The following is a 144,179-nucleotide window of genomic DNA, read 5'->3' as shown; positions in this document are numbered from 1 at the left end:
TATAATTAGGTATATCATGAGATATCTTGGAGATGTGACCAAAGTCTAAACACATAATTCATGTATATTTTGTTAATGTAGGATTTGTGTATTGATAGTGTTTAAATGCAATTTGTGTCTTGCCTGTATTGCATACTGATTGCATCATCCAGAGTGTATTATAGTATGTAAAGAGTTAATTACTAAGAAGCTGTGATGACCTTGATGTGTGGCTAGAGCTGGGGAGTATCCATACACAAGTGTGTATGCATTACTGATTACATCAGTTTAGTTCAGTTCTGAGTTGTGTTGAGTGCTGTCTGCCTAGAGTCCTGTGTTCGTCTGCAAGTCTGTTTGTCTTGATTATTACTGCTTACAGTAAAACTTTGTATATAGTTTTACCAAAGTCTCTGGGTGTCTCTTCGTTCTGCGTTCCACTGATTCCATCCAACTACTGCTGCACTGCAATTACTCTGACATATTTCATATACACTTTATCATACACATAGCCTGAAGCTAATTTTATACATAATAGTTTTAAAAATTTTGTACCTTAAACTAAGCTTATGTGTTTGGTTGTTTTGAGGAACCAAAGGCTACACAGGATCCTCCCAAAGGCTAAACTCTCCCCCTTCACCAGCTCTGCTATAGCAGAGAATGGATTTCTGTATAGCAGATCCCTAGTCCTTGCCTGGCTGCATGCCAAATCCTTGCCTGACTGCATGCCAAATTGCATCTGGAAACTCAACTCTCTCTTTTTAGATAATTGCACTCTCTCTGATCTGTTCTCATCACAAATTGCTATTCTTCACAAATGACTCTGCTGAGCACTAATCTCAGACCCTCAACCCTGGAGGTGAATTGCCCATTCATCAGAAACATCTGCAGTTTCCATGACCACTAAAGGAACATTAATTTTTTTGTCAGATCCAAGGACTTGTCTGTCCCAATCAAAAAATATGGCTAGCTAAGGCTAACGAAATAGAATCAGTTTGAGTAACCAGATGTATCAGACCTTTGGGTGTCAAAACTAGTTTCCCCATTCTCTTGATACCTCTATCCAGATGATTTCTATGTCCTTTTAAATTGATGTGTTAACTTACTATAGAGAAAGGTGGGTGAGAAATAGTAACAACTACGACTACTTCTGCTACTAACTAGTTCTTTCAAAACTCTGAAAGGTTCCATAGAGACTAAGTGGTGGGGCTAAAGTACTCATATGAGTTGCGGAAAGTGTGCGTGTGTGTGGGGGGGGGGGGGAGGGTGTTTTCTTACTGTAGCATATCATCCCATTGCATTTAAAATAGAATCACATCATCTTTCATACCCCTCACATGCCCTTTATTTCTGTCGATATCTACTGAAATCATCCGTGTTCTCAGCTACGGCATGTGTGACTGTAGTCCACACCCACTCTGCATTTTAATGGTTACTATTAATTATTACAAGGCTTTATAGATGATAGGCAGCACTTCCTGTCTTTGGTAAAATATTTTTTTCAAAAGTCAAGGTTTCAATGAAGAAGAAAACATAGCCACAGCAAGGCAGTGATATCTCAAAATTGTGCTATTTCTAATGATTACATTTAATTTTAAAAATTACCACAATTGCAGGATTTTTGCAGAGAACTGGAGCATGAATGCTTACTATGAGACCGCCCCTAGGAACGGCCATTACTCTTTATCACCAAATGAAGGAACACAAGGGAATCTAGGAGATCCCATCACACATGTTAAAAAGCGGCTCCTGTTTCCGCATTAATCAGAACCATCCCCCGGCCCCAGCCCCCCTTTTTCTCCACATTTGTAAAATGGTTCGCAGACTAATTACCATGAACAAGTGGAGTAGACTCCGTCTGTGAACCAGTGTGGAAAAACAGAAGAGGAGGGATGCATTTGATTAGATCCTAAGAGAAGGGTGTGACTAAAAGAACAACAACAACAACAACAACAACAACATACTTTATTTATATTCCACTTTATCTCCTTGGAGGAACTCAGAACGGATTACAGTACACATATAAGTCAAATATTCAATGCCTTTTACACAATGACATACAATACACGTACACAGACAAAGGTAAAGGCCTTCCCCTTTTCATCTCTGGCATCAGGAGGTGATGCTCAACTCTGGCCATGGGAAGGTGCTCTTGTTCCATTTTCCATGCTGAGAAGCCTGTTTTCTGTAGACAACTCGGATCGTGTTTTGCCGGCATGTTTGCATGAGGCGTCCTTTTACCTTCCTACTGAGGTGGTACTTATTGATTTACTCACATTGCATGCTTTCGAACTGCTAAGTTGGCAGAAGCTAAGTCTAATAGTCAGGAGCTCACCCCAACCTGTGGCTTCAAATTGCCAACCCTCTGGTCAGCAGCTTTTCTGGAGCTAGTGGTTTAACCCTCTGAACTATCTGCAGTAAAGAAAGATCTCTACTGAGGATCTCAGGGCCCAGGCAGGTTCATACTGGGAGATGTGATCTGCCAAATATGACTAGATTTGGAGCAGAACTGCTGCTACCAGTCATTTGTGCAGATCAGTGAAACACAAGGTTTATTCCAGAGCTTCTTGGAAGTTTCAAAGTGATCTGGGAGTTTCAGAGAAGTGGACAACAAAATCCAGCTGAATCTGGCCCGCTCCACTATCCATGCCATCAATGGATGAACCGCTGTGACACTACTAGGAGACAACTCTTTCCCAGAGGCTTGCTGACAATGTTGCATTTTTGGTGTCACATCAGGGCACTCGGCTGGTTCCAATGCATCCTTGGCATAGCCAAGGGACAGAGAAAGGGCTCTGGGGACACTCCTAGGTTGGATCACAGCAGCTTCAGAGTGCTTTAACCTCAATTAATGTCAGAGGTGTGGATGTAAGCTATAATTAATAAATGGTCTTCCTCTCCCATCATTTATTTGAAAATGTGATCAAAAGTACAAGGGTTTTATTTGGAGAAAAGGTATGTTAGTTTATGGCTTCAATTATTTCCCTTGCCACCACAAATGGGGATTTTCACACTGGCAGCAGAACATCCTGAAATAAAATTACTGAAAAGTAGTAGTAGAGAGAGTAAATTGGGGCGCAGGAATCAAATTGGGACAAAGTACACCTTGTCTGTGGGATAAAGCTGGGGTAAAGCCTTCTTCTTTGAAACTCCACCTGTTCCTTTCTTGCTATTAAATGTTCCAGTGTAGTTGTCTCTCCTTTCTTCTCAAATCTCCCTGGATTTCATATGCTGTTTCTGGTGCCATTTCTCCTCCATAGATATAATAGTTTAAAAAAAAAACCTTAAAGCATGGGGAGTAATTTTTTTAAAGTCATCTGAAACTTCAGGCGCCAGGGAAGCAGAGAAATTTTATTTGTCAATTTACGATTGTATGTGTCATTTTTTATTATAATGAAGACAACAGGGGGTAGTAGTTTTTGAGATCTTGCTGAGAACCCATATTTCCCTGTCTATTTTAAAGTGGATTCAAAACTGAAGGCACACTATTATGTTTCTAGAGACATAGCAGGCTTCATGCAAACAGGGAGCTTGCACCAGATTGGCTTTAATGTCAAACTGTTATTTTGCAGCATTCTAGAATCTGTGACACAAACAAAATGTCTTTGATGTTGAATAAGACAATAGTGATCAACAGGACAGAGTTCACAGAACCATAGAATTCAAAGCAACAACAAGGACCATACAGTCAAACCCCTGCCATACAGAAACACATAATCAAAGCATTCCCAACAGATGCCCATCCAGCCTCTGCTTAAAAGCTCTCCCCTAAGGAGAAGGTTCCTCTATTTGTCATTTGCCCTAGATTACCAGAGCAACTGACCACTTGTAGAGGCAAATAGGATGCAGGGCTAGATAGTCCTTTGTCCTGGTCCTGCAGGTTGCTTCTATATCTTATATATTTTGTATGTGAATAACTTAACTCAAACTTAACTCGCAGAAGCAGAGGCAGCAGGAGAACATTTTTGCTCCCTGGCTTCAGGTAGGATTTGGCTAAGATTTGGCTAAGATTTTAAACTGAGTGTGGGCTTGGCTCCTGTGGTCAAAGTCTAACTGTTGTGTGACTGTTGTGTTGAAAGAGAGCCAGGTTGACACCTTTACTAACTGAAAAAGGCACCTTTACTAACTATCCTTTGCAGTACATACAGGAAACAAAGTAACATAAACAAATACACAAAGAGGTGGTTTGTTGCAGTCTGCACATAAAGTGCGTGCATATTACTTAACTGTACAAAGATTCCACTTGGCCACCACGCTCACCAAGAGATGCAACAAAAGCAAAACATTCCCATCACATGCACCAGCTGTGGCATGTTCCGCTTTTTCACACAAAAACTAGACAACTACATCTGCTCCAAATGCAAACAGATGACTCTGATGGAGCAGAGGATCCAACAGCTCGAGCACCGTATTAAGACCCTTAAGGACATTCAGGCACTCGAGCTCTTCTTGGACACTGCACAACACGCTGCTGTAGATCTGCAGCCTGCATCACACCAACACCACCAAGACCATGATCAGGAACCTTATGGGGAGATCAACTCAAAGGTAGACAACCCTCAGGCTTTTTTTTTTTTTTTTTTTTTTACGATTGTAAATCGTAAAAAATCGTTTTTTTTACGATTTTTTTTTTTTACGATTGTACGTCAGGGGATAGCCCTGACGGGAACAGTGCATCACCACAGTCACACTTATGTAATCATGCAAATGCTCCATCCCCAATCATAGACCAGGAGCAACAGGAACATCCTTGGGAGAGTAATGGGCTCTCGGATGTATCTCAATGGATTGTCATTGATGAATGCACTGGGGATGTTGAGGAGGAGGACAACACTTTACACCTACATGATTCACTTCAACAGGAACACTCTTCAGGGGACATACACACTGTCTTGCACAAAAGGGACCCTGTCAATCCTCAAAGGAAACAGGTCTTGGTAGTAGGTGACTCCCTCCTTAGAGGAACGGAAGCCATCATTTCCAGACCGGATGGGAAGGCTCGAGAAACATGCTGCCTCCCGGGGCCAAAAATACACCATATCACTCAGAGGCTCAGCAGGCTCCTAAAGCCCCATCACCCTCCCCACCTTATGTTGATTCATGTAGGTACCAATGACACCGCTAGGCATACTTTTCAAAAGATCACAAATGATTTTCGAGCTCTGGGAACAAAGCTAAAACTGTATAATGTACATGTGATCTTTTCATCCCTCCTCCCCGTTGTAGGACACGGCTCTACAAGGGCCGGAAAAATAGTACAGGTCAATAACTGGCTCAGAAAATGGTGTCAAGAGGAGCATTTTGGCTTCCTTGACCATGGTCTACTCTTCCAAGAGGATGGACTACTGGCAAGCGATGGGGTGCATCTCACACAAGTAGGAAAACATCTTTTTGCACACAGACTCACAAACCTCATCAGGCGCACTTTAAACTAGATCCACTGGGGGAGGGGAACAACAGCCTGGCGAACACTATATTACCCACGAGCACAGGGAACCGCCAAAAGGCTAAACGGAGGGCTGCACAAACACAGCAAGGACCAAGTACAGAGAGCACAATAATCCCAAATAAACAGTTCGAGGGGAGGTCACAGGGGCTTACATGTCTTTACACTAATGCTCAGAGCATGGGAAATAAGCAAGACGAACTCCAACTTCTAGCACAGCACCACACATACGATGTCATAGGCATCACTGAAACCTGGTGGGATGACTCCCATCACTGGAATTTAACCATTGAGGGCTATAACCTCTTTCACAGAAATAGAACAAAGGGGAGAGGAGGGGGAGTAGCTTTATATGTCAAAAACAGTTACGTTGCAGAAGAAATGCAAGACTGTAATCCGGGAAACCAGCTTGAAAGCATCTGGATAAGAATCAAGGGAACCGGGACTCAAAAATATCTTGTTGTGGGTGTCTACTACAGACCTCCGAGTCAGGATGAAGGACTTGATGAAGCCTTCTGTCAACAGCTGACCAAACAGGCACAAAGAAGAGATATAGTAGTCATGGGCGATTTCAATTATCCCGATATCTGCTGGAAAACAAACTCAGCCAAGAGTACAAAGTCCAACAAATTCCTCACTTGCCTTGCAGATAATTTTATGGTCCAGAAGGTAGAAGAGGCAACAAGGGGATCAGCAACTCTTGATCTAATCTTAACAAATGTGGAAGACCTGATCAATGCAGTTGAAATGGTTGGATCCTTAGGGGCAAGTGACCATGTGCTCCTGCAGTTTGCAATACAAAGGAATGCTGAAACTAAGACAAGTCAAACACACATTCTGGACTTTAAGAGAGCTGACTTCCAAAAAATGAAGGAATTACTGAGCGGCATTCCATGGACGCCGATATTAAAAAACAAGGGAGTTAAGGATGGATGGGAGTTTTTCAAAAGTGAAATACTCAAGGCGCAAATGCAAACAGTGCCAACAAAGAAGAAAAATAAGACAAGTGCAAAGAAGCCAGAATGGATGTCCAAAAAACTTCTAACCGAGCTAAAGCTCAAAAGTGACATGCACAAGAAGTGGAAAAGGGGAGAAATCACCAAAGAAGAATTCAAACGTATAGCCAACACCTGTAGGGAAAAGGTTCGCAAGGCTAAAGCGCAAAATGAGCTCAGGCTTGCCAGGGACATAAAAAACAACAAAAAGGCTTTTTTGCTTACGTTGGTAGAAAAAGGAAGAAAAAGGAGGCGATAGGGCCATTGCAAGGAGAAGATGGGGTGATGGCGACAGGGGACAGGGAAAAGGCAGAACTACTTAATGCCTTCTTTGCCTCAGTCTTCTCACAAAAAGAAAGCCATCTTCAACCTCAGAAACATGGAATGGACGAAGGATTGGGGGAAATCCAACCCCAAATAGGGAAACAAGTTGTCCAGGAACACCTGGCCACTCTAAACGAATTCAAGTCCCCAGGGCCAGATCAGCTACATCCAAGAGTACTGAAGGAACTAGCGGAAGTTATTTCAGAACCACTGGCAATTATCTTCGAGAGTTCTTGGAGAACGGGAGAAGTCCCAGCAGATTGGAGGAGGGCGAATGTGGTCCCTATCTTCAAGAAGGGAAAAAAGAACGACCCAAACAATTACCGTCCGGTCAGCCTCACATCAATACCAGGCAAAATTCTGGAAAAGATCATTAAGGAAGTGGTCTGCGAACACTTAGAAACAAATGCGGTCATTGCTAATAGTCAACACGGATTTACCAAAAACAAGTCATGCCAGACTAATCTGATCTCTTTTTTTGATAGAGTTACGAGTTGGGTCGATACAGGGAATGCTGTGGATGTAGCATACCTGGATTTCAGTAAGGCCTTCGACAAAGTCCCCCACGACCTTCTGGCAAACAAACTAGTAAAATGTGGGCTAGACAAAACTACGGTTAGGTGGATCTGTAATTGGCTAAGCGAACGAACCCAAAGGGTGCTCACCAATGCGTCGTCTTCATCATGGAAAGAAGTGACAAGTGGAGTGCCGCAGGGCTCCGTCCTGGGCCCGGTTCTGTTCAACATCTTTATTAACGACTTAGACGAAGGGTTAGAAGGCACGATCATCAAGTTTGCAGACGACACCAAACTGGGAGGGATAGCTAACACTCCAGAAGACAGGAGCAGAATTCAAAACGATCTTGACAGACTAGAGAGATGGGCCAAAACTAACAAAATGAAGTTCAACAGGGACAAATGCAAGATACTTCACTTCGGCAGAAAAAATGGAAATCAAAGATACAGAATGGGGGACTCCTGGCTTGACAGCAGTGTGTGCGAAAAAGACCTTGGAGTCCTCGTGGACAACAAGTTAAACATGAGCCAACAATGTGATGCGGCTGCTAAAAAAGCCAATGGGATTCTGGCCTGCATCAATAGGGGAATAGCGTCTAGATCCAGGGAAGTTATGCTCCCCCTCTATTCTGCCTTGGTCAGACCACACCTGGAATACTGTGTCCAATTTTGGGCACCACAGTTGAAGGGAGATGTTGACAAGCTGGAAAGCGTCCAGAGGAGGGCGACTAAAATGATTAAGGGTCTGGAGAACAAGCCCTATGAGGAGCGGCTTAAAGAGCTTGGCATGTTTAGCTTGCAGAAGAGAAGGCTGAGAGGAGACATGATAGCCATGTACAAATACGTGAAGGGAAGTCATAGGGAGGAGGGAGCAAGATTGTTTTCTGCTGCCCTGCAGACTAGGACACGGAACAATGGCTTCAAACTACAGGAAAGGAGATTCCACCTGAACATCAGGAAGAACTTCCTCACTGTGAGAGCTGTTCGACAGTGGAACTCTCTCCCCGGGGCCGTGGTGGAGGCTCCTTCTTTGGAGGCTTTTAAGCAGAGGCTGGATGGCCATCTGTCGGGGGTGCTTTGAAAGCAATTTCCTGCTTCTTAGCAGGGGGTTGGACTGGATGGCCCATGTGGTCTCTTCCAATTCTACTATTCTATGATTCTATGATTCTATATAGCCGTATTATTGTGAAATCTCAGTATGCAGAGGGATCTTGTAGCATCTTAGAGATTAGGCAGTGTAAACATTTTTAGCATCTTAGAATGCTTCTGCCCTAGTTGAGGGATGGATGGGCACACAGCCCATCATATGACGCCCCTAAAGTTACGGCGGAGGTCCTGCTCCCAACTGCCGTTGAAGGATCCTAGGACATTTCTTTCTCAACACAGGAAGGCTCCAATGGAGCCAGCACACTTCCACTCCAGATGGGGGAAGCGTTGCTGCACCAGAGCAGTGCACAGGGTAACAGAGGTGCCCTGTGCACCTGACAATTCACCATGCTTGCTGGTGAAACAGCACGGGGTGTGTGTGTGTGATAAGGTCGTAAGGCTGCATCTACACACAAAAAACTAAACACCACTTCAACTGCCATGGATCAATCCTATGGAATCTTGGAATTTCTCATTTGGTGGGTCACCAGCACTATTTGACAGAGAAGGTGAAAGACCTGATAAAGTTCAAACTCCCATAAATATATAGCACAGGGCCATTGACATTTAAACTGGGGCCGGGCTGTGGCGCAGCTGGCTAGTAACCAGCTGCAATAAATCACTACTGACTGAGAGGTTATGAGTTCGAAGCCCGGGTCGGATTAAGCCCCCAACCATTAAATAGCCCGGCTTGCTGTTGACCTATGCAGCCCCGAAAGACAGTTGCATCTGTCAATTAGGGAAATTTAGGTACGCTTTATGCAGAAGGCTAATTTAACTAATTTACAACATCATAAAACTGCCAGCAAAACACGAGGAAAGGAATGAGGAAGTACAGCCACTAGTGGATGGTGAAGCAACAGCTCCCCCTGTGGCCAGAATCGTGAAGCTGGAAAAAAATGTTAAATGCTTCTGTGTCTGTCTATATATGTTGTTTGTCTGTTGGCATTGAATGTTTGCCATATATGTGTTCATTGTAATCCGCCTTGAGTCCCCTTCTGGGTGAGAAGGGCGGAATATAAATACTGTAAATAAATAAATAAATAAATAAAACTGTGTCAAATTATATTATTTTTGCAGTGTGATGTATTCTAAGGTCCCATCTAAACTGATCACTTAGGTCAGTGTAGATGAGCATCAGCCCCGTGGTGCCCAAACTTTGAGGAATTTAAGATAATAATAAAACTTTAATAAGATAAAACTGATTACCTATATACTCGAGTATAAGCCAACTCGAATACAAGCTGGCCAGGATCCCCACTTGAGTATAAGCTGAGGGGGCTTTTTCACCCCTAAAAAAAGGCTGGAAAACTAGGCTTATATTCAAGTATATTCAGTAAGTATGATTAAAATGGTTTGTTATATGAAAATGATGTATAGCACGATGTGTAAAGTGGAACACATACTCAATGAAAAACATTTTAGCATGTTATAATAGGTAACTCATTGTTTGTAACTGCACATGTTTGTTTCTTCAGTTTAGAATAATATGAACAGAGAATACAATAAGACAATAAATGTAGTCAATACAAACCCCTATAAGCTACTTTAATGTAGAAGGGCATAGGAGATACCACGTACATCCAAAGGACAGGGATGTATCTGTGAGGGAACAACAAGAAAATGAAGGTGTTCTCCTTCCAAATATGAATTCTGTCACCCCAAATAATTTTTCTCCACCACCATTATCATCATCAATGCTATGTTTTATCCGCTTCTCCTCCTAGCTCAAAATGGGGCAAACCTAGTTAAAATACATCATCATAAAAACATTCAGTAAAATGCATATATTAAAACATATTTCTGTAAAATAAACATATTAAAATATATGAAAAAATTTAAAATTCATAGTTAAAAATTGACTGGGTAGACCTACCGGAAGAGATAAGTCTTCAGTTGTCTCTTAAATTCCAGGCATTTCAGAAGGATACCGCGGTCCTTAAATGTCTAGCATTACAGAGAATGAGATACTGAAAACAATTAATGTACATGCATATTTGCTGTCTTTGCATTCCCTTGGTAATGTTGCCTGCCCATTCTCTTTGAATGCCAAAACTGTATTTCCTAATGGTCCACTGATGTTTTAGGTTTTTACAATGCTAGAGGGTTGAATAAAATTTTCTATTTGGGAGGAGATTGTTATGTGTGGGGCAATGCCTCAATTTCCCTCAGCCATAGCTGCAACCCTGACACTATTATTGTGCAATATAAATAGATAAAACTGTTGGGTCCTAATGTAGAAGGAAGGGAAGAGCTTACAAATGCAAGTGTTTTTCATTGCTGCATAACAAAGAGACATAACAAGGATACAGAAAGCTCATAAGGTCCAAAAGCAAGTGAAACATAGAGTCATTCAGTTGCATACAATAAAAAATAGAAAGATATATAGAAACATATAATAAATGGAGGAAAAGACTGCCTTTCCTTCACCCCTTACAACTTCTAAAGTGTAGACTGGCTATGGCCCTTTAAAGCTCCTGAAAAAATAGTGATAGATCACAGTGCTATTTTTTTCTTTAGAATACAACTTTCCCAGTCTATCCAGAGATTATTAAAACCTGACAGGACACTAAAGTGAATGGCCATATAAATCCAGATCACACCTGACTATGATAGGCAAGGATATTAAACAAGAAATAAATCAACCTCTTTTATGTATGTACACCAGAGCTACAAAGCCTTTCGGTTAGGAAGAAGAAATAAGCAATGAAACTGCCACACATAAAATAAAACCCTGCTCAATTTTAATGCAGTGGAAATATTGGATCTGCTATAGCAGGCTCACCAGACAAGAGGGCACTTGACATGCAAATTAAAATAAATAAATTATAAATGCACTCATCAGGAAAATATGTAATATATCTCATCAAAGCACTGAAGGAACAGAGGACTGCTCATCTCAGATGGCTTGCGCAGATGCTTAAAAGCAAAGGCGAACTCTGTTCTGGCTGATGCACTAACAAGGGAATATTTCTAGCTCAATTAAGCTTTATTGGTTGACAAGGAGGAAATGCAAAGACTCTCTTTAAACATTACCAGTGTGAAGAAACAGAAGGAACAAGATTTCAATCACTGCTACAAATAAAAGGAACTCTGAACTCAGCATGATATTCAGCATAAAGAGGCAAAATTCTCCATCTCAATTCTACTGGTAGTCCCAATTAGAATAGACCCATTTATCAAACAATGAGGCAATATTTAGATTCCATTGGTTTAATGAATTCACTCTACTTGAGGTGAACAATAGGATAAATAAATAAATAAATAAATAAATAAATAAATAAATAAATAAATAATAGGATCAGGCTTTGCACTTTTACACTTTCCAAACAGCAAGCAACAAAGCAAGCCATCCTGTCAGGTAAAAAGAGAATTACCTCTGGTGTCTAATTTTAAGTGGCAGGGTTCTGTTGCATGAGAAAACCAGCCCTGGGTCCTTGGGATGTCTAGTTTACCTGGGCCGGGTCCCCACTCACTGGAGTCTCCTTTTTCCCCTCTTTTTTCTTCCCCCTTCCCCCTCCATTCCTTCCTTTCTTCCTCCTTTCCTTCCTTTCTTTCTCCTTTCCTCCCTCATTTCCTTCCTTTCCCTTTTTTTTTCTTCCTCACTTTTTTTCCTTTCCTCCTTTTCTTCCACACTGCCTGCCTTCCTTCTCCTTTTTCCTCTGGGAAGCCTGACTTGTTAAAGATACTTTGGAAAACTATGTCTTTCATGTATATAATTTGCCCTAAACGATCCATGTGTTTTCCTATGTATTCCTATTTTGCTTATATGTTGTATTAACCTAATGTTTTATTCTCCTGAGATCCCCATTCCTTCCCTTTCAGGGAAACCTTGTTCCTGAACGCAAAGATGTCTTGCATCTGGGGAAAAGAAACCAAGCTGGGAATTTCCTCATCAATTTCCAGCCTCACACATCTCTTGACTTCATCTGGACATTGTAACACAATAGCTTAGCCGGGCAAGGCAATCACCTCTCCCTGCGCCTTGGGGAAGAACCAATTTCACCACTCTGTGCCTTTGATGAACGGGACCTCTCGCATCGGAAGGAATCAGCATTTTTATAACCAAAACCCATCCTCTGTCATTTTTGCATGATTGTATTAATATATGATGTTTTGTTTCTCTGGGGTCTGGAACCGCCAAATAAGCCCCCTGATGGGCCATGCCATGTTCATCTCATAAGACAATAGCATTCCTGGGTAGGGCCAGAAAATGCCCTCAATCACTTTGTTATTTTTCCTGTTCAGTAAAAGGAACCCCATTTATTGACACTTAATCATCCCTTGTTCACAGCCCACTCTGTGACTGGTCAGAATTTGAGGCTTGGCTGCAGCCTGCCAGCTTGTGTATAAAAGGGGCTGTGAAACTGTATTCTAGATGCTATCTACTTTGTGAATGTATCACTAGCTAGCATCTTATCTGCAGATAATAAAATCTTCCTTGGCTGAAAATCACCTTCTCTCCTTGCTTGCTGGCTAATTTCAATGGGGCCTAATCTGTTTGCTCACCATAGGAGGGACTCACACAAAATGGGCAGCTCAGGCGAACCACTTGCCTGGGTTTCTGCCAACAGACATCTCCCTGGTCTCACTGCCAGGGGTTGCCTCCTAAAATGGGGCCAACATTTCAGTAATTATTACTTGCTCAATCTCTTTCATTTAGGACTGTAGAATTCAATTGCTAAATTGATTAGGTGGGTTTGTAATAGGTTGACCTACCTTTAGAGTTCTAGCCATAACTCTAAAGAGAAAGCTTGTGGCCAATGCACTGAGTACAAGAGGCACTATTTTAAGTACAATTTTGACATATTCATTGCCCTCCTTTCTCTCTTCCTCCCACAACTACTTGATGTAAATAAGCTGTGTTGGAAATGCACTCAAGAAAATGACTACCTAAAGATTTTTTTCAAAGGCATGGTCATTAACTGGTGTGCCTTTGTTACACTGAGGTTGCCTATACATATTTTAAGGCTTTCAACCACCAGTAAATTACCAACATGTGAACATTGCTATAATGACAAAGTGCTTTCTCAAATAAAACTGTCTCAGGAGAAAACAATGCCTTGCACAAATAGCACTACTGCAGTAAGTCTTATGAACCATTGCTTGTCACCGTGAACAAACTGGTGACCCACAAATTAATAGGTCTCTGCAAGGAGTAGATGGGGTGATGGTGACAGGGGATAGGGAAAAGGCAGAACTGCTTAATGCCTTCTTTGCCTCGGTCTTCTCACAAAAAGAAAGCCATCTTCAACCTCAGCAACATGGAATGGACGAAGGATTGGGGGAAATCCAACCCCAAATAGGGAAACAAGTTGTCCAGGAACACCTGGCCACTCTAAACGAATTCAAGTCCCCAGGGCCAGATCAGCTACATCCAAGAGTATTGAAGGAACTAGCGGAAGTTATTTCAGAACCACTGGCAATCATCTTCGAGAGTTCTTGGAGAACAGGAGAAGTCCCAGCAGATTGGAGGAGGGCGAATGTGGTCCCTATCTTCAAGAAGGGAAAAAAGAACGACCCAAACAATTACCGTCCGGTCAGCCTCACATCAATACCAGGCAAGATTCTGGAAAAGATCATTAAGGAAGTGGTCTGCAAACACTTAGAAACAAATGCGGTCATTGCTAATAGTCAACACGGATTTACCAAAAACAAGTCATGCCAGACTAATCTGATCTCTTTTTTCGATAGAGTTACGAGTTGGGTCGATACAGGGAATGCCGTGGATGTAGCATATCTAGATTTCAGTAAGGCCTTCGACAAAGTCCCCCACGACCTTCTGGCAAACAAACTAGTAAAATGTGGGCTAGACAAAACTACGGTTAGGTGGATCTGTAATTGGCTAAGCGAACGAACCCAAAGGGTGCTCACCAATGCGTCGTCTTCATCATGGAAAGAAGTGACAAGTGGAGTGCCGCAGGGCTCCGTCCTGGGCCCGGTTCTGTTCAACATCTTTATTAACGACTTAGACGAAGGGTTAGAAGGCACGATCATCAAGTTTGCAGATGACACCAAACTCGGAGGGATAGCTAACACTCCAGAAGACAGGAGCAGAATTCAAAACGATCTTGACAGACTAGAGAGATGGGCCGAAACTAACAAAATGAAGTTCAACAGGGACAAATGCAAGATACTTCACTTCGGCAGAAAAAATGGAAATCAAAGATACAGAATGGGGGACGCCTGGCTTGACAGCAGTGTGTGCGAAAAAGATCTTGGAGTCCTCGTGGACAACAAGTTAAACATGAGCCTACAATGTGATGCGGCAGCTAAAAAAGCCAATGGGATTTTGGCCTGCATCAATAGGGGAATAACGTCTAGATCCAGGGAAGTCATGCTCCCCCTCTATTCTGCCTTGGTCAGACCACACCTGGAATACTGTGTCCAGTTTTGGGCACCGCAGATGAAGGGAGATGCTGACAAGCTGGAAAGCGTCCAGAGGAGGGCAACTAAAATGATTAAGGGTCTGGAGAACAAGCCCTATGAGGAGAGGCTTAAAGAGCTGGGCATGTTTAGCCTGCAGAAGAGAAGGCTGAGAGGAGACATGATAGCCATGTACAAATATGTGAGGGGAAGTCATAGGGAGGAGGGAGCAAGCTTATTTTCTGCTGCCCTGCAGACTAGGACACGGAACAATGGCTTCAAACTACAGGAAAGGAGATTCCACCTGAACATCAGGAAGAACTTCCTCACTGTGAGAGCTGTTCGACAGTGGAACTCTCTCCCCCGGGCCGTGGTGGAGGCTCCTTCTTTGGAGGCTTTTAAGCAGAGGCTGGATGGCCATCTGTCGGGGGTGCTTTGAATGCGATTTCCTGCTTCTTAGCGGGGGGTTGGACTAGATGGCCCTTGAGGTCTCTTCCAACTCTACTATTCTATGATTCTATGATTCTATGAATTCAAAATCCTACTTCTGTAACCTTTTCTTTTAGGGATTGGGTGGCAGTAATGCTGGGAAACTGCAATCGTTATTTGTCACTGCTTGTTAGAATGCAGAGAGCCCCTGCTGTCTGCTTGACTAGTTCTCTTCCAAAGGAGCATTTTTTTCTGGGAATTGCTCAGGTACAAAACCTTTCCTCCTTGATTGCTGTTACATGAAATCCATTGTAAACCTGCAGTCTGAGCAGAACAAGGCTTGACACTTGACTTATCTGGTGATTGCATTTCTGCTGCTGTTTGTCAATTTTGCTCGTTATATTTCTCCATTTGGGACAGGAAAGTGAAGAAAAACACTAAGGGCATTACTACACAAGGTCCTAAAAGCTTGTTTTGGTATTGCAAACCCATCCTCATACAGCCAGAACATGCCAGGATAGCAACTTTCATTATCGCACAATCTGGCTGAAAACATTTCAGCATAAAAGTTGCAGTTTTACAAGGACTTTAGCTTTCTCTGCCAAAGAGTGTTGGTACCTGTAGGATCCCATAGCATGACAGTTAAAGCTCTATCAAACTGCATTAATCTTACTGTGCAGATGTACCCTCAGCTTGTGGATCTTAATTTTCACAGCTTTTCCCTTTCTGTCAATTTTGCTATTCCCTGGGCCTGATACATTTATAGTCCCAAGGCATGTTTTTCTCAGCTACAGTTATGGCTGGTATATTATTTTCTAATTGTTTATCAGTTTGAATGTTTATGTTCTGTGAGAGTTTTATGTTGGGCAACATTTTGAGGTGGTTGTATTTTTCAGTTGCTTCCTTGCCCACTAGGGTTCCTATAGGGATAACAAAAAGACCACAGAGAATGCAAACTGAAGCAGCTACTCCAATATTTATGAACCCTCCAAAGAGATTTTGGAAACTATAGAAAGCAGAGCAATGAAATCATCACCTGGGATAGGTGTTATGAGCTGGTTCATTTTCATCTGCAGTGAAGCCCCCAGTGGTGTAATGAGTTAAATCCTTGTTCTGGCAGGACTGCTGACCCACAGGTCGCCAGTTCGAATCCAGGGAAAGTGGGTTGAGCTCTGTCTGTCGTCTCCAGCTCCCTATGCAGGGTCATGAGAGAATCCTCCCACAAGGATGGCAAAACATCAAACATCTGGACGTCCCCTGAGTAACCTTCTTGCAGATGGCCAATTCTCTCACACCAGAAGCGACTTGCCATTTCTCAAGTCGCTCCTGACACACACCAAAAATCTGCAGTGGCACTTGGTTTGTTTTTTTACCTCAGTTCCAGTTTTGACCTACAAAACCCTACTTCAAACTTTTTAAGCAAAGGACCATTTTAAGCAAAAGACCCTCAGAATGTTGAGGGGCCAGAATATAGTATGGGGAAAATGAACAAATTTCTATGTGCATTGCACATATTTTATTTGTGGTGCGAAAAAAACCATGAAATAATAATACAATATTCAAATGAAGAACAATTTTAACCAACATAAACTTACCAGTATTTCAATGGGAAGTGTGGACCTGCTTTTGTCTGATGAAATAGTCAAGTTAATTAGGATTGTTGTTGTTGTTGTGTTCCTTTAAGTCGTTTCAGACTTAGGACAGTTTTAAGTCTAAAGTTTAGGGCAGGGACCAAGTGACTTTGGAGGGCCACATCTGACCCACAGGACTTAGTTTGGGAGCACCTGCCCAACATGATTTGGGACATGTGTGACCAAAAAGCAGATTCTAAGAAAAGGGTGTGCAGTGTGTTCATGGGTCGGGACCATATTTGTCATGTAGATTGTTAGACATCTATACCCACCATTTTTGTATCCTCATGCATTCCTAAACATTTTTGGCGAACTAAAAAGTCCTGCAGATGCTTCCAGGGAGTGTGATTTTTGATTTGGAGCTTGTTGATCCTTGGACACATTTTAAACCCAAGATAGTGATTTTCAAAACAGGAAGTGACTAGTTGACCAATCATACCTCCACCACCCGAGGCTTCTGTGGTTGCAATTTGCCATGTTTTGGCCAAAAATGTTTCGAAACAGAACATAGAATCTAGAAAATCATAGAGTTGGAAGAGCCTGCATGGGCCATCCAGTCCAACTCCCTGTCAAGAAGCAGGAAATCACATTCAAAGCACCCCCGACAGATGGCCATCCAGCCTCTGCTTAAAAGCCTCCAAAGAAGGAGCCTCCACCACAGTCCGGGGGAGAGTTTCACTGCCAAACAGCTCTCACAGTGAGGAAGTTCTTCCTAATGTTCAGGTGGAATCTCCTTTCCTGTAGTTTAGAGCCATTGTTCTGCCTTAAGACCAGCGTCAGAAGACTTTCTGTTAGATGCTCAAACTGATATCTGCCATTTCTTTATTTTTGCTAGTGATTCCACACCACTCTGCTTTACAAAAGCATTATTAATATTAATATGTTCTGTTTTTCTTTATGTGCTTTGGTTTTCTGACTGCTGTGCATTCCAGTCATGTTGTTTTTTCTGTGATGTTAGGCACACTTATTCCACATATAAACACACACACACAGAGAGATATATGCAAACTTTCAAATATGATATCATTGTTGAAGCTCTTGTATTTACCTTTTAATAATGAGTTGCTTCTAGATTTCAAAGACTGCTTATCTTTGCTGCTATTAGCCTATCATGACCCGCTGGTTCCATTCGAGGCAACCCTGCCCTTCATTTTCATAGAATTAATTGGCTTAATGTTGCTTTGGAGTTAACCCCCTTCCCTTTAATTGCCTTGCCTGAGCATCTCATTTTTATGTATTCATAAAAATGGTTCATAAAAATGATGATATATGCCATTGTCATCCCACTCAATTTCAGCAATTTCTGTTTTAACCTTCAGAATTTGTTCAGATCAGCCTTCTGCTTGGCTTCTCATAATAACATATAATTGTATTCCCAGGTGCATAGGGATGTGAGGTAAAGCAGCATTGAGCCTTTGTATACCTTTAATTAAAAATTTCCTGCCTGTAGTTCAGGGTATTTCGTTGTGGTACGGGCGTGTTAATGATGAATAGCCTATTTAATGACATTGTAAGGTTCCATTTCATTGCTCCAGTATCAATTTCAGTTTGCACAGATGGAGATAGGCTTTAATTACTGATCATCTCATTTTTTTTTCTTTTCATTTATATAGCAAAATTACTGTTTCAAAAACTTTCCTAGCTGATGTCATCGTCAAGTAAAGACAGGAAAAGTATGGGAAAACGTGTAAATATATAAAAATGTGTTCATTCAATTATTCCTAATTTTGTTTTATTGTAAATCACTGGAATATGACTCATAGTCTAGTGTACTGCTCTATAGTTATTTGCTGTGACAGGAAAGATTATAGTAATATGAATGGTACTTATTTATTTGATCAATTTTATCCCGACCTTTACATTGTCTGAAGGCATTCGTCTTCAGTTATGACTTACTTTTGAAAGAGTACAGAGACAATAAAATGAAATAGATGGTGAAAATGACTAAGAGAAGAATTCCTATAATAGTTTTCAAATATATACACTTATTTTTGTTCAGTATTCCTATTTCAACATAGTTAGTGTAGATACAAACCTACATACATGCAAACAAACTGCATACTGTATGATTTTTACCCAGCCAATTTGTATAACAAAACACATATATTTAACTGCACAAAATGCATGTGCCTTACCCTCAAAATGAGAATTATTTTAGATAGACTATTTTAGGGAAAGCATATTAAAATAATTAAATCCCCCATTTTGTTTTGTTATGTGTTCTTAAATAATAAAATGTACTTTATAAATAACAAATAATGTATAAATGCACATTCATATGGAACAATAAAAAAAGAAAGATCAACTTTAAAATGGTAGGAGCACAATGTTGTGGCGAGGAAGCACAAAGCCCTGAGTAAAGAGGCAGAAGCATCGTTTTCTTCATAATGTACTCATCCCAGCCTCCCTCCCTCTCTTGCTGTCTCTCCCTCTCTTCATGGAGCCAAACATACCAGGAATAAAAACCACACAAAATCAACTAACCCAAAGTTCCTCAAAGCGGACAAGAGCAAAGGGAATAGCGATCTCCCACAACGGGCAAGAGTGCGAGGCACAGAGTCTGCTCTCTCGAAACCCTCTGGCGGTAGCGCTCCCTCTGGCCCTAGCGCTTAACTCAAAACACTACTTGCATGTCAAAGTGAAAACTGGGCTGAGCGATGGCTCTAAACTCACAATGCTCTTAAGTTGAGATGCTTTTAAGTTGAGGTTCCACTGTGTTTTGAACTTGATTTTATGGCTGTATAGACTTATATAATCCAGTTCAAAGCAGATAATCTGGATTTACAAACTGGGTTATATGGCAGTCTCGAAACGGCCTTATACATGTCTCTTCATGGATGTAAGTCAATCCCATTGAGTTTATTGGAGCTTATTGATCAGCATGGCACTAGAGCCCCATCTACACTGCATTATATGCCAATGCAGATGGGGCCTTGGCTTGGTGTCACTTGGTGCAAGTAATTCATAGAGCCAACCCCATGGACCTCCCATACCAGACCAAGCTATAATATTGTAGATACAATCTGTGTCTGCAAAAATTGACTTGAAGGCACAGCATAACAAAGTAAGAGAGCTTATTGCGTTGCTGTTGTTTTTCATGCCAAAATGGTACATATTGTGTTGCTGTTTTTTAAATATCAGAATGATGCATAAACTATGTTGATTGTCAATGCAACATGACAGGAAAGCCACCCAAGTGTCATGACGCCAAGGGCACAATTGATTTTCTGCCAGAGAGCCTGTTATGTGGTTGAAAAACAAAGCACAATCCTTTCTCCTGTGTTTTATTACTACTGCTTTTCCTCTGTATTGAATTTAATCTCAATAACTCTGATGCACATATAAAATGTTTGAGTCAGTTGTTTAGGTTATGCGAAGGAACCTTTCTTCCTAAACTCATAACTCTAGTCTTGGAACCATTCATGACAACATTAAGATTATTATTCCTTTTTATATAGCTTTTAATAAGAATCGAGTACTGTCAAAGATTTAAAGGATTTACCTATTTTTTCAGAAGTGTCTTCATGTTACGCACAAAATATAAGCTCAGTGATGGATGGCTGCTAAAGATACTTTGTCAGTATTCCGTATCTGTTCACTGTCACCAGTGAGTACAGTAGAATTTAATATATTTTATTTTATATCCTCTAATAAATGTAAGGAGACAAATTATCATTCTTGTCTAGAAAAGCAGATTTTTTTCCTATACTTTCCAGAAATTCCCAGCTATCATGGCCAGTGAATGGGGGATTCTGGGAGCTAAGGTACAACAAATAACTTTCCCAAGGTCAGTAGAAAATGTAGCAAAGGTTAGGAGACAGTGACTTGGCCAAGGCTTTTCAGTCAGCCTGTAGCTGAAAAGACATTTGAATACTGGACTCTGAAATTATGTCTTCCATCTACCCGCCTAGGGACAGCTCCCAGCATCTCACTGCAATTTCCAGCATCCCATTGGCTACACTGGCAAAAGCTGATGGGAAATGCAATTTAACAACAAGTTGTTGTTTTGCCCAACACCGGTCTGTAATATCCAGGAGTCTTTTAGAGGAAACAATCAATGCTATGCTAGGCTGGGCTGAACAACAAATGTAGACAATCCCTAAGGACCAATTTTCCACCACTTTATCCACCCAAGGGCTCAATTTTCCTCTCGCCTCAAATTAAGGGAAAAATTGAAAACTATCTAATTCCAGGGGGTTTGGGGGGGAGGGGGTTTACTTTTCAAGAGATTTTTTTTATTTTAAGTTTTGTAGACTAAATTTTCCTTGCTTTGTCAAAATGATTTCATAGCTAGGACAGTGGAACTACATAGACAGCTTATGGGCACAGATCTTCCTTGGTCCCCTCTGTTGACTTTATTGTTATGTGATTTAATTATGTCAATTAACCCTGAATCATTTGCTACAGTTGCTACAAAGCAGTTAAGAGATATGCAGAACACTGGAAAGTTTGTATCCTCAGTCCTTGCACTTCATGGCTTGTGACATCTAAATCAAAGTCAACTGCATTTGGCTAGATAAAGGGAGTACAGTAGAGTTCTGGTTATTCAACATAAACGGGCAGGCCGAATGTCTGTAGACCTGTAAAGTAGCCCATTTTTTTGCTGTTAGCATGTTCTAAAAATACACTTAGACATAGCCTAATAATTATGTTTTAAAAGAAAACAAAGAGAAGTTTCATAATGAAACGTGAATATCTCTTGAAACTTGAAAACTTATTCTTTCTTTCTCTGTGACAGACGTCTTGGGCAACAGTTTTGTATGTTTGTATGTATATTTGAATTTATTTAAAGCATTTAAGTAGTGCCAGTGAACCCATCAAGATTCCATGACTGACATCTCATAGAATTCTTGGGCATAAAATTGCTTAAATGGGCAGTTTGGACCAATGATATTTTTAAAATTATTTATTTATTCATTTTGCCATTAAATCAGTTTTAACTTATGGCAGGTCTGTGAACAAGATACTTCAAATACATCCTATTATTACTGAATAAGGTCTTGTAAACTCAGATCTGTGACTTCGGGCCCATCCAGATAGGCCTTTAAAATGAGACTTGTCTTGGTTTTACCAGAGGCATCCAAACAACAGAAGGACCACCTTAATGGCGGCCCAGTAATTATTATTTTTTTACATTTTAAGGGTTGTTTTGGGGGGCTTTGAGGCTGGCTGGATGCCATTCCAGATGCCACTGGGAAAGCCCAAGTTTTGAGGGTGGAGCACAGGTTTTGGTGATGTCTGGAAGCACCCTTCCTTGACTGTGATTAACCCTTTGTAATGGGGCTTTTTATCACTGGATTACTACTGGATTATTGCTGCCTGAATCCATTAGCCAACATGGCCACTTCTAGTTTTGAACCTTGGGTTGCATCCTTGCTCAGAACACCACCACTTACACTGTCTCAAATATGCAATCCTAGAGCCCCAATAAATAGAATGAGAGGACAAACAACACAGTGACTAGAAGCATACTAAATACTACCAGATGAGCTGCTTGTGTGTTGTTCACAGTCCAACAGGGTTTGATGAACAACTCAGGTTCCTGCTGACACTGGTAGCCTTGGCAGGTCCAAATGAGTCACCATACAAGCTGTGCAGAAGTCTGGAGAAGGCAGTATTTCATCAGAAGCCTGTCACTTTGGTGATGGCAGCTCATGCTATCCTATACCAAAGGGTAAGCACCACTGTGGTTCAGAACAGAGCACACTTCTGACTCCAGAAGCTATTACCTGGACCTCTCATTTTGCATCAACATATATGCATATATGTTGTGGGGAGAAGTCAAAGTTGCTGACTTTACTACAGAAGAGCCGGTCTACAAAAAAACCTGAGAAATCAATTCCACAAAAATAAAGGCTGGTGTTACTAAACAGTACCTCTAGCTTGGCATATCTATGAAATATGTTTTTGTAGATGGGGAGGAACAAGAAGGGTTTACAGGAAAAGAATGGGTAAAGAGTTCCACTTGGCAGTTTAGGCCTGTTGACATGATGTACAGCATTAGGGGAAACAGGATAGATGTAGAGTAGCTTCCACAGTAGTTCTTGAATCCTGGAAAATGCTAGCCCTTGATGAAGCCAGGCATAGCAGGTTTACAACCTTATCAAGCACAGTCTTCTCCCCATTTCTCCACACTGCTGAAACAGTATCCCATGAAGCTCATCACATAACACAGGGCAACCTCCGCCAGGGCTCCATGGGGCTCCATTTCAACTGAGTCCAGACTGCCAAATGGCACAAAGCAAAGAAACTTGGGGGAAAGACGAACCTGAAGGAGGATGGCAGAAGATGTACCTGGATGGTTCCCCATGCTGTCCCCCGTTTTCCCTCTGCCCATCTGATGAGATCCTTAGTAATGCAAGAGCATTATTTTGGAAAATCCTGGGTTTATCAAACTATACTCCATTCAGCATATTTCCAGACTCTCCTGAATTTTAATCAGTTCGAAGCTGGTTTAGTAGCCAAGCTTGGAAATTTACAATTCACCCCAAGCATCATCTTGCCTCTGCTCAATTATGGATTGTTTGGCTGTTTGATTATATTCATTCTTCTTTATAGCAACTTTGCAAGTTCTTCCTTAGAAGGGAAAACAAGCATGTGATAAAGATTCCTGTTGGCTAATCTTAGAACATCTGTGCAGGTTGGCAGCTCTGCAAAACGTTATTAGAATGGATATGCAGGTGCTAATTCAACCTATCACACACACACACCCAATTTTTCCACATATTCAACCATGGGAATATTTATGAATCCCAATATTCTCCTTTTTTTCTGTGAAACAAATCAGCACAAGCAGTGTCAGAAACATTCATGTGAAGGTGTCCCTCATTCAGTAAAGACATTCCCTCTGAATAGCAAGTAGGCAATGACTTTTCTTTCCTTGTATCGACCTTGTTCTTGAAATAATTATTAGAGCTGACGTGTTTCTTTCTCCTTTGATTCCTTTCACCTTTACAAGATTCTTCTTCTCTTGCTTGGTATTAGCTCTGTCTGAAAGCTCTTCGTTGTCCTACTCTTCTCCTCCTCTGCCATCCCCATATGTGTGGGTTACTCTTTGTGACATGTAATTTTCTCTCCACCATATTCTTGCTGTGGACAAAGCCCTTTACATATTTCTCTACAGTTTTTAACAGCAAAATCTACTTAGAAGTCATTTTAAAAAAATTATATCCCTTAGCATCTGGCTATGGGTTACTTCAAACAGATAACGTCCTTTGTAGCAAGTGTTGGGTCTCCTTGTCTGGACAAAGCATTGAAGGGCGGTCAGGTACAATCATATTGGGTAATTATGTTTATTGTCCTGCAACCAAATAAAGAGATATATGGAAAACATGAATTGTTTCTTACATTATAGAGGACAGCAGTTGTATGTTTGCCATAGAGTATACACAGGGCCGGCCCAAGGAAATTTTCAAGTGTAAGCGAAACAGGATTTTGGTGCCCCCCCCCAAAAAAACCCAATCACCGAGAAATAAAAGGTAGAAGGTAGAGGTGAATAGAATGGATAAAAGAGTTTACCTTACAACCAGAAGTTTATTAACAACATTATGTTCATATAGTAACATTACATAGAATTAACACCAATCTTGCATTTTAATAAATAAATATTTTAATAAACTTTGCAACAATTTTAATTTTTTTGTTATTTCTAGTCTACAAGTACTACACAAAGGTTTCCTGGTCATGATATCTCTTCAGAAGATTTTTCAGACTTCGGACTAGCTTCAGATCAGTTTTGTTTGGGAGAACGGAGCCCCAGGAGAATAGACACTTCCTTTCTCAGGAAGTGAACTCTTGTCCTTCAGAAGTGCCACGCCAGCGTGGACCATTGTAATGGGTGTAGCAAAGCAGGGGAAATCCAGTCATGAATCAATCAGGGCCAGCTAACACCTCCCAACAAAGTATTCCCATCATCAAAGTCTGGTAAATCCTCTGTTTTCTCATGGCCACAGACGGCAGAAGCACATACCATATCGCAAAGAACGCCACTCTGAAAACGGGAATTCCAGACAGGAAACAATCAGGGCCAGCTAACACCTCCCAACAAAAAATTCACTCAGAGAGGAAACAGCCTGGCTGTAAATCTGCAAAGCCATTACATCCTTATCATTTTTCCTAATTGCAGCATTCATACTTGCCTCTAACAGACAAAAAAAAAACAATCAGAAATATTGTATATTCACAACCTTTAAGAAATAATATCCCCTGATGGCACAGCATGTGAAAGCGCTGAGCTGCTGAAATTCTGGACTGAAAGGCCGCAGCAGATTTGAATTGGGGGACCAGAGTGAGCCCTCACTGTTAGCCCCAGCTTCTGCCAACCCAGAAGTTCAAAAACATGCAAATGTGAGTGCATCAATAGGTACTGCTCCAGCAGGAAGGTAACGCTGCTCCATGCAGTCATCCCACATGACCTTGGAGGAGTCTACGGACAACGCTGGCTCTTTGGCTTAGAAATGGAGATGAGCACCAAACCCCAGAATCAGACATGACTGGACTTAATGTCAGGGGAAAAACATTTCCCGTTTAGGGTTGTTGTATGTCTTTCGGGCTGTGTGGCCATGTTCCAGAAGTATTCTCTCCTGATGTTTCGCCCACATCTATGGCAGGCATCCTCAGAGGTTGTGAGGTATGGATACCTCACAACCTCTGAGGATGCCTGCCATAGATGTGGGCGGAGGATGCCTGCCATAGATGTGGGTGAAACGCCTGGAGAGAATACTTCTGGAACATGGCCACACAGCCCGAAAGACATACAACAACCCTGTGATCCCGGCCATGAAAGCCTTCGACAACATGTTTACCCTTTACCTTAACTACCACCAGTTCCTCAATACTTTATTTCCCATACCACCATACTTCGCCACAACAAAGCGTGGTCGGGCACAACTAGTATATATAATATATAATTATTAAAACTATAAATCCCAGCAACTACAACTCCCTACTCAATTAATTAATTAACAAAACATTCAGTCACCAACTACAACTCCCAAAACAAGGGATTAAACATTAAACATGTACAGTAGAGTTTCACTTATCCAACATAAGTAGGCCGGCAGAACATTGGATAAGCAAATATGTTGGATAATAAGGAGAGATTAAGAAAAAGCCTATTGAACATCAAAATAGGTTATGATTTTACAAATTAAGCACCAAAACATCATGTTGGACAACAAATTTGACAGAAAAAGTAGTTCCATGCATAGTAATGCTATGTAGTAATTACAGTGGAGTCTCACTTATCCAACACTCGCTTATCCAATGTTCTGGATTATCCAACGCATTTTTGTAGTCAATGTTTTCAATATATCGTGAGAGGGCCAGCTAACACCTCCCAACAAAGTATTCCCATCATCAAAGTCTGGTAAATGCTCTGTTTTCTCACGGCCACAGACGGCAGAAGCACATAACATATCGCATAGAACACCACTCTGAAATCAGGGGAATTCCATACAGGAAACAATCAGGGCCAGCTAACACCTCCCAACAAAAAATTCACTCAGGGAGGAAACAGCCAGGCTTTAAAGCTGCAAGGCCTTTACATCCTTATCATTTTTCCTAATTGCAGCATTCATACTTGCCTCTAACAGACAAAAAAAACCAATCAGAAATATTGTATATTCACAACCTTTAGGAAATAATATCCCCTGATGGCACAGCGTGTGAAAGCGCTGAGCTGCTGAAATTCTGGACTGAAAGGCCGCAGCAGATTTGAATTGGGGGACCAGAGTGAGCCCTCACTGTTAGCCCCAGCTTCTGCCAACCCAGAAGTTCAAAAACATGCAAATGTGAGTGCATCAATAGGTACTGCTCCAGCGGAAAGGTAACGCCGCTCCATGCAGTCATCCCACATGACCTTGGAGGAGTCTACGGACAACGCTGGCTCTTTGGCTTAGAAATGGAGATGAGCACCAAACCCCAGAATCAGACATGACTGGACTTAATGTCAGGAGGAAAACATTTACCCTTTAGGGTTGTTGTATGTCTTTCGGGCTGCGTGGCCATGTTCCAGAAGTATTCTCTCCTGACGTTTCGCCCACATCTATGGCAGGCATCCTCTGAGGTTGTGAGGTCTGTTGGAAACTAAGCAAGAGAGGTTTATATATCTGTGGAAGGTCCAGGGTGGGAGAAAGAATTCTTGTCTGTTGGAGGCAAGTGTGAATGTTGCAATTAATCACCTTGATTAGCAGTGAAAAGCCTTGCAGCTTCAAGGTCTGGCTGATTCCTACCTGTGGGAATCCTTTGTTTGGAGGTGTTACCTGGTTGTTTCATGTCTGGAATTCCCGTTTTCAGAGTTTGTTTCTTTATTTACTGTCCTGATTTTAGAGTTTTAAAATGCTGTTTGCCAGATTTTGTTCATTTTCATGGTTTCCTCCTTTCTGTTGATATTGTCCACTTGCCTCCTCCTTGCCCAATTCTCCTTTCCTGGACGCGGCCGCAGGTCGCCAGGGCGAGCTGCGGCCGCGTCCAGGAACTAAGGGAGGATTGGGCGATCTCTGCTGTGGCGCTATGGGCTGCTGTCAACACCTCGACAGCGCCCCTAGCGGCCAGCGCCCGAGGCCGCCACTTCAGCAGCCTCATATGTCCAACCGGCCCTGAGTATACACTTAGTAAAGAGTTACAGACAATCACATTCCTCCTGGTGACAGAAAGGCACTCATTTTGCCATGTATGGATCACATTCATATCCTGCTTTTGAGCTGTATAGCCAAAAGTGTCACAGGATAGCAGAGCAAAGGTTTACCGAGTTAAAGTGGCAACACTCTTGGTTAGCAAGGACAATTGTATCGCATTCCATTCAGTTACACTTTTGTGTGTCTGATGAGTTTAGAAGCAATCCTTGCAGTATATTTGTTTGTTTGTGGTATTTGATTATCGTCTCTCAACCCACCAGGATTCCTGTGGTGATGTACCATGAACAAAAACATTTAGTAAATGATTAAAAATAATTAGAAACAACCCAAAACTCCTTCCTAAGAAGAGAACTTCAAGCAATTAGTGCAGTTAAAAATAGCCACCGCAGGCACTATTTTAAAAACCAAAGACCAAACAAAATAGTACAATTGCCCTCCAGCATTTTACAGTTGAAGACTGGAATGTGTGTGATCAAACAACACCAAAATGTGGAGAAGATGGTCAATGTTATTAATAAGGAAGAACACAAGAGGTGAGAAGCCACTGTAATTTGCTTTCATCTGAGACCCTCCTCCCCACTTTCCTACTGATATATTACTTGAACCTTTGCATTTTAACTCAGTTTGCAGCAACTGAAGTAAGCCACAAACAAAGAGGGAAATACAAGGAAGAGGGAGAAATTGGGACATTTTAAAAACAGCTGAAAAGGTCAGACAGCTGCTTTTAAAAATGTAATCTGCTGAGCTTGCCAAATCAGAAGAGTTAGGGGATCTGCACACGGTTTTTGCTGCACGTTAAGATACAGCCAGCCTAATTTTCCTTGGGATGCTGTCATAGAGAATATTGACTCATATGTATTCATTTCATTGAATGGCAGAACACAGAACAGGACCTTCTCTGAAAATCATAGATTGTGGGCAGGAAGACATGGGAGGGAAACCACAGGCTGTTTAGGGGCTTTATAGCCAAAGCCAACTATTTGGACATTGCATTAGATACAGTAGCTTTCAAACATTTTTCAAGACCAGTCTCACATAGAGCTCATTTCAGTAATATAATTAGAAAGTAAATAAGACATAAATCATATTTACTATGTCCTATGCTATTGGCAGTGACTATCCAGATGGACAAGCTATCATAGCAGCTACATAAGAATCAAACAAGTACTGTATTTGAGTCTAATGCACACCTTTTTTAGCTAAATTATCAAAATCAAAGTGCACATTAGATTTTGCATAATACAGTAAAGTAAAAGGGGATGCTGCTCAGCCAGAGAGATAACTTGGTAGGTAGGAAAGAAGCCCAGCCCTGTTGCAGCAAGAGAGAAAGAGAGAGAGGAGCGGCAGCAATCTCTGTTGTCTGTCTTGGTCTACAAACAGGGCTGGGTTGCAAGGAGGAGGAGGGCTCCAAGGCAAGCCCAAGCTGGCTTTATATTTGCCAGAAATTTCATTTGAGTGGGGTCAGGGTTTTGAAAATTAGGGTGTTTATTAAATTTGATGGTGCATGAGACTCAAAGAAATATGGTACATTTGAGTCAAAACAGGCCAGAGCATGCAGAGATAGTCCTAAAAGTGCACTAAAATTGAACAGAGGCACTATGGCAAATCTTCAGCTGGTCCAAAATCTGTTACAAGAAGTCAATCCAATGAAATAACCAAAGCCAAAAAGTGTAAGATATGTAGACATTAAAGAGTGAGCTCAGTCAGGGAGATTGAATGGAGCTCCCATTTCTGGTAGATTTATAGCTGGCTGACCATGATACCCAGGTACATGACTGCTTAGCATTTTCTGTTTAAAAGGCATTGGTTCCTACAAGTCTGCTCCTGCTTTCTTCAGCAAACTGAAGAAAGTGGTTTATCTCTTCAGTACCTATCAAGTCTTAGGACTTCATACATTGAGCTGGAGAAAATGAGGGAAAGTGGGGAAAAGGTTGGAGTTTCATGAGGTTCTGACTTTAGAGAAGACAAAGAATTTACTTGTTGCCATCACACAAAGATTGCCTCCTCCAGCTTCTAACTCAACCATCTACAGTAGAGTCTCACTTATCCAAGCCTCACTTATCCAAGCTTCTGGATAATCCAAGCCATTTTTGTAGTCAATGTTTTCAATATATCGTGATATTTTGGTGCTAAATTCATAAATACAGTAATTACAACATAACATTACTGCATATTGAACTACTTTTTCTGTCAAATTTGTTTTATAACATAAAGTTTTAGTGCTTAATTTGTAAAATCATAACCTAATTTGATGTTTAATAGGCTTTTCCTTAATCCCTCCTTATTATCCAAGTTATTCGCTTATCCAAGCTTCTGCCGGCCCGTTTAGCTTGGATAAGTGAGACTCTACTGTACTTGATTCCCATCACATGGGCAGGCAATGACTCCTCCCATTTCAACGATATCAGCACACTTTTTAAAACAGGCTTCCTTTAATGCAGTACTGCCTTCAAGACCCTTCCACTGAAACAGAAGGCGGCACTTTTCCTGGAGTAGTTTGCACTGAGATTTCCTCCCACTGTCCCTCCAGGATTTTATTTATCTTTTTAAAAATAATATCACCTCAGATCGTAGGAAGTGGTTTTAAATTAACCCTTTTTCTCAGCCTCTGCACACAGTGTTATCATTTTATTTACAAGTGGACAACAAAAGCAGGCAATAGGGACTAACATCTCATGGTGAAATTGGCCATTTTGCCCATCTCTATGTGGGGAATTTTTAAAATAAGTTGATTGTGAACCGGTTTACGAATTGTTGGAAAAACCAACACTTTACAAATGGCAAAATAGCTCACCCTCACAGTTGAATCTTGTGTAGTGTGAAGGGTACCGTGGGTTGCCATTTCTTGAACATGTAGAAACACGGATTTTATTGTGTGTGATGAAGTCCTTAGAGAGATAGGAGCTTCTGAAGTACATCCACCACCATCTTCTCCAACTTCAATAACTGCAATCCAGCCTTTTGTGTCAGATTCCTCTGACTATGAAGTTGTAACATACTGTGTCCAGATCTGCGCTCCATAGTCAAGAACATAACTGGCACACTAGCCAAAACTGTTGGGAGGCATTTCTGGCCACAGCAGCTGCCTGGCCTTCCCAGAGCAGCACTGTGTTCAACAGCATGGCTGGGGGTTTTTTTCCAGCAATCGTGCATTGTTATGAGCATTTCCTCTTCTACATCAACATATTTGCAGGTGTCTTTATTACCATGTGTTCATAGGTGGTAGAAGACTACCAGAATTTGCTTGCTGATATGAGAACTGCAATTTGGGCTTTCCTTGGCAGTGTGGTTATAGAAACTCTCATGATGAGTGTTCATGCTTCAGTATTTACCTCTCCATGACTGTGAAAAGATAGTGCTTTAAAATAATCTTGCATGAAATGGGTAAACATGAAATGTTAAGTCACCACACAGTACTCTAGTGGCATGGAAAGGCCTTCAACCTCTTGAAATCCAGATTATAACCATCTTTTCTCTGCATCACACTTTCTCCTCAGTCTTGGTTCATAACCTGCCTGCTCCCTCTTGTGCAGACACGTTCCTGCTCCTTCCCAACCCCTGAATTTCTCTCTACTTAGATTCCATTACAGTTGATGTGGGCAACTGAAACTCAGTGTGGGTGGAAGCAGCAAAAGTAGCCCCATGGCAGGGATCTGCCAACACATTCAAGTGACAATATATTATTAATGTCATCTTTCCATGACTCTCCAAGGAGAGCAAAGGCAGAACATGCTGTACATTTGTGCAATGTGTTCAGCTATTAGCAATATTTATAAAAGGATTCCAGAGAGGGAACAGGCCGATTAGAGATGATGTCGCCTGCTGCATGGTTCATTGTTTCAAAGAAAGCCTACAGTATGTGGGCAGCCGTGTAAGGCAGAAGCAATGACTGACATGAAATAGCCCTTCTTCCCAGGATAGTGCTTCCTCTCCTTGCCTCCTGATTGATAATGCAGTTTTGTCATAAATGGTACGTGTCACTATGCAATGCTTATCCTTTAGCGTATGATGAAAGTTCACATCTGGAGTATTGGATTGAAATAACAGGACCAGCTTACTGACTTGTCATTCTTAAGAATGTAGACTACTTTCTTAAAAATGTAGACATCCATTTGTTTGGTGCTTGTAATCCCTATGCAAGACTTAATCTAGCAGATGTAGGAAAGTGGGTGTGCACATAAATCATTGTCATCATCACACACACACACCCCAAATACTACACTCACTTGACTTCTCTGTATATTGTAACAGTTTGAACATGAAGATCCACAGGGAGATTAGTCATTTAGCTGAATGTACTTGCTAATTTCCCTGCAGTTAACTGGGAGTCCTGATGAGACAGGGTCCCACATTGTGGAAAATGTTGATGTAGATCGGACTATAGCTTCCAGAATCCCATAGTCATGCAAAATGGAGGACTTTGGGTATTGTAGTACATAGAAACAACTATTTCAAACTCTGATTTATACAGACAGCAATGTTATCCTCAGGGACTTCCTGAAGACCTTTCAGGACATGATTAATTATACTGGTCACAGTGCACCCAGATAACAGAAAATAGCTTGATGGTTCTTTGATGCACACCTCCTGTTGCCCACTAACACAGAGAAATGTCCATCTTAGATGAGCTGCCACATAGAAAAAGTGTGTTCAAAGGAAGTTGCACCAGGAGACATGTCATAGCTATGTGCTGGATATATGTGGTTTGTCCCAAAAGTAATAAAATGTTGTTGTTGTTGTTTAAAAAAAATACTATTGAACATAAATTAGTTTATTCCCATCAAAACAGGCTCTTTGTGATCGAATACAGTGACCCCGGAGTTGCTGCCATTCTTCATAGAAGTGTAGAAACTTCTCTTGAGATGTTGTTCAAATCCCTCATCATTGCTGCCTGGACACTTTCAACTGTCCCAAAATGATGTCCATTGAAGTGGGTTTTGAACTTGGAGAATAAAAAAAAAATGTACAGAGCTAGGTTGGGAACAGCCTTTACAAGAGCCACATTGTTCTCTGTTCTTGAAGGATACTACTCAGACTCCTCTGCATTTTTGCCCGTGACAAGGCACAAAAACTAGCACTTTTCTAATGTACCAATTGCTACAAAGGCACAGGTTTAATTGAAAAAGGTCAAACTTTAACATTGGGTTCCCCCTTCACCTGCCTCAACCCTCACTTTCTTATCCTGGCTATTCTGTAAGGCACAAACAAATATTTCCCATTACTTTTGGGACAGACTACATCTCTTGGTGTAGAAACTTGGCCATTGTTTTACAACTTTAAAAAGTATGCAGCTTGTTTTAGTTTGATCTTTTCATTCCCTGGAGAACAGGGAAAAAGTGTTGGAAAGGAATGGTCCTTGCTCAGCATGGTGAATGGGGTATAAAACAGGATGCTGACTCAGACAGCACTTGGGTGAGTAATCACTCGCTCAACCACCAGCCAGGTCATTTTCTCCTTGTAGAGAGTAGAGGAGGTTTGCTTTTATAGAATACACATTATCTCTTTGATGCTGCAGATTTCTATAACATATGTTAGAACTATGAAAGGTTAAGCAGTTGGACATGGCGCTGCTCTATCCAAGGCTTTTTAAGGGAGTTGGATAGTTAATGCAATATTGGTATCTAGACAGAGGAAATAGAAATAGAAAGTCCTTTCTTCATGTATTATTGTGTGTGGTTGGATTTTAATTGGATCATCTGGCCAACTTGGACTGCTTTCAGGAGCTTTAGATGTTATGTGATTTTTTAAAGGATTGTAAAAGTGCTTCCAGACGGCTGCTTCCTCCGCAACAGGAGAACAAAACAGGAAGGAGGAAGTGTACCTTAGGCTTTGCAACTCAGTGTTGATGTCAACTCTGTTGCTTCTTGTAGTTGATTGGAATTAGTAGCTATAAGCATAGGAGTAGCTTACTGGCTTGGCATCTCTGACCCTTGTAAAGTATTCATAGAGCTCACCAGAGCCTCAGGATTTGGTCGGAGCTGTATCTGTACTTACTGGGATTTATATATACACAGAGAGAGATTTTCTGCTAAAAGTCAGAAATAACTTGAAGGCACACAGCAGCAACAGAATCCTGGACATTCATACAAAATACATATGAAATATACCTCTAGTCCTGGTCTATTTCTCATGAACTTCTAGTATTTTGTGTGCCTTCACGTTATTTCAATTTATAGTGACCCAAAGGCAAATCTTTCAAAGGGTTTTCTCAGCAATATTTTTTCAGAGCGAATTTGCCTTTGTTTTCCACTGAGATTGAGAGAATGTGTTTTGCCCAAGGCCACCCTGTGGATTTCCTTGGCTTTAGCGCAGATCTCCAGATTTGTAGTCCAGTGCAAAAGCCATTAAATCATGTTGGCTCAAGCCATAACATTTTAAACTCAGGGCAGGGAATTCTAGGCAAGGATAAATTACCATGTCTGTATTCCCCATGCACTTGGGTAGTCCTGGTAATGACACGGTGAATGGGAGTGGAATCTTTGCTGATTTTTTCCCCTCTGACTGTCCTTTACTCATTACATTTTTGGCTACTAGACTCAACGTTTATTTTTTTGCCTCCTGCTCTTCCAATTTTATGTATAGTCACAACTCTAGAGTGGTATAGCCTTTTAGCAATAGGACTATTTTTTTTTTAAAGGTGTGAGATGGAGAATGAGAACACTAGTGGAGGACCTTCCACTAGCATGACAATTGCCATAACTCACCCTCTAGACTTGGAGGATTTACATAGGAGGAAGCAGGTTATCAAGGGTTTGCATCTCTTGATAGTGATGGTCTCCTTGAATCTGAGGAGCCAGGGGTTGGTTGGTGTGTGTGTGTGTGTGTGTGTGTGTGTGTGGCGGAGGGGTATTCCACAGCAAAAGGCTGCTGACATGAAACACCTATTGCTATCATTTGTTGAATGAAGATGAGACAAAGAGAAATGACACTGAGCCCAGCTGACCTAATTAGACACCTACCAGTATACCTCCCTGGGAAATATTATTGTTTTGGTGATGAGCAGTACTTTTCAGTATTCGTGTTTTTCTGACTTTAATCTGGCTATGATTTAGATTCTGTTTTAATCCTTGCTGGTTTTGTTTATCCAGACTATTGGCAAGTTGAACATCTGATGACCACTCTATTTCTTCTCCATTCATCCTGCTTGTAAGCTGCGACTGACCCAGATGGAATTAACTCCTCAATAGCTCTTGCACTCCAACCACCTGATTCTTGGCTGATGTCCTGACTGAAACATGGTGATCGTTCTACATGATAAACTATGCAGCAGGACGCCATTCAACACACACACACATACACACACAGAGAGAGATTTAGTATCTCTCTAGTCAGACCTGTATGCAATGATTGCATATTTGCTGAAATAGGATCCTCCAGAGGTTTCGGTGGATGAAGTAATTATTATATGCCTGGCTATTCAGACATAGTTGAACCTTTCTCCAAGCCCCTGCTCTCCATCAGCCACACAATGACCATGGGAAGTACAGCTGTGACTTAATAATAAGTTTGGTGAAAACTGGTGAGAACATCAACTTCAGCAATAACAAAAGAAAGACATATGGAATCATAAGGTGGGCTTACACTTCCAATGATAGTTGTCCAATAAATGATAGTTTTCCAATAAATGTGTTCCCCCCTCCCTTGTATTGCTTTTTACTTCTAGCATTTTCCCCATCAATATCTGCCAAATTTGAATGTCTCTACCATTGGAAGCTCACCTCTTTTTTATATAACGTTCCAAGGCACATATTTAAAACAGACACCCGCTTAGCTTACAAACTAAATTTCTACAGGATCATAATGCTAAGGATGTGCTATCAGTATGAGAAATGAAACTACTCATGCCAGACATCCTGTGAAAACAGTAGCAGAAATGACAGCAAGAAGAACACTTTCAATCAACACGGTGTCTGTAAATACATGATTAAAATGACAAGGTGACCAGAAAATGGATTGATCGTCACATAAGAAAAATAAATGCTTGTAATTTTCTATTTGAATGAGGTTTGACTGTTTTGTAAAGCATGCTTCTTTCTCTAGTTCTCCTTGCTCATATTTGTATTTCCTGCAGAAACATCCCATAAATAAAGTTTACACTCTCACGTTTTACCTTTTCAGTTGCTTGACACAATAGTTTTGGTCTTAAAACACAGGAATTGAAATATAGATAAAATGATGAATAACCCTTGTCCTTTCCCCCATCATATAGTGAAAAGGAGAGGAAAATGTGTTGGAGCTTCCCAAAAACACTTTCCTCTCTGTCATGGCAAAGGAAGTTTCTTGCAATGACAAGTAAAAATCCAGAAAGATTCCCTTTGCAAAAGCTTAGTTTGAAAATCAGTGCTCCTGGATGGTGTTACTACCTCTAAAACCTGTACTCAAAATGACTCAGGGCTGTGGTCCAAGTCTGAGAAATGCTTATACAGAATAGAATCGATGAAATGTTTTCTGATCTTGCTTTTATGTTCTATGATCTGAAGTTTGACTTGTAATGACATAAATTACCACTTCAGTGGAGCAGGTAGCAAAGTGATTGATTTTGTATTGAAAATTAGTGTATTGATTCTTAAAGAACTTAGCTTGTACAAACTGTGGGCATATGGAACAATGCAAAATTACCTATCAAATTGGGTTTAGTGATGACTTGTTTGAGATCTATATATGAATGAATCAAATTATCCCTGATGTTTTGTGTTCTCTTATAAACAATTGGGGGGGGGGGGTCTCTCGCACCCTGGTATATCTCTCACCAAGTTCCAGTATTTTTTCACTGTTTTTATTGTATGTTTGGATAAATTAGTCAGAGTGAGAGGCCTTACTAGTCTGTTATCCCTGGGTTTGATCTTAACACCACTTTAGGGGCAGCAAAGTGTAGTGGTTTGATTGTTAGACTATGATTGTGGAGATTCTGGGCAAGTCACACACTCTCAGCTTCAAAAGAAGCCAAAGGCATCTTGCCAAGGAAATCCTGAGCTCAGTGTTGTCTTAAGGTTGCCTCAAGTTGGAAATTACTGGAACAACAAGCTCTTCTTTAGAGGCCTTTTTAAATTTGCCACCTACAGATTTTTTTTCTTGAACCCTCGCAATTTCTGTGTATTTGTATCTGTCTGTAAGTTGAAAAATGACTTAGACCCCAGGAAATGAGCAAAGGATGCTTTCAGACACTTATGTGGAAAGCAGTACCTCTGAGCAATGTCTAATTTGCCTCCAGAGAAATCTGAAGCCAAAGAACCTCAAATTTAATTACAGAAATCATTAAAATGTACTCGAATACACTGATGCTGAATACTCCTCTTCATTTGCATGCTTTAATCTGAGCCTAGTATTTGTACAGACACTTGGAAGGGATTGATAGCAGTAGAAGTGTAGGAGCATATGGTAAGAGAACATGCCACAAAGCTGGGGGGTAAGAAGCAAGGAATGGCTCATCCTATGTTCTTGTTCTGCCAGTCCCAGCAAAGACTTCCTCAGACTTATGTTTATACTCATGTATAAGATGGGGGCAAGTTTTAGGGCCAAAATTATTGATTTTGATATGCCTTGTGGATAAGTCGACTGTCCTAGTTTGTCTATTATTCATTAATAATTTTGCCATGTTAATTTCTGATGTCGCTTGGCTATATGTCTCCCAATTTTCCTGGGTATATTCGCCAGACCCATAGTCATAGCAGGGAGGGAGACATGAGCTTGCCTACTTTTAAGATCCCTCTGGCTTCTCCTTCAAAAAGAGGGGTGATCTGGCCAACAAAATGTGCTTTCCTTATCTGTACACATTTTATTTTCTAGTAGAGGATGCTCTGGAAAATGGAAGGAAGGTGCATGTTTCTGCCTCCATACATGCACTCCTCAGACATTCAGTAAATTGTTCATCTCATTTTTATCACCTCTCCGTTCAGCTTGGACCAAAATCCAGTTCTCCACATCTCCTTCTTCCACAAGCCCTGGTTTCCTTAAGCCAGTTCCGTCTCATTCTTTACTAGAGGCCACCATAAGAGCTATGCTGGAAGAAATGTCTCTGTAATCCATCATTCCAAGAGTAGTAATTCACCTTTAGTAAAATTGCATTGAGGAAAATCTTTGCAGTTTAGCATTTTAAAATCCTATTTTTGAACACCAAAATGTCCCTCAGAGGAGGCTTGAGATTTACCTTGCAACCCTAGTACTGATATATGAGCATGATTTATAAACATCATTATCAGCAGCATCTAGACCCAAAATTCCGCTCACCAACCTTCCGAACTTGCTATCTCCAAGAAGCCTCAGGCTCTAATGCTAACTCATACACATTGATCCTGATTCTTGATACAAGGTCATGCAGGGAAAGGACAGAGAAATGGGAAACCTGTTTCTGTGAGCCAGCCTGTTAGTGTCAGTCCTCCTTGTTCAGGACTCATCTCAGAGTATTCTGAATGCAGAAGTTTTAAATCCCAAGTCACGGAATTGTCTTTAAAATTAGGTTGTTAAGCTGCATCAAGAAAATCCTTGGGGCATCCGGGTTTTTCCCTAGAAGGTGTTTGGATGAGTCAAGATCTCCTTTGTGAGCTGATGCAAAAAATGTGGAACCTGACATTAAATATGAGATTTGACTGAAGATAATCAATCAGAGTTATTTGCCAGGAGGAAAAATGTCTACTAACTAAAGATAGTGTCATTTCCTTTGAGAATAAATGGTGTTTCAAAGACTGCAATAAAGGCTTAACAGACAGTAATTCCATACAAAAGGTATTGGGCCTTCCTGTATGTTTAACAACAATTGCTTCCACAATTGCTTGTGGTCAAATAATAATATTCAGCTTCTCCTCACCTAGAATTGTGATGGAAAATGTAATAGCCTGGTCAAGCACTAAGGTTATATTTAGCTTGTATTACCACTCTTTCCAGTGATTTCTGTATATTCACTTTTCCTGTGACCTCAACAATAAGGACATACAGTAGAGGAATACAACCTGTAGCCCCTGCACTGCTCCCTCCAGTATTTCCAAGAAGACAAGATCCAAGCAATGGAGGGATCAGGAAAAAAAACTACAGTCCTGCATTGTCGCCTACACTGACATACAAAAAGGATTGTCTGCATTGGTTCAATTCACTCTACAGACATGTTCCTTTCATTCACAAACATGTCCCAGCTTCAATCCACAGAGCCCCCCCCCCGTTTGTTCCACCAGCTCAATAGACATCTTGAGCAATGATCAATCTCTTTGCCCCCCCAAAATTGGGAATGCTTCTGTTCAATGTTTTGATGTTCTGCTTTTTGTCCGATATAACAGGTTTCATTTTAAATTTTATTTTAGTTGTTAATTCATAATTTGTTTTTATATGTTGGATTGCCAATTTTCATTATTATGGGTGTATTGTTGCCATGTTCAGGTATTAAATGTTTGCCTTTTATGTTTGGAATCTGCTCTCAGTCCCTCTGGGGAGATAGGGTAGAATATAAATAAAGATTATTATTATTATTATTATTATTATTATTATTATTATTATTATTATTTTACTGACAAAAATATAGTATGACACAGCAAACAAGATATATATGCTAGATTTCGTATCACAAAATCACAAGTCGAACACTTCCCAAGCATTTAGGACTATGTGATGTATTTTTTTATTATTATTATTATTATTAATTTTATTGTATGACACAGCAAACAAGATAGATATGCTGGATTTCGTTTCACAAAAGCACAAGTCGAACACTTCCCAAGTGTCTAGGACTGTGTGATGTATTTTCGGATGATTCACGCAGATCCCAGTAGGGTGGCCGTTTGCAGTTGGCAGATCGTAATTTTGTCAATGTCTATTGTTTCCAAATGCATCAGAAGTTGACTGATGTCAACCAGTGAATCCAATAAAAGCCAGCTGATGGAAGTTCAGTAGATAATAATAATAATTGGATTCACTGGTTGACATCAGTCAACTTCTGATTGCAGAATTCAGACCCCTAGACTCGCCGTCTGATGAAAACTTATTTTTTGCTGCTCTAAGCAACTAGGGCACAGTTTCTACAAATCAGCCAGTGCTGAGTGTTCCCTGTAAAAATAGCTCTAGTGGTGGCCATAGTCTGAAGAACTTTGAGGGGAGGAAGAAGGAGCAGAGGAGGTGGGAAGTGAGCTGCCCTGGAGACTCTGCAGCAACTAAAACACCCATAAGAATATTAATTTACATCACACAGGGGTCAGGATAGGTAGATAAGTAGAGGGGCCACTGGGCCACTCAAACCATCCCAAGCTATTACTACAGCCTGTTCTGAGGCATTCTTGGCTTAATGCTAATTGTTGTTGCAGTTCTAACAAAAAAAGATCTTGCAAAATTTGATCAGTTAAATTCCTATCTAGTTGAGTCTGTTCAGAAATTACCAGTTATAATTATTTTTCTATTGCTTTCATGATACTCAGATTGTTGCCTGCTTCAGCTCAATCGTGATGATGAGGAGGATTGTTTTAATGTAATACTTTTGTTTTCATTCCTTGCCAGTGTTTTCATTGCTTTGTCAAAAGAAATATTCCTGCTAGTAGGGAAAATTATGACTTTTCTTGCCAATGTTTAATACCCTCCATAAAAACAGTAGTGGCTATAGTTAGAAGAACTTTGAGCAGAGGAAGAAGGGGCAGAGGAGTTAACAAAGGAGATCCAATGGAGGAGATTATGCAGCAGCTGTTCTGAAGAAACCTGTAGTAGCAGAAAAACAGCAGCACATAGTAAAATTATATTTCCTTTTCAAGGCCTAAGATTTTTTCCCCTCACCCTGAAGCATGGAGGGGAAGATTTGGGTACACTGGTCAGTACGCATAGAACAACCCTTCATTTGTATTCCAGATATGCAAGAGGGCAGTGTAATCTGTAGATTTTAGATGTTCCTCTCACAAATTACACAAATGTGTGCAAAAGGGTTGTAGTTTGAATTCTCCTATTATGATATATGTTATTTTGATATCTAGTTAGCTGTGTTCCAAGTCAAGGCCAGAGAAGGAACCAAAGGGAAAAGAAGTCTCAAAAGATAGAGAAATAATGCAAGCAAGCAATGCATTTCCATCCATATGTGATCTGCACCTTCCTCAGAATGGACTATCACTCTCCATCTTCCATCCAGCAAAATCTCTGCCAAGATTTCAAAACAGAATACTAAACAGATGACTGAAAAAAAATATGGTGAAGGCTGGAGATTATATAAATATTGTGCTTTAAAGATGTTGATGATAATGGAAAATTTAGTAGTTTTAGGGAATTCCTGAGGGGTATTTTTCTGTCTTTACAAAAAGGCTTAAAGGAGCAAGACATGCATTTACTGTGCACCTTATTTTACCTACATGCTGCTGAATTCAATGGTAGAGCTTAGGCTTTGTCTGGAGACTGTAAAAAGTGCCAGGGACACACAAGGATCACATGCCACCTATTGCCATCCCTGTTCTACATTTTGAATTAGCCCTGTGGCTGTATCCAGTGCACATGGCCATACCGTCCCACCTAAAAAAAAAATACACAAAAGGGGACATCAACGCTTCCCCTGTATTGCTTTATTACAAACAATAAACTGCACCATATGCAACTTGCAAACTATCTGACACTAGATTGAGAACTATTTTAATTACTGTAGTACACTGTCTGTGGGGCTCCTTGAATAGTGTTTGGAAATTTTAGTTATTCCAAAACACTGTGGCCAGATTGTCAGGCTATGGAGACAATAAAGGCACAATACAATGTGCTGGTTATAATCTATAAAGCCCTCTGCATCTTGGGTTCTGACTATGTGAAAGACCATATTATCCCATTTAAGCTTGCCATGTTCTGACACTGCTACAAAAGCCCTTCTTTCCACCTTGTTACTCTCACAGGCACACTGGAGTAACTTAGGCCCCTTCTACACTGCTATATAATCCAGATGATCAAAGCATATAATCCACATTATTTGCTTTGAACTGGATTATATGAGTCTACACTGCCATATAATCCAGTTCAAAGCAGATAATCTGAATTTTATATGGCAGTGTAGAAGGGGCCATAGAAAGGGGTCTTCTTGGTATCTGCTCCCAGGATCCCTCCTAGACAGTCTAGGCTGGTGCCTTCTTTGCCGTTCAACCATAAATAGACGATGAATGTTGGTTTTGGCTGGCCTTTGAGAACCAATCCCTCATGAGGAAAAGTCCTTAACAAAGCATTGTACAGTATTTTGTCTACATTTTAATTCCATTAAGAGTTCACTTAAACATAACTTTTTCATGATGGAAACTTTTAGCTGATCTGTTTTAACTTTTGTAAACCTTCATGAGTCTAAAAATGTGGGATACTAATCATGATCATAACAACAGCTATAAAAAGATATAAGGTTGACTATTGTTATGAAAAGACTCAAGTGTAATAAAACCATTTCTGCTTTGGACTATGATTCTGAAAAGCAGGGTTCAAAATCCCATTCAAGCATGGAAATCCACTCAGTGGCCTTGGGCAAGTCACATTCTCTCAGAGGAAAGCAAATCATAGAATCATAGAGTTGGAAGAGACCTCATGGGCCATCCAGTCCAACCCCCTGCCAAGAAGCAGGAAAATCACATTCAAAGCACCCCTGACAGATGGCCATCCAGCCCGTGCTTAAAAGCTTCCAGAGAAGGAGCCTCCAACACACTCAATGGCAGAGAGTTCCACTGCCGAACAGCTCTCACAGTGAGGAAGTTCTTCCTGATGTTCAGGTGGAATCTCCTTTCCTGTAGTTTGAAGCCATTATTCCGCGTCCTAGTCTGCAGGGCGGCAGAAAACAAGCTTGTTCCCTCCTCCCTATGATTTCGCCTTACATATTTATACATGGCTATCATGTTTCCTCTCAGCTTTCTCTTCTGCAGGCTAAACATGCCCATCTCTTCAAGCCGCTCCTCATAGGGCTTGTTCTCCTGACCCTTGATCATTTTAGTTGCCCTTCTCTGGACACATTCCAGCTTGTCAACAACAACACAACTGTAATGATAGTTTACATTTCATGCTAAATAATCAACAGCCTCTTTTTTCCTAAATGTGTAAGTTTGTACATTATACCGACTTCTTACAAAAATTTGGTAAATAAAGCTAATTCTCATATTTTTAGCCACAGTTTCTAAGGACTGCCAATACTATGAGATTCTATCTATTCCAGTGCTGAGCAATGAGCATTCCTGCTTCTATTAATAAATTTTGTAGAGCTGTAAGTAATCTGATTCAATTTCTTCCTTAATATAACACATTAGAGTATCTTTAAACAGTATCTTTAAAGATACTATTTTATTTCAAAATTGTTTCCTATTTGAAAATATGTATGAAGATTGGTTTTAAAGCTTGAAAACAGAAGTGGAAATAGTGAGAAAAGAGCAACCAATAGTAGTAGTAGTAGTATTTTATATATATATATATATATATACACACACACACACACACACAGTAGAGTCTCACTTATCCAACATAAACGGGCCAGCAGAACGTTAGATAAGCGAATATGTTGGATAATAAGGAGGGATTAAGGAAAAGCCTATTAAACATCAAATTAGGTTATGATTTTACAAATTAAGCATCAAAACAGCATGTTATACAACAAATTTGACAGAAAAAGTAGTTCAAAACGTAGTAATGCTATGAAGTAATTACTGTATTTACGAATTTAGCACCAAAATATCATGATGTATTGAAAACATTGACTACAAAAATGCGTTGGATAATCCAGAACGTTGGATAAGCGAGTGTTGGATAAGTGAGACTCTACTGTGTGTGTGTGTGTGTGTGTGTGTGTGTGTGTGTGTGTGTGTGTGTGTGTATAGTTTGCTGTGTCATATAATAATAATAATAATAATTTTATTTTTATATCCCGCCTCCATCTCCCTGAAGGGACTAGGGGCTGCTTACATTGAGACAAGCCCAATCCAACAAAAATTAAAACCAAACATAGATTAAAACATATCTCAATAGAATCAACAAAATTATAACAAAACAATAACATAAAACAGCAGCAGCAGCCAATAAGAGTTCAGCAGTGGAACACTCTGCCTCGAAGTGTAGTGAAAGCGCCTTCCTTGGAAGCTTTTAAATGTAGCCTGGATGGCCATCTGTCAGGGTTGCTTTGATTGTGCTAGACTACACAACTAGATGGACTAGATAGCCCATGTGTTCTCTTCCAACTCTGTTATTCTATGATTCTATGAAAATGATCCAGAGAGTGGAGGAATACTGTAATTAAAAGTTTGCTTATCCTTAGTTTAGATTAGTTGCAATTATTCATGGAATTGGGACAATGGATAAGGAAAAGTTTTCTATCACAATATTGGAAACCAGGCTCATTCATATACCCTCCAAATGTCTCAATTTGGCAAGGACAGTCTGGATTGATTCTCTGTCATCTCATTTTTTCAGTTTTTTAAAATGTCTTAGTTTACTTCTCCTATTCCATCTTTACTCTTTTGCCCCAGCTTACTTCAGTTGCTACAATCAGCATTCAAAGTGCAAAAGTAGTTTGCAATCAATCCACAGGAGAGAGAGGCACAAATCCCCTCCCCATCCCAGTAGGCTCAGGCAAAAGCAAACTGCGGGAACCTCTTCCACATTGTGTGTTCTTCCCTGGTAAGAACTTTTGCCATCTGGAACACATTCCATGGCCATGTGAGTCCTGGTTTTCATCTGTGACAAGTAATAATAATAATAATAATACTTTTCTATATTCTGCCCTTCTCCCCAAGGGGATTCAGAACGGATTACAGCCTATAAACAGATACAGGCAAACATTCAATGCCTTGTTACAATGTAATACAATGAGAAACAAATGCACAAAGGCAAAGACTTCTCCTTTAATTTCTGGCTCTGGAGGCAGTGCTCATCTCTGGCTCTGGGGGAGGTGCTCTTCTCAATTTCCAAGCCGAGGAGCCTGCGTTATCCGTAGATACTTCCTGATTGTGTGGCCGGCATGGCTGCTTGGAGCGTCTTTTTGTCCTTTCGCACGTAAGCGCTACTTATTTATCTACCAACATTTGCATGTTTTCTAACTGCTAGGTTGGCAGGACCAAGGGCTAACAGCAAGAGCTCATCCCATCCTGCGGATGCGAACTGCCAACCTTCAGGTCAGCAGTTCAGCAGCACAAGGGTTTAACCCATTGCACCACCGCAGTAGGAAGGTAGCATCCACTGTAGCTAAATGGTGATCGATTCAGAGCAGTTGCTCACAGTAATTCTTGTGAATACTTGAATTATGACATTTTCTACTCAAGATGTACCAATGGCTGTCAACTTAGATGATTTTCAAACTAGTGGAGGAAAAAAAATCGGTGGATTGCTAGTCCAGTGCTAAGTGATAACTTTGACACAGAGGTGAGGAAATACTTTTTGTTTTGTTTTCTTGGGGCCCTGTCCTCAAATGCCCTTAGAGGGCATAGGGATAATTTATATTTATAGCATCCTAGACTATTTTAAGCTCAACAGAAGCCTTTTTGTAACAGAAGTGGACTGAATGTTGATTTCCCATTCAGTTCCTATTGTTAAAGAAAAGAGCTACCCCAGGCTTAAAGCAGCCATTTTGACCACGATACCCATCAGCCCCAGCCAGCATTGCCCGTTGCAAGTTAATAGGGATTATAGTCAAAATGTCTGGAGGGCATCACGTTGGTGCAGGATGTTTTAGACTGTTTGGGCAACTATGAGCTATTGGAGATTTTATGTTAACCTGATTTGCGATTCTCACATTCCATCATACTGAACTTTTCTGAATGAAATTAAGAGAATTGCATTGACTACCATATCCAAAAGCTTGTCACTAAAAGCCAACAGAGGCAAATGATGCTGTCTTATGTTCTCAGCTCTTGCCAAAAGTAATTTATTGTACTTTAATGAATTATGGAGATTAATCACACTGTAAGTGATTAGACAAAGGTCAAACTGTGATTTTAAACTGTTTTCTAATCTGTTTTTTTAATAACTGCTTCACTGGGGAGCTGTGTTTCCCCTTCCCAGGGCACTTGTGCCCTGCTTTGTGCTGATCAGTGACCGTAATAAAGTTTTTGTATTGTATTACATTGACAATGGTCCAGAATGAGCCACAGCTCATCTGCTAAAATAAAGAAAGGACAACATCACTACTTTGTTTCTTGAGGCTGGACTGTGAGGTTGGCTTCACATCAGAAAAACCATGATAGCTGCCCCTCCACATTTGCCAGTTTAACTTTTGCGGAGTTATATTTGTCAGTTGGAATAGTATGTTCTCTCTAGGAATCCCTAGGTCTTCCTTCATGACTGTATGATCAACTTCTGATGGAATTTGATCATAGAGTCACACTGGAAGATCTAGAGATTTCTGGAGAGAACACTTCGCTAGACATTAGCAGGTCTTCTAGCATGATTCCGTAGTCAGCCTCCAGCAGAAGTTGACTAGAAGCTGACGCTGAAGAATATTGGGGTTCTCCCAGCTTGAAAAAAGTGGAGGTTTTATTTGTGGTAATCATCATCATCATCATCATCTTTATTTACAACCCGCCCTATCTTCCCCAGGGGAATCAGGGCGATTTCCAACAAAAGATGGCAAACATTCAATGCCATAATAAACAATAGAAGCAAACCAAACCAAATCAAAACAGTAAACACACACATCATTCCACTCGTATGGAGGTCCTACGACCCTAACCCCAGTGAACCCCACTATACTAACACTGATCCTTTCCTTTAGGAAAGGGAACAAATTCCTCATAGTTGTTCATGACCTAAATTGTATCCCAAATTCGTCTCACACAAATTTATCCATTAAAGTTCTACATTAAAAGCCCCTGATTTGACTGTAGATATATAGAAATAACATTCTCCACATTCTATGCACTATCCTGGATGAGAAATAGTGTTGCCAAATAACCTGTGGATAAGGTGTGAGTGAGTGTTGTTGGAACCCTTTCCTTATGTTATCATCAAATATGAGATCTCCAAGTTATCTCCACATTATAAAGTCATCAGCTGATCTATGTTTTAGTTTGTTGCAATCCACTCTAGGACCTGTACTGGAGAAAGGTTTGATATAAAATATATACACACATGCATTTATTTCTATTGGGTTTTTTTAGAGCTCTTGGGTCATAGCATTTTAGTGCAAAAATACTATTTTCTATACCGTATTTTACTGATGCATTACGATGCTATACCATAGCTCTAAAATGGAAGTTTAAAAGCAGGGGAGAGAGGCAGATGATGAAATAAGTGTTACATTTATGGCCCTACCATTCATCTTGAAATCATTCAGAATGTATATACTGCAGCCCGTAAAACACTACACATCTTTGGGGAAATGGCCAAAAAACCATAGCAAATTATATACAATACTTTGGACTATTTTGATCCAAGATGTCTTGGAGTTGTTTTTGAAAAGCACTGGAGCCTGAGAATATGAATTTGCAACTGTTCCCAGGTATTTACAGGAGACAACCCAGGATAATAAAAACTGTAAATTTTTAAAGCATCCCGAAATCTATGAATCCAGCAATATTTGTTTTTTTCCCAGTGGCAAGCATACTTTGACTAAATTTTAGTTAATCCAATCACATAGTCATGACAGTCAGATATCATGAAACTTATTCATCAACTAATGTGAAAATAACCCATTGTGTTAAGATAAAGTTACAAGCTTTACCTACTGCTGATTCTGTCTTTGTTTGATCAAGATACATCTGATCTTACAATGCCCATTGCCCTGTTGCCCTGATCTTTAAGCAAGACAAGCTTCTACCTTAACTGCTACAGAGGGGTATCTTTTTAACTTGGGGCTCTAATTTGCATTGAATGTGATAAACAGGAAATAAGAAGAACAAGTCATTATCCTTAATTTATTCATCTATTCACCAAGTCTCTTGTGTGGGAGCATGAGATTTTCCATAAAACACCATGTCTACCATAGTAGACAATGTGACAGTGAGGCAGTATATGAGATTGAAGTCAGTCTCCCAAGTGAAATAATAAAAATAGGATTAAGATGAACACTTATACATTGTGAGGATCAATTGTCCCAATGCACATTGAGAAGTTGAGCATAAAGTCATACTGGAGGATTCAGAGATTCCTAGAGAGGTCTTCTCTTCTATTTTTTTAATTTGCAGTTTTTGGAGGACTGATCGTACATCATCCTGCAAGCGAAAAGCCACCAATTCATCATCTTAAAATGCTCCAGACATTGACCTTGAGTGTTAGAAATACGCTTTAAGACCTATACTTTTGGCAAGGCTTTATATTGTCTGTTTCACTGTGTTACCCGTGTTTTAAAAAATATTATTATTATTTTATTAATGTGTTCATTTATTTTGATGTATTTATTTATTTAAATTTTAGCCAACTTTTGTTATTTTTTATTGTTATGAACGGTTTTGGCTTTTTCCTCTAAACATAAGGTAGGCTTTTTAAGTTACAAAAGCAATAGTATTTCTTAAAAAAACAGCAGGATTTGTTGTTGGCAAGAATGACTCTTGGAGAGTTTTAGACATCTGCTGTCATCTTACATAATCTGAAATTGCTTTAGAAATGCACTTGCCTTTATGGGTGCCTATTCACTTCTCCTTGCTTGGCTTGCGTATTTACAAATGGATGGAAATAACAAGTTCACCATGTGCCATTATTTGAACATTTCCACAAAAACACATACTCCTCCACTAGGACTGTGGTTGCCATTCAAGTAAATTGCATGTGGTTACACCTAGTGGTGCTTAAGTAAACATCTGTTTATGCAACAAGGAGTGTCCATTTCTTACACTCCCTAAGAGCGTCTCATATATTTTCTAGCTCTCCAGTGTAGGTTCTGAGACCACACGGAAAGGTTCTGAGACCACACAAGAAAGTATGGATATGTACAAACCATAGTTGTCAATACAAAGTCACCTTTTATATAAGTTTTTGGTTTTTCCAGTTGAAAAAAGAGAATTAAAACAAAGTGACCTATTTATTTATAGTTTTTCAAATGTGTCTGCATTCCTCAAAGCAATATTTTAACTATGCCTACAGTGCCATCTAGTGCAAAATGTCTCCCTTTTCTAATAGGCTGAATTTGAGCAGGATTTCATGTAGTCCAGTGGTTTCCAACCTTTTTTTTTTTTTTAACCAGGGACCACTTGAACAGGGACCACTCTCCTACATTAGTACCAAAAGGGTTATGAATCAATTTTTGGTCAACTTCAGATTGTTTGATTATTTGGGGTGCTGATTCAGAAAACTGCATTAGATAGACCACATCAGCTCTAGTTTCTGATACAGAACATATGCCATCCAATAGCCATCCATCTGTTCACCCACAGAAGACCATATTTAATAATCTAGGAAATCATATTTAATAAATAAATAAATAAATAAATAGGAAGGAGGTTTGCGGACCAGATTTTCGTTTTTGCGGCCCACTGCTAGGCCGCGGCCCACAGATTGGGAACCACTGATTTAGTCCAAGTCATTTAGTTCTGTATTTTGAGAACCAGTGTGGTTTAGTGATTTGAGGGCTGGACGATGGCCTCATCTACACTGTCATATAATGCAATTTGGAACTGTATTATATCATCAGTGTAGACTCATATCATGCATTTTAACTGCACTGAGATGCATTATATGGCAATGTGGATGTGGCCTAAGACATGGAGACTTGAAGACACCCAACAACCAAGTCTTTGTCTTTTCATAAATAATGGAAGCATCCCAAAAATTTCCAAGTGACCTTCAAATAAATTAAATATAGCATATTTCTTTGTCCCTTAGAGAGTAGAAAAGCTCAAAGCACCAAGCAAAACTATAATTAGAAAAGAGGAAAGAAGTGTATGACCGTCTACCGATCTGGTTTTGCCATAGCTCCAGGAATTTGAAACCTTAAGGGAGTAGCTTGGTGGCTACTAAGATGTAGATGTTAGTTTCTGTTTGGGGTTTTCTATAGTTTAATTTTCATTGATTACCAACAATTTCCTGAAGAAGGACCAGCAAGAAACGGTGAGAAAGAAGGAAAAGGAATATTGGAGTAAGAGAGATCTAACCAGGTGAAAAACTGGTTCAGGCAGAATAACTCCCTTAGTAAAGAGAAAAAATAAGACCAACCCAGACAAACAGATGGAGCTTGGAAGTAAGACTGCAGAGGTGTCACTAATGGTGATTCATTTAGTTCACAGCAATGAATGGCAAAGCCAGGTAATTCCTTTAGTTCATAGCTATATAGAAGATCTTGGGAGAGTAACTTCTTTCTTATTATAAACTACACTGACATATAATGCTGTTTGGTCCTAGACTAACCCAGCAAAACCAGTGATTATGGTGGCTGAAGAAATTGGAGTGTTGCTATCAACAAAGCAACTTTCCCAAACCCTGGAAGACCTTGAAAAAATAGAAGCAGACATTACTCTTCAATGGAGGAAAGACTGCCTTTCTCCACTTACCTGCATTAAATTACAAATCTGAATGAGCGAACAGAGCTATTGTAACATTGGTGACAAATGTTTATATATTCATCTTATTCTCTCTTAAATATAATTGATATATTTTATTTTCAATGTTATTCGATACTTATAGATCTAATAATATAAATATTTTTGCATCAAGACACAAGAATTCACAACAGTCAAATCAAACAAAACACATCAGCTAATACCATATTATATATACACACACAGACACACTACACCCATATAAATTACGCAGATAGTTTAAGCAAGAGACATTTGTCATGAACAATCACCACAAATAGTAATACCTCTAATCATATCATTTTAAAATCCCTCTTAGCCCACAAAAATCTCAGCTAGTAATCTGCCTCAGTTTCCACCTGAATTAACTGATGGATTATTCAAACTCATCTGCTGATGACGGAGCTTGACAAATAGGACATTTCTTGCCTGTAGAATATAGGCCATTTTTTCAGTTCAAGTGTTGCCCAGGTACCTTTGGGAACAAAATCTTTTCCCCAGCAACAAAGAACTTAATAGAAGACTTTTGTTCATTTACTTCTCCTGGAATTATGGAGGTTGGATTGGAAGTTCCAACATCAAAATGTAGGTCTGCACATAGCATGCCAGAGCTGAATAAACCCCACTGACTGACTGCTTACTCTGAGACAAGGTTTTGGTTGGATTTCAAAGCTCTGAAAAGCTTGGGATAAGGCTATTCACCTGTACACAGATGATGTCCAACTTGATTACTCCTTTTCACCAGATAATGCCAAGGAAGCTGTGCTGTGCCTGAACCAATGTCTGTAGGCGGTAATGGGCTGGATGAGGGTAAACAAATTGAAACTGAATCCAGAGAAGATGGAAGTACGTACTACTGGTCTCACGGAGGATGGAGCTGGGAATAGGGGTACAACTGGAGCTGGATGGGGTTACACTCCCCCTGAAAGTTCTGGTTCGCAGTTTGGGGGTGATTCGGGACTCTTCTTTAAACCTGAAAGCTCAGGTGGCAGAGGTTACCAGGATCACAATTGCTCAACTTAAACTGGTGCGCCAACTTTGACCGTTACTGGAAAAATCTGACCTGGCCATCGTGGTACATGCCTTGGTTACATTGCGCCTGAACTACTGTCTTGCGCTGTCTTTGAAAATGGTTCAGAAACTTCCATTTGTTCAAAGATCGGCAGATAGGCTATTAATGGGAGCAGATATAAGAAACATACTCTCCAGCTCCTGAAATAGCTGCATTGGTTCTCAATTAGCTTCCAGGCCCAATTCAAAGTGCTGGTTTTGACCTTTAAAGCCCTTCATGGCATCAGTCCAGATTACCTGAGACATTGAGTTCTTTTGTATACACTGGGGAGAGCATTAAGATCAAGTGGGGAAATGCTCAAGCATCCCTGACACTCTCCATTCGAAGATCATTAGAAAGGGGTTCTTCTTGGGAGTGGCTCCCTCTTTGGAATGCCCTCCCACGGGAGATTAGGTCTGCACCTTCTCTGTTGGCATTCAGGAAGAACCTAAAAACCTTCCTTTTCAGTAAAGTCTTTGGAGGAAACTATGGAGCCCCGGTGGCGAAGTGTGTTAAAGCACTGGGCTGCTGAACTTGCAGACCGAAAGGTCCCAGGTTCAAATTCCGGAAGCGGAGTGAGCGCCTGCTGTTAGTTAGCACCAGCTTCTGCCAACCTAGCAGTTTGAAAACATGCCAATGTGAGTAGATCAATAGGTACCGCTCCAGCGGGAAGGTAATCGCGCTCCATGCAGTCATGCCAGCCACATGACCTCGGAGGTGTCTACGGATAACGCTAGCTCTTCAGCCTAGAAATAGAGATGAGCACCAACCCTCAGAGTCAGACGTGACTGGACTTAACGTCAGGGGAAACCTTTACCTTTTACTTTGGAGGAAACTAGCAATATCCACAGGTTAGGAAGATCATTCAACTTTGTTATATATTATCAGGATGCTTTTATATGTATTGTATTGAGGTTTTAATTAGTGTTTCACATCATTTGTTAATATTTATGGTTTTAACTTGTTTTTAATTTTTATGTTGCATGTTTTTACTGGCTGTAAGCCATCTTGAGCCCTTGACTGGGGAAAGGCAGGGTATAAAATTCATAAATAAATCAATAAATACATATTTGGGAGTCACCATCATAGGCTATGACACATGGCTGAGTACGATTGTCTTCCAAAGGTAGACTCTTGGTGGTGGGTCCACAAATGATGTAGAGACCTATTCTGAATCCACATGGTCTTTCAGACTGAGGACATAGATTTCCAAATGGAAGGTGGTCATGAAAGGATTTGCTTGGTATGCCTTCCTCTTGGCACATTTCTCCCTTTTGCCCTCCATTTGTGCCTCTTTAAAATCCATAACACCATTGGTAACAGCTGACCTCCAGTTAGAACGCTTGAGGGCCAGGGCTTCCCAGTTCTCAGTGTTTATTCCATATTTTTTAAGGTTAGCCTTTAGCCCATCTTTATCTCTTTTGCTATCCATTGACTTTTGCCTCCCATTCTTTGATTTAGGTCACCAGAAGAGGCCCTCCTGGTCCGCTTCTGTTTAAGTACAGTACATCCTATAGAGACTTGGAGAAGATCCTTCTTCGGAATTCATATTGTAAAATATCTCCCACCCCCTTACAGCAGGAATGAAATCAAGTGATTCTCCAAAAGTTGTTGGACTGAAATTCCCAGAGGTCCTCGTTATTGATTACCTAGTCTGTATTTATCCTGAAGATGAGAAGGTTAAGAGGTGATATCACTAACCATATTTGAAATGATGTTTTATTGAAGAACAAACAAATTTGTTTTCTGATGTTCCAAAACCAAGAAATGGAGCAATGCATGCATTCCAGCCACAGTAAAAGAGATCTCACCTAAACATTAGGAAGAACTTCCTGACAGTAAGAACCAAGTGGTAGTGGCATAAACTGCCTTGGAGTGTGGTAGTCTCCTCCTCTGGAGGTTTTTAAGCAGAAGCTCTGTGTGTGTGTGTGTGTGTGTGTGCGTGTGTGTGCGCTTTGATTGTGCATTCTGCATGGCAGAGAGATGCACTGGATGACTCTTGGGATCTCTTCCAACTCTATAAATCTTAAATTACCTGTAGTAAGGAACTAGAACTCCTCCTCTCCTGTGATAGGAACCTGAAACACATTTGATCTCTCTTTTTTCTCTGGGATTGGTGGCTCAAGGACTTGCACCAGTCCATCTATTATTTTCTAGGCATTGTTCATTACTACCAACTTTATTCATCATAGAGTACTATCTTTTGGAGTGTTTGATTCTTTTTGATCCTATTGTATATACTGTACCCAGAAAACAGCTTTATCATTTTTATGATGGAAGTTGGTCTCCATAATATCCATCCACCCTGTTCTCTTTCTAATAGGGAAAATGTATTGCTCCTTCTCCTAATCTTAACTAAAGGGCTATCCCTCATAAACTCCCTAAAACCCTATTCCAGAAAGTCAGGCTATACCCAGGGGCAGTGGGAGGGACACCACCCATCTGGAAAGGTGCATGAGTCTGGAGACCAGGATTTGAATCCCACCATTGAGTGACCCTGGGCAAGTTACATGCTCTTGGCCCCAGAGCAATCTGTGATAGGATTACCTTAAGAAAGTTGTAAATCGGAAATGACATAAAGGTACACAACAGATGCTACAATACAGTATTGTCTTTTGAGTTGAGTCAGCCAGCAAGCTCTTAGAAAATTTCTTTAATAGCCTGACTCAGGAAATCGCCATATATTAAAGGGAGCTTTGTTCTGCAAAGCAGCATACACCATTAACCTGATGGTAATACTACAAGTAATATAACCTTAGACATGTTGTCTCAGAAGTCAGTACCATTTTGACCCTATCTACGCTGCCATATAATGTTGTGTGGATTTATGTACTTACTTACTTAGGCGATCCCTCGTAGTTCGAGGATGATTGTCTTCCATCTTGGGGGGGGGGGGGGGTGTCCGTAGATGGCTGAAGAGACCTATTCTTGATCTGCATGTTCTCCCATTTATGTAATGCAGTTCAGTACAGCTAAACTGCACTATATGAGTTTGCGGATAAAAGTTACATATAGAGACCTAAACTCCAAAAGACAAATTCATCAGAAAAGAATTTTCACTCCGCAGCCCTTAGATCCAGATCCTCAAAAGCAAATTCCTTGCATTTTGAAGTGCTCATTTTTTTAACAAGGTGGTATTACAACTGATTTATAGTCTATTTTCACATTCTATGGATTCTGCATCCATGAATTCAATCACTCACACAGTTCATTCTGCCATTTTTGTAAGATGCGATTTTGTAAGATACCATTAGGTTTGCTGGGGTGCATCTCCACTGTAGAATATAATAATAATAATAATAATAATAATAATAATAGGTTGCTGTGAGTTTTCTGGGCTGTATGGCCATGTTACAGAAGCATTATCTCCTGACATTTCACCCACATCTATGGCTGACATCCTCAAGAGTTGTGAGGCTTGTTGGAAATTAGGCAAGTGGGGTTTATATATCTGTGGAAGGTCCAGGGTGGGAGAGAGAACTCTTGCCTGCTTGAGGCAAGTGTGAATGTTGCAGTTGAACACCTTAATTAGCATTGGATGGCCTTGCAGCTTCAAAGTTCTTTCTCCCACCCTGGACATTCCACCGACATCCTGTGATAAAGTAGCATGTCACATTAAGATACAGAGTTGACATATAGCAGCAATAATAATATCTTTATTTGTAACCCACTCTATCTCCCTGAGGTGATTCAGAGTGGTTTTCAACAAAGTGGCACACATTCAGTGTCGAAAAAATACAAATGACAAATCAAACCAAGAATAATAAATAAAACAACAGCAGCATGAACTAATAATAAAAGGTTAAGGTTTTCCCCTGACGTTAAGTCCAGTCGTGACTGACTCTGGGGGTTGGTGCTCATCTCCATTTCTAAGCCAAAGAGCCGACGTTGTCCGTAGACACCTCCAAGGTCATGTGGCCGGCATGACTGCATGGAGCGCCGTTACCTTCCCGCCGGAGCGGTACCTATTGATCTACTCACATTGGCATATTTTCGAACTACTAGGTTGGCAGGAGCTGGGGCTAACAGCGGGTGCTCATTCCGCTCCCAGGATTTGAACCTGGGACCTTTTGGTCCGCAAGTTCAGCAGGTCAGCGCTTTAACACACTGTGCCACCAGGGGGCCCCGAACTAATAATAACAAACCAATATAATCAAAATAGCAAACTTGAATTAACGTAATATAATAAATCGCACACATATCACATGATAAAAATCCAACAGCTAAAAGGGCAATTAAAATATGAGGTGGAATGCTAATCAGGAATTGGACCACCACTCTAAACTGCCGAGGTTCGATAACAGGGAATCCCTGGCACTGTGCATTGGTGGGGTTCCAGCACTCTGTAGCAGAGAAGGCTGCAGGCCTGGTAAAACTGCAACTCAAGATCTGATAGCATTGAGCCTGAGCGATTTCATTCTTCAGTGGAGATGGAATTAAAGCTCAGACATTGTACTGGACGAACCTTTGAGCAGGACATGGAAAACTACAATTCCCACAACATGCTTCCCTTGCAGGAGCCTTTCGGCGATCGATTAGTCATGCCGCGTAGGAGGGAGGCTTTTAGAACGTTGCCCGGGAATCAGCAAAGCTGATTCCCGGACAACGTTCTAAAAGCCTCCCTCCTACGCGGCATGACTAATCGATCGCCGAAAGGGATTGGAAGCTGATCCAAGCAGGGTTCGATCTCTCTTCGCTCGACATCGATCTGCGGGAGCCTGGCAAGCGCCTCCAATGCGCCGCGTGCTGCCCCCATTGCTGCTGCTGCTGCTGCAGCCTCCTCTTCTTGCCTCCTTTCCCTGCTAGCACAGCCATGGCGGAGTCTGCGGAGAAGCCGTACCGCGCCGAATACGCCAAGAGCGGCCGGGCTTCGTGCAAGAAATGCGGCGACAACATCGCCAAGGACTCGCTCCGCCTGGCCATCATGGTGCAGGTCAGCCTTTCTTGTTCCTTTTCGCAGCCGGGAGCAGCGCCACGTTGCCCTGCAGCCTCAGGCCTCATTTGCACTCACCGCACAGTGCAGTCTGTGTGTGTTCATCTCATATATATCATGCAGCTCTTACACATCAATGGTGAACATAAATTGGGACATCCCTTATACGTGGGACACGCCCCCTCTTGCTATTGCGATAAGATTTATTTTGTCGCCTCTGGGAAGGTTTTGCTGCTATTCACTGCCATGAGTGGGGAGATAAGGTATCTATCTGGGAATTCTTATTGTTATCATTATATTTATCAATGGCCCGCACTATCTCTCTTAAAAAGAGACCCAAAGCGGCTCACAACACTAAAGACAACGCAATATACAATCGGAGCTTGTTTCTGAACAATTTTCAAAGGTATGATAATAATATAAAAATCCTGCTGAATATATTATTTATTTATTTACTTACTATATTTATATACCGCTTTTCTCACCCCAGGGGGACGGACTCAAGGCGGTTTACGACATATTAATGGCAGAAATTCAGTGCCAAAATACATATAATAGGAAACATCATAATAACTAGACAATAATAATAATAAGACTTTATTTATAACCCACTTCCATCTCCACGAGGAGACTTGGAGCAGTTCACATAGGGACCAAGACCAAATCAACAGATCAGACAATATGATGACAGCATATATAATTAAAACAATAACAATAAAATAATATTCATAACATACATCAGCGATAATCAGAACTAAACGGTGGGGCTATTAAGAAATTATGGGGAAGGCAGACATGTGCAAACACAAGGCAGTGAGATTCAGGAATAGGGTAAAGTGCTAAGGATTAGGGCAATACATACAGTAGAGTCTCACTTATCCAACATTCTGGATTATCCAACATTCTGGATTATCCAACGCAGTTTGCCTTTTAGTAGTCAGTGTTTTTGTAGTCAATGTTCTCAATACATTGTGATGTTTTGGTGCTAAATTCATAAATACAGTAATTACTACATAACGTTACTGCGTACTGACTGCTTTTTTCTGTCAGTTTATTGTAAAACATGATATTTTGTTGCTTAATTTGTAAAACCATAACGTAATTTGATGTTTAATAGGCTTTTCCTCAATCCCTCCTTATTATCCAACATTTTTGCTTATCCAATGTTCTACCGGCCCGTTTATGTTGGATAAGGGAGACTCTACTGTAGGTAAGACAAGATGGTGATAAAAACGGATCTACTCTTTGAAAGCATATCCAAGTCGTCAAATTTTTGCAGAATGTCGCCAGAGTAGGTATTAGTCTAATCTCCCTAGGGAGAGAGTTCCAGAGCTGGGGGGCCATCACCAAGAAGGTCCTTTCCCTCGTCCCCACCAGACTTGTTTGCAACGGAGGTGAGAGCGAGAGAAGGGCCTCCCCGGTGGATCTAAGAGCTTGCGCTGGTTTGTAGGGGGAGATACGATGACACAGGTAAGCAGAACCCAAGCCGTTCAGGGCTTTATAGGTTATAACCTGCACTTTGAATTGGGACCGATAAGTTATCAGCAGCCAGTGGAGCTGCTTCAGGAGAGGCATCGTATGCTCCCTGTAGCTAGCTCCTGTTAACAGCCTGGCTGCCAATCTTTGCACCAATTGCAGTTTCCGGGCCGTCTTCAAAGGCAGCCCCACGTAGAGCATATTGCTGTAATCCAGCCTAGATGTAACCAAGGCGTGGACCACACTAACCTATAGCTATAAATTTAAATCATTAAAACCATTAAACATATGTGTACACAACATTTAAACACTAAGACAAAGCATTAAAACATCCTAATAAAATATTAAAATCATATGATCCAAAAATCATATGTCATGGCCATGCCAATTATCATTGCACATATTTCTTAATTGTTCTTTGTACTGCATTACTGGCCAAAAGCTTGGTTAGTAGTTTTGGCTTACTTTCTAAAGGCCAGAAGGGAGGGTGCTGATCTAATCTCACTGCATTCTTTGGCTATAAAATACGATGTTCCAAGCACTGTATCAACATGATTTGATACATTTTGATAGTCTTGATCAGTACAGAGTACCACACCTATAAAATCAAACATTTTACTGAGACAGTAGCGTGAAAGCAGAGCCCCCAGTGGCGCAGTGTGTTAAAGCGCTGAGCTGCTGAACTTGCAGACCGAAAGGTCGCAGGTTCGAATACGGGGAGCGCAGTGAGCGCCCACTGTTCGCTCCAGCTTCTGACAACCTAGCAGTTTGAAAACATGTAAATGCGAGTAGATCAGTAGGTACCGCTCCAGCGGGAAGGTAACAGCACTCCATGCAGTCATGCCGGCCACATGACCTTGGAGGTGTCTATGGACAACGCTGGCTCTTCGGCTTAGAAATGGAGATGAGCACCAACCCCCAGAGTCGGACACAACTAGACTTAGTGTCAGGGGAAAACTTTACCTTTACCCTTTAGCTTGAAAACTCCTTCTCATTAGGGTAGACCAGAGTTAACAATCATGAAATCATCTAGATCAGTGGTTCTCAACCTGTGAATCCCCAGGTGTTTTGGACTACAGCTCCCAGAAATCCCAGCCAGTTAACCAGTTGTTAGGATTTCTGGGAGTTCAAGGCCAAAACATCTGGGGACAGGTTAAGAACCTCTGATCTAGATGAACTGCAACTTGAGGGCCTTAGATAGTACTGCCATTACTGAAGAAGCCTGGAAGTTGTAGTCTGTATCAATATTGCCTTGTGTCGGGAATATTGAGTTCTATAAAGGGCTTATCTGAAAATGCAAGGCAATTTCTCATATTTTAAATGTGTGTAGTGGTTGAATGCCTCATTCTGATGTGATGCAAAGCAGTGTAGTTGTAAACATGGTTTGGGTCCAGGTTACACTGAAGTCATCCTGGGGGGCAGCTACTCCAACCAGCCAGAACCTAACTGTCACCCAGAAGACCTTTTCATTGACCACCCCAAGACACGTTTTTAAATTTTTTTTTGAATTCGTATCTTTTGGAAGCAAATTCCAAAATTTAAAAAACATTCAAATATTAGTAAAGGGGAGTGGTAAAGGTAAAAATTTTCCCCTGACATTAAGTCTAGTTGTGTCCGACTCCGAGGGTTGGTGCTTATCTCCATTTCTAAGCCGAAGAGCTGTCGTTGTCTGTAGACGCCTCCAAGGTTATGTGGCTGGCATGACTGTATGAGAGCGCTGTTACCTTCCCGCCAGAGTGGGACCTATTGATCTACTCACATTTGCATGTTTTCAAACTGCTAGGTTGGCAGAAGCTGGGGCTAACAGCAGGAGCTCCCCCCGCTCCCCCAATTCAAACTGCCAACCTTTCAGTCAGCAAGTTTAGCCGCTCAGCAGTTTAACCAACTGCACCACCGGGGGCTCCCATTATATTCAAATATTAGAATTGGGTTAAATATGAAAACTATTAAAAGTAAACAATCAAAAACATTAAAATAATTTGAAACCTATTAACATGCCTTTTTTGAATAGTGTCAGAAGCGACTTGTGAACATACTGCAAGTTGCTTCTGGTGTAAGAGAATTGACCGTCTACAGAGACATTACCCAAGGGACGCCTGAATGTGTTACCTTTGTTTTATTTTATTTACCATACTTTTATCTTGTCTTTCTCAACCCCGAAGGGGACTCAAGACGGCCTTACAAAAGCAACAATTCAATGCTGCGTGTATACATACATTAATGAACAAACAAAAACATTAAAACCAACCAATTAAAACATAACAGTAAAACAAGAATTAAAATCACATAATCCAGGTCATATTCAAAGTCCATCGTGCATCCCCATAAGATAGAGCTGACAGATGGGAGACCACCCCATCTTGCAGATTCAAACCGTCAGTCTTGAGGTCAGCAACTCAACCTTTAGGTCATCAGTCCAGCTGGCACAAGGGTTTAACCCATTGCGCCACCATGACTCCCTATTAACATGCCTAAAATGTAAAAACACTATATTGTGTGTGTGTGTGTGTGTGTGTGTGTGTGTGTTAACATGCCTGAAACACTATACAACTCAGCCTTAAACATTTTCTTCTTTAAAAGGTGGGCGAGCGTACACCATGTGGCAAAGCAGGACTGAGGTTGCATCTACATAATTGCATTAATGCACTTCGATACCACTTTAACTGCCCTGGCTCAATGCTATGGAATCCTGGGACTTGTAGTTCGGTGAGATGCCAGCACTGCATACAACTGTACCTCCCAGGATTCCATAGCATTGAGCCGTGGCGGTTAAAAGTGCTGTCAAACTGCATTCATTCTATAGTGCCTTAAAATACAGGTCCTTATCTGAAATATTTGGGACCAGAAGTATTTGGGATTTTGGATTTTGAAATGCTGATATTTGCATATGAGATATCTCGGAGATGGGACACACCTCTAAACACAAAACCTATTTTTGTTACAGTCATAAGGTAATTTTAGATACAATTTTTGTTCACAAAACAAAAGTTTGTGTCCTTTGAATAATCAGAGAGCAAATTTTCATGATCTCAAACACACATGTGGACAATTTTGGGCCATTTCGAAATTCTGGGTCAAGAATGCTCACCCTATACTTAAATTATTTGTGTAGTCTATCTGTGTAGACTTAAAGAGGAGCACGGTTTTTTGAATTCTGTAGGAGATACTTGTTTGAATAGTATAGCCTATTTGATCCCTCCAGGATTATGCTGTTTTTCCTTTTCTTGGACATCGTCATTATAGCGTTTTCAAAGCACTTAGCAAATGCATGGGCTTGCATGGTCTTTACTTTCTTTCCTGCAAGACCTCTCACTATACTTTGACATGGAAGTTCTTGCAAACAAGGAGTCAGGAGTGCTTAACATTTTATTGTATTTTGTTGTTGGGAGAAAGGGCCTCCTTGTAATCTAGTCTTCAGAAACATCAAGACAGTAGTCTAATGAATAAAAAAAACCACAGTCAATGCTCCACATTCATTGAAAATGAAGGAAGGGAGCAATTTTTAAAAAATTACCTAAGTGATTCCCTCTAGAAATATATAGATCTTCTATCCTTGGAAGCACTGGGAGCCTTACAGATGCCTTGGGAAATAGTCTATCCAGGTTTTTTTTATTTCGTGTCAAAAGCATTGGTACAGCAAATACATTTCAAATAATGGAAATAAAATAAAAAAGAAAAGAAATCACAAGCAACTAAATAGTTTTGGACCAAAAGCGGGCAACAGCAACCGCATTGTCTGTAGCTTTAAACAACTCCTCCTCCGTACATGAGGCAGGGCATTGTGGGCAAGCATACATATGCGGAGTTGTTTGTTCAGCTCCACAGTCACACAAGGTGGAGGATTCCTCCAGGTAGTGCCACCTTGCCAAGTTGTCTTTTGATCTGCCCACTCCACTTTTGAGTCTGTTCAGGGACTTCCAAGTTGCCCATTCTTGGTTTGCCCCTGGAGGAAGACCCTCTTGGGGGGCCATCCAGTTAGAATTGCCAGGTTTAGCTGCCCAGAGGGACACCCTTGCTGCTGCTGGAGGAACATCAAGAGAAGTGGTGGTTCTCATGAAGCCCTTCCTTGATTTGAGTCTGGTGGGAGGAGGGTGATAGCCATGCAGTGGGTGGCTTTCACAATGTTCAACCTTTTTTCTCTCACTGTTAGCAGCAACTTCCCGTCGCACGTCAGGAGGGGTAATGCCAGCTAACTTGTAGAGTTTATCAACAGGTGTCGGTTTAAGGCATCCCGTGATGATTCTGCATGTTTCATTCAGTGCTATGTCCACCTGCTTTGCATGGGTAGACTTGTGCCAAACAGGACAGGCATACTCAGCAGTTGAGAAAGACAAGGCCAGGGCTGATGTTCTTATTACTTCTGGGTCTGCTTCCCATGCGCTGCCAGTCAGTTTCCGCAGGATGTTATTGCGTGCAGCTACTTTGTGCTTGGTGTTCATGCAGTGTTTCCTATATGTTAGTGTTCGGTCTAAGGTGACACCAAGGTATTTAGGATGGAAACAGTGTTCGAGCTCTTGGCCTTCCCAAGTAACTTTCAGTTTCCTGTTGGCTTCACGGTTACGTAGGTGGAAAGCACACACTTGTGTCTTGGCAGGGTTCGGCTTCAGGTGGTTCTCTTTGTAGTAGCTGGAGAGGTCTTTCAGGGCATTAGTGAGTTGGTTTTCAACTGTTTCAAAATTTTTTGCTTGTGTTGTAAGGCCAAGGTCATCAGCATATATGAAGCTCTTTGTGAGTGGAGGTTGTGGCTGGTCGTTCGTGAAGATGTTAAATAAGGTTGGTGCAAGAACGCTGCCTTGGGGTAAACCATTCTTTTGCTTCTTCCATCTGCTTTTCTGGCCCTGAAACTCCACATAGAAGCTGCGGTTTTCTAAGAGGGTCTGGACAGTTTTTGTAAAGTCAAAGTCCCGGGTGATATGGTAGACTTTATGCAGCATTTTTCTATGTTGCACCGTGTCATAGGCTGCCGTAAGGTCCACAAAGACTGTTCCCGTAATGCAGCCTTTCTCATAGCCTTCTTCGATATGTTCAGTCAGATGAAGAATTTGACCTGTACAGGTCTATCCAGGTGCTCCAATCACATATCTGTGGCCCCATCTACATTGTGGTATAATACAGTTTGAAAGTACATTATATGGTCAGTGTAGACACATATAATGCAAATTGATTACAAGAGTCCACACTGACCATATAGTGCAGTTCAAGGTCAATCTTTGGAGGACCAACAGATGCCTAGAGATAAGATCTTAATCAAATCCACAAAGCAAAATCTACAAATGTGTAGGGACAACTGTATTGTTTAATTTTGCCTTTTCCTACAGTCCCATGTCTTTTAATGTTCTCCATGTGTCTTCATTGATAGCCTGCCACCACATAATCCACCCTTCGAAGTAAATTCTGAAAAGGTATCACATCATAGCAATGCAATTGACATAATAACTATTTGAATCCATGGAGCTTGGATTAATTTAACAGGAGTAGCCCAATTTTCCTTACCTAAGATAACTTTCTATGAAATTAATGGGGTTGCCATAAGTCGCCAGGCAACTTGAAGGCACAATATACCACCCTCTGCAAAGAGTGAAGCAGCATCTTAATCTCATTGTCCAATAAGAGCAAATAAGAGGTTGCTGCAGACAAATAGGAAGCATGTTGTGTTTTCTGTTATTTCCACAAAAGCTTAAAAAATACGGATGTTGAATAGCATCGCTGTATGTTTCATCTTATGAGTCAGTGTGGCATACTGCTTGGTGTGTTGGATTACAACCTTGGAGACCAAAGCTCAAATCCTGGCTCGACTGTGGAAACCCACTGAGTGATCTTGGTCAAGTCATATACTCTCTGCCACAGAGGAAGGCAATGGGAAACCTCTTCTGAACAAATCTTTTCTAGAAAATCTTGTGTTTGCCATAGGATGGAAATGACTTGAAGGAGCACAACAAGGTTTCATCTCTATTATGAAAACCCTACAGACTTTGCGTAAGAAAACAGCAGAGAGCCAGTTTAGCTTTAGGTCATAAATGCTATAACACAGCCCTACAACAAAAACAACAAAAATCTTTGTGTTTTTAGGCCTGTTCCTGGGGTTATTTGGGTGTTGGTTCAAAAAACTGCATTGAATAGACCTCATAAGCTCTTGTTTCTTAGATACTTACTTAGGCGATCCCTCGTCGTTCGAGGACGATAGTCTTCCAACCTTGGTATCTTGGGTGTGTGTTCTTAGGTGTCAGGACCCAGGCTGCAGAGCACCAATAACCTTACACAGAGGCCAGAATCTATCTAATATCTTTATTATAGAAATATATAATGTCAATAAAAACAAGTGAAGAATATAGTTCAGAAGCAGACCTTTCAGATGAGGTCAAATATAGTCCAGAAATGTATTGTCCAATAAAAGATATTAGAGTCCAAAGTTATAATCCACTTGACCGAAACACACACTTTGCCAAGCAATAGTGTGGGGAATGACTGAGTCTTTAAGGTCCAATGTAGCTTGACAACTAGGCTGGAAAATAAACTTGATTCTTGGCTAGATCAAAGACTTGGAACGGGCAAACATGAAACATGAACAGAGTCCAAGGAAGTCCGTGAAACAAGGCAAGGCTGGAAACTTGATCCGGGAAACAAGGAACTGGGGTTACGAAGTCCACACACGATCTCTCTCCTCAAGCTGAACAATTGACTCCGCAAAGTTCCCCTTGTGACCAGCACCTATATTGGGTCTCGTTTTCCCGCCAACAGAACACTTTCCCTAGAGAACGAGAAGCGAAACCCAACTCTGTCCAGATGCATGACTCCTTAGAATTTCCCAAGGGAAGCAGACCTAATCAGCTAGTTGTTTGGCAGCGATTCTCAGGCTCCGGCGATTAGCCTCCCTGGCTCCCCTATCTCTATTATAATTGTCCCTCCGGGAAAACGGGGGGGAATTCTGCCCAAGGCCTGTTTGGCTACATTCTTGAGGACAAACATCCTCCAGGTGGAGAGGCTCCGATTCTGGCTGAAACGGCGGAAATCCCATGTTTTCCTCTTCGTCTGCCACAATAGTACTAGGAACAGGACTACAAGGCCCATGAGTCATCACATTAGGTGACTGAAGAGACCGATTCTTGACCCGCATATTCTCCCGCAGTGAGGACATCGGTTTCCAGGTAGAAGGCGGTCCCGGTCGGGGTTAGCTTGACGCTCCTTCCTCTTGGCACGTTTCTCCCTTAAGCCCTCCGTTCGTGCCTCTTCGAACTCCGCAGCACTGCTGGTTACAGCTGACCTCCAATTGGAGCGCTCAAGGGCCAGGGCTTCCCAGTTCTCGGTGTCTATGCCACAGTTTTTAAGGTTGGCTTTGAGCCCATCTTTAAATCTCTTTTCCTGCCCACCAACATTCCGTTTTCCATTCTTGAGTTCGGAGTAGAGGAGCTGCTTTGGGAGACGGTGATCGGGCATTCGGACAACGTGGCCAGTCCAGCGGAGTTGATGGTATAGGAGCATCGCTTCAATGCTGGTGGTCTTTGCTTCCTCAAGCACGCTGACATTTGTCCGCCTGTCTTCCTTAGATATTATCTTAGATGTTTCTTAGATATGGTTATCATGGTTTTCTATGGATGAGCACATGGAAACTGGTAGATGCCATATGCTCTGCATCTCAAAAATTAGGGCTGATGGATGAAACTGGTTCCAGTTTGGAATTGGCAGGTCAAATATACCTACAAACATGTTTAACATTTAAGGCACCAAAATGTGTGCTGGCCACTGTAATGGTTATATAGGGGATTTGGTATGCACTCCACTCTTTTTGAAAGTAGATTTTTAAGTTTTCGGTGAAGCTGTGTCCCAATTGCGATTTCTCAGAGCAGTTTTGGATACAGACTTGGCTGTGTGGGAACCAAGTAATATCTTAATTTGGTAAGAAATCTGTGGGAGCGGTTTTTAAAAACCTGTATATATTTAAGAAGTAAAATCAATACCACTTGTACCCCAGTTTTGCAGGACTGATATTTGCAGAAGCACACACATTTTATCTCGCAATGGGGCTTCCAAGCCTTACCATTCTCCAGAAGTTCCCCTAACTTAACTTATATTATAGCTCAGGAGGAAGCAAGATCTTAAGACCTAGAAGTCCAGATTGGAAAATTATACTTGTGTTTTGGTTGCAAGGGTGAGCTGGTTGCAATATCTGTCAGCCTGTTGATCATCAGTACTGAGTCTGCTGATCTGGCTGGTTAGGCAGGAGTCCCCTTCTTATCTCACCGATCCATGTTCATCCATCCTGAAGTTGCATGCTTGGTGGAAGAGAACAATAATCCCAGATAGGAGTTTACTGTTCTTTGGTCAGGGGTATATAACAGCTCTGCTCCTATGCTAGAATCGCCAAACAAGCTCATATTGGAAGGGGGGGGGGGAATACTCAGAAATGGCCATCCTTCTGATGCTGCTTGGGGATCCCCAAACAAAACTGGCTTCAAAGATCAAACAGGATCTGGAGTTTTAGGATATCTTAGGCAACTGAAATTTGGAGACTTCCTGCTAAATTCAGTCTTATATTAGTAGATCCACTTATGCAATGATAGTTGTCCTTAAGCAACGATGTCCTTCTCCCACATTCTCTTATTCTGCTCTGAAGAATCCCCAAATCTCTGGGATACATTTAGGGAATATGTAAGAGGGAACTTAACCTGCCAACAGGTTTTCTTTTGCTGGCAGAAGAACATGATCCTCTGAGGAAAGGCAGTGCTTACTATGGCTTTTTTTTTTTTTTTTTTTGCAGAAAGTTCACTTTACCTGTTTTTAGGTGCCTCTTTGCTCCATTATTTGACTCGCTAAGCATTATTCATTTCAAAGAGTTTATTTCTTAGTGACCTAGATCCTTTGTTATCAAAACTATGGGTTGGCAGATTTATCTATTTTTAAGCTACTGCTTTGATGCTTAACAAGCCTGAGTCACTTCTATTTTACGCCTTGCTTTGTCAGTTTCCATTGGTTTGTAAAATGTCTATAGCTGAGAGGATCTTGGCTGTCAAATTAGCCAGTTCAGGTCCTGAAACACTGCTTTTAAGAGATGAGGAGCTAGAGTTTTCTTGAAAGCCTTGTCATCTTAACCTGGAAGCTCAGGGTGTGATTCCGGAGGGATAAGAAGCTGTAATATATGCCTTCTTTAGTGTCAGGGAATGTAGGCATCTGCTCCCTGCTTCCTGTTTAGCTTCTTATCTCATCAGAAAAGTCCCAGCTGATACTGCTCATGTTGCAGAGCTCATGCCAAAGTGTGAGCCCTGTTGAGTGTGAAAATGGAAGCATGCTGGCCCAGCCCCTTCATTGTCACTTTGGTCTTGTGAAAGTAGCATGTCCAAAGAGTAGGAAAGCACCATCTTCTTGAAGAATTCTCCACGTGAGTAAGAATAAAGAAAGTTCTTATTCACATACAGGTTTTTCTCCTAGGATTGATCTGCTCTAGAATTAATGAAGTCCACACTACTTTTATTGTCATGGCTCAGTATTATGGAATCATGAGAATTGTAGTTTTGCAAGGTCTTTCTCTGCTGAAGAGTGATGGTGCCTCCAAATCCCAAGATTCCATAGTCTTGAACCATAGGAGTTAAAATGGTATCAGATTGCATTAATTCTATGATGAAGAACTCTTTGACCTTTCATACTCACAGTTCTGCACCCACAGATTCAGCAAACCACAACTTTAAAATATTGGGGGGGGGGGGGGAGAGAGAGAGAGAGAGAGAGAGAGAGATCCAAAAAGGATACCTTGATTTTGTCACATGTCAAGTATAGGCATATCCTGCTATGGCTTCCCACCATTTCACAGATCATAGGGTCTTTTTGGCACATTTTATATAAGGGATAGCGACTTACTGTACCACTGTATATAATAGGACTTCAGAATCCACAGATTTTAGTATTTATGGATGTCCCAGAGCAAACCCCAGTGGATATTGAGGGCCTGTTGTGTTATTTTTATGTGAACAAATTGACATTAGAGAGGAACAGAGCTAGTCCTGTTTAAACAAGATCCAGATGTTTAACTAAACCACCAGCCATCACAAAAAGAAGCCTTATGACATAAAGTGGCTTATCTGTATTAGTGAAGCAAGCTGCCAGTGAAATCAGGCTTAAATTGAAGTACATGTTTGTATGTATGTGACTGAGATAAGAATAAAATACCTTCAGCAATGTTTTTGTTAATCTATGAACATGAGGATTCAATGTTCATGATACAGTGGGCCATAACTGAGATATGAATATGAGATTTTGATGGTGAGATACTTGAATTTCCTCCTCTTTCCTCCTTCCCTTTCTCAATTTCTTTCCTTTTAGTCTCCCATGTTTGATGGCAAAGTACCTCATTGGCATCACTTTTCTTGCTTCTGGAAACGCGCTCGACTGATATCCCATGCTGATGTGGATGGCTTCTCAGAACTGCGTTGGGAGGATCAGGAAAAGATTAAAAAATCTATTGAAGCTGGTGGTGCTGGAACAGGTAAGGCAACCTTTGCTGTGTGAACCTAGATAAAATTGCTAGTGTTGTTATGTTCAAACATTTGTTGATTTTCTTGTGAGAAATGTCTCAAAACTTTGCAGGACTTACTTTTGGGGGCCTTTGCCCATGACAGTGTTCTACCAAATATCCTTTGTTAAGATTGTGGTATTATACTCGCATCTCTTCTTTTTTCTATCTTGGTGCCTCATCATCCTGCAGCCTACATGACCAATGGCACATTTATGGGAACAATAAGTTGAGTAGGCTGATTTAAACAGTACATAGGATAAATATAACTTGATGAAGTTAATGGGCCTAATTTCTATCTAGACATGCATTACGCTGTTGCAGTATACTGGCCAATACACGTTTTGGTGCCTCAATTTCCCCCTTTCAGCTCAAGCTTTTGAAATAGAGAACATATGGCATCTGCCTGTCACCATCTGCTTGCCAAAAGAAAAAACATAATAACCATATCTAAGAAACTAGAGCTGATACGGGCTAGTGAATGCAGTTTTCTGTATTGGTGACCAAATAGCCCCAGGAATAGGCCTAATAACCAAAACACCAAGACATTTTTTGAGGTTGGGCTGTGATCCAATGCATTGATCCAATGTAATGTTTTAAACATGTAGGGTTTTTTGTATGTGTCAGGAGCAACTTGAGAAACTGCAAGTCGCTTCTGGTGTAAGAGAATTGGCTGTCTGCAAAGATGTTGCCCAGGGGACGCCTGGATGTTTGATGACTGGCATCGACACATAGTGTGGATGTAGACACAAACTTCATATATAGATCAACCTTGTGGATTATTGTGATAGATACTTCAAAACATGAGAAGAACTGTGCTGTATACAAATAAAGTCTATTTCAGTTACTGTTCCCACAGTAGGCAGTATGAGGATAGTAGAGCTTTTCTGGTTGTTTCTCAACAAGGTTGGAAAATGTGTTAAACTTTTGAGAGGTATGTTTCCTAAAGCACTGAAAGTAATACTGGAAGTGCTTCCTGATTTCTTGTCATGTATTGCTTCGTCTTTCATGAATTTGTCTTCAGAATCCACCACCAGTAGTTATTACTACTACTGGTACGGCACATTCCACAGTTTAACTATGAACTATGTGAAAAAGCCCATCTGTCTGTTTGGAATCCCCTATTATTCAACATCAGTGGATGACTCCATGTTCTAGTATGGGGCCAAGTCTCCTAACCCAAATTCTCCATTCTGTGGATAATAATAACCCATACCTTGTTCCTAGTAAATAAGGGGCTGAACACCCTGTCGTTTGGGGTTTGTTTCTGCTTGCTCCAGAAAGGCAGGAAAAAAGAAAGACCTTCCAATGTCTCCTTTGTGGAGCAAACTCTTGAAGGTCAGTCTTTTTCAAGCTTACCACTCCAGTAAGATGTGTTTGTTGTGCTCTCTAGTCCCAACTTCAGGCCTTTTTTCTCTTCAGTCTGTGATCTCCATACTTTTTAAGCTCTTAATCTATCCCCTCTTAACTTTTTCTTACTGATCCACTTTCTCTTTGAATAAACCCAGCTCTCCTTCCTTTAGTTTTTTTCTCTACGCTACCTACTCCATTTTTCTTTCTTCTTTCTGTTTCTTCCCTGCGAGCATGAAGGAGCAACGTAAGAACTCCAAGAACAAGAGGGAGGTTCCCTTTCACAGATGACCTCCCTTTCTGGTGTAGTTGGCTACAATTTTGCCTGAGAGGATTACAAAGAATCCCAAGCGGAGAGTGAGGAAGAGAAATCAGCTTCCGAAGTTGAGGCCACTCAGTTCACACAGAAGTTCCCACATTAATAAAACAGCATCACACTGCTTCCAAGAAGGATTTGGGGGGGGGGGGGATATGAAGGCAAAACCTCTGGCACTCCCTCCTCAGAGATGGAGGAAAAGAAGCTCTCAGCAGACGAAAGGGAAAGAGACACTTCCAACCCTACATCTTTCAGGTTATTCAAAACAAGGATTTTCTAGCACTCTAGAGGACATTGGTTACATCCCTGGGTCTTTGCCGTCTCAAGATCTAGATAGACCTTCTCCACAGCAGTGGGTGTTTATTTTTTAAAGATGGAGAAGATATGATAGGTACACAAGGCCCCTTCACTAGTCATCAGAGCAGCTGCCTCTGACTCCATTATGGTCAAGGTCTCCTTGCAGGAGATCTCCTGGGCAAGAGCAAGATTAGGCAAGGGCTGCATAAACCGATCAAGGCAGCCAGCCGCCTTCTGAACAGATGGCACATTTGACATAGTCCAACTCAGCACCTAGGGCTCAGGCAACATTGATGGCAATTAGAAACCAGCTCTGGTTCAAACTGGAATGTGGACCCATGTTCTAAGCCAGGCACGGGCAAACTTCAGCCCTCCAGGTGTTTTGGACTCGTAACTCCTACAATTCGCTGTTAGGAATTGTGAGAGTTGAAGTCCAAAACACCTGGTAGGCTGAAGTTTGCCCTAAGCAAAACCTGGCATCTGTACCTTCTTGGGGACTAAGCTTTTGGGAAATCTGAAATCTGTAGAGAACAAGGACAAGATACAACAGGCAGGGGTGCTCTTCCTTTTGAGCTTCCAAATTCCATTTCATCTCCTATAACTCTTCCTTTGAGTCTAAAGAGCTCTAAATCTTTTATCTTTTGAGAAGAGTTGTTCTAGCCTTTTGATCTTTTTCTTGGTCCTTTTCCTTATATTTTGAGCCTGTTAATTAGAGGAAGAATGATTGTTGCTACCATCATTTATTTATTTGATTTATATACCTCTCTTCTCCCCCAGGGGGACCCAGAGCTGTCTTACATAATGGCAAGATTAATGCCACATGCAATACAAAATATAGTAAAAACCATCAATTGTAAAAACACACTTAAAAACCAATATCATTCCCAATTAACACAGTAAAACACTGTGTGACCGTTACAACAGGGCCAGTAGCATTGGGCCAAAAGTCAGAGCCAGTCTGTATTCAGCTTCACATTAATCCAACGAATACATAAGGTTATATCAACTTGTATCTTAGGATGGGCCAAAAGCTTGGGCCATCATCTGAGTATTCTAACTGGAAAAATAACTCAGTTGCTTTTGCCAGGCATCTCTCTTATTCAGACCTGATCATTGAATAGGGATCTAAAGTTTGATAACATTTTAGCAGATTGGGGTGAGAAGGCCAGGATATTTCATGATATCTGTGATTAAGTACTTTAGTTGTCATTATAATTGATTCCATTATCTCACGAGTACCACAGTAATAATATCGTTTTCAGTGCTATATAACCATCTGACTGTATTTTGGTTGATACGCAATTAAATCAGAACTCATAAGTAATTTCTCCTTCTTTTTCCCCCCAGGGAAGGCGGGGAAAACTGAAAAGAATTTAAATGATTTTGCAGTAGGATATGCAAAGTCCAACAGAAGTACCTGCAAAGGCTGTGAACAGAAGATAGAAAAGGTAAGTAGATGTCATTTCGTTGTATGTGTGAAGTTATCATGCTTATCATGCAAGGCTTTGCGTATCATTGCCTTGACGGGTATACTCCTGAATGTGTCCTGTATTTCATAAAGTTGTTCATAAAGCAGTTCATAAGCTGTTCTGAGTTCAAATTGTTGTTTTTATATACTCATGGTTTTATTTTGTATTGTTTATTTTGTTTGTTTATTTTAGGAGTTGTTTTAGACACCTTGTGCCATATGTAAGCCGCCCGAGTCCTTTCAGGGAGATGGAGGCGGGGTACAAAAATAAAGTTGTTGTTGTTGTTGTTGTTGTTGTTATTATTATTATTATTATTAAAGTTACCTAATGAGCAGGGGGTGCTTGGATTCCCCAGGTCAGCTCTTCATGTCATTCTGTCCACACTGACTTTGAATGTGGTGTTGGGCAATGGCCTACTAGGCGTGATACTTTACTTTGGCTTCATATTCAACTTGAGGCTAAAATAGAGCTTCAAACTGGCAAGTGGACACATGCCCTATAATGTGGCCTAGAGCTTAATTTGCTTTTTGCTTGTGTAGGAGAGTAGCAATTACACCTTCTTACAGTCAGTGTAACTAAATTGGGGGGGGGGGGGACAGTAGTACCTCAGAATGTTGGACAAGAATGTATAAAGTGGAACCTGTGAGCCAATTTTTTTGACTTCCTAGTCACTTCCTGTTGACCCAGTAGTATATTAAAAATAGCCCATGCCCCCAGAGGACATTTGCTAGGGCTGACTTTACGACAACCCTCCAAGGTCTCCTGGGGATCTTGCCTATTCCTGCTGTAGGAAATGGTAACAAAGAGCTATACCTTTGGTTTAGCTTACTCCCCAATAAATACTTTTTCTATATGTTGAGATGTGGAAGGAGATTTCTTTGTTTGATGCAGGAGAGAGGAAACAAGTGAAACAGTACTTAGGGTAGTGTGAAATTCTTTTCTGGGTGCTAATGTTCTTAATTCACATTAAAATAAATCAAAATCCACATTCCTCAGAATCCCATATTATTTTCTCTAAAATATTTTTACACTCTCACTCAAGATACATATTTGTGTTGCTTGACTTTGTAACATGTGTATTTATGACATTGTAAGGCTTGCACATTCAGACGTCATAATATTACTTTTATTTTATATTAAATCATTAACCCTTTAACCGTGCACTTAAACTGTCATTTTTCTTTAGATTAAAAGTTCCTAAGCAGCCAGTTTAAAAGTATTCAACATAGAATGAGACATTGTATGTTTGTAGGGTGCTACATCCTAATTGTGGGGCGGGTCAATTTTTTCAGGTTAATTGTTGAAATATATAAGAATATCCCATATGTAAAACAGCATTGCTGGAGTGTCAGGACAAAAATATCGGAATCCAATTATTTTATCACAGCAGACTGCTGCATTGAAAACAAAACTGTATGTATATATAGAAACTTCTGTTGAAATGGTAACACAGACAAATTGCATGGTGTGTTCCCTCTGTCATAGGGTCATATTAGAATTTCAAAGAAAATGGTGAACCCTGAGAAGCCCCAGTTGGGGATGATAGACAACTGGTACCATACTTCCTGTTTCATCAACTGCAGAGGAGATCTGGGTTTCCTTACTACCTTTAGTGCCTCTCAGCTCTTAGGATTTGGGATCCTGAATGAAGAAGATAAAGAGGCTCTGAAAAAGGAGCTGCCTGCTCTTAAGAATGAAGGGTATGTTCAATATGTTCAATGAAGGGTATGTTCAATATGTTCCAAAAAGGCTTACCTCAAACCAGGGATTGGCAATTCTGGGAGGCCCCTGAAGACTTTGAAGCCCCCCCCCCCCCCCCGTTCTCCCAAAAAATCAAAATATGTTTTAACCCCAGATGCCCAAATGGGGCATAGGAGTATTTTCACCCTGTTTCTAGGTCCATCTGGTTTATTTTAGACCCAGAAGAGGAAAGTGAGCAGAAGTCATCTCCTGTTTACTTTCTGTTACTCTCATGTGCCTAAAATGCTGTAGATGCAGTGAGATAAAGACATGTTGAAAATGACATACCGTGTTTCCCCGAAAATAAGACAGTGTCTTATATTAATTTTTGCTCCCAAAGATGCTCTAGGACTTATTTTCAGGGGATGTCTTATTTTTCCATGAAGAAGAATTCACATTTATTGTTGAACAAAAAAATGAACATTTATTATATACTGTACAGTAGTTGTCATCATTAAACCAGCATAACCAGACAAACTGAATCCTATCAAGAATTTCTTGTTACTACCAATATTTCCATGTACAACGCTTTATGGTATGTACATTTACCAATCCTGCATGCTCTGGTGTTCTGTTCATTGGGCATGCTTCCAAACAAAAACTTTGCTAGGTCTTACTTTCGGGGGAGGCTTTATATTTAGCAAGTCAGCAAAACCTCTAGTAGGTCTTATTTTCTGGGGATGTCTTATTTTAGGGGAAACAGGGTAGTAGTCGCAGACTGGCAATGCATTCATACAGCCACGAGGAATTCAATCTGAATTGAAAGGCAGGTGGGTCAGACTGAAGAACTAATGTTTCAAATATATTGGACATCGAAGTCAGCTGATCCTTGCTATTCCATAAAATATATGGGTGCATTTGGGTATTATAGTCTGTGTGATATCTTTAATTTCTCTGTTGATATTCCTGTTAGAGTCACTATGGTATAGTAGTTTGAGCATTTAAATATGACTCTGTGGATTGGAATTTGACTCTTGTTCAGCCATGAAGCCTCACTCCTGAGTCTGGGCAAGTCACATTTTCAGCCTCAGGAGGAGTAAACCTTGCCCCCCCCCCCCCCAAAAAAAAAGAAACCTTCCTTAGGGTCACAATATTCCAGAAATACGAGGATACACTGCAACACCAGCATGTATTTCTTTTAGTGAAAGGCCAACAATTCCACATGCCTACATGATAAACTGGATTCTTGCTGCAGGAATTTTCTGGATATGAAGGTGACTTGCCCTGAATTATACAATTTTGGATTACTGAAAGAAAATGTAGGGGCATTAGGTAAAGGTAAAGATTTTCCCCTGACATTAAGTCTAGTTGTATCTGACTCTGGGGGTTGGTGCTCATCTCAATTTCTAAGCCGAAAAGCCGGTGTTGTCCATAGACACCTCAAAAGTCATGTGGCCAGCATGACTACATGGAGCGCTGTTACCTTCCCGACAGAGCCATACCTATTGATCCAGTCACATTTGCATTTTTTCAAACTGCTAGGTTGGCAGAAGCTAGGGCTAACATCAGGAGCTCACCCCGCTCCCTAGATTCTAACTGCCGAACTTTCAGTCAGCAAGTTCAGCAGCTCAGTGGTTTAACCCACTGCACCACTAGGGACATTGCATAGTCTTGTATTGAATACCCAAAATAACAAATAGGACTTCCAAATCATCTGTTAAGAGAATTCTACAAAACTTATCATTGCAAAGGGAATAGCTTTGGCATTGAATTAAAAAAAAAACTTCTTACCCTAATGCCTGAAAATTTTTGTTAAATATGGGCAAAATTTGAATGTATATGAATGTGTGAGCCAAGCTGTTACAGTGTGGTTTACTTTACTCAGATTAAGTCTTCATGATTTCTGATATTCCATCTAATTTTTGATTTTTTAAGATTCATAGAAGAAAGCATACCCCACAATCTTGTATATTTGTAAAATAGATGATAGCAAATCATGCTGCTCCCAAGCATCTGAAATACAATAATAGCAGTTCATATCTTTCTGCTGCAATCTTCTTAAGTCTATCAGTCCAATAAAAGGTAACTATCCCTTAGACTCCAACAGCCTGTTAACCAGAAGCACAACATATAGTCAATCCCTTCAGTTTTTTCCTATTAATATTTCAACTTTGCTGTATAGTGACAGGATCCCATAGTTCAAATACTAGATATTGCAGTGTTGTTGTTTTTTTTTTAAACCCTTCTTATATCTCAAAATAACTTATTCTATAAAACAGTTTTGAGTTACTTTATAAAGTAATTAATGTAAAATTATCTACAAGTAGAGTATGTTCTTTTTTAGCAGAGAGAAAACCCCGATTAGCATAAGGTCTGGGAACAGTTTTCATAAAAGTACTTGTCAAAACTTTCCATGTTCTATGAGCTACTGAACTCATGGAATGTACTATATAAGCTTTGCTTCAACCCTTGCATGGTATTGTGGCTCCAAACAAAATTTCTCTCTGCAAGCCTCTGCTGGGAAAGCTGTGTATATATCGGCTTTCCACTGGTCAGCTGCTGCGTTTGGCACAAGGAACAGATTTAGTACAGTATGTTTTCTTCCCTGCATTGGTCTGTTTGAGACTTGTTCTTTTCTTTTTCCATGGCAACACAAGAAGCTAAAACTAGATAAATATTTTCTCCACCTTCTGTACCTAATCAGAGCCTGAACTATCCCCTCTTGTGTACTCGGTTTTTGCTTTCAAGGAAAATACATCTTAAGGCCAGTCCACTTATACCCCATAAAAGATTTTCCAGTGATTTGTTTGCCGGGTTGCAAGAAGACAACACAGCACATAAATCACAGTGGAAAATACTTAGTTTGGCCACAGTGTTCCCCTGTCTATTTTTTCACCATACTACTAGTCTGTTATTAGTTGGATTCACTGTTCTTGTTCCAGTAACAATGAAATGTCTTTTTTTACGCATATAGATAGATATCCCAAGCAATTCACTGTCCTGTAAGCTTGAAAATGATAGCACTAGAACAGGAAGAAAGATTCTCTCCCTTTTTGCTCTTCCAGGGCTGAGAAGTTTTAAATGTTTTCCTACTTAGAATAGATTCAGCATTGAAGATCTTCTCCTTGGGGAGAAATCTGCATTTAGAATGTAATGTGCCTTATGATTATGGTGATTAGATAATGTTCTGCTGCCATGATGTCCAGGAAATTATAGCTCAATTCACAGCCACCTCAGATACCTGGTACTAAGTTAAAGCATGATTTTTCAATATATTTTTTTGGGACAAAATCGTCTAAGATGTACATGTATCCTGCTTTAAACTGTTTTAACCTTTTATTTGTTTTCACTCGTTTAATCATTTATTATGTTTTACTTTGTTTAAATTACATTTACTTGAATCTATTGTGCCATCAAATCTAATGTGCACCTCAGTTTTCACCCTAACCCAAAAAAGTATTTACCATATTACATGAATCTAATACACACCCTAATTTTGGGACATTCATTTAGTTTTAAAAGGTGAGCATTAGAATTGAGTAAATACGGTATATTTTATTGTTCTAATTTTAAATTTGTTTTTTATATTTAAACTGTTTTGCTTGTGCATTGTCCTAATATCCTATGATAGAAGGCAGGAAATAAACAAATATGTTGCTGATGCTATGGTTCAGTGTATAGAAAAGCTGTATGAGATAGTGGGCTGCAGTTCATAGTTACTTTTAAGTTACCAATAGATAATTCGCTATTACAGTGTTCCCTCACTTATCACTGAGCTTAGATTCCAGGACCACCCGCAATAAGTGAAAATCTGCAAAGTAGGGATGCTATATTTATTTTAATATTTATACATTATTTTAGTAGTTATACACTATTTTAAGTCTTTATCAACCAATTGTGTGTTGATAAATCTCCTCCTCCTCCCGTTGTCACTTGGGCTCCTTTTCTCTCCGTTTGACTTCTCCTTCCTCCCTTCCTTAGGCTGTAAATTGTATTTTTTTAATGATTTATAATAGTCTTTTAGAGTTTACTGAAAAACCGTGAAACAGTGAATCCACGAAAAGTGAACTGCGAAGTAGTGAGGGAACACTATTTTTTTCTGGGCCTGTCTGAGATGACGTAGAGGAGGGTTTGAAATTCTGAGACAATTCTTGTTTTGCTAGCTATGAGGTCATCATGGTTCACTGGGAGAAGCCTGTATGTCCTTCCAAGTCAAATTGCCTTACTCCTGGCCATTGGTGATCAGAATCAGTCAGGGCAATTTTACCTTATGTTGCATTCTAAGTTACTTTAATTATTTAGTTGTGTGTAGCTAAATAATTTAAAGGCACTAGATCCCATCTTATCTTGGAAGCTAAACAGAGTCAACCCTCGTTAATACTGGAGTGGGAAATTTCCAATGTATAGGCTATATTTCAGAAGAAAGAACTGGCAAACCACCTCTTAAATGCTGCTTGTCTAGGGAAACTATGAAATTCATGGGATCATCATCCGTCAATTTAAAGACAAACACTCACATATATGTGATTCAGAGTATAAAGTTTGCATTCTTAATAGGATGTTTTTCATTTTTTAAATTGGACAAGCTGAGTAGATTACAGGTTTTAGCCCTCTAGATATTTTGAACGTCCAAAGATTCTTACCATTTGGTCATACTGAGTGAAAGTGTAAGAGTTGTAGATCATAACAGTCAAGGGCCAGAGATTCCCCATCTAAGGAATCAAATGAAAGTTAGTAGTTTATAATTTGAAGTCATCAATTTTACAAGGATGTTTTTATTTTCCTTCCCTTTCAGAAAGAGAAAAGGAGATGAAGTAGATGGTGCTGTAGTATCTAAAAAGAAACCAAAAAAGGAGAAAGAAAAACAGTCCAAACAGGAGAAACTGCTAAAGGTTTGTTTTATGATGATCACCCAGCCTTTAAACCTCCTTTTATAGACAGAAATCAAAAGCACAGAATGAGTTTGGATTAATGGTCACAATTGCCCTCTTACGCTATGTAACAAAATTCGAAAAATGTTCGGTTCCTGGTTTTAAAGTGTTATTCCTGTTTAATTGTGTAGTACTTACTAGACATGGGCCTGAAATTTGTCTCATCCATTTCATTCGTGTTTTCATTTCATACCGTCTGTTCGGATGGCACGGAAGGGGAAGGCCCCTCCTGGAACAAAAATAAACTTGTTACGCAATGCAGACGACAGCCTGCTTTTCAGATCAATGTAGGCCCAAAGCACCGAGGCCTGGCAGGGCATGCAGCCGAGCACTGAGTAAGGAGCGCTCATTACTCGGTGCTTGGCTGCAGGCCCTGCCAGGCCCGGGCCTACACTTGCAGTCTTTGAGCCTATGCGCCCAGGCCTGGCAGGGCCTGCAGCCGAGCGCCAAGTAAGGAGCACTCTGTACTCTGCGCCTGGCTGCAGACACCCCAGCGTTTTGGGCCTACGGGTGCAGGCTTTGGGTCTATGTGCCCAAACCTCTCAGGGCTTGCATCCGATCACCAAGTAAGGAGCACTCCTTACTCAGCACTTGGCTGCAGGCCCTGCCAGGCCCGGGCACATAGGCCCAAAACCTGCACCCATAGGCCCTAAAATTTGGGCCTACGGGTGAAGCCCCCTGCCCCCCCAATATTGGACCAAAAGAAAACTGAAGACAGAGGACAAATGTCTGCCCTCCCGATTTCAGGAGGCTCAATCAAAATGGATCGGGAGCCCCATCGAAAACCGGGACACAAAACGGATTAAGGTTTGCCCCAAATGCACTTGACTAGGACTTACTTTGAAAGTAGTTGTTATACTGCAGAAACTTGGTTTTTGTGGCTGCAACAAACTATGTTGAATTGGTTGAGACTCAATGAGATATTCATTGAAGAAGTATAGCAAAATGTGCTGTAGGATGTCCCGCAAAGACAAAGTTTTTGTAGTTTAATAAACTTTTTTCCAGGTTTTTATTCTAGAACTAATTAGAGAGTGACATTTATAACCCAGGAACAAAAATTGTTATTAATTTAAAGTAGTGTAATTTAATTTCTGTGTCAGTTTTTTTTCTGATGTGGTATCCAAGGCATAGATTTTTCTCCTAGCATGGGATTCTTCTACACTGACACTGTCCTGAATTTGATTTAAAGTCCATATATGGTTTGCAGTATGTTGAGTGAGAAGCTGAAGGTGGTTCTAATGTCAGCACTGTTTCACTTGGAAGCAACCAATTAAAAAAACCATAAACTTATCCCATCTGTCTGTTCCCTACTTGAGTACTGGATAGGCATAAACTCCCAGAAGCATAGCCAGTGGTAAGAACTCTAGAAATTGTAATTCATCAGCATCTGGGAATCCAGAATATTTGGCTTAGAAGTGAATCGCCTCTCTTGTTTTTAATGCCACCAACAAAAAGAATCTTAAGACCAAACCATAGTGTATAGGAGGTTTAGCAGTGTACTGATGTCCATTAAGGCTAATCTCATTTGTGCTGTGTTATGTCCACAGGAGCAGACAGAGCTGATTTGGAACATTAAAGATGAACTAAAGAAAGCATGTTCCACCAATGACCTCAAAGAGCTCCTGATTGCCAACAAACAGGAAGTTCCTTCTGGGGAATCTGCTGTGAGTTGGACTTGGTTATACAGCTATTAAATACATCTTGTGCCCATGAAAGAGGTGTGAGAAAATCAGGGCCTTCTATAAATCTACAAATCGTAGTAAAAAAACCAGTCCAAAAAACCTGTGTCAGTTTACCCACAGGTCAATGTGAGTAATATAACTCTTAGCAAAAAATAAACCCGTTGTCTGAGTGAAATGGCAAAATGCAGACTAAACGTCCATCCCAGGAGAACGTAAAGGAAGCATCAACCTCCTCTCCTCTTTTCGCTGTTGCATCACTTCTGGACTTTTTGAATACCTGATTGGAGAAATGGCAGCTGAGGCCAAGGGCAGCAGGCCTCCCGATACAACATTGGTGCTTTCTCCTCTCTATGGCCCTCAATTTATCCATGTGTCATACCAAAATCTATAATTTTGGCCCCAGACCTGCCTTCAACCTATACATGCTTGACATATATATGGTAGTCATTATTACTAAGATTATCTCAAAGTAAGATTTGAGATGCTGAACTTGATGCTGTTGATGGCAGCTTAACTGACAGTGACTTTCTAGCTGTGAATACTCCATAGAATTGGAAACATGGTGTCATTTATTTATTGCGTTTCCAAAATCTTATAATTGTGAGCATTTAAAACTGGTGAGAAACTAGTGCACGTTTGATACGTCAATTCCTCCCTGTGCAATCTTCCATGAGCTGCTGAAATTTTCTGACAGAATATTTTATTATCAATTGCTTTCCTAATGGCCCAAATATAGAATTTCCCCTTTTCAGAGAAACCACGGATATTGTCACTCACAAATGTAGATTTAGCAGACAACTTCTGTCTTTGTTTTTGGTATCCCTATTTTAATTGCAAGGCACTCTTAGCCATGTGAATTTCACTGGAAGCATGGGATGTAGATATGTTTTCAAATGAGTAAATGTAGTGAAGTAGGTACAGTGCTTCGGGACTAGAGGACCTCTCTGGTTTCGAACAGCTTGTATTGGTGAAGGATAATAGGAGTTTCTCATAACCACTGAAGAAGTGAAAGCTTCCCCGCCCCCTCTTCGTTCCATATGTCTCCAAACAGAGTCAGAAAAGATATTTTGGGGAACTACAGTTCCCAGAATACCCCAGCCCACGTGGCTACTGTCCATAAGTGCTGAAGTGGTATAAGAACTATTGTCCAAAAAGTTAATGTTCCAACTGCTGGCCAGGCTGAGAATGATACATAAGGTCACCATAATACAGAACAGACTATGAAGATGCATGGGGTTTCTCTGTAACTGTATTGCATAGCATAGTGCCGCAGGGCTCCGTCCTGGGCCCGGTTCTGTTCAACATCTTTATTAACGACTTAGACGAAGGGTTAGAAGGCACGATCATCAAGTTTGCAGATGACACCAAACTCGGAGGGATAGCTAACACTCCAGAAGACAGGAGCAGAATTCAAAACGATCTTGACAGACTAGAGAGATGGGCCGAAACTAACAAAATGAAGTTCAACAGGGACAAATGCAAGATACTTCACTTCGGCAGAAAAAATGGAAATCAAAGATACAGAATGGGGGACGCCTGGCTTGACAGCAGTGTGTGCGAAAAAGATCTTGGAGTCCTCGTGGACAACAAGTTAAACATGAGCCTACAATGTGATGCGGCAGCCAAAAAAGCCAATGGGATTTTGGCCTGCATCAATAGGGGAATAACGTCTAGATCCAGGGAAGTCATGCTCCCCCTCTATTCTGCCTTGGTCAGACCACACCTGGAATACTGTGTCCAGTTTTGGGCACCGCAGATGAAGGGAGATGCTGACAAGCTGGAAAGCGTCCAGAGGAGGGCGACTAAAATGATTAAGGGTCTGGAGAACAAGCCCTATGAGGAGAGGCTTAAAGAGCTGGGCATGTTTAGCCTGCAGAAGAGAAGGCTGAGAGGAGACATGATAGCCATGTACAAATATGTGAGGGGAAGTCATAGGGAGGAGGGAGCAAGCTTATTTTCTGCTGCCCTGCAAACTAGGACACGGAACAATGGCTTCAAACTACAGGAAAGGAGATTCCACCTGAACATCAGGAAGAACTTCCTCACTGTGAGGGCTGTTCGGCAGTGGAACTCTCTCCCCCGGAATGTGGTGGAGGCTCCTTCTTTGGAAGCTTTTAAGCAGAGGCTGGATGGCCATCTGTCGGGGGTGCTTTGAATGCGATTTCCTGCTTCTTAGCGGGGGGTTGGACTAGATGGCCCTTGAGGTCTCTTCCAACTCTACTATTCTATGATTCTATGATTCTATAAATATGTCTTCTGTTGTTCCATGGCTTTTCCTGCTCCTCTGTTGCTGTAGATCTTGGACCAAGTTGCAGATGGGATGGCTTTTGGGGCTTTGCTGCCCTGTGAGGAGTGCAAAGGCCAGTTTGTGTTCAAATGTGATGCTTACTACTGCACTGGGGATATTACGGCTTGGACAAAATGTGTTGCCAAGACACAGTCTCCCAACAGGAAAGAATGGATCATCCCAAAGGTAGAAAATGGCCTGTTCATTCAGCTAAGTGTACATGTCTGAAATATGATGAATGGAAAGGTGGAACACATCTGGGAGATAATGGGAGTCAGTTTCTCTTTCAGCTTCACAGTCATTGCTCCACAAAATGTCCTATCCCCCAATTCCCCTCAGTTTGCTATTCAGTATCCTGGTGCCTCTCCTGTTCCCTTCCTCCTCTCCCTCAAACTGAAGAGTTTGGACTCAAGTTTTTTTCAGGTATATTAGATCCATATGTTTGACTGGTTTGGATATGCATCAGCTCCGCCTCCTTAAGATATGGCGGAGAAGATCTGTTTTTTGCCACTAATACAGAGAAGACACAATTCCACCCAAGATCATGGAATAACATGTTTCCTGCATTTTGATTATGTGAAAAAAAATTGCTGAACAAATGTTTTAAAAAGTGATGAAATCTCATTGAGGAATTCTGTTGACTGAACCTGCTTTTGTTTTTGTTATTGGTGGTGGTATTATTTTAATTGTGAGTTGTTCTTAGCCATATGAATTGCATTAGAAGCATGGGACCTATATATGTTTTTGGTTGGTGAAACAGAAACAATGTAGTGAAACAGTTAGGTGAGAAGGTGGTTTTTAACTAAATTTAAACTGTCATCTAGAAAAACTGTGATTATACCATAGTTTTATTTCTAAACATAGTGTTGTGAAATATTAGTGATACATTTTGATCTCTGTAACTAAACTATTTGTTACAGATGAGCTCTTAAGTTGGGTTGCTGTGAGTTTTCCGGGCACTATGGCCATGTTTCGGAAGCATTCTTTCCTGACGTTTCACCCACATCTATGGCAGGCATAGATATGGCTACAAGTATTTAAAAACTCTAAAATCAGGACAGTAAATAAAGAACAACTCTCAGAAAACAGGAATTCCAGGCAGGAAACAATCATGGCCAGTTAACACCTCCCAACAAAGGATTCCCCCAGGTAGGAAGCAGCCAAGCTTTGAAGCTGCAAAACCATTCAATGCTAATCAAGGTGGTCAATTGCAACATTCACACTTGCCTCAGGCAGACAAGAGTTCTTTCTTTCTCCCACTCTGGACATTCCACAGATATATAGACCCCACTAGTTTCCAACAGACCTCACAAACTGAGGATGCCTACCATACATGTGGGTGAAATGTCAGGAGAGAATGCTTCTGGAACATGGCCATACAGCCCAGAAAACTCATAGCTGACATTGTATTATTCTATGGGATTCCTTCTTCCCCCTGTAATTTTTCTTATTTCTTTTTTTTAAAATCTCTTCTCATATGTTCCTGAAACACAGGCCTTTCGGGAAATCACATATCTGAAGAAATTCAAGTTTAAAAAGCAGGAAAGAGTGTTCCCTCCAGAGGCTGCTTGTACAAACCCTGTACCACCTCCAGCAGTTTCCTCCACTCCCGTTATAGAAAACTCCACCACCCCAGCAGGTAAATAAATGGGGCACATGGGTCAGTGTTTCTACTAAAGAAAAAAATGATGAAAAATACTGGATTTAAATACTGTCATAGATTAAAACAATACATAAGAAATACTTTGTGATGTTATTTTTAAAAACACAACAATATTGATTGAAAGTTATACAGAAGACAGTCAGAGATCAAAGGAGTTGCAGATCCAACAAAATAAAAGGAAGAATATGTTCTCACCACTCAGAATACTCAGTATAAACTGTTATGCATACTTTCTTCGTTAAAATTGGATTCTCTTAACTTAAAATGCTTGTTTTGAAAATATAAATAATTTTGTATGTCTTTCTTCCCCCTTCCTCACCTAATCTACCAATCATAATGTGCACATTTACACATGAACAAACAGATAAACCATTAAATAGCATGAAGATTTTAGTCCTTGGGAAATTGTCAAAAAACAAGGATGAAATCAAATCTGCCATTGAAGAACTTGGAGGAAAAGTGACAGCTACTGTGAATAGAGCAAACTTGTGCATAAGCTCACAAAGTAAGTCAGTGTTTTCAGTTTCATTAACAAACTTCAATTAGCAGACGTGTTAAGGTAGTGCACTTTGGAAAAGGAGTAACAGCTAGTGATGGGATAGGAGTGTGTGTGGAAGGCTTCAGAAATAAAAACAAATCTTTCCATTTTAAAAAAGTTTTGAAGGCATAAAAAGTAGGAACTGCTAGTAGGGCAATACCAGACTGCATGCCATCATGCACTCCACTCTAAAGTTTTCCTTCTGTTTTTCCTCCGTAAAATACGTTCTCAACATTTTGTATCCACTGAATATGCTCTGTTTTCATTGCCTAGTTTGGGATTTAACCTGGTAAGGAGCAGTACAGAAATAGCTGGTGTGATTGAGTATAAAATATCTGTGTTTCCATTCAAAATTTAGAAAAAAATATTTTGGGGGATCTAACTTCCAGCTTTACTACAAAAATTAATGTTCCATGTTCTCTTCCTGGAAGCTTGAGATTCAGTGAATCAGATTAGCTCTACCTCTAAATCACAGGTTTCACCCACCCTGCCCACTTTTTGTAAATACAGTAGAGTCTCACTTATCCAACACTCGCTTATCCATCGTTCTGGATTATCCAACGCATTTTTGTAGTCAATGTTTTCAATACATCATGATATTTTGGTGCTAAATTCGTAAATACAATAATTACTACATAGCATTACTGCATATTGAACTACATTTTCTGTCAAATTTGTTGTTAAACATGATGTTTTGGTGCTTAATTTGTAAAATCATAACCTAATTTGATGTGTAATAGGTTTTTCCTTAATCCCTCCTTATTATCCGACATATTCACTTATCCAACATTCTGCCATCCCGTTTATGTTGGATAAGTGAGACTCTACTGTACCTAAAAACGTGGATGTTCCGCTATGCCTTTGATTAAACAGTTCACCAGAGAATTGCCCCCCAACTATAATTCATTATCAGCTCATGCACTTTATCACTGTCCCCTGCCCTATAGATCTAGCATTTCTAAATGACATTGCCCCCAAGCCCTAATTTATTTTGGCTCCTGCAGTTTTTCCACCAGCCCTATTTTGAAACTCTTGCACAAGCTCCTATCCTCCGAGCTCAGCATTTATTGCTGTTCAGGCTTATTGGTTGTTTTATGATGTTGCTTTTATGTTGTAATGATGTTGTTTATACATTTTATTGTGTTGTGTTTTTAATCTATGTTGGATCAGGCTTGTCCCCATGTAAGCTGCCCCGAGTCCCTTTGGGGAGATGGAGGCGGGATACAAAAATTAAGTTATTATGAAGTTATTATTCATGCCCATTTGCAAAAATAACTGATGTGTCCTGATGCTCAGGTTTGCTTTTTCTTTTATTTTCCACCCCTTTCCCTAACTCCTGTTAATAACCTTACAGAGGAAATTGACAAGATGAATAAGAAGATGGAGGAGGTGAAACAGGCCCAGGTGCGAGTTGTCTCAGAAGAGTTCCTCCAGGACGCAAAGGCCTCCAGCAAGGGCTTACAGGAGCTTTTGTCACTCCATGCGCTCTCTCCGTGGGGCACAGAGGTCAAGCAGGAACACAAAGAGGTGTTTGTGGCAGAAAAATCCAGTGGACACTCGAACATGAAAAGCACTGGAAAAAACAAGGAAGAACAAGGTGAAGGGGAACAAAAAAAAATGTAATCACGACATCTCCAGTCCTTTGTCTTGTTGCTGTTGCTTTACAGAATGATGGTGCTAACTGCCTGGAAGGAAGCCAAAAATTTGTTCTATTGCTAAGATAAGCAAACTGTCCCCTCAAAGTACTCTGCTTTTCCATGTCTGAAAAGCAAAAGGAATTGATATTTTCAAATCAACATTTGATGAATGGATTGAAGATAGTGAGCGGGCTTCTGTTCCGTCTGTGCAAACTTGCATTGCTGAATTCTGGTGATCAACTTGGCCATGAGTTCATAATTTCACAAATTAGCCTCAAAACATTTGTGTTCTCCTGTATTTCAGATTCCTTTGCAAAGAGTGGGAATACTTGGCCTTCCATATGTTTTGGTCTTAGTGTCCATTTCATCCACTGTGACAATAATAAGGAGCCATGAGAGTTTTAATCTTTAATATTTGAAGGGCAAAATTTCTCCCATCTTCACATTTGCCTTCTGCATTACTCACATATATCTCATATCAGACATCATCTTTGTGTATGAGGAAAGGACAATGATTCCTTTAAGATGAAGATGCCATTTCAAGATTTATTTTTTAAAATAAATACAGAAATGCAAAAAATGTTATTAACAATATTTGTTTGCACTGTTATTGTGTTGTAAGCTGCTCCAAGTCCCCTTGGGGAGATGGGGCAGGATACAAATAAAGATGATGATGATGATCATGATGATGATGATCATGATTATTATTATTATTATTATTATTATTATTATTATTATTATTATATCCATTTTAAGCTGATTTAACTCAGCATCGTCTTCTTATTTTCTTCCCTCCCTGCTCTTCTACTTTGTCTAGGAACCAGCAAGTCTGAAAAGAAAATGAAGCTGACAGTGAAAGGAGGTGCTGCTGTAGATCCTGATTCAGGTGATTTCAGAAACCCATATATAGATATAGATATATCTTAGTTTTGAGTATTCTATGATAACTTTAGGACTGGGAAGGCTCTACTGTATGTAAGTGCCCACCTCTTATCCATTATGAACACTTTGGTTGTATGTGAATAGCGGGAAAGTGCTCACATGTCATGGTTTGTTGTGATGTACAGTCCCATGAACAAGCCATGGTTTCTTAACCCGCCACAGACCACAGCCTTGCTGTATGTTTTGCCTTGTCGACTCTGGCTTGTTTACACCTTGGCATATAACATCTTAATATACAACCATAGCAAATGTATGATGGAGTAGGGTGGAGAGAGGGGGGGAAACAACCTAGAAATGAGAAAGGCATTGCATCATGTGATCCCAGCCATGAAAGCCTTTGACAACACATTGCATCATGATTGCTATTGCGGTGTCAAAAGAATTTGCAATTTGTCCACTGGAAGAATGTCTTTGGACAGTAAATCACTGGAAGTCTGCGGGGAAGTAAAACTGTTCTGATAGGATGGGAAAGGGTAAAGCAAATAAAATAATTTAAAATAAATTCCAGACTGTTGAAATTCTCATTTGAAACATCTTTCTTTTTGAAATAAGAAGGAAAATGAAGGCATTCCCCTGCTGATTAGGACTGGTGTTCTAGTTCAGCTAATGATCAGTATAAGGGAAATGTATTTTTCTTTAACTCCCGTTCATGTTCTCTCTTTTTTTTTCTCTTTGTAAGGCTTGGAAGATTCTGCTCACGTCTTTGAAAAAGGTGGTAAAATCTTCAGTGCTACTCTTGGTCTGGTTGATATTGTCAGGGGAACAAATTCATATTATAAGCTTCAGTTACTGGAAGATGACAGAGAACTCAGGTTTGTTTTTCTTTGCTCATAAATGGGAATTCTCTGGCACACTTCTTTTATAGCTTGGCTTCTTTAGTGATGCTTGTTTGCTACATGTGATATCTTTTAATAGTGAGAGACCTGAGCAGAACCGCTGAACTCCACTAGTTAATTCTTTTTTCCATGCTCCTAAAAGGATCACGTGAATCCAGTGCCAGAAGGAGTTGTACAGAAGGCTAGTAGCTCTGTTACATCAAAAAGAACATTCATGCTACAGTCTTACAATAAATGATCTAGAACACTGCTTCTTGAACTGTGGGTTCCCAACCCCATATGGAGTCTCTAGCTTAATGGTGGGGTCACAAAAATTTGGCAACAGTAAAGGTTTTCTGTCACCTAGTGGCAGTTTTAGGCATTTACACTAATCTGTTCTGTGGTGTTTACAGTGTATTCTGCAGAAGATGCTTCAACTGTAGTTCATAAAAAAGGAAATTAGCCTGAGCTGTTTAGGGAGCCTTGCAAATGCTGACGATATCAGTAAATGCTTTATTTTTATGCTTATTTTATATACCTATATAACCGGAGTCACGTAAACATTTCTTGGGCCAAAAGGGGTTGTGAGTGGAAAAAGTTAAGCCCTAAACTAGAAGAAGTCCCTTTATTTCTGAGTAGATTTGCAAAGGGCTTTCCTAGTAGCCTTTTATCTCCTTAAAGACTGAGCTGAACTGCAAGAGGCCCAGTAAATGCAAAAACTAGAATCCAGCATGGTATAGTTTTGAGCAGTAGACTCTTGAGATCAGTGTTCGAATCCTTGCTTGTAGAAATCACATTCTTCTTAGGCAAGTCACATTCTCTTAGTCTGTGATTTCTGTGCAAAGCCTTGTGTCACAACACAGATGTTAAACTGGCAAAGCAATACTAGATGGGTCACCTATCCATTGTTCTGTAGGTATTTACTTATTTATTCATTCATGCATTCAAATGCAGATTTATGTTTTCAAAAATAAAACAAAATGGAGAGCTAAGAGCAAGGCAGGCAAAACCGAACATTGTAGTAGAGACACATGGTTGTAGTGCTGATATTGTGATTATTAGATTGTTGTTGTTTTTAGGAATTCTAGACAATAAGGCAATTCACCAGTGGATTGGAGCCTTCTGGTGCTGTGGATGCTCCCTCCAAAGTTTAATAAGCAGACTTCCAAATGGTTTAAATTTAGTTGGAAATTTTCATATAGCATTGGGTGTACAGTTAGCCCTCCATAAGAGCACAGCGCTAATTTGAAACTGGGAAAACCATGAATAAAGTACTATTTTGAATCCCACTGGAGGACCTGCAAAGGTCTGGAGAATTGTGTGTTTGTGTTTGTTTGTTTTAGGAATCTCTAGTTTTTTCAGCATGACTTCTGGTGGAAGTGGACCATAGAGTTGTAACTAGAGGACCTAGAGATTTCTAGAAAGAACATATTAATCAAATTTGCCAAAGTCAAAACTGCAAGTAGTATTTTGTTATTAGGTTTGGGTTCTTCTGTATTGACGTTTTTTCTCAGGTCATTGTGACATTATGTAGGTAGAGGACAATAGGCAGATCAATTCATTGCAGCTGTTGGAAATGGACACATGTTCTAATGGGATGTGAATTTGTACGCTGGTTTTCCTCTAAAACCATTTTCTGCCATGTTTCCTTTTGGTTGTAGATACTGGGTTTTCCGTTCCTGGGGTCGTGTTGGCACAAGCATTGGGAGCAATAAACTAGAACAGATGCCATCTAAAGAAGAAGCCATTGAACATTTCCTGAATCTGTATGAGGAAAAGACAGGGAACTCCTGGCATTCCAAAAATTTCACTAAGTATCCCAAGAAATTCTACCCTCTGGAAATAGACTATGGACAGGTAATGATGATTGCCCACAAAAATCACTTGTTTCGGAAAATATGAGGTGGGCATTTTGCTACCTCTGTCTGTTGAAGGACTAACAGGTCTCATCAGCCCTGGAAAACAGAGCCAGCCAATGGTGGGAGCTGATGAGAACTGCAGTCCAAGAACATCCCAATCAACACATATAGGAAATACTTTGGATTATTTAGGAGAACACCAGAACATGCATAGAGCCTTGCTATATCATATACTGAGTTGAATCCTGACCTGGTTGTGCATAAACTTATTTAACTCAATAATGGTTATATTAGCAGTATAAGCCAAGTTGATTTTGATAGATTTGCTGGAAGCACGGAAGTAACCAAATGACAGTTCATCTGTGTACGGCAGGAGTGGTCAACTTGCCAGTCTTTGGGAGTACTTATTTACTTTATTTCTATCCTGTCTTTCTCCCCATCAGGACTCAAAGTGGCTAACAGCAACAATGTGATACAATCCAAAACAAAGCAACTACAAAAATATTTTAAAAATAATATTTGTGTCATGGATACAAAAGTTAAAACAGTTAAAATACAATTCAAACTACATTTAAATCTAAACATCCCCCACAAAAGCCACCCACAACCTCCCTCATCATCTCCCACATGCCTGATGTCAGAGATATGACCTCATTTGCCTGCAAAAGGCAAGCAGGGATGGGCCATCCTGGTCTCTCCTGGGAATACACACTGACCTCTTACAGGACTTTGGAGGGCCATTTTATCCCCTCCATTTCACAACATTTGGGGGCATAAAATGGACTTCAAAAAATTCAGTATTGTCAATTCAAAGCCCCTTTACCCTCTGTTTCTATACAATCTCCTTTCTTGGATACTGTTTTTCTTCTGATAGAAACCACAGCTTTGTTTGAGTAATCTAATTGAACAAAATTTGTCATCAGTTTTTTTCTCTGAAGAAAATAATGGATTATTAATTCTTTAGAACAGAATTTAATATGTTGTTTAAAGCAGGGTGGATTTATTTCTAAGATCAGTTGAAAAATTGGAATGCTTACTCGCGCGCAAGATTTTGCTTCCTAATTTGTAAATGTGAGTGGCCCACATACACGCTCTCTTTTTTCTCCCACAAGGATGAAGAAGCGGTGAAGAAACTGACAGTGAGTGCAGGAACCAAATCAAAGCTTCCCAAGCCAGTCCAAGACCTTATTAAGATGATCTTTGATGTGGAAAGCATGAAGAAGGCCATGGTGGAATTTGAGGTTACTAATCATCACAGGCTTTGAACTATTTCTCACTTTTGTCATGTTTTATTTATTTTATTTCGTATCAAAAGCATTGCATAAATAGATAAGTTTAAAACTCATAAAATAAAGGGATCACAAGCTGCTAGATAGTTTTAGACCAAAAACGGGCAACAGTGACTGCATTGTCTGTAGCTTTAAGCAGTTCTTCCTCTGTGCATGAAGCAGGGCATTGTGGGCAAGCGTACAGATACTGAGTTGTTTGTTCTGCTCCATATTAAAACACTAGTTTATTGGTATTAGTGGAATTTCGACACTGTATGATTCTTCATGTAGCTTTTGGTAAAGCTCTATAACAAATAGCATAGACGCTGTCCATGAACAGAGTCTATACACAGATTATGAGTTTAAAAAACCAAACTTGGATTAAAATTGCATTGCTTTCCCCCTTTGCATTATTTCCCATTGACTTGAGAAATTTCCTTGAGCAGTATGGTTTTGAGTGTTGGTATCTTCAAACATGAAATATCCCAAGTGAAACTGAGATAGTAGGGTCCTGTAGGAATTTACAATGTCTAGACTGACCAGTTTATGTGGGCTTTTAAATACAGTTAATCCCTACCTGCAAAACATAGTTGCTGCTTTTTCTGTGAAGCATAATGATACGTGTACCAAGTGATTTTTTTCACCAGCTTATTTCCTGGATGTTTTCAAATAACGAAGTCCTGGTTTAATTTTTTCCATTTATCTTTTTCTTTAGATTGACCTCCAGAAAATGCCTTTGGGGAAGCTAAGTAAGAGGCAGATTCAGAGTGCGTACTCCATCCTTAATGAGGTTCAGCAGGTGAGCATTAAAAAAGGAACTTTTCTAATGATGCAAGGAATTCATAAGACGTTCTGTGCTGGGAGTTAACTGAATTCTCACTTTTTTTCCTCTCACAGTAAATTGCACTTTAGTATTATTACACTGAGGGAGTTTTTACAGTGTAAATTCATATGTATATAGTGAAATGGTTGCTTTGTTCTGTTTGAATTCCGCTTTCTTGTTGAAGGAAGTAATTAATGTTAATCAGAATGGTTGCACAGAAAGGACATGGTTTGACTATGTAATGACCTCTGTACAAATTGGCACAGGAATAGTCCTAATTTGATCTTTCAGGCTTTAAAGCCTTTTAAGTGAACAGTAGAGGAAGCAGTTGAAGTTAATCTTAGGTTGTCAGCTTTTATACATTAATGCTCTCTAGTTGGATTTGGCCTTGTGTTCCTTACTGCTAACTAATTTGGCTTAATGCTTTTGTAGGGTGTCATTGTTCTCTACAAAGCAGTAAAGAGAGACTAGAAATGCTAATTAGAGTTCAAAGTTTCTACTTTGCACTCTGGTTTGTCTGGTCTGAATATTACAAGAGACTACCCAAATCTTAAACAAATATACTGAGATTTCCCGTTAAGTGTTACAAAGGATGGCTTGGACTTAATTCATTTGATAGTTACACCTGTTAACTCCAGTTCACTCTCTGATTAGTTGTGTGATCAAGAAGGTTAAACTAATCTTTTAAAAAGAGAAATCAGTTAGGGGCACTTCATTTATCTTGTCTGAAAAAGGCATATAAAGGTTACTCTAACTAATGATACATTGATTATAATATGAGGTCTGACAATGAGATAGTGGCTTTTAAAAGAACAGAATTTGATTGTTATCTTCCCTGACACATACACACCTGCATCCTGTTGGCAAAATAATTGTCTGATGTTGCCATTTACTCTAAAGAGCCATTTTACACTCTTTGGAAGATGGCATCAAGTATGAATTATTATCAGGGTGTTGTCACCAGAAGGAAAGAAGTTGAGGTGAGGGTAAAAGGGGGGGGGGAGTCAGGTTTTGGGAGAAGTTGTTCATTCAGGGGGCTGCATGGCTGATTGGTAGCAAATTCAGGAATTGCTTTTCTTCAGAGTTTCCACTTTTTGGGTTGAAACAGGTGGGTATTATTATTCATTTCTATCCCACTTTTCTCCCATAGGTGGGACTCAAAGCAGTATACAAAGTTTTAAATACCAATACTTATACATCGACACACAAATATATGATCAACTAAAACATCATATACTAATTTTAAAATAACCTAATTTAAACATATCATATAAAACAATTAATACTTACAACAGGTACCACTAAATTTTCCCTAACCTCAGGCCACTCAGGTTATTTGTAAAAATAAAATTATACTGTTCCTGAGACATCCATTTCACATCATATTTATTTATTTATTTACAGTATTTATATTCCGCCCTTCTCACCCCAAAGGGGACTCAGGGCAGATCACATTATATACATATAAGGCAAACATTCAATGCCATATACACACAGAACAAAGACAGAGACAGATGCAGAGGCAGTTTAACCTCCTCCTGAGGGGATGTTCGATTCCGGCCACAGGGGGAGCAGCTACTTCATTGTCCACTGCGACGGCACTTCCTCATTCCAACGGCGGCTGGATGATTTTTATGGAGTCGTAAATTATTTAAATTAGCCTCCCCACTTTATAAGTGGTACCTTAATTTCCTACCTGATAGATGCAACTATCTTTCGGGTTGCTAGGTCAGCAACAAGCCAGGGCTATTCTTTATTTTTAATTGTTGGGTGCTCACCCCGACCATGGGCTGGCCTCGAACTCATGACCTCATGGTCAGAGTGATTTATTGCAGCTGGCTGCTCACCAGCCTGCGCCACAGCTTGGCAGCTGTCGGGCCAACGAAGCATTCAGTGGTGAATATTACCAGCAGTTATCTGGCAGTGCCTATTGTCATTCATCTGGGAAGGCCTGGCTCCACAGAAAAGTTTTAATTTGTGATTGAAAAGCCAGTAAGGAGGGGGTCAATTGTACCTCTCTAGGAAGGGAGTTCCAGAGCTGTGGGGCCACCACCGAAAAGGTCATATCTCTCTTAGCAGGTAGTGAAGAGGTTTATGGATGCCATTTGAAAACAACATGACAAAATACCGTAATTGGATGGTGTACTCAGAAACTCATCTCAGTAGGCAGAGATGTGTGGTTAAAATACTGTTTAAAATTAATTTCATAACAGCCTCTTGCAAGTTGTTCAGGTGCCTACTTTAAATGCTCAGTCTTTAAAATAACATTTGAGTATGTTGTAATAGGTATTGTTTTGCCTTCTAGATACCTTGTAACTTGTAATTACACCTTTTCAGTTCAAAGTAGTGGGTTTTGAAACTTAGCTGATTCATGGCCCTCTTCCTTGGAAGGAGCTTCTCCTTCTGTATCTATTTACCCACAGCCTGAGGCCACAGTTGGAGGTCCTCATCCAGATACCTCTCCTAGGAGAGACTATTCTTATTATTTGTATGCTTTTTTTTTCTTTTAACAGAGTGTTCTCTCTTAACAGAGACTAAAAAGTTAAAAAACAATAGCAGTCTTCTGCGGCTGGTTTTACAATGCACTGCTATTAATTATTGAACAGAGTCTGTTCCTGTGTAATTGCAACATCAGAAGCAGAAGGAAGGCAACTGAGGGTGCTGAAGCTGCTAAGGAAGAAAGTATAGGAGGAGAAAGCTACTCTTAGCTGGGTTTAGTCTGCCTTTCCTTAAAGCTGCAAATTAGGGTGTGGGAGTGGAACCCATTATCATCTTCTATATATATAAAAATGTAATGTTCGTTTTACTATAGAGTAAACAACAAAACCACTGAACCAAATCACACCAAATTTGGCCACAAAAGACATAGTCATCCAAAATATGTCTTTCAATAAAAAAAAACCCTAGAAAAATAGTTCAAATTACAGAGGATGAGGAAGAGCCTTTCTCCCCCTAACTGTCAGTTAGAAAGATAGGTTCTGCTGCCTTTAGCCCCCTCCCCTGCTGCCTTTAGGCCCCGCCCCCTTCGTATCCTAGCAACTCCCTCAGCCAAAATGGCACCCAGGGCAGAGGCAGAGTGTACTTAGGCCTGATCCACACTGCCTATAAAATACAGATTATCTTATTTGAACTGGATTATATGGCAGTGTAGACTCAAGGTCCTTCCACACAGCTATATTATCCATTTATAATCTTATATTATCTGCTTTGAACTGGATTATCTTGAGTCCACACTGCCATATAATTCACTTCAGTGTGGATTTTATACAGCTGTGTAGAATGGGCCTCAAGATAATCCAGTTCTAAGCAGATAATATAAGATTATAAATATAATATGAAATAATTACTGTGGTATAATAATACAGAACAATATAATCTCTAAAACCAGGACAGTAAATAAAGAGCAACACTCTGAAAGCAGGGAAATTGGGAATTCCAGAAAGGAAACAATTCGGGCCAGCTAACACTTCCCAACAAAGGATTCCCCCAGGTAGAAAGCAGCCAGGCTTTGAAGCTGCAATGCCATTAAATGCTAAGCAAGGTGCCTAATTGCAGCATTCATACCTGCCACACCGAGACTATTAATTGCCATTCAAACTGGCCAACCAAGGATTCTACAAGGTAGAAAGCGGCCAGGCTTGCAAGCAGCAAGGCTATTCAGTGCTTTTTAACCTGGCCAACCAAGATTTCCCCTAGGTGAAAAATCCTCAGGTGCTGAAGCCACAAGGCTTCTCCGTCCCATTCAACCTGGCCTAGCAAGGATGCCCTATGTAGAAAGCATCCAGGCTTTTAAGCTGCAAGACTATTCAGTGCAATTCAGTCTGGCCAAACCATGATTCCCTTACAAAGGAAGTAGCTCGGCTTCAAAGCAGCTCTTTGATTGAGGGTGCTACTCCAGCTACTCCAGAAAACGGCCAGGCTTTGAGGCTGCAAGGCTATTTACTGCTATCCCATCTGGCCAACAAATGATTCCCATAGGCCACAGCAACGCATGGCCAGGCAAAGCTAGTAGTCTATAAAGAGGGTTCTGGCCATTGTTTGATTTTTGAAATATTTTAAATTGCCTGAAAATACAATTGCACACATGCACATATATATTTACAATAGACAAACTCTATTGCAGTTTTCTTAATTTAAGTAGGTCCTCATCTATAAGGTATATTGGTTATTTGGTTATATGTATCTAAAGATGTAAAAAGTATAGTAATCCATGCATTTAATCCCTGAACTAGAATTCAGCATCTCATTCATAAGACCATTTCTTGATGGCTGTAACCCAAGCTCACAAAAACCTTGGAAGATTTGATGTCCCAGAGCCAATTGGCTGCTTAAATGTTAATTCCTTTTCTTTTCGTTTCGTTTCGTTTCTTTTCTTTTCTTTTGGACTGCATGTTCTCTTAGGTTAAAATATTTTGCTCAAATCCAGTTTTATGACTATTTCACTGCAATTCCCTAAAGATTTTAAAAACTACTCAGCAGGTTTTTAAAAATCAAGCATTATGATGAAACCCAGTGGGGTTTCTTTTTTACATTCCGATTCCTTTGTAAGGAATATTGGAGCAGCTCCCAGAGTATTAATTAAAACAGCTGAGTAAGAGTCTCTTGTCTTTTATTTTTAAATGTCGAGGAGATATAAATCTGATGTTTTCTGAGTGTAATACTTTGCAGCTGTTTCAGGGGATGCAAGACTGCAGTCTTAACATAACCTTGCATGTTTTGCTGCATCCTCTCCTTTTCGTAGGCTGTTTCTGATGGTGGCACAGAATCACAGATACTGGATCTCTCCAATCGCTTTTACACTCTAATCCCTCATGACTTTGGGATGAAAAAACCTCCCCTTTTAAACAGTCTGGACTACATTAAGGTATTGATGGTGGAAAGATGTTATGCTTAACTGTAGTTTCATTTTGATACTTTTACTTTTAGTACTCAAGCACAGCATTCATGTGAATTTTGTTTCAAAATATTTCTGCTAGTAGTTTTGGTTACATTCATTTGTCTCAGTTGATTTGGAGTGGTGGGGATAGTTTGGAAGTTGTCGTGGCTTGCATGTTACCCTTGGGGCGAGGTGTCCAGTGAAGCTCTTTATATTTAGAATCATTTTAGCTTCCCAGGCCTGCATGAGCATCTATATGTGTGTGTGTAAATCCAGATTCCAAAATACATTCTTGCTTGGGGAAAATATGGCTCAGTGCTTGAAAAGATCTGGGGATGTTGAAATATTTTGAAGAGGGCTTCTTGACCCCAAAACAGCCAGAAACCCCCATCCCGCCCAAAAGGCCCAAAAGATGATATCACTTATAGTCATCTGGAATAGTAAAGGGATGAAACCTTTCAGACTTCTGAAGGAAAATAAAATGGCCCAACAGACTCCAAAGTGTTCCCATGTCTGGTTTATTGGATGACTTTGGGCCAGTTGTAATCACTCAGGCTAATTGACCCATAAGATTGTTCTCTGGATAAAATAGGACCCTCTGGTGGTAGAATACCATGACAGCCATATCCATAACTCTGAGTTCCTGGATAAAGTCTAACAAAAATGAGCAGATAATATGTTTTTAGTATCAGTAGGGAGCTGGTGACTTTGTCTCTGATTTCTTTGGGGAGGGGGGGACACTATAATAAAATAGTAGTTTCCCAAACCACCTATTAAGTTTTGAAGACTCTGGATTCTGTTCACTATAAGGAGTAACCATATCATTCTGCCTATTTAGTCCAAAGTGGAGATGCTGGACAATCTGCTTGACATTGAGGTGGCCTACAGCCTACTCAGGAGCGGTGCTCAGGATGGGGATAAAGATCCAATAGATGTGAACTATGAAAAACTGAAGACAGATATTAAGGTGAGACTGGGAAAAGATATGGTGTTTTCTTTTCAACTCCAATTATTTCTTTCCCATTTTCCCAGAAAGGTTTGGATGGCACATTTTGTATCTGCTTGGAGATACCAGGCAGGTGTAACAATCTGGTCCTTGAATGGTGAAAGTACGCTCTTGTCTTCTGGACACTCATGTTGTTCACTTCATAATTCATTGATTGATTGATTTTGAAATCAGTGTACTAAAATAAGCAACAACAATAAGATTTAGGTCAATATTTTAATTATTAAAATGGATAAACAGCATTTCTAAATTTTCCTGTTGAGTATGTTGGTGCTTATTTCTGAACAAATTTGCTTTGTGTTATGCTGTAAATCTGCTCTTCATTTGCTCTTCTAGAATTTTTTTGTAAGGGAAACATTGACTTTACCATAATACGCTAAGCTCCTATCAGTGGACACAGCAGTATTTTGACATCCAGCTGTACTGTTGCACACTGAAATCAAGTTAAAATTAATGGACTAGAACATCAGTATAAAATCCAGTCCCATTTATTCTGTACTACTTAAACCTGTCTAGTTTTTGTTATTAACTTTGTTGAAAATAAAACCAAATGAGGATCACTGAAGAATTAATTTTTCTTTTCAACTCCCTTCATAGGTAGTAGACAAAGACACAGACGAAGCCAAGATCATAAAGCAGTATGTTAAGAATACCCATGCAAGTACCCACAATGCATATGACTTGGAAGTTGTGGAGGTGGGTTCTGCAAGTATTTGGAATTTAAAATATGAAAGGGCTTATTCTATGTGCTGGGCATTAGTGTATGCATTATACTGAACACCTATCTAAATTTTTTCTTATTTATGTCAAAATTGTTATCAAGAAATAGAAACTCCTGTATGATTGTATTTGGTCTTAGCTTTACATTGATCTCTGGTGCAAAGTGTACTCAGTATGTATGAAAGAGACTGGAAATGGGCATTTAAAACTAGTTTCTCTCCCGATTTAGAACCCACACTGTGGACCCAATGGCCTCCTTGGGCATAGATAACCATGGTGTCATAATCATTGATCATTTGGCACCTGGTTAGTGCTCACTGGATTGCCATCTAAAGCAGAATCATTGATCATTATTCATTGTGGTTTCTATTAGTGCCAGTGTAACCTTGTCCCATAAGTTTAAGACTGGTAAGAGAAGAAAACTTGCTCTGACAAGGCAAAGAGATGCATTATGTAATTGTCCACAGGCAGATGTTACATAGGAGGAATGTCTGTCCCTCATATTTTCTTTCTCTGTCAAATGAATATATTCCATTGCATTTCTACGTTCGTTTACACTGATATGTTAATTTTGTCAATACAGTCTAAAATTAATTATACTAGGCTCCTTCACAATTTCCTTGAGGTTCCTAACTGCCACCCTTCCTCCCCTCCCTGCCTAGAAAACTGAATTAGGATTATACTGACCAAAATAGGCACAATCCTATGGATTCATTGTTCTGCAGTGAAGCCTCAGCATAAGGGAAACGTGAGTGTTCATGTATTGTATAGGAAACTTGGAGCCAGAAGGTCACTGGATAATTTTATATACATTTCTTCTCCTAAGAGCAACAAGGGAAAGAGCACTATTTCATTAGAGTCCTGGAGATGGGAAATCTGTATTCTACTGTCCACACACTCATCCTATCTGACCTGGGAAAGTGCAATCACAAATGTCCAGAGTAATGTCTAATTTGATCCTCAAGAAGATTAGTTCTGGGAGAGTTAGGAACAAAAGTGAAATATGATGGCATTCATCAAGACTGCTTACAAAGCATCTAAAAATCACATTCGTTTTTCCAACTGGGTTACAGCTAACCTACGACATTGGAGCAATCATTCTCATTTACCACTTTTGTATTATCGTCCTCAAACATTTTGTTAGCTGTTTCCGTATAGGGCCTAGGATTTAATACGGCATTAAACATTTCCATTTTCAACTCCCCCTATCATTTTTAGATCAATCCTTACAATTCTAGCTTTTACAGTGGAAGGAGTGTCTGGATTTAAAATGCCATATACAACTTGTGTGGTAAGACAATGTGTATCCATGAGTATGTACAGATGCTTTACTCAAGAGAATCAAAATACTTCTGTCAAAATAATGTTAAGCAATACTCTTATGCCATACATTAACTCCTTTTTTTCTCCTTTGCAAAGATTTTCAAGATTGAACGTGAAGGAGAATATCAGCGTTATAAGCCATTCCGAGAATTGCACAATCGTCAGTTACTCTGGCATGGTTCTCGCGCTACCAACTTTGCTGGTATTTTGTCACAAGGTCTCCGAATAGCTCCCCCTGAAGCGCCAGTGGTATGTAAACTGCTTATTTGCCAGCTGGCTGTACGTACCAAGCATGATTTATCCCACGCTGCTTTGGAACTCTCACGCTGTAATGTCTTTCAGTAGAAAGAAGGAAAATGATCAATCAACAAAGTATTGGAAAAGTGTCATTTGACATTATTTTCAATGTAGCTCAGGTCAGTTAAAGAAAACCCTAGACACTGATTATTTATTCAGAAAGTTATTATTTCAATAATGACTTGTAGTGTTTTTCTTGGCACCAGATCTGGCAATGGTGTTGTATGTTTTAGTTACATCTCATTTGGATTAGTGTACCATATTCTATTTGGAACTGCCTTTTGAAGAGTGTTTGAAAATTTTGACTGGTTCAAAGCCCAGATTATCATCTGGTACTGGTTATAGGAAACACACAACTCCTTTGTTGCAACAGCTCCACTGGCTGCCAGTTTGTTTCCGGGCACAACTCAAATTACTGGTTATGATCTATAAAACCCCATATGGTTCAAGGCTAAACTTGTATTTGGCAGATTGTACCTCCCTGTATGAACCTGCCTGAATTCTTGAGATCCTCAGGAGAGGCCCTTCTCTTAGTTCCACCACAATCACAATCATGACTAGTGGAGATGTAAGACAGGGCCTTCTTGGTGGATGGATGCCTCTGGGTGCAGGAATGGCATCCATCCATGAAGAAGGACAATTCTCCCTGTTGTCCTTCCAGTAGCAGGCTAAAATCTTTTTATTCAGGCAGATTTTGCTTTTAAATCATGCAAAGTCACTCACCTGAAGGGAATTCTTGTAATATTCAGAATCTTCCTCTTAGAACTTTGGCAGTTTTGTAGGCTGAAATGGAGCTTCCTCCTCTTTGCGTTCCACTCCCTATTCAGCTTGGTATTAATGTCTTGCCTTATTGCTGGAGGTCCTGTAAGTGGAATACTACAAACAAATATGAAAAAGAATGCACTCAAAAGCAGGAATATCTATTTTAAAAACCCAAATGATGCATTGTTTAAAAGCTAAAAGCATCACGGAAAGCCAAGCAGATACATCCTCATCATTGGGGGAGTACCATCTGTTCATCAGCCTCTGACAACTCATTCTGTGCAACCCAGATCACAGTGATTCACAAGTAGAATGTCAGATTATTGAATCAAGAAAGCTGTCAGATTCAACAGATGGAGGCAGGTTAAGAAAATTGAAATACAAAGCTGATGCTTTAAATAATCTGGAAGAAATGTATTTCCTAATTTCCAGTTGCAGAATTATAGGTAAAAACAAGGGAAAAGTTCTTATTCAATTAAATCCTGTCTCTCATTGTCTCTTTCTCTGTTAGCCTTATGAATGTTACAGGTTGAGTTTCCCTTTATGGGAAATCTAAAATACTCCAAAACCCCAAATATTTTGCCAATAGCAGCTGACCTCCACTTTGGAGAAAGGGAAGTAGTCATGTGTCCTGGACCTACTGAATTTTCCTTAAGGATCCTAATGGGGGAAAGGGAAGTTCTGCTTACATAAAACGCCTGAAAAGCTGACATCTTAGATGCTTCCATATTTTTTCATTTGGCCAGTGGCTGTGAAGGCAAGCACATAACAAACCCATTGGCTGCTGCCTCTATCCAGCTCAGAGAAAATGAAAACTCATGAGGATGTGGGAGACAATTTCCTCCTCTCTTCTTGGCTACTTTGCTAAAAGGTAGAAAAGGGTGCTGACAGCCAGGAAAACAGCTGAGATGTCTGCTTTTTACATAGGCCGTGTGTAAGCAGACTCCTCCCCTCCTTGCCCTTGCAGTCTTGAAGAAGAACTTAGTAAGCACTGGATATGTAACTAGCCCCATTTCCCCATCCCTCATTTGCTCTGTATATGTAGATATGTTCATTCCAAAAGCTGAAAAATGTTTGGTGCAAAGTATTTTGGGTAAAAGGAGAGTCAATCTGTAGTATACTTACTGAAACAAAAGTTATCTGGATGAGAATTTGTGGGCTGCCTGTGATTCTATGAATATTTTTCATTAGAATTTCCCAGTTTGAGATTTTTAGACAACAGATACAATTTTCTGTTAACATGCCAATTTGTTTTTCTTGTAGACTGGCTACATGTTTGGGAAAGGTATCTACTTTGCAGATATGGTGTCTAAGAGTGCCAACTACTGTCATACTTCTCAGACTGATTCAGTAGGCTTAATCTTGCTGGGAGAAGTTGCCCTTGGAAATATGTAAGTAGCATTTTGAAAGTATTTCTGCAAGTGTGGAATGACATCTTATAATTTCAGAAATCCAATTTGGGAGCTTGATTTACTTTTTAAAAAGCTTTCACCATATAGCAGATTATTTGAGAAGTAGAAATGCTAGTACTGACCTCAGCAAAGACCACAATTATGATGAACATTCGAAAGCAGTGAGATGCTTAAATTACTTCAATCAACAAAACTTGTTTATGAGATGTAACTGTGAAACTCTTACTAGCAACAAAGGGCCCCCTTTGTTTAAACATTTAGGTACTGCTTTGAATTTATCCTTCTTTTTATTTGATAGGTATGAACTGAAAAATGCTTCTCACATAACTAAGCTACCAAAAGGAAAACACAGCGTCAAAGGTAAAATCCCACTGGAAATGAAATTATAAACATTGAGCTAAATCTATTAATCCTACCTACAGTGGGCCTACTGAAATATGTCAGATGTGTTGGTCACAGCTAAAGTTCCATTGATTTCAGTGGGTCTCCACCAGGTAAGACTGACACTGGATTTAGTCCATTCTCTTGAGAGATTTCAAGTGACAAAGTTGATGCAACATTAGTGGTGCTGTATAAATGTTGAGATCTTAGGGCTACAGTCCTTAATGTGCCATGGGAGTAATTGATCTCATGTCCTAAATTGACATGAGACTTTGCTCTACTAGCCTTTGAGGAATTTAATTCCTATAACCTATTCTAAGGAACTTAAATTTTGAGTCAATTTGAATTGCTTATCCATATTCATAAGTTAGTAGCAATTCCTCTATCTTCCAAATGTTATAGAAGCATTGCTTCTAAATGTTTGCCTCGATATCTTCCTGAATCAGAATATAGTGTATTTCCCCCAATACAGGCAGTCCTCGAGTTACAAACACCCAACTTACAAATGACTCATAGTTAAGAACATGGTGAGACAACGAGAAGTGAGAGAAATCTACCCCTCAGAAGGGAACTTTAGTCCTGAAAGTGCTATCATGGCTCTTGTTCATAACTTGGGGGCTGCCTGTACTTCTATTCTTGAGTAAAGTTACATAAGTTCAAAATTATTTTTAGCACAAATGTGAATTTATCCATTTGAATTTTGTTTTTCTTCTACAAAGGTTTGGGCAAAACAGCACCAGATCCTTCAGCCACAGTGTCTCTTAATGGCGTGGACGTTCCTTTAGGCTCTGGCATCCCATCTGGAGTTAGCAATACCTGTCTTTTATATAACGAGTATCCTTTGAATAGTATTTCTCTAGTGATGTCGATATTACAATAGCAATTGCCAAACAAAGTGTCAGCCAGCCAGAAGATGCTTGCTTCTACCTGCCATAATATGACAATTTCCTAGCAGCCTGTTTCTTCAGTGACTTATTTCCTTGCATGGCTGATACACCTTTGGCCTTCTCCTTCCTTCAGCCATCATATCTCTGACATAATTATGCCACTGAAATTAACAAACTGGATTCTGGCCTTGAAGGAACAAGTATGAAACCAAGCCCGCATTTGTAATGAAAATGTATAGGTCTTATGGTCAAGTCTTGATTCAGTGGCACTTCCACTTTGTCAGGTGGCCATTTTGAGGCAGGAGATGGTGGGATGTCCTTTAGGAGAACCTGCTGCCATCAAACATGACTTAATACTTGGGTATTATCATCTTCAGCATGCTCTGCTTAGTTCAGAATTAACTCTTTGTTAAGAATACAGCAGAAGCTGCCTTTCAATGTGAGAAAATTGATCCATCTAGTAAGTTTTCTTTGGACTTACTGGCAATTACGTATATTAGTTTTATATCATGTTGTCATGGCTTTATCGTATTAAATCATGGGATTTATAGTTTGGTGGTAGACTTAGAATTCTCCTCTAAAGAGCTTTGTCTACTCTCCTGAATTACAGTTCCTAATATAACCAGACTGGGTTATCTTTGGAATGATAGATAATAGGGCTAATTTTCCAGAAGAAAATTTAAAGTAGCTCACCAAATTGCACACTTCTATTGATATATTAAAGTATGAAATTGATAACGCACAGATACACTTTGGGGATTTGTGAGCACAAAGTCTTAGAGCTGAGTACAGTTGTGACAGCTGCCAACCTATTTTGAATGAACAGTTTTGGTCTAGGATAATAGAAAGTTAACTTGTATTGACTGGGTCCATTGAGCCCAGTATTGACCGCTGACTTAACAGTGCCTCTCCAGTTTCAAGCTTGGTTTTGGTTTTTTTTCAGACTGCATGGTCTCCCATGGTAGTACTAATCACATTTGACTATACTTAGTTTCAAAAATCAGATGAGGTGCATTTAATATCAGTAAAATTTTGAATCATTGGAATGTTTTATCTTAAATATATGCTAGTTTGGAATCTACTGACAAACATTATCATTCATCTTTCCCCTGTCCCCTGCTATGAATGTAATCGGAAGAGCTGCTGGTATGGCTGCCATCCCTTGGGGAATGTTCAATTTAATATCACCTTGAAATGGAATGAAGTTATAGCGTGGTTCCATCTCTCACAGTATTAAAATGTAGTAAGATTAATTGAATATCACAGCCTTTGAGAGTGACTAAGCTGTTACAATTTTAGTGAGATACTTTAATTTATTTGTATGTTTAAAATGCTGGATTTTAGATTGTATACCACTATATACAGCACAGAGATGGTTAATAGTACAAATTAAATGAGTAAAATTTTGTAACTGAGGAAAGAGGCAATAACATCAATAATTGTTGGCAGAAATACTAGAAGTATTTGAATTGAGTTTCCACAAGTGTTTACTCATTCATATATATATATATATATATATATATCTCACTGCACAGAAAGAATTAAAAGAGTTCCAGGTTGGCTGTTCCCCCCCCCCCCCCTTATTGGTGCTGCAAGAATTTGAAGCACTCACATGAGACTAATGCTTTGTTTTGGTTAAATTCATTTTACAAGGTCTAACCTTAACTTGTTGTTTCAGATATATCGTCTATGATATTGCTCAGGTAAATCTGAAGTACTTGCTGAAGCTGGATTTCAAGTATAAAACTTCCCTCTGGTGATCAAGAACCAAACTTGTTAAAGAGTTAAAGCTATAAAACTGGTTGAAATATCTAAGTATCCCTACCACTGCTGAGATACAAGAACTAAGTTTCAGGGCTATGCTGACCTTAATCAATCACTTTTGTAAGGATTTTTCTTTCATTTCTTGTGCTACAACACATGAGATTGAATACTATGAAAATTTTGTGTTTTCCCCCTCTCCCCTCCTTTCTTTGGTCCACACTAGTTTGGGGACTACTGTGTGTCTTCTAACCATTAACCAACAGACCAAATACTACTAAAAACCAACACTTGGTTTTAGCCTTTGGTAAGTGAGGTAGGGGAGGAACTTAGAACTGTTTGCAGATACATTGGATTTTCTTCAAAAATCCTTACATCTTCCTTAGTTTCTATTATGAATACATGTTAAACCTGTTTATTTTGAAGCAAAAAATAAAAGCTAATTTCATACTAATTCTTTATTCTTATACTACAATAACCAGTGAAGTCCTGTGCCCATGGTACACTGGGTGGGTACATCAGGAATTATGTCTTTGTGTTCTAATTGTGATCCTATTCTCAAACAGCAGCTCACTTGGCAGTGTAAGAGCTGCTGTGTATATGAAGACTGATGTGATAATCCTGGTAGACACTTCAGCATCCCTGCAGTTGATGAATGTTAGTAACCTGTGATACACAAGGGGTCTTCTACATTTATCACAGTGATAACCAAGTGGCCCATCACCTTATGCAAAACACGTGCATCTTCCACAATAGAAAAAAAAAACTGTTAACACCTTCCTTTTATCAGTCAGTATTTGCAGAACACTAATTTGACCACAGAAGCTGCTACAGTGTTTTGGAATTTTTGTAATCTTGCTATGTCCATGGAAAACAAAAGCCCAGTATGTACAGCTGATGTATACACAAAGGCCACAGCATTTGCCTTCCCATTAATTCAATTCCCAATGTCAGTCTAGCATAGAAAAGGGATAGAGAAAGGGACAATAATGTATGAACCGCCAAATGCGAAGTGACAACCTGTTGTAGTGACTGGCCTGTAGCCTAATAAGCTGACACAGGTAGTAAATGACTTTTATTTCTCCCGGCTCACTGCAAGAGCAACTGCTTAACGCCATTATGCGTGAAGCACATACATCCTCATTAGAATGAGCCCATTGTCTACCAGTTGTTGTCTCAAGACACCTTACAACCCAGGCATGGGCAAACTCCGGATCTCTAGGTGTTTTGGATTTATTCCCACAATTCCTAACAGCCTACCACCTGTTAGGAATTGTGAGAGTTGAAGTACAAAACACATGGAGGTTTGAAGTTTGCCCATGCCTGTTATAACCAGTATGGCTTCTTAGTCATCTGATAAATTTCTAGCGCTTGCTGGATTTATTTTCACAGTGGCGGTTAACTGAAGAAGAGCCAACTGATGAACAATTGTGTGCTTTTCTTCTTTGTATCACCCTGCACTCCCATCTCCTGGCTTATGTCCAGTTAAATATCACTACAATTTTGAAGAAAAAAAAACACACTCTGAAAATAGGTATGTCATTTGCTAAAGGTTGATGTACAATGTACAGATTAACAATCACTTATTTGTATGTGAGAAGCATTTCTTCTCACCATGCATAGCTTACTCATTCAGTATTATCCCTAGAAAATCAGTCTAACAAATCTGTTTGTTCCACTTGCTGTTATTGCTTAGGCTGAAAAAAAACAGCAACAATACCGGTTATCCCAGAAGCACTATCTATGTGGAGCAGAAAGCCTTCAGAGCAGAAGCAGTTTAATCTGATAAAACAGGGTGCAGTCTACAGAAGTTATGCCAAATAGAACTTTTGAGAGCCAGTATGGTATAGTGATTTGCCGTTGCATTATGATTCTGGAGACCAAGGCTCAGATCCCAGTTCAGCTGTAAAAAAAACAATGGGTTTGCATGGGCAAGTCACAATCAGCCATAAAGGAAAGCAAAGATGAATAACTATTTCCAAGAAAACAGCATGATAGGTTAGGGTCATAGAAACAACCTGACACAACAACTTTTACAACGCCCCAAGACTATTGTGATGCTATGTTGTTATTTATTCATTCAGTCACTTCTGACTCTTCGTGACCTCATGAACCAGCCCACACCAGAGCTCCCTGTTAGCCGTTGCCACCCCCAGCTCCTTCAAGGTCAAGCCAGTCACTTCAAGGATAACATCTATCCATCTTGCCCTTGGCAGCCCCTCTTCCTTTTTTCCTTCTTTATTCCCCAGCATCATTATCTTCTCCAAGCTTTCTTGTCTTCTCATGATGTAGCCAAAGTATTTCATCTTTGCCTCTAATATCCTTCCCTCCAGTGAGCAGCCGGGCATTATTTCCTGGAGTATGGATTGGTTGGATCTTCTTGCGGTCCAAGGCACATTCAGGATTTTCCTCCAGCACCAAAGTTCAAAAGCATCTATTTTCCTTCGCTCAGCCTTCCTTATGGTCCAGCTCTCACATTCATAGGTTACTATGGGGAATACCATTGCATTAACTATGCCAGTGTGATGTCTCTACTCTTCACTATATTATCAAGGTTGGTCATGGCTTTCCTCCCAAGAAGTAAATGTCTTCTGATTTCCTGGCTGCAGTCTGCATCTGCAGTGATCTTCATGCCTAGAAATATAAATTCTGTCACTGCCTCCACGTTTTCTCCTTCTATTTGCCAGTTATCAATCTGTCTGGTTGCCATAATCTTGGGGTTTTTTTAATGTTTAATTGCAACCCAGCTTTTGCACTTTCTTCTTTCACCTATAAGGCTTCTCAGTTCCTAACCTTCAGCCATCAAAGTGGTATTGTCTGCATATCTGATGTTAATGTTTCTTCCAGAAATTTTAACTCCAGCCTTGGATTCATCAAGCCCCACTATATAAGAAATCAAAAGACTGACTTTTGTGACTTGTGACCTGTATAAACTGCCTATGTTGTATAGTTCCTTTTATTTTTGCATGTTTTTTTAAAAAATGGAATAGTGTGCTTTTTCTTAACAGCTTCAAACCACTGCCAGAAATTAAGTAAAAGAGCCACACAGTGGGCACTGAAGCCCAGCCCTCCAGTTTTTTTTGGACATGGTCTCCAATTGCTTGGATTATACAGAACATTTACCACACCATTTGAACAACCTTATCACTCCTTCCCTGTTCATTAAACAAGGATTAGATCTCCAAGTCCATGAACATACACCTTCTTTCCCCTCTTTTAATTATCCTGCTTATGAGTATTTAAATCAGGCCAGGGCCGGCCGGAGATATTTTTTAATGGGAAGCAGGGGTGCTGAAAAGCGCCCCCGCCACCGGCCCCGCCTCCCGCGCCCTGGCCCCGCCCAGCGTGCCCTGGCCCCGCCTCCCACGCTGCGTGGGAGGCGGGGCCAGGGCGATTAGTGAGGGGGGCGGGGCCACAGTTGGCCCCGCCCCCGCCCAGCGTACCTTGGCCCCGCCTCCCACGCTAGCGTGGGAGGCGGGGCCAGGGCACGCTGGGCGGGGGGGCGGCGCCAGAGCTGGCCCCGCCTTCCACGCTACTCCCGCTCGCCCGTCTGGCCTTTCCTAGCAGGCCAGAAAGCAGCGGAGGTCCCTCCAGGCCGCAATCGAGGCGGCGGCGTCAGGTGCCTCAATAGTGGGGCCGGCCCTGAATCAGGCATAGGCAAACTTTGGCCCTCCAAGTGTTTTGGACTTCAATTCCCACTACTTCAACTACAGACTGTTAGAAATTGTGGGAGTTGGGAGTCCAAAACACTTGAGGGCCAAATTTTGCCCATGCCTGTTTTAAATGAATGCAGCAGTGAGCTTGTTTAGAGACTGGGATCTCCTAAGAAATATAACCTTGCACCTCTTAATCACACTGGAAACTTGTAGCTGCTATCAGAAAGTGGCAAAATCTTCATGTTTGCTGCTGTTTTGAGCCCTTCTCTGGCTAAAAGCCTTTGATCATTGCTTTGACACTTGCAGTTGTTTGCATATATGTTTACTCCACTGTTTTGCATATTCTCAGTATTTTTCTTTTTAAATGGTGTGGTAAATGTTCTGTATAATCCAAGCAGTTGGAAATCATGTAAAAAAAATAGGCTGGGCATAACTTCTGGCAATGATTTGAAGCAATTAAGAAAAAGCAGACTATTCCATTAAAAAAAGGAACTATACAAAATAGGTAGTTTATAGAGGTCACAAGTCACAAAAGTCAGTCTTTTAATTTCTTATAGCATCACAATAGTCTGGAGGCCTTTTAAAAGCTATTGTTGTGTCAAGTTGGAGCCCCTGGTGGCACAGTGTGTTAAAGCGCTGAACTGCTGAACTTGCAGACCGAAAGGTCGCAGGTTCGAATCCGGGGAGCGGAGAGAGCACCCGCTGTTAGCTCCAGCTTCTGCTAACCTAGCAGTTCAAAAACATTCAAATGTGAGTAGATCAATAGGTACTGCTCCAGCCGGAAGGTAACGGCACTCCATGCAGTCATGCCGGCCACATGACCTTAGAGGTGTCTATGGATTTCTTCGTCATAGAAATGGAGATGAGCATCAACCTCCAGAGTCGGATACGACTGGACTTAACGTCAGGGGAAACCTTTACCTTTACTGTGTCAAGTTGTTTCTGACTATGACCCTAACCTATCATGGTGTTTTCTTGGAAATAAGTTATCTTTGCTTTCCTTTGAGGCTGAGTGTGCCTCGCCTATGCAAACCCATTGATTTTTCATGGCTGAGTTGGGATCTATACTATGGAGTGATTTTTTTTTTCGTGTCAGGAGCAACCGGAGTTGCTTCTGGAGTGAGAGAATTGGTCGTCTGCAAGGACGTTACCCAGGGGATGCCCGGATGTTTTGATGTTTTACCATCCTTGTGGGAGGCTTCTCTCATGTCCCCGCATGGAGCTGGAGCTGATAGAGGGAGCTCATCCACGCTCTCCCCGGGTGGGATTCGAACCTGGCAGCTTTCAGGTCAGCAACCCAACCTTCAAGTCGCGAGGCTTTTATCCCCTAGGCCACCGGGGGCTCCTACTATGGAGTGATGGGAGTTGTAGTTTGGTGAGGCACTAGCAGTGGCCGAGAAGGCTGAAAGCTTCGTTAAACTACAACTATATCTGGGGAAAGTGAGACGCAGGCTGTTGTAAGTCTGGAATGTCACTTCCTCGCGCTCCAGCTGCAGCATTAGAGAAGACAGGCGACGTCCTGACAGGCTGCTGCTGCTGCGTCTCACGCCTGGGCAGAGTTCAGCCGAGTCCAGAAGCCGGTCACGAGTGACGTCAGCAGGCGTGGCCCGCCCCCTGCGTCCCGCGCGCCTCCCCCTCCTCCCTTTCTCCAGTCAGGCCGCGCCGGAGGACGCCGTCTCCTCCCCCACAATGCACCGCGGCAGGCAGCCTTTGAAAAAGCGGCGCGGCTCCTTCAAGATGGCGGAGTTGGATCAGCTGCCTGACGAGAGTGAGTAGCCAGCCAGCCACCCGGGTGGGTGCCCCGCGCTCGGCCCGGCCCGGCCCCGCCCCGCCGCCAGCCCCCGGCCCGCCGCTCTCCCGCCGTGGAGGCCCTCCGCTCGCTCCCGTCCCAGAACGGGGCGTTCGCGGTGCCACAGCCGGCGCCCGGCAGGGCTGCTGTGGTTCCTGCTGGCGCTGCTGAGGCGGCTCCGTCTGCTCCCTTCGACTCCCGGCCTGGCGCCCTTCTCCGTTGGGAGGTCCTCAGCGGGAGAGCAAGGGCAGTCCAGAGGCCCGGAAGCCGCTCTTATATAATCTCCGGGGGGAGCCGCGCCCTGAACCCCAGGCTTGAAGCCGGGTGGCCGAGGGGAAAGGGGGGCGGCATTGACATCCATTGCCTTCGGGCTTGGTCGTGAAGGGCCGAGGGCAGCACCGCCAAGCCAACAAATAGCACGAAGGGAGTCGGCCCTCTTCGTCTAATTTGGGCTTTTGACGTGTCATTAATCTCGGAACCTTCGCCCTTCACCTCAAACAGGGAGCTCTTTTCTTCCCAGAGTCGCGCTTCCCTTCTGAGGAGAGCGAGGGCGACAAAGGGCAGGCCCCGACTTCTGCACTCTTGTGTGAATCGAGAAATGTTGACACCAAGCGAGCGCACGACCCTGTTTGTTTTTCCGGGTGTGTGGAAAGGTGTGAGGAGTGCAGGCCTGCTTCCTGATACTTGGCTCAAGGCAAGAGGTGTGTTGCATTGAGCCAATTGCCCTGAACAGATTAGAGAGCTGGGCCAGAACTAATAAAACTAATTCCAGCAGGAATATATCTATACTGCTACATTTAGGTGATAACATGAGATACTCAGATACAAAACGGGTGTGACCCCTGGCTTGAAAACAGTCCATGTGAAAGGAATCTAGCAGCTTTGAGTCTCCTTGTGGAGAAAAAAAAACCCAGGATAATAATAATAATAATCTGTTGTCGAAGGCTTTCATGGGCAGAATCACAGGGTTGCTGTGAATTTTCCAGGCTGCAAATTTTCTCCTGACATTTCGCCTGCATCTATGGCAGACATCCTCAGAGGTTGTGAGATTTGTTGGAAACTAGGCAATTGGGGTTTATATATCTGTAGAATGTTCAGGTTAGGAGAAAGGACTCTTGTCAGACTACACAGAGAAACCATTGAATCATAGAATCAGAGTTGGAAGAGACCTCACGGGCCATGCAGTCCAACCCCCTGCCAAGAAGCAGGAAAATCACATTCAAAGCACCCCTGACAGATGGCCACAAGTATGTGGACAATTTCAACAGAAGGGTGGAAACTACGAAAATCAACAAAAATCTGTCTACCAATATTTAAAAAAACATTAAAGTCAGAACAGTAAATAAAGAACACCTCTCAGAAAACAAGAGGAATTCCAGACATGAATCAATCATGTCCAGCTAATACCTCCCAACAAAGTATTCCCCTAGGCAGTAAGCAGCCAGACCATGAAGCTGAAAGGCTATTAAATGCTAATCAAGGTGGCCAATTGCAATATTCACATGCGCCTCAAACAGACAAGAGTTCTTTCTCCTACTCTGAACATTCCACAGATATATAAACCGAAATTGCCTAGTTTCCAACCGACCTCACAATCTCTGAGGATGCCTGCCATAGACGCAAGTGAAACGTCAGGAAAGAATGCTTCTGGAACATGGGCATACATCCTGGAAAACTCATAGCAATCCAATAATAATAATAATAAAAATGATAACCAAGGAATCCTAGTAGACCACAAGATGAACATTAGTTATGCAGCAGCAAAGAAAGCCAATGCTGGTTCAATAGGAGTCTAGTGCAGGCATGGGCAAACTTTGGCCCTACAGATGTTTTGGACTACAGCTCCCACAATTCCTAACAGCCAGTTGAAGTCCAAAGCACCTGGAGGGCCAAAGTTTGCCCATGCCTGGTCTAGCGTGTAGATCAGAACTTTCCAAAACAGAGGTTTCTCTTTACCTCCGCATGACACACCTGCACAGTGTAGCCGACCTACTAATGTATCGCGACACACAGTTTGAAAACTGTAGTCTAGATTGAGGGAAGTCATCGTTCTCTCCCATTCTGTTTTGTTGAGACCTTACTTGTAATACTGGGTCCAGCTCCAGGTACCACAATACAGGAAAAATATTCACATGTCCAGAGAAGAGCGCCCAAAATAGAAACTAAGTCTTGTGAAGAACAGGTTAGGGAACTGTATATTGGGAAAAGGAAGGCTAAGAAGTGACATGTTAGCCATGTGTAAATATCTGGAAGTACTGTAGAGTCTCACTTATCCAACACTCGCTTATCCAATGTTCTGGATTATCCAACGCATTTCTGTAGTCAATGTTTTCAATATATCATGATATTTGGTGTGAAATTCGTAAATACAGTAATTACTACATAGCATTACTGCATATTGGACTACTTTTTCTGCCAGATTTGTTGTATAACATGATGTTTTGGTGCTTAATTTGTAAAACCATAACCTAATTTAATGTTTAATAGGCTTCTCCTTACTCTCTCCTTATTATCCAACATATTCGCTTATCCAACATTCTGTCGGCCCGTTTATGTTGGATAAGTGAGACTCTACTGTATGTCATGTTGAGGAGCTTGCTTTTTGCTGCTCTGGAGACTACGTCAGAACAATGGATTCAAATTGCAGGAAAAGAGAACCCACCTAAATATTGATTTCTTGACCGCTAGAGCTTTTTGGCAATGGGAAATACTGTCTTGGTGTGGAGTAGTCTCCTCAGGGGATTTTTAAGCAGAAGTTGGGTGGCTATCTGTTGGGAATGCTTAGATTGTGTGTTTTTTCATGGCAGGGGTTGGTCTGATTGCTCTTTGGGGTCTCTTTCAGCTCTGATTCTTCCTGTACCTCAGGGGAGAGATTGGGACATTTATATTTTGAGCTATGACTCATGTGGGCTGATTGTGTAATCTGGACACTTTGGGGAAGCAAAAACAAGACTGTTTACATTTGTGATGCATTTTCACTTAATCTATAGAATAGATTATTTCTTCCCTGTGACCTTTCTCAGAAATTATTGTAAATATGTCAACATCATATTTTTTGAGAATACATTACAGTGTCCCCTCGCTTTTCGCGGGGGTTAGGTTCCAGGCCTGCCCGCGAAAAGTGGAAAACCATGATATAGCGGCACTATATTTATTTCAATAAATATAGCCTCTTTTCCTCTTTAAACATACTGTTCTGTCTTCCTTGTTGTTCCTGGGGCGATGAGGTGCAGGCAGGGCCTACTGGCGCTGCCTGCAGGGGGCTGAGGAGGAAGCTCGGGCTGGGTCACATGACTCAAACTGGGCCGTTTTGTGCCTGCAAAGGGAGGGTGGGCCGGATGGAAAAATCCGCGATACAGCAAATCCGCGGAACCTGAACCGCGGATTAGCAAGGGAGCACTGTAATGAAATAAAACATGCGAGACTTGCTGATATGCACAATATACAGTCACAACAGGAGAAGAAGTAGGACACCAGGAAGAGGCTTGTACAAAAAGTCACATTCAGTCCCAACATAATCTACCTAAATTTGTATAATCCTATATATGATATGTACATTAAACATAGGACATCAACAGATCAGAGAAAACTGACTTGGAGTTAGTGAAACTATACTATGTCCATATGTCTCCAAAGTCCATCAAGCTGACCTGTTGCAGCGCTTATCTACACCAATGAAAAAAAATCTGTTTGATCATTTGGCCAGGCTGACACGATCTGATGTGAATTGTTGTCTATAACATCTGAAGAGCATCTGAATGAAAAAATCTTGAAGCAACAGAGCTTGGTCTCTTAAATAGTAGATCAAGTGGAGTGTACAACTGCTGAAGTGTATATTTAAGTGAAGATTTCCTGCCCATGGAAATCTGTTTATCTGGGATGAGGGTTCTTGTCAAGGCTACTGTAAGTAGGATTTATGAAGTATTTTCTTGTATTACAACATTCTATCAATCCATGCTCAGGTTTAATATTTCATCTCCTGGCTATAAAGATTTTTCAGAGTTGTTTCTAAGTGTTTTATGATCCCAGGGAGCTGCCAATGAACCCTTTCACCAGAAAATATAACCAATATATACACATTCAGCACAAAGCTCTAACCCAGTGGTTCTCAATCTGGGGTCCCCAGATGTTTTTGGCTTTCAGCTCCCAGAAATCCTAACAGCTGGTAAACTGGCTGGGATTTTTAAGAGTTGTGGGTCAAAAATATCTGGGGACCCCAGGTTGAAAACCACTGCTAACCCACAGTGATCTACAAAATTATCACACCAGGGCTTTAAAGTGGACAGCCCCACATTTCTGCCACCTACAGAATTCTGAGAAAAGTAGTTTAGGGGAGGGTCTCGAATTCTCAGCTACAGAGATCCTTGCCTTCCCAAACTACATTTCCCAGAATTCTGCCGGCAGCAGAAATACAGGGCTGTCCACTTTAAAGCCCTAGTATGATAATGTAGTTACCCTGTTTCCCCTAAAATAAGACATCCCTAGAAAATAAGACCTAGTAGAGGTTTTGCTGAATTGCTAAATATAAGGCCTCCCCCGAAAGTAAGACCTAGCAAAGTTTTTGTTTGGAAGCATGCCCGCCAAACAGAACACCAGAGCATTCAGGATCGGTAAATGTACGTACCATAGAGTGTTGTACATGGAAATATTGGTAGCAACAAGAAATTCTTGATAGGATTCAGTTTGTCTGGTTATGCTGCTTTGTGATAACTACTGTATACTATATAATAAATGTTCATTTTTTGTTCAACAATAAATGTGAATTCTTCTTCATGGAAAAATAAGACATCCCCTGAAAATAAGACCTAGCGCATCTTTGGGAGAAAAATTAATACAAAACACTGTCTTATTTTCGGGGAAACACAGTAGTCTGAGTTAACATACTTTTCTACAGTATCTTAGACCAGGGGTGTCAAACTCATTCCCATTAAGAACCATATCAGCTTTATGGTTTCCTTCAAAGGGCTGTTGAATCCATAGATAGAGAATCCGTGGATACAGAGGGCCAACTGCTTTTACACAGTAGTCAGTGTTCTAAGTTTTATCTACTTTGGGTCCCCAGAATGACAACTCCCATCATTTTTAATTATCTGCCATGCGGACTGGTGATAATGGGAACTGCATCCCAACAGCACTTGTGGCTATGAGGTTGGGGAAAGATATAAGGACATTTTAACATCACATCATTTCCACAAGTCTTGTTCCTAAATTCAACCAGACTATCCTGATTAAACAGAAAAAACAGCAGCCTTCAGGAAGTTACTGTATTACAACTCCCATCAGTTCTGTTTGTGCTGTTTAATGATGAGGAATGCAGGAGTTCTAGTCCAGCATCTGGAGGGCCACATAAAATGACATGGTGGGCTGGATTTGGTCCGAGGGCCTTGAGTTTGATATATATGCCTTAGAAGTTTGCTACAATTCTAATTTTAATATAATTTTAATATAATTTTAATATCTCGCAATCCTATTGAAGTCAGTGGAACATCTAAATTAAAAAAAAAACAAGATCTCCTTGTTAAGGGTTTTCTGTGATTTTTGTGACAAGTGTGCTTTTCAGTAATAGTTTGCATTACTTCTGCATTGATTGAAAAGTGGTTCTCAGATCTTTCTAGTCCAAATTTATTCCATAAAGATTCATGTTTGAAATATTTTATATGAATATCTGGCTAACAAAAGTGAAATATATAAAACGTGAAAAATACGCATACCTTATGTGGTTTATTAAATATAATTTATTCAGTTTGAGAGGACAGTAATGGTATAATTTTTTAAAATTAAAAACAAAATGCAGATAATGACAATTTTAGTCTGTTAGCCCATCCTTATTTGTTCTGTTAAAGTTTTTTATGACATTTTAGCAACCCACATCTTGAATTTCTCCTACAATTTAAATAATTTGAAAAATACTTGTATGTTACTTTTATATCCATTTATATTAAAATATTTACTTGAGAATAAGTATCTAATTTAAATTGACCTTACCTTAATTGTCATCTTCTTTGTATGGAGCCCCCGATGGTGTAGTGGATTAAAGCCTTGTGACTTGAAAGTTGGGTTGCTGATCTGAAAGCTACCAGATTCTAATCCCACCCGGGGAGAGTGCGGATGAGCTCCCTCTATCAGCTCCAGCTCCATGCGGGGACATGAGAGAAGCCTCCCACAAGGATGATTAAAAAACATCAAACATCCGGGCGTCCCCTGGGCAACGTCCTTGCAGACGACCAATTCTCTCACACCAGAAGCCACTTGCAGTTTCTCAAGTCGCTCCTGACATAAAAAAATATCTTTGTACATGATGAAAGCTAAATCTGTGCAAGGTTGACATTTGTTTAGCATGACTCCACTGTACAGGACTTCATTTCCTCCTCTTAGTCTGAAAATGTGGGTGTACTTTCCCTTATCAGCTGTGAGACAATGGCCTCTTCTACACTGCCAAATAAAATCCATATTATCCAATTTGAACTGGATTATATGGCAGTCTAAAAGGGGCCTATGAGGCACGTAGTTCTTGAGACTCGGCCCTAGTCTTTTTTAATAATATACAGTATTTTCTCATGATAGCCAGGGACAGAAGGAGAATCAATGTTAATGTGGACAAGATTCTATTCAGTCTCTGAAGTCCCACCTTCTTGCACTGCTACTCACTTTGTCTGCTCAATTCTCTTCGGGGAACAGTGGTGACATACGTAAAGCTTTCAAAGCATTTCCCTTATTGCAACTTACATGTCTATTGTAGTTTAAGATACATTAGGGATTGATGAGGTTAGGAAATGAATAAGAAATACCAGTTTTGCTGGCTCTTATTTTGTTATTTTCTTCTTCTGCTGTGAATTAGAGCATCTGAAGATTGATATATACTAATATTTTCCTTTACATTTTTTCAGCTGCATAATGTGAAATTATGGTAAAACTGTTCTTAGTGAAGATTGTATTTTAGTTAATATCAGAAGAAATCAATATGGAGGGGTGATGAAGATATAACCAAAATACTTGTACTGGGGGTTGGCGAAGGCATATATGTTAAAAATATTTCGCTGTTGTAGCCTTTTCCCTGTGAAAAACTAGTCTCGGTATGTCTAAAGTGTTGAAGAGAAGAGTTACAGTCCAAATTGTTTCAGCCTAGATGAGATCAGACTCGAACCATTGTAGGTCATTTGTATGGCTGATACCTGATGCTGGTACCATATACAGTAGAGTCTCACTTATCCAAGATAAACGGGCCGGCAGAAGCTTGGATAAGCGAATATGTTGGATAATAAGGAGGGATTAAGGAAAAACCTATTAAACATCAAATTAGGTTATGATTTTACAAATTAAGTGCCCAAACATCATGTTATACAACAAATTTGACAGAAAAAGTAGTTCAATACGCAGTAATGTTATGTTGTAATTACTGTATTTACGAATTTAGCACCAAAATATCATAATATATTGAAAACATTGACTACAAAAATGGCTTGGATTATCCAGAAGCTTGGATAAGCGAGGCTTGGATAAGTGAGACTCTACTGTATATTTGAAATATTTTGTCAAAATTTAGTGAAGTAAACAAAAAGACACTTTGCATTTTGAAACATATGTCTATGATGAGAGCAAAGCTGTTTGTTTTATTATATGCTATTGCAAAACAGCTTTTCGGGCTCTTGTGATTTTACAAATCGTATGACTTTGTGGCAAAGCCAATGCTACTTCAGTTGTTTGATCTTGAAAAAAGATTTATAATAACACGTAATCCAGTACAAATTTAATCCTTGTTTGCAGAGCAAGTAAAAACTAGTTTGGCTCTTTGGATCTAGTTCATCTCAAAACTCTAGTTTTCTACAAATCAAGAAGTAACTAAGTTGAATAGGTAATGGGAAGTGAACTGGGATTCACAAGGCTTTTTCCTGCAGCATTAAAAAGGGACTGTTTGTGAACTACTGCTAACACTGCTATGCTTCTGGTATTTGTAGAGTAAACTTCATGCTTAGTTTAACTGTCATAACTACAACCCTGTGATGCTTTTTGAGAGCACCGAACTCTCTTTGATAGAAAGTACATTAATAGAAATTCATACAATTTCCTGCCCCTTCACATAGCCACAGATTTCCATAATTATTCTTAATTCATTAAGAATTAAAGATCATTGGAAATGGTTTAGACCTGCATGATAGACATACCTCAAATGGTTTCCTATTAATATGATTTAATAAAGAAGATGAAGCAATTCTGTGGAACAGGAGATCGTGATAAGACTGCTCATCCTGCTGCCTCATGCTGGAGAAGAAAGAAAAGTATAGTTAGGCAGCTTTACTAAGATTTTTCACTTGGCAAATACATGTGTTTATAAACTTTCATTTGGTGATTGTAAATGGGGTAAACTCAAGCGCCAGCAGAGTCAAAGTTGGCGCCTCCTGCCTCCAAAAACATATTTTTGGACTTGTTAAACCTGAGGTGGAAACTTAAGAGTATGCCAATAAAGCGATGCCAAGTTGCCATCATATCCTTTGGTTAATAACATGATGGGGTTAGTTTTTCATTCTTTCACATAATCAAGATGTAAGTGGTATAATATTTGAGAATATGTTTTTTAAAATACTGCTAATTTATTTGGTTTTCTTATTTGTTTCAGGTTCCTCAGCAAAAGCCCTGGTCAGTTTGAAAGGTAGGACATATCATTTATTGATCTGTAGCATTCCTAAAAGTGAAAATGCACAGGTAAGGAGTCCTTTGCAGAAGCAGAAAAAGTCATTTCACATGAGTTTTAACTGCAGAAATTGGCACTAGCTTCCAGCAGAAATGAAGGAATTAAAGGAAAAACATTATATATCGAAAAATGTGATGTTTACTTCATAATATGTGTACTAAAAGGTCAAGTTAATTCTGTTGTATGTTGTGTAATTTTTAAAACATGTTTATTCTGCTTTTTAAATAAAAGAACCAACATAGTTAACAAGTATCTAAGTATATACACAAAATACCGTATATACTCGACCCGAATATAAGCCGAGGCACCTAATTTTACCACAAAAAACTGGGAAAACATTGACTCCAGTATAAGCTGAGAGTGGTAAATTTCAGAAATAAAAATAGATACCAATAAAATTACATTAATTGAGGCATCAGTAGGTTAAATGTTTTTGAATATTTACATAAAGCTCAAATTTAAGATAAGACTGCCCAACTCTGATCAAATCATCATTCTCATCTTCTTTAATGTAAATGTGTAAATGTATCCTTTTAATAATAATAGAGTAAAATAATACATGTAATAATAGTAATAATAATAATTATAAATACAGGAAAATAATACAAGTAATAATAAATAGAGTAAAATAATAAATGCAATAATAATAAAATCAGAGTGAAATAATAAATGTAATAATAATAATAATAGAGTAAAATAAATGTAATAATAGCAACAATAATAGAGAAAAATAATAAATGTAATAATACCAATAATATTAAAGAAAAATAATAAATGTACCATATATTCTCGAGTATAAGCTGACCCAAATATAAGCCAACCAGGACCCTCACCCGAGTATAAGCCGAGGGGGGCTTTTTCAGTCATTAAAAAAAGGGCTGAAAAACTAGGCTTATACTCGAGTATATACAGTAATCAGAAAATAATCTGCTCTCACAGCCTTCCAAAAATGGTTTAGCCATACTGAAAGGAATGATTAGTATTCTGCATTTCTTACACAACATGGTTATAGTTTTCTGCTGCTGAAGTAAAAATGTGAAAAGCAAGAAAGCAAAAACATTTAGAAATGAGAGTATGAGAATTTTGTTTTTTTTTTATGAAGAAACCCACAGCTGAATCCTATTTTGCTTTAGTTTGGGAAATCCCAGATTATCTTTAAATATATATATATACACATACACATATACTGGAATTGCTCATAGCTGATGGTTTCCATTGTCAGAATATGTGCAAATCTATTCCAGTTTTTAAAGGTGTTGAACTTACCTTGTCCTCAAGATAGGTTCAACACCTAGGGCAGTTAATTTAATAGTTGATACAAAAAGCTGGGCCCAGTTGGTATATGGATGGGAGATCACTAGAGAATACCAAGACCTCTTGGTTGGATTGGATTTAAAGAGAACCACTCTCAATAGGCATTGCCAATTAGATCGGATATCCCTCAACTTGATGTGACGCATGTTAAGAGATCATGATATGTTCCTGTGAAATATTTGGGTAACATGCAAATATACAGTATACACAATATTTATACGTAACATACAAGTATGCAAACAGAAAATGAACAACCACAGTATAATAATGTGTAATTTTAAGACCCTTATTCTCCATTAAATTTTTTAAAAATAAATTATTTTATTGTTATTTTACCGACATGAAAAAAACGTATTTATAATTCATATCTTATTCAAAACAGAGGGAAGCTTATCAAATACATGGAATGAAAAATTCAGTTCTTTACCGAAAACAACCATTTGGAAAGGCAAAAATTCAGGAGCTACTGTAGAAATGGTAAGGAGCAACATTTTTCCCATCTTTATAATTTAACACAAGTATAGCTTGTCTTTCTTCAGTCTTGAGGCTGAAGGTGGCTTCCATGGGGTACCTGGGTTGTCATCAGAGCTAGACTTGTCTTCATTCAGCTTTTTTGCTTTTAGGGGGGGGGGAACTATTTTCTTCTTGGGCTCACAGTGAAATCAAGTTTCAAAACTATTTTCATAAAGCTGATCAAAAAGATAATGTCCTTGTTTTTTTCTCATGGGTTTGTTGTAATACAGAAAGATACAACTTTTCTCTCTTTTGACTCAGAGGTTTGGGGTTTGGGTTTGTTTTGCTTTAGCCTTTCAGAAGTTCAAAACGAAGTCGTTCCTTTTGTGAAGAAGAAGAAAAACAAATGACTACAAGATCACCCAAAAGAAACCAGAGAGTTGCCATGGTTCCACAGGTATGTTAATCTTTAAAAATGCTTATATTCATAGATTGATAGGCTACATATTTTTCTTTTTTCTCTTCAGATTGATTTGGCCTGTTCAGAAGGCCTAGGAGACGTTACAACAAGCAAAGGAAACACAAAGCATAAATGCAGTATATCAAGCATAGGTTTTATATTTATTGAAGACTAGGCTTGAGCACTGATCTGTTTTTAGCCGTTTCCTTTGGCTTCTCTGGAAGGCGGCAACAGCAAGGGCCCAGCCGTCACAGATCCCCATCCGTAATGGGACCAAGTGGCAGCTAGTCACGATTCGTCTGCTTTTCAGGAGCACGCGGTGCACAGAGAGACTGCCACGTGGTCCTTGCATGGAGTTTCCCTGGGAGCCCTGCCTGTTGGGCCAATTGGAGGAGAAGATCGCCATGACATGTCTCATGCAAGCTGAGTCTATTTAATGAGGCAACCGCCTCTATTTGCTCAGTTGCGTCCTCGTGCTTCAGTCCAATTGCCTCACCTTTGCCTTGCTACTGCTCACTCTCGAGCTAGCTCAGCTTGATTTTTTGGCTTGGCTTGGCTTCTTGAATCTTTTTGATTTCTCTTTTTGTAAATTCTTTTTATTTATTGGGACTACTGGGAGTTGGGAACATGCGGGGTGGGTGGGAGCATGCATGTTTTGGGACTTGGGAGAAGAGAGCATCTCTTTGCCCTTGGACTGCTTTGCTTTTTTAAAAAAACTATTTGGGTGACTCTGTTGAAAACCTTGAGTCACCTTTTGCAGAGCTTTAAATCAAACAAGATGTTACGAATAGAAGGTTAATTGAGTGGAGAAAACAAATTGATATGATGTTGAAATCATGAAGTTTACATAGATGTGAAGATGAAGTGTAGGAGGAGGATTCAGATAACAACTGATATAAAACCAGAGCTGTCAGGTTGCTTCTTAAACCACTCCTAGACCTGCTGAGATGAAGAAACAAATAAACAATGGTTTATCTCCCATTTATGAAGATACTAAACCCAGTTGTTACAAAACACTCTCTTCATCCTTAGGCAAAACATGAGTTTCTCTCTAAATGAATAATTGAGAGAAGCTGGATTTTTTAATATCTCATGAATCTCAGGGGTAGTTTCAGATGATACCTAAAACACTTTCAATTTCCCTGTATTAAAACAGACCATATTGAAAATGGTAATATTTCACTTTTAAAGTTTCACCTTTTTATCTGTTAGTAATGTCTATTTGTCTTTTTATTGTCTAGAAGTTCACAGTAACAATGCCAACACCAGACAAAAAAGCATCGCAGAAGATTGGATTACGGCTGCGTAACTTGCTCAAACTTCCTAAAGCACATAAATGGTGTATATATGAATGGTTCTATTCAAATATAGATAAGTATGTGTGACCTTTTATCTTTTCCTTAAAGCACATTACAGAGATCAAACTATATGTGTATATCACCTTATGGCTGTACTCTGTTATGAGAGGAATCAACAGCTTTTAACAATATTCAATATTGTTAAAACAGTTCATCTATGTGTTTTGGTATGAAATTGTTTCCATGTTAGACGTTTTAAAGAATTATTGCTGATTGTTTTCTAGTGGCTCAAATATACCTCTTGATCTAATTCTTATTGCTATCATTAGCCTTCCATATTTTGATGATAGAGCATAGTTATGTCTAAAAATTTCTTTTTATAGGTTGCAGACTTTATTGTTGTATTTAACTGTTGAAACTTTTATAGTGAGAATTTTTAAAGGTAAATAATAAATTTCCCATAATAAACAGAAATACATATGCTTGTTTAACTGTATTGTTTTCAAATTGATTGCATCAACCTTAACGATTTTCTCAGTAATAACATTTTATTTGTTCTTGTCTGTATTTATGATAAAACATTCCCTATTCAGGTACAACACTATCTATTTTGAGTAAATAGACAAGGAGGGGAGCACAGTAGTCTTCTGCCTCCTATTTCATTCCTTCCACATGTGAAAAATGACAGTTTGAAGAAAACAATGTTTTCTGTGCATTCAAGAATTATGCGGAAAATCTCCATGACCAGAGGAGGCTCTCTTCTTACACTGTCATTCTCTATGTATGAGGACAGCAAGTGACTTGAACTTCAGTTTAGTTACCAGTAATATTTGACAAATTTAGAGCAATAAGAATGGTTTTGCTTGAATATTACCCATATTTTACTTGATTCTAACGTTCACATTTTTGGGGCTAAATTATATCTCCTTAATTGAGGTGTGCATTAGATTCAGTGGCATATTAAAATCGTGCATGTAAACCCACCTGCATGAAAAGGCCCAGAAGGACAAAGTGGGTGTGAAGAGGGTGTTCCCAGTGGTGGCGGCAGTGTCAGGGCTCCATGGCACCCAGAGAAGGAGAAGTAACATCAAGCTGGCAACCCAGTCATTCCAACTACTTAGCTGCAGTTCCTGTCTCCTCCTGGATGGTCCCTCACCCGCCTTCCCTGCCCCCCGAGGCTCAGTCCAGTGCAGTTCTCAATTGGCCTCTGGAGACCATGCCCTATGAGGAGCATCTTAAAGAGCTGGATATGTTTAGTCTGTAGAAGAGAAGGTTGAGAGGAGACATGATAGCCATGTTTAAATATTTGAAAGGCTGTCACAAGGAAGAAGAGACTGCCCTGGAGACTAGAACCTGGAGTAGTGGGTTCAAATTACAGTAAAAGTGGATTCCTCCCAACCATGAGAGCTGTTCTTTGCCTTGGAGTGCAATGGAATTGATTTACAATGTATTGTACAACTTATATATGTGTTTTATTATAAGCCGCCCTGAGACCCCTATTGGGTGAGAAGGGCGGGATATAAATATTGTAATAAATAAATACATAAATAAATAAAGGAAGCTCTTTCCTTGGAGGCTTTTAAAGAGAGGCTAGATGGCCATCTGTCAGGGTTGCTTTGATTCTACTTTTCCTGCATGGCAGGGGATTAGACCAGATTGCCCAAGTGGTCTCTTCCAACTCTATTATTCTATGATTCATTTGCAAGGCCTTCAAAACCTACTTCTTGGTTTGAAGGTCTTGTGAATGAGGCCCATTGGTGACTTTGGCAATGTAATTTAGCAAGCCCTGAACTGATGGGGTTGCATGGTTTCCCAAATTGCCTTATTCGCGCTTCCTGCCTCCCTGATGTGCTAGACCTGTGACATTTAATGGCAAATCCATTTTTGTAATGCATACCTTCAAAATTAAAGTGTGCATTACATTCCATGATGCATGATACTCGAGTAAATCTGGACATGACAAATTAAAAGTTATCAGAATTCTAGCTTTTGAGACAAAGATAGCATTGCTGTTTCTTGCTTTTTGATCACTTATACTTTCAACTTGATCAACTAAAAAAAGTATTTCATTTGTTTTCAAGATGTCCTAAGGTGGCATCATGTATACATACATACAGAGAGAGAAAGAGAAATGATCTAAATGTAATGACAGAAAATCAACTGTTTTATACAGGCCATTGTTTGAAGGTGATAATGACTTCTGTGTCTGCCTAAAAGAATCATTTCCCAATTTGAAAACAAGAAAATTAACAAGAGTGGAGTGGGGAAAAATCAGAAGGTTGATGGGAAAGCCAAGAAGGTAAAACATATTATTTGAAAGAGCTAAGCATTAAACTGACATTTTTTGTTGAGGCTTGGTGATAGTGGATTTTGTTTGAAGGCTTCCTGTGTGATTTGTTTTTTTTTTTTTAATATAAATTTTTAGAATACAAACTGTGGTGTATACAAAAAAATTGAGTAAGAATTCAACTTTGCTTTTCTAATCCTTTACAGCAAACAGCTACATTCTGTGTTTGAATGAAAATAATTTGTTTAGGTAAACTTCAGTGTGAATGAATGGTGGGGAATTTAAACACTGTTTGCACCGTCCAGGTTGAGTCCTGAGAATCATACAATGGAAAGAGTATTTTAGTCCAACTCTGTTTGCCACACATAACCCGAGGGATTTGCCAAGCCGAGTCCCATGTAGGGTGATGATACTAAAAGCCTCATTTTGAAAGAGAGCATGTCCACTTGCATTGAAGGTACTTCTGAAGCTTCTTCTGAAAATGTTTTCCTGGTATCCTGAGGCCTGCAGATAGTTAGCAAGTGCCAAATATCCCTTCTTAGAAAAAGATATGAATTGATTTGGTTGTGGTACAATTTAAGCATCTTTGAGTGGAGGTGATTATTTGGATACATTTTGACCGACTTTGTGATCAGATCTTAAACTGAGAGCATAGTCTCCCTAATGCAGCAATAGGGGAATTGCAATCCAATCCATGGCCAATCCCTGTCTAATGGGTGCCCAGGGGTAGCTTAATATTTTGAGGGGCAGAGCTTTTCAATGCCTCTTGCTGTCTTAGCAAATTTAAATACCATTGACACTGAGATTCTTTTAGATTAAATTTTGCTATGAGAGCAGAAGCACTGGTCTCCTTCAGTTGCTTCCTTCATCACTAGAAAGCTGATTCCAAATGATAGTGCTAGCATCCACTACTCAGTTTCCTGGTTTCTCTTGTCTCCATATTTTTAAATCTACATGAAACTACTGACCGAGTTCATTTCAAGCTCTGAACTGGTGCATCAATATTCTGATGGTACCCAGTTTTATCAGTCATTTTCATCAAGTGAAGTAGTAGACATGTTCAAAGTAATTGAGATGAGCAATAAACTGAATGACAACCAATAAAATGAAATTAACAATTAGTTGGTTGTTCAACTAGGAGGTGATCAACCTATTCTAGTCATTGGGAATATGTATCACTTGTGTTTAAGAACTTCCATTAGCATTTCTGTTTTTTGTTTGTTTGTTTGTTTTCAACCCAAATTCAAAGAGCTGATGCTTAACTTTCTGTGCTTGGGACTGGGATAACTGTAACAACATCCGCTTCCATTTTAATCTAACTGTACATTGAGACCACATTTAGACCTCCACCTCTGAGAGGGTCCCACCATCTCAGGTGAAACAGAGAGAGAACGCAATGCCTACTTTAATATGATTTTGGCGCTCAACAGACTCTTACTTAATATTACTATTCTAATGATGGTTTTATTTTGCAAATCCTGTCTAATGGTTTGTTGCATTTTTATATTTTTTTGCAAATCATCCTGATAAATTTATATTCAAGGGAATATATTAATCAATTTACTAAACTAATGAAATCATCAGGGGGTGGGATTGCAGTAGAAAACCTTCCTTCCATAGGTCACCTCAATGTATGTTGTTCATCTAGCACAGTTAGCTTGAAACAATACAAATGTATTTTAGTATAAATCATTACACTGCTCATCATTTTGTGTCACTGATTTTTCCTCAAGCATTCAATTGAAATGATGTTCTGCAAACCTTTTAACAGCATGTAAAAATAAACTGGTTTTATATTAGTTCAACTAAAGGCAGCCCTGTCCCAGGCCTCGTTTGTTCCAAAAACTTGCCTAGTGCCTGAAAAATCTGAATTCATCAGCTCATTGAGACTCTTCATCTTCACCTTACTGGCCCTTCTTGTAGAACAGTCATGTTTTTGAAAAAGCTGCCATGGAAGAACTATCTTTTAACCCTTCATCACATTAGCCTACTTTCGGCTTCCAGTACCTCATTTCTTCTTGTCATTGTACCAACATGCATCACATCTGGTTCGTTTCTTCTTAGATGATGCCTAAGGTCCACAACTTTCATTCCAGGCAAGCAATTTGCTATACACACCCTTGACAGCTTTCTAGCCTTCTAATGGTCAGGTCACTCATAATTACAAAACCCATCAGTCCTTGGGACATAAAGGATGCTTTCTTTCTACTAAGAGGTAGAACCCACCTAAGTAATTAATTTCCTTCTATATTAAAATGATGACCTTCTTCTCCAATTCTCTCATTCTCTGACTATCCAAAAGCCATCACAACACTCCTAGGGTCCAGTAATCTTTCTGTTTAATTCAGCTTCTGTGAGTCAAAATAAGCACATATGCAGAACTTCTGCCCAACAGATTGATAGTTGTCCTCGTTACTGACAGCACCATAAATGGGGTAGGCACAATGCCCTCTGTACAATATCTATATAGAGGCTGTCCCTGGAATACAAACAAGATAGGTTCTGTAGGTTTATTCTTAAGTTAAATTTGTATAAAAGTCAGAACAGGTACGTTTTTAAAGGGTAACTGCAGACAATTATTTTTGTTTTAGAGTAGTTTTGGATAGCTTAAGGAAGGGCTAACACCACTGTAATGTCCGTCTTACTGTCTGTCTTCAGAAAAATTCTACTCACTTTCTGTCACTGTGACCACTGTATGTTGGAAAAATAGACTTGTTATGAAAACAAAGATTGATGATAAAGCTTCAGTGGAGACGCCCTTTTCCCCGTGATTACTCTTTCAGGAGTGAATTTCCCTTTCTGGGGTGAATTTTCTCTCAATTTCTATTGTCTCATCGCCGCTTGTAACTAGGAATCATATGTATATCAAATGTTTGTAACTCAGGGACTGCCTGTATACATTAATAATAGGTTTGTTTGCTTAGGGAACTGAATTATCCTCTTAAAATGTTGTTGAATGACTGAATTTCCCATTCTCCTTATTCTGTTAAATTTGGATAGTCAGTTAATTTACAAAGGAGCTTGTGTCCCTTTCTCCTGAGGCATCATCTTATCAATAGACCTTGCTTTCACGGCTTACAAAGGATACATGTATGAATAAATGAGTACATTTAAAGGCATCAGAATAGTTCTGCTTACTGTTTTGCAGATGTTCTTCTGCATTCTTTGAAGAGGAAAGGTCAGCGTTAAAACAGAAACGGCAAAAAATTAGACTTTTGCAGCAGCGAAAGGTGGCAGATATATCCCAGTTTAAAGATCTTCCAGAAGAAATTCCATTGCCACTAGTTATAGGAACAAAAGTAACAGGTACTTTTTCATCTTTAAATGAAACAGATGTTTTGAGTGATGTTAAGTTATTAAGACAGGAGTATAACATGAAGATAATTAAAGGAGTAAAGCTGTTGGTATTGCACCATCCATAAAACAGGATTACCTTTCCTCAGTGACCTAAGAGTTTGAGTGATCTAAAGTAGCACAGCTTGTTATAAGACGCAAAATGAGCCTTTGCTTGACAGAAGAGCCTGTATCCTGAAGTCTGTGTTAGCTTTCACAAGCCTCTTTTATACACTTGGGAATGCCATAATTGGTGCTTTCCAACATGTAGTAGTAGTAGTCATAGTAGTAGTATGTTTATTTATAGCTCACTCTTCTCTCTACAAAAGACACAATACAATTTAAAACCTAGAAATATCCAAACATTAAAATAGGAGTAAATATTAACAATATTAAACAGTTGAAATCCTTAAAACCAATTAAAAGTCTATTCATAACTAAAACCACAGTATCCCCTGACTTCTGTAAAAATCTTCCTGAATAAAAAAGTTTTAGCCTGCCACCAGAAGGACAACAGGGAGGGGGCCATTCCGGCTTCCCTGGCAAGGAGTTCCAGAGTTGAGAGGCAGCTACTGAGAAGGCCAGCGCTCTTGTTCCCACCAACTGAGGGCCTCTCCTGAAGATCACAGGGCCTGGGCAGGTTGGTTCAGGAAGATGTAATCAGGCAAAAAGCCTGGACCTAAGCCTTCCAGGGCTTTAAAGGTCATAACCAGCACTTGGAATTATGCCCAGAAACAAACTGGCAGCCAGTGGAGCTACTGCATGAGGGGGGTTGTCCGCTCTATGCTAGCAACCTGGCTGCAGCTCTCAGAACCAGCTGAAGTTTCCGAGGACTCTTCAAAGGCAGACCTGGCCACTGCAGAGGCCTGGACCTCCTAAATTCAGCGCTAAATCCAGGAATACCCTCAAACTGCAGGCCTGTGTCTTCAAGAGGAGTGTAACTCCTTCCAGCATCGTTTGAATCTTTATTCCCTGATCTTCCTTCTGACTGACCAGGAGCACTGCTGTCTTGTATGGATTAAGTTTAAGTTTGTTTACCCTCATCTAGTCCATTACTGATGACAAACACTTAGGGTCAGGGCAGCTTCCTTGGCTTTAGGTGGAAAGGAATTACAAAATTTGGTATCTGCATATAGATGGCATCATACTCCAAAACTCCAGATGATCTCATCCAGCAGTTCCATGTATATGCTAAACAGCATGGGGGACCCCACAGGTCAATAGATAGGAATGGAAAAAGAGTCCCCCTACCACCTCTAAGTGCACCTCTCCACTGTAAACGTACCAGAAGGATACCACTGTCAATGGTATCAAAAGCCACTGAGAAGTCAACAAGAACCAACAGGGTCACACTCCTCCTGTCCAGTTCTCTCTAGGTCATCCACCAAGGTGACCAAAGCTATCTCTATTCCATAGCCAGGCCTGAAACCAGATTGAAATGGATCTACATAATCCAGAAATCCCTGGAGTTTGGAGGCCATCACACACTCCAGAACCTTTCTCAAAAAGAGAGGTTAGACACTGGCTGATAGTTATCCATTATGGATGGGTTCAGGTATGGCTTTTAAATATAGGTCTCACAACTGCCTTCTTTAAGCAAGTTGGAATTCTGCCTTATTCCAAGGAGGCATTGTCCACAGCCTTCACCCACTCTGTCAGTCTCCCTCTAACCTGTTTGATCAGACAGGAAAAGCAAGGATCTAGAATACCTGTGGTAGCTCTCGCCTCTCCAAGGATCCTTTTCCTAAGCTATTGTATCCTAATGAATCAGTTTTCTATAGCTGAGACAGTATTATCATTTCATTACATTGATATTACTTTATGCCCTGCTGGAATCTAGCTGCCCTGATACTATCTGCCTAGATTATCCCTATACTATCCACTACTGTAGGGCAGTAGGAATGTATATTTATCTTTTGCATGTTTTTTTATTAAAAAAATAACATTCTGAGAACCCATTTTTAAATTTTAAAACACTGCAGGTTCTGACCTTTAGTAGGTGATAAAAAGGTGAACAGTGCTCAGGAAAGCTGTGAAATTAGATCAGTGGAGCACATTGTCTTTTGTTCTTGCCCCTCTCCTTTTCATTTGGAGACATAACTGCAAATTACTTGTACAACTCACTTAAGGTAATATATTATATCCAAAACTTACTTATTTTGCAAAATCATACCAGATGCAAAATCCAGTTTTTCATACCACATATGGCAAACGGGTGGCCTACTGCTGGGTTCTGTCACAACTCCCATCAGTCAAAACCGCCTGAGCATTATCAGTATTTAGCAATGATGGGATTTGTAGTCCAGAAATGTTTGCAGGACCACAGATCACCTGAGCTTGGCACAGTGCTAGAGAAGGTTTTTCCAGACTTTGCTCTCTTCATTCCTTGGCAGGCAATGTATGCCAATATTTATTGAAAATGGTATAAAATATTATTTTCCTTCAATTAAGATTCTGATTTTTATCATTTATAATAGCACGGTTACGTGGTGCCCATGACGGACTCTTCACAGGACAGATAGATGCTGTAGATACTCTTAATGCTACCTACAGAGTAACATTCGAAAGGACAGGGCTTGGAACGCATACAATCCCAGACTATGAAGTCCTCGTAAGTTATGCATTCTGTTTTCATGTCTTCATGCAGAAAATATTTTTCCTAAAATAATAAATCCCATCTCTTTAACTCAGTAAAATATTATACCATTATAATTTCTCAGTGCATTATATTTTCTCACTCAAGATGCCACTAAAACATTTCTTCAGCTTCTAAGTTGCAGGAAATAATTTTAAAACTTTTTTTCCTTCTGTCATTTCAGAGTAACGAGCCTAATGAAACCATGCCTATTGCTGCCTTCGGACAGAAACAACGACCTTCTAGATTTTTTATGACCCCTCCTCGGTTACATTATACACCTCCCCTCCAATCACCAATTACAGTAAGTAACAAACAGAAGATATTTTTCTTCATTCGGTATATTTATAAATTGTGGAATTGTGGAGTGACTTAGGGACAATTATTTATCCTCATGCCCTTCACAGTGTGGTACTGGCACTACAGATACATCACTCCCAGTTTAATTTTAGCCAGTTTTCAACTATTTGGGTGGAGTCAGGCATGGATCCTCAAACCACCACATCTCAAATTCTTTTTTAAAATGGCAGGTGCATTCTTGTCCCACAACAAGCCCCGCCTCCTCATTTGTTGTGGGACAAGAATGCATCTGCCATTTAAAAAAAAGAATTGGGATATGGTGGTCGAAGGACTTTGGGGGCTTCAGGAGTCATAACATGGACCCATACATTTTGTTGTGGTCTACATACTGTGCTTTGCCAACCCTGATTTAAAGCAGATGAGCAGTGCAATATATTCTAATGTTTTGTTAATGCAGGGTGATGTTTCTATTACACCTTTTTAGAAATAAATTACAAAATGCAACTTTCTTTCTTGTCCAGGACAATGATCCTTTACTCGGACAGTCTTCTTGGAAAAACAAAATTTCGGGCTCAGATAGTGAAACATTGGGTGGTTTTCCAGTAGAATTCCTTATCCAAGTGGTGAGTGCTAATTTTTAATTTCAGTTTTGTACTGATATCAAACCTTTTGAACAGTTAATTTAACAAGAAATCCAGCAGTAGTAGTCTTCTGAGACTAAAAAAGACTTCAGTCTGCAATAATCTATGTAAGAATGTTCTTTTTCTCCATTAGTTTCAAAGATACAACTGCACTGCATTATGTCTTTTTATGTTAAAGCCAACTAATATGCTTATCTTTTTGAGTACTGGCTAATTCAATTAATTCACATAAGTGTCGTACATCCTTATTTATTGTCTGTTTCTTCTACATATCTGAGGTCTAAATCTCTGCTTGTGGTTTTTAAAACTTTTTTCAGTGGTGCTTGTGCCAAACTTATGATTTCAGTTATACATATAGAGACATGTAAGAGAGCACATGTCATTCCGGGAGAATATTTTTTGGTCCCACTGAGCCACAATAACCACTAGATGACTTTGGAAAGCTTAAGAAGTAGGCAGTGGCAATCCTCTGAATAAATCTTGTCAAAAAAACTTCAGTGAGAGGATTAGCATAAATTGGAGTTAACTTAAAGGAACATAACAATAAGCAACAATAAGGGCATGCATGTATCAAAATGAAATCATGCAACAAACAATTGGTCTACTTTTGTTCTATTATGTCCTGTCTATCAATATTTTCAGATCTATTCTACTCAATTTAATCAGTAGGATAATCCTGAAGAGACTGGTAAAAATGCAGGCAGTTTATTTTAAATGTGTTATACCTTTCTTGGTGCCAAATTGATTATCTATCTGTATAGGATTGGGTTACTTCATTACATAGTCAAAGGCAGGCTACTGGGACACAAGATAAAAGTCTCTACATTCTTGGGAATGTGCAGAAAATCTTTTAAAGGTCTTTCAGAAAAAACGTCTAAGGATGTCAAAAATGGTGAGTGGGGGGCTTCACTGAGGGCTAATTGTACCCAGCGATCATAAAACTGGGAAGATAATCCAAGGAAGGAGTTTATGGGTGGAATGTATTGTCCTGAAAGAAGTCATGACTGTTTGGCTAGCTAAGCATTTTATGTATCTGTCAAATTTTGATTTAGTTTGTTGATGAACATTTGAAATAATCTTTGCTCAGTTTATTCAGTTCTTTAAAAATGGTATTTTGCTTTAAATATCCTTCAACCCAATCTTCAAGCTTAAAAAATAAACTAACAAGGTCCATGCGTCTTTACAGGTTTTTTATTGTGGCTATTCTTTTGGAAAATCTTAGTACTTTAGGCTTAGTTCAGACACCATACCACATCATTATTAAAATACTTGAATTGTGATTTGGCTTGGAGGTTGCATTGTTAAACTGTGGTATGCAATTGCTTTGTCAAATCATTATAAAGAGTTTAAATAGGGCAGTTGTTATACAAAGACAGGAATGAACTTAAGGAGTTGAGTGCTGAGTGGATGAAATGAAATGCAGAATTGATAATAAATCAAACCTAAAAGCTATGTTAATCTCACTAAGGAAAATAACATAATGGTTACCTCAATAAATCCAAATGTAGTGTCCTCAGCCAGGTGACAAAGGAATGCATATATCTTTGAGAATATTTATGGTGATTAATCAAAGGCCTAGGATTACCAGGCAAATAAGTTAAACTAGTCAAAGTTAGGAAGAGGCTCTCCCTATTCTTTGTCTAGGCCTCTGCTTGTTAAACTGTGGATTTTGACCACCAGTGAGGTCCCCTTAGCTCAATGTTGGGATTGCAAAAAAAAAAAAATAGCAGCAGTAATATGCCACCTAGTAAAAAATGCTGTTTTAGATATTACACAAATCTGTTAGCAACAACTTGTAGAGTTTACATAGACTCTGCAGAAAATGTTTCAGCTGTACTTCTTTAAAAAAAGGGAAATCAGCCTGTTTAGAAAACCTTGCAAATGTTGATTTATTATCAATGAATGTCTGATTTCAATACTTGTTTTATATACCTGCATATCAAGGGTTACATAAAATTTCTCAGGTGAAAATAACAACAACAACAACAACAACAACAATAATAACATTAAAAATAATAATATTAATTGTTAAATATTAACAATAAGAAGAACATGCCTTGGCAGAATATGTAAAGGAAAGTGAAGAACCTGCTTTGATTGAAGTCAAAAATCAGAAACTCCTCAAACCACAGCAGACAAAAAATTAGTACAAGAAAACTGCACTACGAACCAAAGCTGACAGCTGGCACAACAAAGCATTGCGTGGGCAGTTCCTTGACAAAATTGAAGGAAAGGTTGATAAGGAGACGACCTGGCTATGGCCCACGAATGGAATACTGAAGAAGGAGACAGAAGGCCTAATTCTTGCAGCCCAGGAGCAAGCCATCAGAACAAATGCAGTTAAGGCCAAGATCGAAAAATCAGCCAGTGTCCCAAAATGCAGACTGTGCAAGGAAGCTGACGAAACTATTGCTCATATCCTCAACTGCTGTAAGAAAATCGCACAGACAGACTACAAACAGAGGCACAACTATGTGGCCCAAATGATTTATTGGAATTTATATCACAAGTACCACCTCCCAGCAGTAAAGAACTGGTGGGATCACAAACCTGCAAAGGTAGTGGAAACTGAACACGCAAAAATACTGTGGGACTTTGGAATACAGACTGACAAAGTTTTGGAACACAACACACCAGACCTCACGGTTGTGGAAAAGAAAAAAGTTTGGATTATTGATGTCGCCATACCAGGTGACAGTCAAATTGATGAAAAACAACAGGAAAAACTCAGCCGATATCAGTACCTCAAGATCGAACTGCAAAGGCTCTGGCATAAACCAGTCCAGGTGGTCCCTATGGTAATCAGCACACTGGCTGCCGTGCCAAAAGATATCAGCCGGCATTTGGAAACAATAAACATTGACAAAATTACGATCTGTCAACTGCAAAAGGCCACCTTACTGGGATCTGCACACATCATCCAAAAATACATCAGACAGTCCTAAACACTTGGGAAGTGTTCGCCTTGTGATTTTGTAATATGAAATCCAGCATGTATATCTCGTTTGCTGTGTCATACTGTGTCTGTGATAATAATAATAATAATAATAATAATAATAATAATAATAATAATAATAATAATAATAATAATAATAATATTTTATTTCTTACCTGCCTCGTGGCTTGAGGCGGGTTACAGAATAACTAAAACACATAAAAATTGAAAAAAAAAACCCACAAAAACACATATTAAAATGTATTTCTATAAAATACATATTAAAATACACAAAACAGAGATTAGGCAAAGGACATGAGTTTAAAATTCATGCTTAAAAACTGTCTTAAAATCTACCACAAGTGGGAAAAGTTTAAGAAACACTTGTCTAGGGAATATTCTAGTTTTGGGGGATAGTTTTTAAAACGGTTTATTTAAAAAAGGAGAGATATATCTGGCTTTCTCTGGTACACTTGATGTACCAGGAGTCCTCTTATTTTAAAAGATTATTACTGTGAAGCCATGGCTTGATCAAGGTTGCTCTAGCTATAAAGACAAACCTGTGTGCCAGGGCCACAGAGCAAAACATCTGGACAGTTTTGGGCTAGGAAATTGTGTGTGCATGTGTTCCACTTTCTCTGAGGCTATGGCAAGGACTTTTTAAAGTATTATCTAAATGCCCATACTTGATTTATACTGCATATTTTCATTCAAAACCCCACCCCATATATCAGTCAAGGGCAAGACTGGGGGCCAAAATTATGGATTTTGATATGTCCTGTGGATAAATTGAGGGTTCTTCTGTGGGAAAGGGAATTAGCTGCCCTTGATTGTCACTGCCATTTCCACAGCCAGGCATACAAAAAGGCCAGGAGCAACACTATGCCAGAGGATGTAGAAGGGTCCAGTGTTTCTTATAGGTTCTCTTGGGATGGACTAAGTGCTTGCTTTTCATAGCTTTACTTAGAGAAGAGGAAGGTTTCTCTTCTTATAAGAGTTAGAATACAGTAGTCACACTGACCCATGGATAAGCTGATCCAGGTTTTTTGTGTTGTTTTCTGACTTAAAAGTTCTATACTTATGCATGAAGAAATAGACAATATGTGCATTTCATCAGTGTCCAGCTCATGTCAGCTATATAAACAGTAGCGGTTTGTGAAGTTTTCATTCTTATAATATGTATTAAAATTCAATGAAATGATTATATTCTTCAGGGAATGTTTTATATTCTTTTCTTCAGACCAGATTATCAAAAATCCTTATGATTAAGAAGGAACACATAAAGCAGTTAAGAGAAATGAACACAGAAGCAGAAAAACTGGTAAATATCTAACCTTATTTCAATTAGCTCCTGGGTTTTAAAAAAATATTTTAGTACAAATAAAAGCCAGACACATAACAGAATTCATATTGAAGGTTCCTACATCTTTCCCACGTATTTTCAAGCTTTTCCTATCATCTCTTCAATGTTATCAATGTTGAATGCTTTCATGTGGGACAGGAGAGGGTTACACAACTATCTACCACTGTCAAAACTGAAACCTATTTAGATGAAAGCTATTTAGGATTACATCAAAGAATATCTGGCAGAATCATTTTTAATAGATTAATTAGCCAGATGAGCTCCTCTCAATCTCATGCTCAGGTAGTAATGGGAAAGAGATAATAGGGAGAAACAATAAAATACTGTGGCTACACGATTCTTTATTCATTCGATTAGAAGATTGATATATTGTTTTTAATAGAAAATTTTCAAAGCAAAAGACAAAATCGAAATATGAACCATAGAGCATAAATTTAGGAAAAAATACTGTATAGTTTCACCACTGGGAGATGATATTTAAAAGAATAACACATTGCCCATTATATTTTATAGCTGATATATTATTTATCTTCATTACTCATCACTCACAGAATAAATTCTTTGTAAATCAGCATTTGAAGACATTTCCTAGAAGTGATACTTAGCCTTGTAAATAAGGTGCACAGGTTATCTAAGCATGTTGTTTCCAGTGGAATTCAAAACTCACTCATCCCCTAAGCCAGGCATGGGCAAACTTCCGCCCTCCAGGTGTTTTTGACTACAATTCCCACAACTCCCACAATTCCAGTAGGCTGGAGGGCTGAAGTTTACCCATGCCTGCCCTAAGCTATGCTGATAGGCCTCACACCAGTGGTTCTCAACCTGGGGTTCCCAGATTTTTTTGGCCTTCAACTCCCAGAAATCCTAGCAGCTGGTAAACTAGCTGGGATTTCTGGGAGTTTTAGGCCAAAAACATCTGGGGACTCCGGGTTGAGAACAATTGCCTCACACAGAGCCAATGATGGGAAGTGAGGACCACCCTTCTATTGCTTAGCTTATATTTCCAGGAGTTCATAGTAGCACCAGACAGAAATCTTTCACTCTGAGCTATAAAAAGGAAAGATGATAAAAACAGGTTTTGACATTATCAGTGTTGGTAATTTAGATTTATTTCAAACACTTAATTTTGAAAGGCCGCTATTCACTTGGTAATACTTCATGAAGATTTTAAATATTTTCACAATTTCCTAATGAGCTAGTGTTGTCCATAGACACTTCCAGGGTCATGTGGCCAGCATGACTGCATTTAGCGCAATTACCTTCCCACCAGAGCGGTATCTGTTGATCGACCCATATCTGCATGTTTTCGAACTGCTAGGTTGGCAGAAGATGGCGCTAACAATGGGAGTTCACCCTCTCCCTACATTCGAACCGCTGACCTTTCAGTCAGCAAGTTCAGCAGCTCAGCAATGTAACCCACTGGACCATTGGGGGCTCTGCAATAAAAGGTTAAATGCAATAAATAAATATGACAGAGTATTGCTTTGTATCCTTATTTTGTTTTTAAATTTTGTTTTGTTTTTGTCATTTGTACAGAAATCCTATTCTATGCCTATAGGTATTGAATTTCAGAGAAGATATGCAACAATTGTTTTAGATCTTGAACAACTGAACAAGGATCTAAACAAAGTTCTGCATAAAGTCCAGCAGTATTGTTATGAGGTAAAATATAACTCAGCACTTTCCAAATAAACATAACTACAGTCATCAGAGACATATGCATTCCAGTTTCCCCATGCCTGCTCATACACTCCACTTGTTACACTAGACCTACTCTAGGAATATCCGGTTTTCATCAAAACAAAGAAAGGTTTCCATCTATTTTACTTACTTAAATACAAGAGGACTTGTTCAAGCAATTTAATCTAATATGATGCCACTCAATCGGGTAGTGAGTGACTGGAGGAGTAAATTTTCCTGTAACATGATTCACAAGTTATGCCCCACTTCTTTCTTTCGTATGTGATTCCTCTTTTCCTTGAAGTTTGCAGTAGTAAATGACAGCAGGCACAAACTTGCCCTTGAATCTTGAAAGTGAGAACTGTGCAGCTTGCAAGACTTTGTTAAACAGCATTTCCCAGCATCCTTTGACATTGACTATGTTTGTTAGAATTGCTAATTTCATCCCAGTTCTATTTGCAGTGGGTCATTTTACTCCAAGTAATTCAGCCTGGAAGAGAAAAGTCCTGTTTAATCATGGGCTGGAAGGCACTTCATTACAGTATATCAAATAAAGCAATATGTGCCTGTGAACAGAGGCAGAGTCTCTTTCACTCATCATCAAAATGCCACTGTCAGACCCTGCCTTGACCTCCCACACTATACAGGATTAAGGCTAATGCGCTGACAGATAATCTGGTTTAAAATCCCAGAATGCCCCACCATTGAAAAAGTTATATGGCATAATAGAAGGCTACAGGATTGAGGGGCTATTTATATATGGCTAAAAAATTTAGAAGCAGAGGCTAAATCAGACAGTAAACTTCCCCGCTAGATTTGGACTGCTGCTCCAATCAGCCCAGCATAGCCAGTGGTGAGGGATCATGGGAGAGTAGTCTAAAAATAACTGGGGGACCACAGTCGCCCACTCCTGATCTAAATAAATCTGAGTGGGAGATAAAATAAGACCTACTCCCATTGCCATATAAAGAGAAGGGCATGATCAGCAGTATCTTTTCACTAAACAATCTTGATATCTATTATTAGGGCAAAAATGTTCAACCTGAAGGTAACTGAAGCTTTGCTATTGTAGTAATTAAAATAGCAATTGCTTCCTTCTATACATAATGCAAGTAGATCTTTTGCTGTCTTTCCCCAACCTAGTACCCTCCAGATGTTTGGATTCCAGTTCTAATGCAATGATGAGGGATCATGCATGCTGAAATCCAGAACATCTGAAAGATGCTAGGTTGAGGAGGGTTGTACTCCATCAGTCCATTTTAGGCAGGAGCGGTAATTATATGGCCTTCCAAAGGTCTTTCTCATTGACTGTGCCAATAATTGCAGGGAGTTGCAATGTAAATACTTTTTTTCTTCTCTCAGCTTGCCCCAGATCAAGGTCTCCAGCCTGCAGATCATCCCACAGATCTAAGACGAAGATGCGAAGAAGAAGCTCAGGAGATTGTCAGACAATCAAATACATCAACAACAGGACAGCCTTGTGTTCAAAGTGAAAACCTTACTGATTTAATTGCTAGACTTACAGCAATATTACTACAGATTAAGGTAAGTGATACTAACAGAATAAAAAAGATTGTTCCCCCTTTTTAGGGACAGGAATACCAGAGGCCACCTTGACAATATGCAAAGCAGGGTTTGTCTTGTCTTTAGCTCTGTCCCACACCATGTGCATATTTGAGTATCGGTGTCACTGCCTGATGACTTTATCATTGTCAGCCAATCCTCCACCCCCTATGCAGGATGCAAATGGTCGTCTCCCTAATTTGTTTCCCTAATTTGCGTTTTTCTGTCATACATACATAACCTTTTGTGTGTTATGTGGCATAGAATTTGTGGTGGTTGTGTGAACTTCATGAAGCTACTAAACCTGTATTATATCTTGATATTCTAATCTTATTTATTTTAGTGTTTGGCAGAAGGAGGTGATCTAAATTCCTTTGAGTTTAAATCGTTAACAGATTCATTAAATGACATCAAAAATTCTATAGACTCTACAAACATCAGGTAATAAATAGTCACATTTCAAACATTAATATTATTAGTGTATTCATAATGTTGGACATTTTAGAAGCATGAACAATATTTTCCCCTTCAGTTGTTTTCAGAATAATGTTGAAATCCACGTTGCACACATCCAGAGTGGCCTCAGCCAGATGGGAAATTTGCATGCCTTTTCTGCAAATAACACCAACAGAGACTGAGAGAAGTGTCCACCCCAGACTCAAGTGTACAGAATGTAGTTGTGGAAACACCGTCTTATATAAGCTTCACCAAATATCCTGACTGCTGAAAGACAAGGGAAAGAAGAGGATATTTTGAGACTGGTTGAGGTACTTCTGAAGAAACCAGCATAAAATTACCAGCATTGCTATAGACTTCATCACTGGCTATGCACATACAGTATCTTGTTTGAACACCTAACCCTTAGTTTAAAAAGTATATATGTTGTTTTAAGCTGAAAGTTATGCAGACATGTTTTATATAAAGTAAGAATATTTTAAATTGAATTGCAGCTTATTTTGTCAACTATTAACAGATGTGTTTTGACAACAGTGAAAAGGAAGTGACATAAGCATGGGCTTGTATTGACTTGTTCTTGAAAGCCATAGTACTTAGTACTTGTGTCTTATTGCCTTTTGAAAATGTAGTAATTGGTAAAGCAGTGTGTGCATTTCCTGTACCTGGGAAGTAGCAGCAGAGTAAGGTTTGCAAAGGAGTAGTAGTGGATAGATAGCTATTGTACACTTGCTGATACTGGGAATCCTTGTAAATCAGTTTAAATATCTCTGGAATATTTAATTTATCGTAACTTATAAAAGTAATCTAATGAAGGAGTAGAAAAGAACTGCTGAATTCCCAGAAAGTGGTAATAATTGCTATGTTGCATCCATAATGGGCAAAAAAAAATAATTGGTAATATTTTTATTGATTTGTTTGCACAGTTTTAAACTCAGTATCTGGTTATCAAAGAATAAGAGTTTTAAAAAGCAGTTGGATAGTCAGTCCTCTAAGCTGCCTAAAAAAATAAAAAGCAAAGACCTGAGGAATATACAGAAATACCAATCTTGTAAAAAGGGTATATTGAGTTGTTTATTTAGTATAGTCTTACAAAACTTCAGTGTAATAAATTGTTTCCAGATTTGAATTCTCAGATAGCTCTAGCAATGTTTCGATTCTTTAATTCCTCATAAAATGAGGTCTTTTGTATGTTAATGTATAAAGAAAATATAAACAATTATTTTCAATTTAAAATTTTGTATAGTTTTAAAAATGCTTCTGTATTCCGTGTCTGTATTTGTGCTGCTTCAAAACATAACAGCAGAGTCTATATTTAGCAAAGCCTGTTCTTTTAAGAACTGCATAAATATTTTATTCTCATTGATTTATGTAAATTGCAGTGTTTTAAGGCTTGAAGTAATTTCCAAATATGTAGTGACTATATTTTAAGAGGTGCATTTTTGCCCAGAGATGTGGGAAATATGGTAGAGAAAGTTTAGGTTTCTTTGAAAATATTATGGTACTTTCATTTTTTTAAAATTTTTTTAAAACCCTGTGGTGGGTTTTTTAACTTTGGCTCTTCTTAACAAGAAGAATGAGTTCATACAATTTCTTTTCCATCACAGAACATATTCCTTGTTTTAATAGCAGAAAATGGAATGTAAAAATAACTATATAGTCATAGTTGTTATCATTTTCATAACAGTGATCCGGACATAACTTAAGTCGAAACATATGCCTTTTGCCCAAATCATTCAAATGAAAATGCTGCTTTTGCACACAGAAATCTGCAACCATTTCTTTTTAGTAATAGTCTTAAGCCTTTCTTTCACTTCTGCCAAGAAGCAAGCTCCTCTCAGTTCCTTGTTCAAAGTCTCAATGTAATGGAACGGCAAATTTCTTTTACACAGAAAACGAAACAAGACACCCTGTGCTTCAGGGAAGCTATAGGTTGGAAAAGACCTGAAAGCACACAATAATTTATATAATAATTTATATCCCATTCTTCGGCCACAAAGACTCGCAGATTGGCTTAAAGGCTGTCAAATTAATAGTTCCCTGCACTCAGGTTTACAATCTAAATAAAGCACAATACATGAGCAAAAGGGAATTGAATACTATAAAAATTACTAGTCCGAATCAAAGATAAGTACCTGTATTTTGCTGGCAGGTATAAAGAATGGCTAGATATATTGCTCTTTTACTTCCAGTGCAAAGTAGAGTAGGTCCTTGATCCAAGACTTAAGCTGCTGCTTGAAAGGGCAGAACACTGGATTTAATATACCGTAGTTAATTTTTGTTATTGTGTGCCTTCAAGTCATTTTCAACAGGCAAACCTGTCACGGAATTTTCTTGGAAATAATTTTTTCAAAGGTTTGTCTTGGTCTTTGACTGGGAGACTGGTTTGCCCAAGATCACTTAGTGGATTTCCATGGCTGAGTGGGGATTTGGTCTTCAGAGTCGTAGTCCAACAATCCATTATGCCAAACTGGTTCTGTGATCTTGGAAAGATTGACTCCAAGGTATTTTACTTTTTCCTGCTGAAAACTAACTTTGAAGAGTTTGTAAAGCTAAAGGCAAAGGTTGTTCCCTGACATTAAGTCTAGTCGTTTCTGACTCGGGGTTGGTGCTCATCTCCATTTCTAAGCCGAACAGCCAGCGTTGTCTGTAGACACCTCCAAGGTCATGTGGCCGCCATGACTGCATTGAGCACCGTTACCTTCTCGCCAGAAGGGTACCTATTGATCTACTCACATTTGCATGTTTTCGAACTGCTAGGTTGGCAGAAGCGGGGGCTAAGAGTGGGAGCTCACCCCACTCTCTGGATGCGAACTGCCAACCTTTCGGTCAGCAAGTTCAGCAGGTCAGTGATTTAATCCACTGCGCCACCAGGGGCAAAATTTGTAAGCTCTAATAAAAGAGGAAGATCCAAAAGAGAGAGACAAGGCAGGGTGCATTTACACCAGTCCTGCACAACCTGTGGCCTTCCAACTGTTTTGGCCTCCAACTCCCAGAATTCCTCACCATTGGACAAGCTGGCTAGGCTTCTGGGAGTTAGAGACCAAAACAGCTGGAGGGTCGCAGGTTGGCAGGCCTGATCTACACTGTAGAATTAATGCAGGTAGACACCACTTGAACTGCCATGGCTCAATACAAGGTCTTTAGCCATGACTGCCAAATAGTGCTAGTGCCTCACCAATCTACAAATTCCAGGATTCCATAGCACTAAGGCATTTCAGTTAAAGCGGTGTCAAACTAGATTAGTTCTGCAATGTAGATGCAATCTAAGATGAATACTGTAAATGTAAAAAAGAGAGTAAAGGAGGTCAAACATCTACATGTACAACATCTATTCTCAGGTAAACATGTCCATCATATTAGCTTGAGCTTAAGAGTGGCTCCTTTGTCTTGCCTGACCACATCATCTCCCAAAACATTGTATATGCTGCAGCTGCCAGTTTTTTGGGTCCCCCAGCAACACTTCCATATTTTCAGGTACGTTGTGGGTAGACATTGTATATTCAACTAAGGAGGTCTGTTGCCCTTTTCAGTCTTAAGCTGGCTCTGTACTGTAAAATTCATGCAGTTTGACACCACTAACTGTCATGGCTCAATGCTATGGAATTCTGGGGCTTGTAGTTTAGTGAGAAACCAGCAATTTTAGGAGAGAAGGCTAAATACTTGTAAAACTGCATCTCCCATGATTCTATAATAAGCCATGGCAGTCCAGTTGATGTCAAATTGCATTAATTTTATAGTGTAGATGCACCTTTATAAGAGCTTTTAAAGTCGAGGAATTCTGCTTGTCAAAGTATATTAGGTTACATGGAGCAATGAGCTGGCTCCATTTAAGAAAATGTCATACGTAAGATCAAAAAAGTTTCCTGGTAATATGTATGTTTTTTCATTCACAAGGGAATGAACAATATTGGCTTTGACTGAATCATCTACAACATTTTCTATTTTCTTCTTCTTCGTTTACTTTCATACAAATGGTACAGGATTAATTGCATGAGCCATGAATGATCTATTTCTGGAGTCATAAAACTCGAGTCATAAAACCCTCGGGTGAGAAGGGCGGGGTATAAATGCTGTAAATAAAATAAAATAAATAAGCATACTGAAAACTCAATAAACCAGACACTGTCCCAAGGGAGGCTGAAGGTGGCATTGCCTCATTCTCATATTGCCTGAGCCTGCTACTAGACAAAATGCAAAAGAAAAGCAAAGTAAAGATCTTTCTACATCGTCACCATAAAAGCATTATAAAACACAGATCTCTGAAGTCTTATTCTCACATACACACAAAACCGGTAAGAACGAGAGCTGGTGAAGCTTTAGCACTGTTTGGCAGAGAAGATTAAATACATTGTAAAACCATGAGACTCAAGATTTCATAGCATTGATCCATGGCAGTTAAGGTGGTGTTAAACTGCAGTCATTCCACAGTATTGGCACCCCATGAAAAGAGAGCAGCACCAGGTGAATTACTGCTGAAAATTCCCAATGGGATTGGTTTTTTTTTTAACCAACACTACAGATT

At 39.9% G+C, this 144,179-nt stretch overlaps 2 protein-coding genes across 3 annotated transcripts; both read left to right on the top strand.

Annotated features, from left to right (window-relative positions):
- Positions 1–55,586: 55,586 nt before the first annotated feature.
- parp1 (poly(ADP-ribose) polymerase 1) lies at positions 55,587–105,259 on the top strand. The gene is made up of 23 exons (XM_003216066.4): positions 55,587–55,846; positions 67,634–67,796; positions 71,134–71,234; positions 72,741–72,955; positions 77,731–77,827; positions 79,414–79,530; positions 81,845–82,021; positions 83,330–83,474; positions 83,863–84,003; positions 85,391–85,633; positions 86,491–86,559; positions 87,295–87,427; positions 89,092–89,287; positions 90,402–90,530; positions 91,273–91,356; positions 96,122–96,244; positions 97,095–97,223; positions 97,860–97,958; positions 99,402–99,554; positions 101,628–101,755; positions 102,075–102,136; positions 102,877–102,991; positions 104,723–105,259. Exons 1-23 carry the CDS (start codon positions 55,727–55,729, stop codon positions 104,802–104,804), a joined length of 3,021 nt encoding a protein of 1,006 aa, XP_003216114.2. The 5' UTR covers positions 55,587–55,726; the 3' UTR covers positions 104,805–105,259.
- A 4,830-nt stretch (positions 105,260–110,089) lies between these two features.
- Positions 110,090–140,911, top strand: lin9 (lin-9 DREAM MuvB core complex component). 2 transcript variants are annotated; one of them, XM_062972825.1, is made up of 15 exons: positions 110,090–110,229; positions 118,865–118,897; positions 120,636–120,730; positions 121,059–121,163; positions 122,408–122,541; positions 124,638–124,763; positions 127,900–128,057; positions 130,562–130,695; positions 130,904–131,023; positions 131,541–131,642; positions 135,836–135,916; positions 137,495–137,620; positions 139,001–139,183; positions 139,545–139,642; positions 139,734–140,911. In XM_062972825.1, exons 1-15 carry the CDS (start codon positions 110,151–110,153, stop codon positions 139,837–139,839), a joined length of 1,680 nt encoding a protein of 559 aa, XP_062828895.1. In that variant the 5' UTR covers positions 110,090–110,150; the 3' UTR covers positions 139,840–140,911. The 2 variants fall into 2 exon arrangements, with proteins under 2 accessions (XP_062828895.1, XP_062828890.1); XM_062972820.1 differs by lacking the exon at positions 110,090–110,229 and adding an exon at positions 110,236–110,253.
- The last annotated feature ends 3,268 nt before the right edge of the window (positions 140,912–144,179 follow it).

Source organism: Anolis carolinensis, chromosome 1, assembly GCF_035594765.1.
Source record: "Anolis carolinensis isolate JA03-04 chromosome 1, rAnoCar3.1.pri, whole genome shotgun sequence".
NCBI classification, from domain to species: Eukaryota; Metazoa; Chordata; class Lepidosauria; order Squamata; family Dactyloidae; genus Anolis; species Anolis carolinensis.
This window is presented reverse-complemented; position numbering and strand designations above follow the sequence as displayed.

Bases quoted from the DNA above. Each gene is read 5' to 3' on its own strand.
- parp1 (XM_003216066.4), top strand. From the start codon at position 55,727: ATGGCGGAGTCTGCGGAGAAGCCGTACCGCGCCGAATACGCCAAGAGC. The intron at 97,959-99,401 runs GTGGGTTCTGCA...TCCTTTGCAAAG, and splicing joins ATGACTTGGAAGTTGTGGAG to ATTTTCAAGATTGAACGTGA. The intron at 99,555-101,627 runs GTATGTAAACTG...TTTTTCTTGTAG, and splicing joins CTCCCCCTGAAGCGCCAGTG to ACTGGCTACATGTTTGGGAA.
- lin9 (XM_062972825.1), top strand. From the start codon at position 110,151: ATGCACCGCGGCAGGCAGCCTTTGAAAAAGCGGCGCGGCTCCTTCAAG. The intron at 121,164-122,407 runs GTATGTTAATCT...TTTATTGTCTAG, and splicing joins GAGTTGCCATGGTTCCACAG to AAGTTCACAGTAACAATGCC. The intron at 122,542-124,637 runs GTATGTGTGACC...TGTTTTATACAG, and splicing joins TTCTATTCAAATATAGATAA to GCCATTGTTTGAAGGTGATA.